This window comes from Heteronotia binoei, chromosome 10, assembly GCF_032191835.1.
Source record: "Heteronotia binoei isolate CCM8104 ecotype False Entrance Well chromosome 10, APGP_CSIRO_Hbin_v1, whole genome shotgun sequence".
NCBI lineage: Eukaryota > Metazoa > Chordata > Lepidosauria > Squamata > Gekkonidae > Heteronotia > Heteronotia binoei.
This window is the reverse complement of record NC_083232.1, coordinates 84890629-85034461: the sequence shown is the minus strand read 5'-3', so window position 1 is coordinate 85034461 and position 143833 is coordinate 84890629. Positions and strand designations below refer to the sequence as shown.

The 143833-nt window shown below is 46.6% G+C and overlaps 2 protein-coding genes and 1 non-coding gene across 3 annotated transcripts; 1 reads left to right on the top strand and 2 right to left on the bottom strand.

Moving 5' to 3' along the window:
- The first annotated feature begins 1284 nt into the window (after positions 1 to 1284).
- On the top strand, positions 1285 to 43414 carry LANCL2 (LanC like glutathione S-transferase 2). Its single transcript, XM_060247724.1, has 9 exons — positions 1285 to 1564; positions 10216 to 10333; positions 18485 to 18692; positions 23127 to 23274; positions 27099 to 27245; positions 30841 to 31023; positions 33824 to 34000; positions 37913 to 37985; positions 41693 to 43414. The coding sequence occupies exons 1-9, from the start codon at positions 1343 to 1345 to the stop codon at positions 41806 to 41808; spliced, it is 1392 nt and encodes a 463-aa protein (XP_060103707.1). The 5' UTR covers positions 1285 to 1342; the 3' UTR covers positions 41809 to 43414.
- Positions 43415 to 52035: 8621 nt separating this feature from the next.
- On the bottom strand, positions 52036 to 129936 carry VOPP1 (VOPP1 WW domain binding protein). Its single transcript, XM_060247692.1, has 5 exons — positions 129888 to 129936; positions 80450 to 80508; positions 74370 to 74447; positions 57634 to 57770; positions 52036 to 52997 (listed from the first exon to the last, which is right to left on the bottom strand). The coding sequence occupies exons 4-5, from the start codon at positions 57758 to 57760 to the stop codon at positions 52828 to 52830; spliced, it is 297 nt and encodes a 98-aa protein (XP_060103675.1). The 5' UTR covers positions 57761 to 57770; positions 74370 to 74447; positions 80450 to 80508; positions 129888 to 129936; the 3' UTR covers positions 52036 to 52827.
- TRNAT-AGU (transfer RNA threonine (anticodon AGU)) lies at positions 84422 to 84488 on the bottom strand. The gene has a single exon. It is a non-coding gene; the product is annotated as a tRNA-Thr (tRNA).
- Positions 129937 to 143833: the final 13897 nt, after the last annotated feature.

The window sequence follows — 143833 nt, the reverse complement described above, 5'->3', positions numbered from 1 at the left end:
ACGACTGTTCTAAGGAGAGAGCCTGCGGTCGAGAGCGAATGCATCTTATGTCTGCCAAGCCCTGTGAGAAACAGAATTGGATGGCTGGGCAAAGAGACTTCTTATTATTATCTTATTACCCCAAGCCCTACTCTGCGCGCAATGCAAAGGCGGCTGGCTCAGGGAAGGGCTGCAGGTGCCCACGACGTGACCGTGTTGACGCGCTCTTGGCGGCTGCCCACAAAAACTGGCTGGGCGGGGGGGGGGGGAGGATGGAGATGGCGCGCGTGCATTGGCTGGCACCGCCCCGACGCCCCAGCTAGAGGCGCACACTGCGGAGCGCAGAAGGAACCGGGCCAGAGACCGGCGGCCGCTTCCCCCTCCCAGCCGACCCCACAGTGCCAGCTTCTTAGGAGGCTGGGGTCTTGCCCTCCGCCTGCCTTGGGAGGGAAGGGAAGAGGCGCTGCGAGCGACAGCAGCGGAGAAGCGGCGTCGGCTGGAAGCTGCTCCTTGAATACAGATTGCCAAGAGCAGCAGCAGCGCCTTCTTCGCGGCCTCTCCGCCCTCGCCCCGATGGTGCCAGGCGGCCCCAAGGCCCTCCGGATGTCCCTGCCCAAGGAGCTGCTGGTCTACTGCCTCCTCTTCGGCTTTTCTTTCCCCCTGATGGTCCTGATGCTCGTCTTCTAGCATGAGCGGAGGGGAGACTCGAACCCGGGGCCAGGCAGCAGGAGGAGCTCGCCGCAGCCGGCCGCCTCGGGGCTGGGCGATGGCGGCCTGAGCGTCTTCCTTCGGGCCCCGGGGAGAGGGAGAAAGAGGAGATGGAGGGCGGGGAAGGAGGGGTCGCGGGAGGGGCGCTGCGGGGTTCTGGAGCGGACCGGGTCGACTGCTGAGGCTCGATCTGGGTGGAGAGAGTGCAGCCCCTCCCGTCGGATTCCTTCCCAGGCCATCGCCCCCCCCCCCTTCTTGGCAGGGCGGGGTCCTTTTCTCCCGGGAAAAGGTGGCAACCGGGAGCAAGGCACACCTGGAAAGTCGACCGGTTGCATTCCAGGAACGGAGGGGGGAGGAGCGGCGCAAGAGACACTTCCCTCCCGCCCGGATGCCTCCCAGATGTGCGATGTGCCGGCAGCGGTGCAGACCCAGCGACTGAGGATTTTTTGGAAAGGCTGCTTTTGCAGCGAGGGAACGACTCGGCTACCGGCGCCTCCCCCCCGCGCTGCTTTCCTGGACCGGCGGCGGTGCAACAGCTGCCAGCCCTTCGCCTGCAGCAGCAGCGCCTCCTTCGCTCGCGTTGCGGCTCTTCGAGCTCGCCGGGGGAGGAAGCGTGTCCCCGCCGGCTCGCCGTGCCGCGGTGGGAAGGGCTGAGATGGGAGAGGGCATGTCCAAAAGGCTGAAGTTGCAACTCGGCGGCGAGGCGGAGATGGAGGAGCGGGCCTTCAACAACCCCTACTCGGACTACCCAGCCCACGGCGGTTCCGGGGCTCCGGCCAGCGGCGCCGAGGCTTCCCCCAGCGGCTCGGAAGGCAAGCGGTGCCACCCGTCGCCGCCCGAGGGCGATGATGCCCTCCCCTTCGATGGCGACGGGAAGGTGAGTGAATGAGGGAGGGAGGGGAGGCCCGTCCTGGCCACGAGGTCTGCAGCGCGGGCTGGGCTCGTTCGAACGTTCCGTGCGGCGGTCTGGAACGTTGAGGTTGGCAACGTTCTAAATTCTAGAACGCCCGCCTGGAGCGGGCGCAGCGCTTTGATGTGCGGAGAGCTTTTCGAACGTTCGCGGCCGGCCCCGCCCCGTTTCGGCGACACGAGCCAGGCCCGTTTAAGTGCAGCCCCCCCCCTCCCGCGGCTGCAACATTACTCCGTTTGCCCCCAGTAAAAAGGGCGAGGGCGTCTCTTTTGCACTGACCCCGCCTCGATTTCTGCATGCGTCGTCCCCCCCCCCCCCTCCGCGGATGTTTTCCTCGAGGGTGTTTCTTCGCTTCCAGGTTTTTTGTTGCACGCTTCGAGAGGGGGCTGCGAACGCATGTCGCCACACTAAAACAGAAAATGAGAGAATCTGCGTATCGTACAGAATTAAACTGGAGCTCGGGAAGCGCCCTCCAAAACTCGCCGAAGGTTTATGCTGGAATAGGTCGTTAGTCGTTTAAGGTGCTTGGTGGACTCCCGTTTCATTTTGATGAAGGGGTTTAGTACCGATGGTGCAGGACTGTTTTCTGTTCCAGATGTACTTATTCATTTAATTCATTCATACCCTGCCTTTTCTCCTCGGTGGAAACCCACCCAAGGCAGTTTACATTATTCTCTCTTCCATATTATCCTCACAACAACCCTGTGAGGTAGGTGAGGCTGAGAACTTGTGACTGGCCCAAGTTTCCAGGGCAGACTGAGGATTCGAATCCATGCCTCCCAAATCCTAGCCCAGCACTCTTAAAACCCACACCGTCCTGGCTGTTAAATAAAGTTAATGGACCTTTTACGTAGCACCGATTGCCTGACTGCTGAGGCCTCGTTTTCACTGTGGGGATATGGATCCTTTCTAACCTCAAGTGGGGCTTTATCGGCTAAATGCTCCTCTGTGTATGCAGTGCTGGATTAAACCCTGTGGAGGCCCCTAAGCAGTTGAAATCTTGAGGGGGCCCCTGCAAATTATCTCCTAATACATTTTTAATTTTACCAGCGAACAGTTTTAATAAACCAATTCTATCACACAAAACAAACATTAACAACCAGGGAAAACTGGGGGGGGGAGCCAGCCCGGGGCCCCTAAAGGCGTGGAGGCCTATAGCAGGTGCCTACCTGGCCTATTTGTTAATCTGGCCCTGTCTGTATGAGAGCAAAATCCTTTCTCATAGAAAGCTGACTTGTCAGAGAGAAAAGTACTAGCGTGTGACTTAATGCGAGAAGACCATTTGCACCTTATTTTGGTGAAGTTAATAGAAGTCATGCTGGAGACCAAGTCCTATGAAGGAAGGTTGAAGGAGCTGAGGATGTTTAGCCTGGAGAGGAGGCATCTGAGAAGTGTTATGATCACCATCTTCAACTACTTGAAGGGTTGTCATATTGAGGATGGTGTGGAATTGTTTTTCGTTGCCCCAAAAGGTAGCACCACAACCAGTGGGTTGAAATTGAATCAGAAGAGCTTCCGGCTCAACATTAGGAAGAACAAGTTGCTTTCTTTCCACCTCCCTCCCCATTGCCTACCTTCCTTCCTTCCTGTCTTGTGGCTCTCAAACATCTGATATTTATTCTTTGTGGCTCTTATATTGAGCAAGTTTGGCCATCCCTGGGCTAGATGGCCATCTGACAGCAATGTTGATCCTGTGAATGTAGGGAGAGAGGTATTTGTGAGTTTCCTGCATTATTCAGGGGGTTGAACTGGATGACCCTGAGGGACCCTTCCAACGCTATGACTCTAATGTTCCAAGAGATGGAAATATAGGACTGTGCCTATGGATCTGCTGTGGGCAGTCACAGATAAGAGACCAACTGGGAAATACAACTTGTATAAAGTCAGCTGAGGACTAGCAATGTACAGCAAATTTATGAGTTTTAAACGCTGTGGCTTCCACCAGAAAACTGAGGAGCTGTAGTTTTGTAAGAAGCTGCAAATTCTTTTGTTCCAGCGCTCTTTCTGAGAACCTGAATCTGCAGAATTTGGGGTTAAGAGAGAATGGCCAGGAAATCTGTCTGGTTGTGAGTCCCTGAGGCTGTCCAGTTTAGCAATGGGGAACATCTTGGAGAGATCCTAACATGGGTGGCCAAACTTGCTTAATTTAAGAGCCACATAGAATGAATGTCAGATGTTTGAGAGCTGCAAGACAAGAAGGAAGGAAGGAAGGAAATCAATGGGGAGAGATGGAAAGAAAGCAACTTCAATTTTACATGTATTCGCCAAGTCTCTGACTGGCATGGGGAAGTGATCTGAAGAGAGAAATGCCTTCTCCAAGATTCAGTTGTGGGGGGAGGCTTTAAGAGCCACACAATATGTGTAAGAGAGCCGCAGTTTGGCCATCCCTCTCCTAACACTCGTCTGTAGAATAGCTCCAAAGGGGTTACTTGTTTTAGTCCAGGGGTGGCCAAACTGTGGCTCGGGAGCCACATGTGGCTCCTTCACACATATTGTGTGGCTCTTGAAGCCCCTACTGCCCCGCCCACCAGCTGGCTTGGAGGAGGCATTTGTCTCTTTAAATCACTTCTCCAAACCAAGCCCGCTGCCGGCTTGGAGAATGCATTTAAAGTTGCTTTCTTTCCATCTCTCCCTCCCCCCCATCTATTTGCCTTCCTTCCTGTCTTGCGGCTCTCAAGCATCTGATGTTTATTCTGCGTGGCTCTTACATTAAGCAGGTTTGACCACCCCTGTTTTAGTCTGTTTAATTTTGCTGCAACGGTTCACTGGAGCAAACTGCATTCCCTTGCGGTTCAACATGTTACAAAAGGGGCTTTTCTTTGTTGGCTTCACAGGAACTGGGACTGTTTTGGGGATGGTGGGCCCTGCCTTGAGAGCCAGTTTGGTGTCGCGGTTAAGTGCATGGACTCTTATCTGGGAGAACCAGGTTTGATTCCCCCCCCCACACACACACACACACACATCTGCTGATGCGACCTTGGGTCAGCCACAAGTTCTCTCAAGGCTGTTCTGCTCAAGAGCAGTCCCTGAAAGAGCTCTCTCAGCCTCACCTGTTGTGGGCAATGTTCCCACTAAGCTGTGGAGTCTTGTGAGCAGAAATGCTGCTTTCTGAGCTACTGGCATTAAAGTTGTGAGCTGCTGCATAAATTGGTTTGCTCTAGGGTCATTTTTCCTGAGCTGAGACAAAAATGTGTGAGCTAGAGGCTCTCGCTAACTCGGCTTAAAGGGAACACTGGTTGTGGGGAGGGGAAAGAAAAGGAGATTTGTAAGCTGCTCTGAGACTCCTTTGGCTAGCGAAGGACAGGGTATAAATCCAATCTCTTCTTCTTTTTCCTCTTCTCTGGGGATCCCCTGGAATTATAGCTCGTCTCCAGACTACACTGATCAATTCCCCTGGAGAAATGTGATGCTTTGGAGGGTGGACTCAAGGGGATTGTACCCCACTGAGGTCTCTGTCCTCCCCAGGCTCCGTCCTCTAATCTCCAGGAGTTTCCCAACCCTGCATCCCTGCTGGTGGCCAAGGAGGACTGGGCAGCTGTAGGCTCTACTGACATCTGCCCCTTTTGTGGGAGCCCTGCCATGTGGTCTCTAGGCGCCAGAGCCGAGATGGTCCTTCCATCTTAACCATTTGCGTGTCCCTGTCGCCTCCAAACAGCTCTGTGTGTGTGTGTTGGTGCGTACATAATTCTCCCTCTTCCCATTTTATCCTTACAACGGTCCTGCGAGGTAGGTTAGGCTGAGACGGAGGGACTTGACTTTCCGCCGGTGCATGCTGTGGGGGAAAACTGGAGTTCTTCTGTATCTCTTGGATAATTCTGGAACAGGCAGAGGCATCGTGAGACCCTTGTGTTGTTTCTGTCTTCTGGCCGGGTCTGTTAAAAAGAGGATTTGTCTTGCAGGTAGTAAGTGCTTGGTTACCAAACCCAGCCGTAGTGTTTGTGAATAGTTGCAGGTGAATGAATGGTGCAGCCAAAGAAAGAAGAGGCTTGAAAATTGCCTGGTCACCTATAGTGAGTAGAAATCACACTCGGGTAACCTGGAAGGAAAGCCAGTGGGTTAGGCTAAGACAGAGTGACAGGCCTTCCCCCTGGGAGCAGCCAGGGACTTTGGGGCAGAGAGAGAAACAGAAGCATACTAAGTTCCTGGCAGAACTTTTTTGTGTAGAAAAAGCCCAGCAGGAACTCATTTGCGTATTAGGCCACACCCCTGACAGTTGTTTCACACAGAGGAGTATTTTTTAAAAGCCCAGCGCGAACTCATTTGCATATTAGGCCACGCCCCCTGACATCACAGTCGTTTCACGCAGGGCGTCTTTGTAGAAAAAGCCCAGTAGGGATTCATTTACATATTAGGCCACACCACCTGACATCAGTCGTTTCACACAGGCCCTTTTTGGTAGAAAAAGCCCAGCAGGAACTCATTTGCATATTAGGCCATACCTTCTGACATCACAATCATTTCACAGAGCGTTTTTGTAGAAAAAGCCCAGCAGGGATTCATTTGCATATTAGGCCACACCCCCTGACATCACAGTTCTTTCACACAGGCCCTTTTTATGTAGAAAAGGCCCAGCAGGAATTTATTTGCATGTTAGGCCACACCCCCTGATATCACGGTTGTTTCGCACAGTGCTTTTTTGTAGAAAAGCCCAGCAGGAACTCATTTGCATATTAGGCCATACCTCCTGACATCACAATCATTTCACAGAGCGTTTTTGTAGAAAACGCCCAGCAGGAACTCATTTGCATATTAGGCCACACCCCTGATGTCACTGTTGTTTCACACAGGGCTTTTCTGTACTAATATGTAAATGAATCCCTACTGGGCTTTTTCTCCAAAGACACCCTGTGTGAAATGACTGTGATGTCAGGAGGTGTGGCCTAACATGCAAATAAGTCCCTGATGGGCTTTTTCAACAAAAATGCTGTGTGAAACAACCGTGATGCCAGGGAGTGTGGCCTAATATGCAAATGAGTTCCTGCTGGGCTTTTTCTACAAAAAGCCCTGTGTGAAACAACCGTGATATCAGGGGGTGTGGCCTAATGTGCAAATGAGTTCCTGCTGGGAAGAAGCCCAGCAGGGACTCATTTGCATATTCGGCCACACACCCTGGCATCACGGTTGTTTCACACAGCGTTTTTGTAGGGAAAGCCCAGCAGGACCTCGTTTGCATATTGGTCCACATCTCCTGATACCAGTTGTTTCACACGGGATTTTTGTAGAAAAAGCCCAGCAGGGACTCATTTGCGTGTTAGGCCACACCCCCTGATACTGTGTTCTTGTTCCAAAAAAGGCCCTGGTTCCTGGACCCTTTCGGTGGACTTGGGAGAGAGGAAAGTGAAATACCAGCAGCCCCCCCACCCTTAGCTTTTTGCTCCGCAGTTCAGCACAGCAGAAGAGAGACCGACCACGAATTCCCTCCGTGAGCACGCTTTCCGGGACAAAGGCTTGCTGGGGGGGTAGGGGGCCCTGATCCCTTGTAAACATGCATGGAGAAGCCTGGCATGGGCGTCACAGCCTTAAATCTATGTGCGTGGTTCTTTATCTCCAGTCATTACCTTGACTGCGTCGCATCACCGGCGCATCAGCGCAGAATCATAACGTTTTGACAGCAGTTAAATATAGTAGCAATGTTATGACAGATGAATGCGGAGCGGCCTTGGGAGCCGCTCTCAGGCTTTGATTATTTGCTTGTCTGTTTCCAACTGGGAGCACCTGGGACTGGAACCGACTTGGCAGACAGGAGCTGTTCCGGTGTTCCCTCTAAATCCACAGAGCAGAGGAGTTCACATCCTGAGCAGAATATGACTGCTGTGATCTTAAAATGGGCCATGGGTAGTGCAGGACCCTGCCTGACTCCAGATTGCTGCTGAGCGGGGTTTCCTGTGTTAAGGAGCAGCCGCTCACACGCACAGCTTAGAGCAGGGGTGGCCAAACTGTGTCTCTTTCACACACATTGTGTGGCTCTTGAAGCCCCCACTGTTCAGTTGTTCAGCTTGGAGAAGGCATTTATCTCTTTAAATCACATCGCCAAGCCAGCTGGTAGCTCGGAGAACACATTTAAAGTTAAAGTTGCTTTCTTGCCACTTCTTCCTCCCCCGTCTATTTGCTTTTCTTCCTTCCTTGCAGCTCTCAAACATCTGACATTTATTCTATGGGGCTCTTACCTTCAGCAAGTTTGGCCACCCCTGGCTTAGAGGGAACTCTGGAAATGCTCATGAAGACGTTTGTGTGCATCCTGACACGTTTGTGGATTGCATGACACACTCTGTGTCACTCAGGTTTTATTTGAGTCTGGCCGATTCCCTGGGTATCATTTGGTGCTTGATGATTCTTAATCAGAAAACACCAGATATCTCTCTTTTTCAATGAAAACAGTGTACTTAATTATACAACCGCATGAAAAATACACAAAACGCTAGTAATACATATGGGGCAAAAAAAAAGTCAAAATGTTGTGACACACACTGTTGTCAATAAATACAACAGTCAGAATTACATAAATCAAGTTCCAATACAATTCCAGGCTTCCAAGGAATATGTAAAGAATATTCAACACTCAAGAGCTGTTTCAATATAAATTCTCCAAATGTGCATAAAGTAGATCGTTATACTTTCCGTTTCAATAAATACCTTTATCAAGAGATGCACATATAAACAACGTAAACCTTTACACTGAGGTTCTCAGAACTATGCATCAAATTCAAAATAAGTATTTTAATGCTTCTTATCTCTGGAGCACTACGGCCTCTGGAACGTTCACAACGCTAGTGCATTCTTCCTCCGGGCTAGAAGCTCTCATTGAACAAGGGAGATATCTAGTGATTTCCAAACAATCCGATGGCCAAAGAGGGCAGGAGGAGGCGGCTCTGCACCTAAGTAGCTGCTGGTCGACCCCTGCCCTCCGACCCACCCCAGAGGCATCCCATAGGACCAGCATCAGGTTGGGGCGGGCCCCTGCTTCCCTCGCTTGGCCTGGCCCCGCCCCCTCCACCCAGCAAAAGGCTGCCTTTCCTCTTGTCCCTCCCCGCGGTGCCACAAACGGGACCAGTGTTAAGTCCAGATCCCTGCTTCTGTTTGCTTAGGCTTTCTCCCAGTTCTTTCATTGATGATTCTTAATGGCAAAGCTCACCTTTTGGCAAGAACAGTTAAATTGGACATAGGATTGAGAGTTGTTTGGCCAGTTGCTCACACCTTTTTGTTGCAGTAGAGATACTTGCCCTACCTGTCTGGCCCAGGCAAGCCCGATGTTATCAGTCCTCAGAAGCAAAGCGGGGTCAGCCCTGGTCTGTATGTGGATGGGAGACCACCGGGCAACGGCACTCCGCCTCTATATTTCTCTTGAGGGATCACCGTATGCTCCTGGAACTTGAGAGCAACTTATCAGGGAGGCGACATACCAGAACCTAAGCAGCATCAGAACTCGGAAGGGACACCACTGAGGAAGACTCTGCAGAGGAAGGCAATGGCAAACCACCTCTGCTTTTCACTTGCCATGAAACCCCCTTTCTGAGGTCGCCCAAATTGGTGCAACCTGGTGGCTCTTGGGTGCACAGAGATAGATCACACACACAATGGCCTGGAGAGCCAGTGGGATGCAAGGGTGAGAATCTCAGATTGGATCTGGGGGAACCAGGCTAAAATCTTGGCTCTGCCATGGAAGATGGCCGAGACAACCTTGGCCCACTCACCCTCTCAGCCTAACCTACTTAACGATAGATTCGGGGCGGGAAGTCCTTCAGGAAGAGCTGCGGGGGCCCTATTTGGTTTGTGTAAGCTCAGTTTGGGGGGGGAGCTCCCCCAGTAATGTGTTCCTGAGCTGTAATAGCTCCACAGGGGTCATTATTCCCGCCCCCTCGAGAGGACTGCACAAGAGAAAAATAAACATGAGAGATCTCCACAGGTTTCAGAAGGTGGGAAAACTTGTGGCAATTCCTTTAACATATCTCTGAGAAATCTGTTGTGTTACTGACCTGCTAAACAGTCATATTACTGAATGAATCCTCTGGGATTCTGAATTCTAGAGGGAGAAGGCAGCTAATAGGACTGATCCAACATGGCTTCTCTTATGTTCTTATGCTTCTCACTTGCCTTGAAAGTCCTTTTCTAAAGTCGCACTGAATGGGTGATGGCTTGAGCAGAATGGCGCAGAGTCTTAAAGCTGCAATACCGCAGTCCTAAGCTCTGCTCACGACCTGAGTTCAATCCCCGGTGGAAGCTGGTTTTCAGGTAGCTGACTCCAGGTTGACTCAGCCTTCCATCCTTCCGAGGTCGGTAAAATGAGTATCCGGCTGGCTGGGGGGGAAAGTGTAGATGACTGGGGAAAGCAATGGCAAGCCACCCCGTAAAAAAAGTCTGCTGCGAAAATGTTGTGAAAGCAATGTCACCCCAGAGTCGGAAATGACTGGTGCTTGCACAGGAGACCTTTGCTTTCCTGGGTACACAAAGACAGATCCTAAGACACACCCACCCCTTGCTGACCCCCTCTCTGCCCCACAGAAAGGGACAGGAAATCCTTCTTTAACAAACAACTAAATGTCAGGTTTAATTTCACCCCCCCCCCCTTTACTTTTTTTTTATGTGCGTGCCGTATTTAATTTCCATCTTTATTTCTACAGATCGGCTCCTATTTCAGTAGAAAGGTCACCGCAAAAATTAAGGATTTGGTGCAGCAGATGGAAGAAGGACTGAAGACAGCCGACCCTCATGACTGCACCACTTACACCGGCTGGACGGGTAAGGGGCCTCAGCAGCTGGAAAATAACCACAGATTTACAGTGGAGATGGGGCTTTGGGATGTTGCCGACAAAGAGAGGGCGCTTGTGTTCCTAGATTTTTCAAAGCTCGGGCGTGCTAGGCATTTCCACTGATTTTTCGTCTTTTCGTTTTAATGTTGCTGTTCTGTGAAGCTGTGCTCGATGTGTTCTACATTGAGAACAAAAAAAGAACTGCGGGGAAGGGAGGCATCCGCTGACCCTACGTAGCCGCTGGAAGTAGACAATGGAGACTTGTATAGTGGTGGCTGGACTCTGCCTGCTCTCTTTCCCCTAATGAGGAGGAGAGGAAAGTTCTTTCTTCATCACCTTGGCAACTACGCAGCCCGTTTTTCTCGAGTAGGAAAGAAAAATAGCTCCCCGGTTGTTGTTTGTGACCGGCTTGTCTAAATCCCGTTTCTCAGAGGAAACCAGTCTGCAAAGGGAGCGTTTCTCCACCCACTCAGCACAAGGTTGCCGATGCCCATGTTGCGGCTGCAGATCTCCCGCAATTACAGCTGATCTCTAGGCGATAGGAATCAGTTCACCTGGAGAAAATGGCCGCTTTGGAAGGCGGACTCTATGGCATTACACTCACGCGAAGTTCCCACCCTCCTCAGGCTCCACCACTCCAAAAAAAAATCTCCAGGTGTTTCCCAACCCACAGCTGGCAACCCTGGCTCAGCCTCACCCCCGGCACTTTAAGCCTGAAAAGTAGCTGGTACCTGGTGCTGTGTGTCTTAAGGGCTGCCCCTAGACTGTCTGGCCCCCCAGGCAAGGCTAACTTCTGGCACGTTCCCCCCCCCCCAACTGATAACATCACTGAGTCACATGGGGGGTGCCCAATTTGGCTCCCCCAGAAAGCTGGCACTGTAGACAATTGCCTAGTTTGCCTCGTAGCAGGGCCGGCCGTGTGTGCCTTATTCCGAGACTGGATCATGAGGGCATGAATACAGAATGCCGTTCTAAGCAGAACTGCGAAATTCAAGTCCAGTAGCACTTTTAAGACATACAAGATTTTAGGCTATTAGCTTCTTTCTGAAACTATCCTAAGTGGCGTTATACTCTTCTGAGTCAATTGAAGTGAATGGGTGTCGAAGGCTGTAGCTCTCCTTAGGATGGCATTGTTAGGAGCCTCCCCTCCAGAAGTTTAGGATGTTGTTGGTAAGATTTAATTGTATAGGAGCACTTTGATAGTTTAGTACAGGGGTGTCGAACTCATTTGTTAGGAGGGCCAGATCTGACACAGATGGGACTTTGTGGGGCCATGCCATGTGTGTCATAAAATGTAATGTGAGGTAGCAGAGTTATAAACTTTATAAAAGACACAGACAAACACAATTAAAGATATTATATTTTAACTTAAAATGCAAACGTGCTTTAAACTTTTGCAATATTTTGTTTAAAATGGAAAGGTGGGGGAATAGTGGGATTTGGCAATGCAATTTTAAAAATAAAACATCAAGAAAAAACACAAGGATCACAGAAGAAATTTTGAAAAATACAAAATGCCCTGAGCCTGGGAAAACAAGGAAATGGCATTGCAGGCTTTCTCTCCCCCCCCCCCCACCCCTCCGGGTCTACTCAGATTGTCAATGGCTCTCCAGTGTAATATCCACCTGACTGGCTTGCTATTATTTCTCATCTTATATAGTTCACATTGCTTTCCTACTGAGAAAGACTGGATCATGAGGGCATCATGAGAGACAAGGGAGAGGCAAAACTCCAGTTGCACAGGAGAGCTCTAGCATAACAAGCCAATAAAACACTCTCTCTCTGTCTGTCTGTTTGTCTCTCTCTCTCTCTCGTGAGTCTGACAGGAGCCCTCTGGTGTCCTGATCCGGCCCCCAGGCCACACGTTTGACATTCCTGCTTTAACCACTACACCGCACTGGTGTATCCCATACTTGAGAAGAAGGATGAATTGTGGTGTTGCTGAAGGTGAAAAGATAGGAAGAAGCTGTAGATGGCAGAGGAGGACTGACCAGTAGCTCAGTTCTAGAGAAGTTGAGCTCAAGATAAAGGGAAGGCGTTGAGTCAGAAGTAGAACTGAGGCAAACAGCAATACTGGAAAGGGAAGAGAAAGAAGAAAAGTAGAATTGTTTAACAGAGTGAATAATAAGATCAACTTGAATGAGACAAAGAGGAGGCGACCCAGAATAGACCCTCAAGGACTTCAGATTGGGAAGAAGGAAAGAAGACGACTTAATATTAACAGGAAAAAAAGAAAGATTGGACTAAAGTCAGGAAGCTGCATGTCTCTCAGGAGCCAAAGAACAGAATGATTAACAGTATCAGAGCAAGGAACAGAAAACTGACTTTGTGATGTAGGAAATGGGAGATAGATCTAGATAGGTAGCCATGTTAATCCATCTGTAACAGCAGAAAAGAACAAGAGTCCAATAACACCTTAAAGCCTAACAAAATTTGTGGCAGGGTATGTGCTTTTGCGAGTCGGATATGAGCAGAGCTCACGAAAGCTCACCCTCTGCCACAAATTTTGTTAGTCTTTCAGGTGCTACTGGACACTTGTTCTTTCTTACTGTAGGAAACAAGAGACGGGTGAAAACAGAAGTAGAAGCAGATTCAGAGGAATGAACAGAAATAAAAACTGGATTGAAACAGACCCAGCAGTGAGTTAGTAGAAAGAAAAGATGAGACACTGAGAAACTTCCAAGATGCTGAGGAAGTTTGGAAGTGAAAATCGAGAGAGCGCAGTAGGGAAAGAAAGAAGGTCAGCAAGAGGGTTGCTTGGGGTGGAAGAAAATGGCAGACCTCATGAGAATGGTAAGAACTCGAGCTGAGGTGCAGGTGTTACGGTAGAGATCTAAATGAGGAGACAGATGAGAATCAGGCATGAATGTAGCTGCTAAAGGAGAGAGCCAGGACAAGGTCATCAAATGAGAGAAGTTAATAAGGAAAGAGAAGGAGAAGGTAACAAAACCTTATCAGAGAAGTAAGTAGAGTTATAAGCAATACTCCCTCTAAGATGTGAAGTCTTGTGAGTCAAAATGCTACTTTGTGAGCTACTGGCATTAAAGTTGTGAGCGACTGCATAAATCAGTTGGCTCTGGGACCATTTCTCCTGAGCCGGGACAAAAATGTGTGAGCCAGAGGCTAAAAAACTGTGAGCTAGCTCACGCTAGTTCAGAGGGAACACTGGTTATAAGATAGAGGGAAAGCGACAAATAATAAAAACAGCTGGAATCCCAAAGAAATCTCATCTCCCCTTCTATTTGTGGAGATTTTCTGCTGGATCCAGCCTGCTATCCACAAAGAACTGACTTAAAGCCTTAAAACCAAAAAGCTGTCTCTGTGTGTGAGCAATAACTGGTATAATCTCTAAACTTAAGAAGCGGCTGAAATCGATTTCCCTTTGTGGAGGACAGGGAGCCTGTACCTTTTTTAAAAAAACCTTTTGCTCCTCTGCATGGCAAACATATCCAAGATACATTTCAGGATAGTAAAATTGCATCATAGTAAACAAATGCAAAATATAGGAAATGTGCATAATTAATACCAGTTGCAGAATTACATTTTTTTTTCCTGGAAAGCCTGTGTGCAAAATTCTCATGTGTGTGTGTGTGAGCACCGCTTTCACACCAGTCCAGAGAATTCTTTCACGAAAACCCTGTTAGTGCTGGTTCTCTGCTTGCCGCATAGCGTAACCCCGATGTGTGATGTGACCCATGCTTGGTGTGTGAATTGACCTGGTTTAGAGCGGATGGTGAGGTTGTGCGACCACTGAATTGCCTTCCAGCATGGTTCCGAAGAAGAGTTAAAGCTGAGAGCAGCTTGGCCTGTATTCGGATGATTTAATTCTGCAAATGAGCGACCGTGGGTTCCCCCCTCCCTCCCCCCCAGTGTTCCTTCCTGAAGTCTTTTTTGGAAGGCTTCAGGGCATTGGAAGCAGATGGTGCCGTAGATGGAGAGGTGACAACATCCTGCCATTTGCAGGGGGTTTGCTTCTAAAGATGGGAGCAGCTTTGTGGCTTCAGTGTTCTTAAAAAGAAATAAATTGCCTCATCTGCCCCCTTTGCCGTTGAAGCTCAAGGGAACTTGATGCCGTGATTGACAGAAGCCGCTGCTAAACCCCTCTAGTGTGATCACGGAGTCATTCAGGAAGTCCAAGAGAAGCAGAGACAACCATAGTTACTGTGAGCAGGTCAGCATGAGCAACAAAGGCGTACCACCGCCAAGACTTGGCGTTTGTGCAACAGTGCAACCTGCCAAAGTGCCGTCAACCTGGAAAGAAATAAGTTGACTACCTTATCCAGAACAAAAGAAATGGATGCAATGAATGAAGAAATACAGTCCTTACATGAAAAGTAAGCTTGGACACTTGCAAACCTACCTCCTGAAAGAGAAGCTATTGGCTGTAAATGGGTACTCAAAAGTAAAATACAATCCTGATGGCAGCATGGAACGATATAAAGCACGCTTAGTGGCAAAAGGATACAAGCCAGAATATGGAATTGACTACACAGACGTTTTCGCACCTGCCACAAGTCATGTTGCTTTCAGAACACTGTTAGCAATAGCAGCCTCAAGAGGTATGCAAGTTGAACTTGGGGACAGCTTTCCTCAGTGGAGATTTAACAGAGGAAATCTACATGGAACAACCTGAAGGATTTGAAGATAAAGGAAAGGAAAAACTTGTGTGTAAACATCAAAAAGGAATTTATGGATTAAAACAAGCAGCAAAAGGATGGTCGGATAAGCTAACAGAGCTACCAAAGAAGCAAGGATTTCAGCAAGGAAAATCAGAACCTTGTTTATTTACAAGCTTGGAGCGGCAGGGCAGATGGATGAGAAATGTTAGTCTTGGGGAACGCAGCTGGGGCTTTGTACACAAATGTTCAAAATGGAAAAAGATTCACTCCATTTTTGTTAGGTGTTAAATATAGAAGGGAAAAATAAATATAAAAGATTGTTTACTGAGCGTATTGGTATCCTGGCGTTCTTAGAAGGACCTCCAAGTGTTGTACAGTATCATTGCGGGGCTTTTTTTTCTGGAAAAAGAGATGGCACTCTCAAGAGGAAGATGAAGGAGAAACACATGGGTGCTTCTCATGAACTTTAAAACACTTTTTGAGAATTTAGTTTCCACGAAGAGGTTCCAGAACTCCATTCCACCGCATCCCCCCCCCAGGGAAAAAATAGTCCTGATCTACTGTGTAGTCACAACAAAATTCTGGCAACGCAGGTCAGGGCCTTCTTGGTTGTGACACCAAAACTCTGGAACTCTCTCTCCATGGAGGCTTACTCGTCCCCTTTTGTTTCCATTTTCCACCAGAGAGGTGAAGGCTTCCCTGTTTTGTCTAGCATTTTCCTCAGGGATCCCTCCTTCCTGCTCTATGTTTTAATTGTTATTTTTATGCATGTGGATTTCATCATGTTTTAACTTGATTTTAATGGGGGGTTTTGTTCTTTGGCTTTAATGGTTTTTTAAAAAGTGTTTTTATGACGTATATTTCTAGCCTGTTAGCTGCCTTGGTGGCCCTGATACAGAAAAGTAGGGTATGGATTTTGCAAATAAAAAATAATAAATGTAAATAAAGAATCCTGTGAGGTAGACTGGGCTTAGCTGAAGTTGCCTAGTGAGCTTCATGTCTGAGATGGGATTTGAACTTGCGTGTCTCAAGTCCCCACCCAACGCTGTTTTCTTCATATGTGAATGCTCCTTATCTGACCTCAACTAACCCACCTTCATAAAAATGTTTGGGTACACTTCATTTCAGCATTTTGCAGCGTGGAAGTACATTTTCTCAAATAATGGATTCTGCAAGGTGCAGTTTTTCTCTGTTCTTTCTCTCTTCTGTTACACAGTTTGACAAAATGGGAAGCTGTTCTCCAGTTCCATTGGGAGAGAGCAAGCTGTTAAATGCCTTCAAGCTGCTGAATGTGTATTTCTCTCGGTTCATCTAGTTCAGGTCTCCCCAACGTGGTCCCTGTGGGTGCCATAGCGCCTGTTGATACCCTTACTGGTGACTGCCAAATGCTTTTAGAAAGTGGGCAAGTCTAGGAGGAGCTTTTGCCCAGCAGGGCTTCTGATTGGCCGTGCAGATCAAAAGGCATCCTGTTATTAGACTTCATATATAACCGTACTCTATGACATTTTGTGGTTGGCTCCACCTCCTGGGGCAGCCATTTTGTGATTGGGCCCACTGCCCTCTGGTCCTGTCCCCCCCCCCCCCCAATATAACAAAGAACGGAGGGGTTGGGGGGAGATTTGTGTCAGGAAGGTGGCAAGGGAGAGGGAAGGGCTGAAGTGCTTCTTCCGTAGTCACGATCGCCCCTCCCTCCTGTGGCTATTTTTAAAAGAGACATAAAGAAACGGGATCCAATCACAGCTCATCAGTTTCTCTTTTAGGGTGGCTTTAAGTGGGAATAGATTTGTGATGCGTGCAGCGCGCTTATGCTGGGGTAACATAAGAAGAGCCCTGCTGGATCAAACTATCCAGTTTGGCAGCCCATCTAGTCACACCAGGGCCAGTGCATAGCCTTGTAGCTCTGGATCGGATCGCAGTGTAAATCGGGAGAATGGATGTGTGGTTTTGACACGTTGGATCTCCATAGAATACGCAGGCAGGCTATTCTTGCCCACAGTCCACATGGCTGACCGAGACCAGCATGGGCCATGAGCTCTTTTCAAAGTGAGCCTTGGTAAGTCTTGTGCACATGACAGTGCTTAACAAAAAGAGCATTTGAATCTTCCCTGGAAGATGCTTGGGAATCCAGAGCTGTAGCCAGCCTTCACTACTTACAGCACCACCTCCTCTTAAGCTCGGTTTTCACATTTTTAGATGATTTCCCACTGGCAGCATTCATGCGCGATTTAGCCACCAGCAAGGATCTCTTATGAGCCATGCATGATCACTAAAGACCCAATGGCGTTTGCAGCTATAAGAAGCTTCAAATTCAAATGCCGACTCTGTGGCTGTCCTTAATAAGAGAGCGATGGCACCCTTCCGTGTGATTTCTGTGAGCATCTATGCATGTGACTTTTGGCAGATAAGCAGGGCATAAATTATTGCAAAAAACAGACAAGTGATGCGCCGCCCTTTTACCCGTGCATCTGGATTGCTCTCGTTGCCATTAAACAGGTAAACCGGTTGCATCAAAGAGCCTTGGTTTGAGGTGGTGACATGTTTCGTGTGTGATCTTTGATTCACCTGAGCAGGTGGCTGCTTGATAGTCAAGTGATTCCTGATTGGACTGTCCTCTGGTGTGCTGAGGGAAGGCAGCACACAGGGAGGGATTGCTAGCCCACTGGCTGCCTGGGTCTGCCCGGGCATCTGCCTGCCTAATTGGCTAGCCACCGATACTGCCAGTCTTGTGCCGTAGCCTCCTCTGCCATGGTAGGAAGGGTTGAAATAGGAAGGGAGGAGAGGAATGCATTCTGAATCCTGGAGGAATTGAGCAATACGCTAGGAGAGTTTTGAGGTATGCATTTTGCCAGTAGCTCAGTTGCCCCAAGCTGAGGCTCCATCAAAGATCCAAGGCGGTTTTAGTGCATCTCTGGTTTGCGATTCACCCTTACCTGGATGGCCCAGACTAACCTGTTCTCGGAAGCTAAGCAGGATGGACCCTGGTTAGTACTAGGATGGGAGACCACTGCAGGAAACCTCGGGTTGCTATGCAGAGGCATGGAATGGCAAACCACCTCTGAATCTCTTGCCATCCCAAGCAGGCCTCATTTGCTTGAGGCTCTCCTTTCTTGTTTTTGGCTGGTGGGGGGGGCGACTTATGCTAATGAGCTCCACCACCTATTTTTCTACAAAACGACCCCTGATTGCCAGCGTCCTTTGGGTTAAATTTTCTAACCATTGGGTTCGATTGATCTAACCATAAGCAGATTATGCCCAAGTGGATCGCTGAGGTACTCTTTTTAATATATTTCCATGGGACCCGCTTTTTCAAGAGATGAAAAGGGGGAAACACGTGTGGTAAAAAAGCTGAAATCCCAGATCCAACTTTCCACCCAAACGTGAAATTTGCTCAAAGGCTGAAGCATGCATACCTGTTTGGCTTAGTACTTTTATTATCTGTTGTGGTCGTCTTCTTTGGGTAGCAAGATGGAGCTGCAAAAGATAACAAGGGGCTTAATTTCTCTTTTGTGTGGTAATTTCAGGGATAGCTCTCCTGTACCTTCAGCTGTACCGTGAGTCAGGGGAGCAAAGTGATCTCCAGCGATCCTTGGATTACGTGAAGAGGACACTCCGCAACCTGAACGGAAGGAGGGTTACTTTCCTCTGTGGCGATGCTGGGCCTTTGGCTGTGGGAGCAGTGGTGTACCACAAGCTAAACATCGAGAACGAATCCAAGGACTGTGTGACAAAGTGAGTGTCTGGTTTGACAACACGTTTATATAGAAACACATCCTTTGGAGAGGTTTGCTTCAGTTAAATGGCAGAGCTTCTTCCTGGGGTGGGGGGGTGAAAACACTGTTGCCATGGCAGTAGCAACAAACAGTATTGGAACAAGTGAAAAAGTCGTCCAAAAAGACCAGTTCCTGTGCCACTCATCTCTGCCAATGCCCCACCTCCGCTCCTCTTACTTCCCCTCGTAACATCTGTGGATTAGGCAGATCATGAGGAGGGCAGGAAGGGTTGCATCAGTGCTTAGTTCTGGGGGCCTCTTCTTACACACCCAGGGGAATGCTGATTGACACTCTGGGGTCAGTCAGCAATTTTTCTCGAGGCCAGATTGGGAAGGGATCCTGCAAATTTTTGCTATCTTCTGAGCAGGGTTCACTGGGGATGTATGTGCGTGGGGGAGGTATTTGAGAATTTCCTGCATTGTGCAGGGGGTTGGACTAGATGACCCTGGATGTCCCTGTCAACTCTTTGATTCTATCTGTGTACAGCACAGATGCGAGAGTGATCCATCCGACTGCCGGCGGTGTGGCCCTACACACCATTACCAGTCATTTTCACTTCTCCAGCTGTAACCAGACTGTAATGCTGTAGTGCAACATGGCCGAGAAATGGAAGAAATCCTTTTAAAGGGGTAAGGTGGGGTGGGGGGAATGAATTGCTGCAACAACCTGCTCCGTGCCACTTTGAAACTGGAGCTTAGCTTCCCCTGACCCCTCTCCGTGGTGGCTTCAGATAAAAGCATTCAGGAAGTGTCATTACCCAGAATGTGGACATTCCCCTTAAATCCAGGGGCTTCCTGCATTCTCTGAGGGAGAAAATCTCTGTGTGGAAGTTTCTGAGAAAGAATGGGACCCAGGCAACTCGGCGGCGGCCACCCCAAAGGATTGCACGCCAGCTTTTGAGAAAGCATTGTGAATTTACCAAACTGAAGACGCACGTGGCTATGAAGGCAGTATTCTTATTATTCTTAGCAGAGGCAGCTCACCCCTCGGGTAGTGAGCTTTTGAATGAGAGGACATTGTGGAGAGTTAGCTGAGAGGATGGGTGAAGGAGAGTGGAGTTAAGCTACAGAAGCATAGATTAGATGTGAGGCTTGCTGAGACAGAAGGTGCAGAGAGCTGAGCTGTCCAAGATGGCGGATGACTCCAACGTTCCATTCTCCTAATACCTCATCTTTATGCCAACTGTATATCAACGTTCTCCTCCTCTGGCAACAGCTAGTAATTATATGAGGATAAAAGGGGTCATCAACTTCGGAGCTGCTGGCTGGGTTTGCTGTTTCCGGGAGGCTTCTAGCTCTCTTCGTCACCACGGAGACTGTATTAATGCATTGCTGCTCTTTTAAACTGCACTGCATTATTTAACTTAACAGAATCTGGAGAAAGCCATCCCATCATACAAAAAGAAGCTCACTGTTCTTGAGGTGGCCCCATTTGCTTCAGGGTGGCTGCAGTTTCTCCATTGCCACTAGAATACCTCAGGGTAGATTTCCTCCCATTTTGTTTTGTCAGCTACCCCAGGCTTTTTGTCCACAGCCCTTGGCAGTGCCCTTGCAAGGGTCACAGAGAGCTGATGTAGGAACGGGGAGGCAGGTAAGGTTGTCCTCTGTGAGTGCAGCCATAGGCTTGGATCCTGCCTACATATTTCATGGACAGAAGGGTCTCTGCCTGTGTAGTGTGACGTCCTCACCTTGCCCCACCCCCCTTAGATACACCCATGAAGCTGCTCCTAGAGGACACAGGGAATCCACAAGAATAGTGGGAGAGAAGGTCTGCTGTGGGAACTGGCAAAATAGCAGGAGGGGGGTTGTAGCAGGAACTCCTTTGCATATTAAGCCACACCTCCCTGATGTAGCCAATCCTCCAAGAGCTTACAGGGCTACTGTAAGCTCTTGGAGGAGTGGCAACATCATGGAGTATGGCCTAATATGCAAAGGAGTTCCTGCTACATACAAAGCCCTGGCAAAAAGTGTACCCCTCCTGGGAACTTTTAGGTAGGAGCCAAGCGATGAGATCCGCTGCATTTCAGGTGGAAAATAGTTTTGCTCTTATTAAAAGATAGATGTTTATTGTAAGGCATTTCTTACTAAGCTTAGCCTCTCCTTAAACTGGGAAAGAAACGGATTGAACCACCCAAATGTAACCTGGGGTAGGGGGGTGGAGAGAGAATTAATATATCAGCACTGCTTAGACTTGTCCCAGACACATCAGCAAAAAGGTGTTGTGGTGGCCTTAGATCATGAAAAACTTGTGGCGCTACAGGTGAGTAACCCCCCCTCCCAACACTTCAAAATACAGTGAGCTGATACATCATACTTGTATACAGTCACTCGCATAGTCGCCTCGAGTGAGCAGAAAAACCTTCCAGGTGAGCATGTGTGCAATCATGTCTGCATAAGATATAAAAGAAGATGCAGGTTCCTCCTGTGGTACGTGAGACCCAACTGATGTTCTTAGTTTATACTACTATTAATACTAATATTAATAATAATTCTAATATTAATACTAATGTCCAGAGACTTGAGATGTGTTCGTATCTTTTTTGCAGGAGGCCTGCCTTGCTGTAGCCATCCTCCTTAGCATTCTGCCGGCATCTCTTGTCATGCCTGATGTTGCAGATTAGCTCCGGAGGATTCTGTTCCACTTCCAGAACAGTTTATATTTAGCAGCTGCATCTATCTCCCCCTAATCCACAACCCTGGCCAGATTAATCTCTGCCGTGGCTCCTCAGTGGAGATACCTTCTCTCCATGGGAAGGATAAAATTGGGGAGGTGCTTTTCAGATTCAGATGCAGCCAGACTGCTTCGTGGAGTAGGAGGGGAAGAAAAAAAAATGAGATTAAATTTGGGATCCTGATCAGGCTTAATTGGAAATCAGCTCCGTTGAAATCAGTCGGGCCGACTTCCAAAGTAAGTGGCTGCCAGCCAGAAAGCTGTTGGCGGAGGCGGGAGGGGAGCTCTGGACATATTAGTCCTCCCTCCCTCCCCATTTCCTCCATCAGCAGTGGGTGTCAAAATGGAGAAGATTTGGAACTGCTTCCAATATGGCAAGCAGATGCCTCGAAGGTTGAAGAGAAAACAGCCAACCCTCTGTGGAATGATTCACACATTCAAGTCCATTCCTGGATTTCTCTAAACTTGGTTACTTATGGTGAAGGGCTGAAAGTGTGAGCAGATGCCATAGATATCAAGTGAGAAGCCATTTCGTTTGTCTGGCTCCATGTTGCAAAGGGCTGAATATGTCTGACTACAGGGCCTTTCTTGAATCCGGAACTCCTTTGCCTTTTAGGCCACACACACACACACAATCCTCCAAGAGCTTACAGGGCTCTTCTTACAGGGCCTACTGTAAACTCCAGGAGTATTGGCTACATCAGGAGGTGTGGCCTAATAGGCAAAGGAGCTCCTGCTACAAAAAAAGCCCTGTGTCTGAGAGCAGCTGATTAGGTGTCTCATACTTTGTAGAGATGAATCGTTGGATCCACTGGGATATTTCTGCTCATGAGTTTTTGGAGGGAGTGTACCCTCCCACTGCAGACCTCTGACTCCCTCCTTCTGCTGCTCCTGGGAACTCCCCCCCCCCTCCCTGGAACAGTATTTGGGAGGTATCTGAAACTGCAGTATGACGGGAGAAGGCATAACAAAGGTTTCCATTAGCGGAGGTGTTTCTTCATTTGAACCTGTCTTTCCAATTTTCAGCTGCTCCTTCTGGGGCAAAATTTTGTCTCCTTCGAGGAAGCCCCTACTTTGGTGTCCTCTTCCGGTTATGGTAGAGAAAACTTGCTTTTTGGAAAGCAGAATATGAAAGGATGAAAAAAAACCCCAAATCTGATCCAGATTTATTTTCTCAGATGTACCAGTAAATATTAGGTAGTTTTCTAAATGCCTTCAGATTGAATCAGTCTTGTGCATGAACTCCTGAGATCCAGTTTGGTGTTGTGGTTAAGTGCGGGCACTCTTATCTGGGAGAACCGGGTTTGATTCCCCACGCCTCCACTTGCAGCTGCTGGAATGGCCTTGGGTCAGCCATAGCTCTCGCAGAGCTGTCCTTGAAAAGGCTGCTTTTGGGAGGCTACCTCACAGGGGGTCTGTTGTGGCGGAGGAAGGTAAAGGAGATTGTGAACCACTCTGAGATTCAGAGTGGAGGGCAGGATAGAAATCCAGTATCTTGTACACACACAACTTTTAATAGCTCCTCTGATCATTTGTGGCTTGGCAGAAGGAAAGCCAGGTTTTTTTTCTTGCTAAATAGTTTTCCTTTCTGGTCACCTGGAGAGGGTTTACATTCCCCTGTGGCGACCAGGCAAATAGCTTTTTACAAGCCTGACTTGAACATTACCCCATATTCAAGGTTAGGGACCTGCTGTGATCTTCCCCAATTTTGTTTTTGTCCCAGGGTCTTGCAGCTCCAGAGAATAGTCCTCAGCATGGATTCTGACCTTCCAGATGAGCTCCTTTATGGAAGAGCCGGCTACTTGTATGCCTTGCTTTATCTGAATACTGAAATCGGCCCTGACACTGTGCCCCAGTCGATTATCAAAGAGGTAAGAAAAGGGGTGATCTGTCATCCGTGATTTTTCAGGCCACTCCAGATAGTTGGATGTTCCAGGAAGTCGGCTTCCTTGTAAGTAAGGAGCACTGGAAATGTGTTGTGGATCTCACTTCTTACTCTTAATCAGGGCTTTTTTTGTAGCAGGAATTCCTTTACCTATTAGGCCACATGCCTCTGATGTAGCCAATCCTCCTGGATCTTACAGTAGGCCCTGTACTAAGAGTCCTCTAAGCTCTTGGAGGATTGGCTACATCAGGGGTGTGTGGCCTAATATGCAAATACTGGGCTTTTTCTACAAAAAAGCACTGGTGATTTCTTTTTAAAGTCAGCTCTGTAGTCTCATGCTAGCACTGATCTAACACCAGTACCAGGAATTCTGGCCTCAGCATAATAGAAGGGATGTTGGTGGGGTTGTTGTGCTGGGGAATTGCAATGTTCATGTTTTGGGTATCAAGATAAATAAGGAAGGTGGCGGAGAGATTGTCCTTCCATCCAGGAGAAGAGGCACACCATAGCCTTCAGAGAACTCAAAATAGTGTCCAGAATTGCTGCATTTGTGGGTTATGATATGGTGGGAATGCAAATTATTTTCTAAAGCTGGGGTGTCAAACATGCAGCCCAGGAGCGGAATCAGCCCCCTGTAGGGTTCCTATCAGGCCTGCAATCAAGTCTGCTTTCATCTCCCTCTCTCTTGCTTCCTTCTGTGTCATGGCTTGCTTTGCCAGGCTTGCTCAATCACACAGGAGCTACAGATCAAAGCCTCTATTTTCTCCATTGGCTGAGGCTTCTTCTTGGGGAGGAAGGAGAGCTTGCTTTGCCAGGCTCTCTCAATTGCACAGCAGAGCTACTGAGCCAAGCTTCCTTCTATTGGCGGAGGCTCCACCCCTCCTCATTTTCTGGGGAGGGAGAGAAAGAGCCAGAGCTTCCTTATAAAATACATACCACAAGTTAGGAAAGGCACAAACAGGCATAAGAAAAGGCCTGCGTGGTTAACAAACAAAGTAATGGAAGCTGTAAAAGGTAAGAAGGACTCCTTTAAGCGGTGGAAAACCAGTCCAAGTGAGATTAGTAAAAGGGAACACAGGCTGTGGCAAATCAAATGCAAGACTGTGATCAGGCAGGCAAAAAGGGACTATGAGGAGCATATTGCAAAAAACATAAAGACCAACAATAAAACTTTCTTCAAATATATTAGAAGTAGGAAACCAGCCAGGGAGGCAGTGGGGCCCTTGGATGACCATGGGGTAAAAGGATTACTGAAGGAGGATAGGGAAATGGCTGAAAAGCTAAATGAATTTTTTGCCTCCGTCTTCACTGTAGAAGACGAGAACTTTTTGCCCGCCCCAGAACCACTAATTTTGGAAGGGGTGTTGAAAGACCTGAGTCAGATTGAGGTGACAAATGAGGAGGTCCTACAACTGATAGACAAATTAAAAACTAATAAGTCACCGGGTCCGGATGGCATACATCCGAGAGTTCTGAAGGAACTCAAAGTTGAACTTGTGGATCTTCTAACAAAAATCTGTAATCTTTCATTGAAATCTGCCTCCATTCCTGAGGACTGGAAGGTAGCAAATGTCACCCCCATCTTTAAAAAAGGTTCCAGAGGAGATCCGGGAAACTACAGGCCAGTCAGTCTGACTTCAATACCGGGAAAGTTGGTAGAAACCATTATCAAGGACAGAATGAGTAGGCACATTGATGAACACGGGTTATTGAGGAAGACTCAGCATGGGTTCTGCAAGGGAAGATCTTGCCTCACTAACCTGTTGCATTTCTTTGAGGGGGTGAACAAACATGTGGACAAAGGAGACCCGATAGATGTTGTTTACCTTGACTTCCAGAAAGCTTTTGATAAAGTTCCTCATCAAAGGCTCCTTAGAAAGCTTGAGAATCATGGAGTAAAAGGACAGGTCCTCTTGTGGATCAAAAACTGGCTGAGTAATAGGAAGCAGAGAGTGAGTATAAATGGGCAGTCTTCGCAGTGGAGGACGGTAAGCAGTGGGGTGCCGCAGGGCTCGGTACTGGGTCCCATGCTTTTTAACTTGTTCATAAATGATTTAGAGTTCGGAGTGAGCAGTGAAGTGGCCAAGTTTGCGGATGACACTAAATTGTTCAGGGTGGTGAGAACCAGAGAGGATTGTGAGGAACTCCAAAGGGATCTGTTGAGGCTGGGTGAGTGGGCGTCAACGTGGCAGATGCGGTTCAATGTGGCCAAGTGCAAAGTAATGCACATTGGGGCTAAGAATCCCAGCTACAAATACAAGTTGATGGGGTGTGAACTGGCAGAGACTGATCAAGAGAGAGATCTTGGGGTCATGATAGATAACTCACTGAAAGTGTCAAGACAGTGTGCGTTTGCAATAAAAAGGGCCAACGCCATGCTGGGAATTATTAGGAAGGGAATTGAAAACAAATCAGCCAGTATCATAATGCCCCTGTATAAATCGATGGTGCGGTCTCATTTGGAGTACTGTGTGCAGTTCTGGTCGCCGCACCTCAAAAAGGATATTATAGCTTTAGAGAAGGTGCAGAGAAGGGCAACTAGAATGATTAAAGGGCTGGAGCACTTTCCCTATGAAGAAAGGTTGAAACGCTTGGGACTCTTTAGCTTGGAGAAACGTCGACTGCGGGGTGACATGATAGAGGTTTACAAGATAATGCATGGAATGGAGAAAGTAGAGAAAGAAGTACTTTTCTCCCTTTCTCACAATACAAGAACTCGTGGGCATTCGATGAAATTGCTGAGCAGACAGGTTAAGACGGATAAAAGGAAGTACTTCTTCACCCAAAGGGTGATTAACATGTGGAATTCACTGCCACAGGAGGTGGTGGCGGCCACAAGTATAGCCACCTTCAAGAGGGGTTTAGATAAAAATATGGAGCACAGGTCCATCAGTGGCTATTAGCCACAGTGTAATGGAGCACAGGTCCATCAGTGGCTATTAGCCACAGTGTATGTGTGTATATAACATTTTTTGCCACTGTGTGACACAGAGTGTTGGACTTGATGGGCCGTTGGCCTGATCCAACATGGCTTCTCTTATGTTCTTATGTTATGTTCTTTGCCCAGTTCCCTCGATCACACGGGAGAGATACAAAATCCTTAATTGTGTTTGTCTGTGTCCTTTATAAAGTTTATATCTCCGCTTCCTGGCGTTACATTTTATGACACACATGGCCTGGCCCAACAAGGTCTCATTTATGTCAGATCCAGCCCTCATAACAAATGAGTTTGACACTCCTTCTCTAAAGGGTCCTATAAATACTGGTGTCTTTCAGTTGTATAGTACAAAGAGTATTCTTTCTATTTAAAAAGTAGTAATAATGACTACGATGGTATAACTGTCAGTCAAAGCAGAATGACAGTGTCATTCAGCTGAAGCGACGGGCGCTGTCCGGTAGGTGCACAATCCATTTGTAAAATAAAATCCTGGAATCTGTTTTTCCCTTTAATAAAGTATTGCTATTTGCAGTGACAAGTGTGCCAGGTGGAGGAAGACTTGACCTTTTGCAACAAATGAGTATCAACTAAACTCAAATTGTATAAAAATAGGCTGGCTGGACAGACTTGTGGAGTGTTCTTTGAGAAGGCAGTTGCCATGGGAACATCACCAGCTGGTCCCCTAAGATGTGCTCCGTGCATTTGAAACATTCTGTTTGTGGCTCATCTGTCGTTGTGCATCTCTCGAGATGTTCTTTGCGGGAATAGTATATCATCGGTTGCCCTGAATTACATGGCCCCGGAACGCGGCCATCAGATACGAGATGTTCTCTGGCAGTGATTGATGTCTTCCGCTCTGTCTGTCGCTTTAGGTAGTGAACTCCATCATCGAGTCGGGTAAAAAGTTCTCCCTGGAGGAGCGAAAGGCTGAACGCTGCCCGTTGTTGTACCAGTGGCACAAGAAGCAGTACGTTGGCGCGGCTCATGGTGTATCAGGAATCTATTACATGCTAATGCAGGTAACATTTTTGGTTGTTGGAGGCCTGTGTTCTTGCCTCCTTGTGACATGAAGATATTTATTTACATTATTTATAGCCTGCCTTTCTCGCAGGGACTCAAAGTGGATTGCAGATAAAGAGCCAGTACAGTCAACAAAACATAAGAACAGACGTGTTGGATCAGGCCAGTGGCCCATCCAGTCCGACACTGTGTCACACAATGGCCAAAACCCAGGTGCCATCAGGAGGTCCACCAATGGGACCAGAACTCCAGAAGCCCTCCCACTGTTGCCCCCCAAGCACCAAGAATACAGAGCATTACTGCCCCAGACACAGTGTTCCATCTACACGTTGTAGCTAATAGCCACTGATGGACCTCTGCTCCATATGTGTATCCAGTCCCCTCTTAAGAACATAAGAAGAGCCCTCCTGGGTTAGATCAGTGGTCCATCTAGTCCAGCATGCTGTCTCACAAAGTGGCCAACCAATTCCTCTGGAGGGCCAGCAACAGGGCATAGAGGCCAAGGCCTTCTCCTGATGTTGCCTCCTGGCTCTGGGACTCGGAGGCTTCGTGCCTCTGAATGTGGAGGCAGCCATCAGTGCATTAGCAGATTAGAAGTCCTGGAACCACCACAAAGATCAGAAGCATAGCATAAGTATTGACATGACAAATTAAGTGGTACAAACATTACATAATAGGATGTGACTTAAAGTCAGCGATACACAGCAGTCTAGATCATGCTGGTTTTCATCTTTAGCAATAAGGGGAAAGTCCTCTAGCTATGCCCAATGCTGCTCTTCTCAATAATACTTTTTTTTTTTTTGCCCCAAATCTACAGCATCAATCTGCAGTGTTTGTGTTGGGCAGGAGGAAGCAGGGATTGCCCTGCTCTTGGCAGGCATCTGGCAACCCCATTTAGAGGGTCCTCTGTCCCCCAGAAGCTGTATTTGGGGAGATCCGGGGGGGGGGGGGTTGAGCAGGAACACAATTCAGGTTGGCTTGGCATCAGGGGGTGTGGCCTGATATGCAAATGAGTTCATGTTGGGCTTTTTCTACAGAAAAGCCCTGTGAAACCATGGTGATGTCAGGGTGTGTGGCCTAATATGCAAATGAGTTCCTGGGAAGATCATTAACTTACAATGGAGGGGGGAGCGGGGAAGGAGGCGAGGAAGTTCTGCTTATGGAAAATCTAGCATGGATCCGATCCTAAAAGGGAGGGGGATCCTAGTAAGGGAGGGGGAACGAGGTCTGGCATACAGGAGGGGAAACTGCTGCTTTCCTGCCCTCCATTAGCAGCCTGGGCTCTTAAGTTCCATTTGGCTTTTTGCACCTCTGCCCATCAGCTCCTTTCCTGTTCTGTTCTGCACATTCTGAATGCAGTTTGCATTCCATGGAAATTGCCCAGTGTTCCAAACAGCTGCTAAATGACTGGGGTGTGTGGAGCTTGAGTGGGCTGAATGCTCCTTGAGTGATAATCAGGATTGTGTGCATCTGTCGAATCTGGGTAAGCACAGAATTTCAGTCCTGTGTGGAGTATTCTTCCTGAAACAGTTTTGTCTTTATTTTAAAAGCAAGGTGCTAATCCTTATGGCTACAAAGATGCTCTGGGTTCTCAGGTTTGATCAAGCCTTTTCCAGAAGAAGACTTCCGGCAGTCATGCCGTTGAACTTAGCACTAGGCATAGATCCTTACCTGCTGCTGCAATTTGCAGCAGCGAAAAGAGCTCTCTCTACAAGACGTGCATAATTTAATTCCACTCTTCTTGGCACAGAATTTAGATGACCTTATGATTTATTTATTATATTCCACTTACGAATTGCCCAATCTGTGCTATTGCAGCGCTCTGGGCGATAGGATAAAAACACTGAAATTACAAAATAGACGCAAGATAGAATTAAGGTGACGATCTAAAAAGAAATCCAGTGGTGAAGATTACCATCTCCTCCCGGTGCTGGACTGTCATCACCTCGTGGGTGTGGGGGAGGAGAAACAGGTCGTCTGATAGAACAAAGAGTAAGAGGAGGGTGCCAGCCAGAATAATAACGGTTGCTGCCCTCAACCGAGAAGCCTGGCAGAAATCTGCCTTGTTGCAGATTCTTTTTAAAAGGTTTTTTGGTTTTGGTGCCCCACTTTGGTGTCACCTAGAATCCAGCCCTGCTGCACCCCATCTCACACTGTGGGCAACCAGTTCCTCTGGGGTGTCAACAACAAGGCATAGAGGCTGAGGCTTTCCCCTGATGTGGCCCCCTGGCTCCGGGATTCAGAAGATTAGTGCCTCTAGACACGGAGGTTCGCCTCAGTCACCATGGCCAGTAGCCACTGATAGGCCTGTCCTCCATGAGTTTGTCTGATCCCCTAGTGTGGCCATCACTACATCCTCTGGGACTGAATTCCACATTTTAATCACTCTTTGTGTAAAGTATTGCGGCTTGTCCATTTTAACCTACTGCCCGTCAGTTTCACTGGATGTCCTCAAGTTCTAGTATTCGGGGAGTGGGAGAAATAAGTTCTCTCTATCAACTCTCTCCATCCCACACATCATTTTACAAACCTCCGCCACGTCTTCCCCTTGGTCATCTCTTTTCTCAACTGAAAAGTCCCAGACTCTTCAGCCTCCCCTTCACCATCTTCGTTGCCCCTTTCTGCTGCTTGACCTTGGGGTATTGGCAGAGAAAGGGCCTGTGGCTTCCTTTTGGTGGGCTCGTCCACGTACTGTGGCTTTTGCTCAGGCAGAGTGTCACCTTCTCTCACATCACACCAAAGGCCACCCATAGGCACTTCTTCCCTCTTTGAGTTTGAGAGCAGAAAATCTTTTGGTGATTGCACTGAGTGTCTGGTTTGTGGCTGGCGTGGAACAAACATTCCGTGCCACAGTGGCCAGATTGTACCATCCACTACCTGTTGAAAGGATGCTTGATTTCAGAGCGTGGCCCTTTTAGGTGGGAATAAAGTCACCTCCTTTTAGGCCAGCTGTCTGTTGTTGATGTCTTTTTCAATTGACTGTGTTGGTCAATATGTCATCCTCTTTTGAATTTATACTTCAGCACTTTCTCTTGTAACACCTGCTCAAAGTGGTTTGCAATTAAGACAAGCTGGAACAGGTCCAGAGGAGGGCAACGACGATGGTGAGGGGTCTGGAAACCAAGTCCTATGAAGAAAGGTTAAAGGAGCTGGGCATGTTTAGCCTGGAGAGGTGGTGGCTGAGAGGTGATAGAATCACCAAGTACTTGAAGGGCTGTCATATAGAGGATGGTGCAGAATTGTTTTATGTGGCCCCAAAAGGTAAGACCAGAACCAACAGGTTGAAATTAAATCAAAAAAATTTCTGGCTCAACATTAGGAAGAACTTCCTGATTGTTAGAGCAGTTCCTCAGTGGAACAGGCTTCCTCAGGAGGTGGTGGGCTCTCCTTCCTTGGAGGTTTTTAAACAGAGGCTAGATGGCCATCTGACAGCAATGAAGATGCTGTGAATTTATGGGGTTGGTATTTGTGAGTTTCCTGGATTGTGCAGGGGGGTTGGACGAGATGACCCTGGAGGTCCCTCCCAGCTCTATGATTTAGGCCCACCATTTCTTCTTCTGCAGTTGACTGATGAAGGGTCTGCTTTGTTTCTAGCCAGCCTCCCACGTGGATCAGGAGACTTTGACGGAGCTGGTGAAGCCAAGCATCGACTATGTGCGCCATAAAAAATTCCGGTCGGGGAACTACCCGTCGTCTTTAAGCAACGAAACTGACAGGCTGGTGCACTGGTGTCATGGCGCCCCAGGAGCCATCCACATGCTCATGCAAGCCTATAAGGTACCTTCACTTTTTGCCTAAATGCAGCTCGGTAGCAGGAGCTGGGGCAAGCGGGAAGAGCTGGATCCAGGCAGCTTGTTTGCTGGTGGGAAAGGAAGGAGGGGACCTCATTGGATATCCAAAAAGAGGGTGCTAGTTTGATTGGGAATCATTGCTTGATCGATGTAAATGGGAATCATTTATTTATCTAATTTATACACTGTCTTTCTCCCCACTGGGGAGAGTGGTTTGCATGATTAAGAACATAAGAGGAGCCATGTTGGATCAGGCCAGTGGTCCATCCAGTCCAACACTCTGTGTCACACAGTGACCAAAAATCCCAGGTGCCATCAGGAGGTCCATCAGTGGGACTAGAAGCCTTCCCACTGTCCCCCCTCCTCCCCCAAGCACCAAGAACGCAGAGCATCACAGAACAGAGAGCCAGTTCAGTTTAGTGGTTAAGTGTGAGGACTCTTATCTGGGAGAATCAGGTTTGATTCCCCACTCCTCCACTTGCAGCTGTTGGAATGGCCTTCAGTTAGCCGTAGCTATCACAGGAGTTGTCCTTGAAAGGGCAGCTGCTGTGAGAGCCCTCTCAGCCCCACCCACCTCACAAGGTGTCTGTTGTGGGGGGGAGAAGATATAGGAGATTGTAAGCCGCTCTGAGTCTCTAATTCAGAGAGAAGGGCAGGGTATAAATCTACAGTCTTCTTCAGTCCTCTTTTTCACTGCCCCAGACAGAGAGTTCCATCTGTATCTTGTGGCTAATAGCCATTGATGGACCTCTGCACCATGTTTATCCAATCCCCTTTTGAAGCTGTCTGCTTGCAGCCACCACCACCTGCTGTGGCAGTGAATTCCATGTGTTAATCACTCTTTGGGTGAAGAAGTACTCATTTATCCATTCTAGTACTCCCTTTTATCCATTCTTTTATCATTCCCCTCTCTTCGATTTTATCCTCACAACCATCCTGTGAGGTGGTTTAGGCTGAGAGTGCATGACTGGCCCAAGGTTCATCCAGCGAGCTTCCATGGCAGATGCGAACCTGGGCCTTCCAGGTCCTAGTCTGACACTCTTAACTACTACAGCAGCCTTCATCATGGGATCTGTATCTACAAAAATCACGTGGGATGGGAGTTATATGGAGAAGAACTGGGCAAGTGAGTAGGAAAGCCAGCTAGGTCTAGCCCAGAGGGGGAAAGCGTGCTCACTTGAGCATGAAAATCGGCCTTTTCAGCCTTCTAGCAAGAATTTACTGGCTGCCCAGCAGTATTGTCACATCAGTACAGATTAGTCACATGCCTCTGGAGACAAGTTCTGAGGGAAGGACAGAAAGTACCTCAGGGTAGGCACTTCTGTTTTCATGCCTTGTGGGTTCCATCCACTATAGTGACATGTAGGAAATGGCAATAAGAACTTTAATGAACTAAGTAAATAAAGAAGCTTCAACTGAGCAAGGGTGGAAAGTGATAAGGGCTTCCATGGGGTGAAGCTTTAACTAGACCTTTTGTGCTTGCTTGTAAGAAGGAGGAAAGCATTATTCACAAGCCCATCTTTTCCCTAAACAAAGCCTCTCCCTTCAGCTTCAGCATGGTAGCAAGACTCTAAGAAGGTCTTTTCTCCAACTTCTTCAGTCCACGCTGGCATCCTCCAGCGCTCACAGGCCTGTTCTTGGACGCTTCGCTTTTCCCGCCATTTCTCTCCCCTCAGGAAATGGCAACTGCTGCTAGGCAGGCTGTTGGGAGCTGTAGGCCTTTGGAAATCGCATTACAGTATGGATGCCCATTGTCTGCTCCTTAGCCTGTGCTGTCGTATTAGTTCCAGAGAAGTAAGAGGGAGATGTCTGTGCTGTCTTACTAGTTTCAGAGAAGAAAGTGTAATAGTTCAGAGAATTCTTATGGGCCAAGTTTCAAAGACCCACTTCTAGCAGCATTTCTACTTCCCCAAGATATATGTATATCTCTCCTTCCCCGGCCGCCTCCTCCAGTCTCACCAAGGGACCACTGGGGAGTGCAGCAGGCTGCAGTATGAAAGGGAAGGTGGGGTAAAGATCCATTCAGCAAAGGCTCCTTAGGATCCAGCTCTTGCTACAGGCAATTTAGTTGCATGCAGGGGTGGAATTCTAGCAGGAGCTCCTTTGCATACTAGGGCACACCTCTGATGTAGCCAATCCTCCAAGAGCTTACAAGGCCCTTTTTTGTAAGCGCTTGGGAAGATTGGCTACATCAGGGTTATGTGGCCTAATATGCAAAGGAGCTCCTGCTAGAATTCCACCCCTGGTTGTGTGTAATGCCTGCCTCTGGTTTGTGCATCAGAAGGCATGGCCAGAGATCAGTTTGAGAGCCAGTTTGGTGTAGTGGTTAAGTGTGTGGACTCTTATCTGGGAGAAGCGGGTTTGATTCCCCACTCCTCCACTTGCAGCTGCTGGAATGGCCTTGGGTCAGCCATAGCTCTCGCAGGAGTTATCCTTGAAGGGGCAGCTGCTGTGAGAGCCCTCTCAGCCCCACCCACCTCACAGGGTGTCTGTTGTTGGGGGAAAAGACATAGAAGATTGTAAGCCACTCTGAGTCTCTGATTCAGGGAGAAGGGCGGGATATAAATCTGCAGTTCTTCTTCTTCTTCTGCAATTCAGACTGTTCAGAGGGCCTCAGGTGAGTGTTGGGGCACAGAAATAGATGTGGATCTGCACGCATGTGAGTGATGCACGGGGAAGGCAGCTTCTCTTGCACGAATCTTTTCACGTTAGACCACAGCATGAATGTGAGGATTGTGTTCTCGTTAGAAAACCATGGGGGCTAAACAGGGCATGTCTGGTTCTAGGTTTTCAAAGAGGACAAATATTTGAAAGACGCCATGGAATGCAGCGACGTCATTTGGCAGCGGGGGTTGCTGAGGAAAGGATATGGGCTCTGCCACGGGACGGCGGGGAACGGCTACTCCTTCTTATCCCTCTATCGCCTCACCCAGGATAAAAAGTACCTCTACCGAGCTTGCAAGGTATTGCTTTACAAATGTATTCTGCGTCCCCGTTCTCCCTTTCTATCCTTTTGGGGTGTATTACTGAATGCAGATGTATAAATCTTGAAAAATCCTGAAAAGAAAAGGAATTTCCCATCCTCCTCCGATGGCGTAAACCCAACATGAATTAATTACCTAACGCAGTGATTATTATTTAATTATTGCGTTGGGGTTGGGGTTTTTTTGTAAAGCTCTCGATAGCTGGTTAAGTTATTATGCAAAGTATAAAAGCAGATGGGTTTTTGCCAAAATGGTGTAGATTTAAAAATGCACAAAAAGAAGAAGGGAAGAGGGTACTGGGGAGGAAACCAAGGAAATGCAGCGTGTTCCAAATACATTTGTAAAAGAGTTTGGTGTGCGGGCCCCTCCCAAGGCATAACACTCCCTTGCTATCGGCTGCTTTAAATATCAAGCTGCCATCACGGGTACAACTCTGTTGAGGCCAGAGGGACTTGAAGCACTAACAGTATTTCTGTGATGTACTTTGTAAATCATAAACTAACAGCCATGGGTGGTCCTAGGGATCCCAGCCTCCAGGTGAGACCTGGAGATCCCCTGGAATTACAGCTCATCTCCAGACTGCAGAGATCAGTTCCCCTGGAGAAAAGGGATGCTTTGGACTCAAGTCCATAGGCCCCTGTCCTCAGAGGCAGACTGGCCAGGGTGTCAGCTTGCCCAGTGGCAAGTAGGCCTCTGATGAAGTGGACCCCCTTAAACATTAGACAATATGTTAAAAATGTTAATGGCCTTTTAGTAGCTTGAAGATATATTAGAAGTTCAAGTATTATTACTGTAATGCAACTAAAATTTATGTTGTACTTAGGGTTGCCAGCCTCCAGGTGGGGTCTGGGGATCTCCAGCTTTTAAAACTGCTCTCCAGCTGGCAGATGTCAGCTCCCCTGGAGAAAATGCAATCTGTATTTACATTTAGTCTCCACTGTATACTGCCAGTAATGTGTACAATATATGTAGAAGAAGAAGATATTGGATTTATATCCCGCCCTCCACTCCGAAGAGTCTCAGAGCGGCTCACAATCTCCTTTACCTTCCTCCCCCACAACAGACACCCTGTGAGGTGGGTGGGGCTGGAGAGGGCTCTCACAGCAGCTGCCCTTTCAAGGACAACCTCTGCCAGAGCTCTGGCTGACCCAAGGCCATTCCAGCAGGTGCAAGTGGAGGAGTGGGGAATCAAACCTGGTTCTCTCAGATAAGAGTCCACACACCATACACTGTAATTACTAAAAATATACATTTATTTCACAAATGTTTTTAAGTGTACCATTTTCCCACGTATGTATTTTTCCAAAACAATGATTTATTTCTTACAAAAATGAAACGATAGCCTTGTAGTTGTGGGCGGGCCCCCGATGTCTCCTGGCAACCGATATTTTTAGACCCGGTCCACCACTGCCTGTCCTCCGCACACTCCATCCCCAAATCTCCAGGACTTTCCCAACCTGGATCTGGCAACCTTACCCCACGTCCCCCACCAATGACCAGGTCAAAAAAATTGACAAAGGGGAACTATTCAAGGCTACAGTTGCAATTCCTGCTAACCTGGGGTAATGCTCCAGCTTTGCAGAAGAATATGAAGAATGAGGGGGGAGGGGAGTGGGATTAGATGTTTAAAAATTTTAAACACTGAGATCTCGCAAGACTCCTTGAGAAGGAGCCAAGTCTCCAGGGTAGAGCATCCCCAGGTTCAGTCCAGCTAAACAGACCAGTGATGTGAAGAACCTTAGCCCGAGAATCACTGCCAGAACTAGCCTGGATGGACCAGTGGAGTTTTTTATAACGAGGTCGCTTCAGGTGTACCTCGCGAGACGCCATTTTTTTGTTTGTGCCAACAGGAAAGCTGACGGAGACCCGGTAAAACAAAGCAGGAGTCAAGTGTCACCTTTTAAGACCGACAAAGCTTCATTCAGAACGTAAGCTTTCGTATGCAGGCATACTTCTTCAGACGAGGGGATAAGATACTTCGTCTGAAGAAGCAGGCCTTCATATGAAAGTTTTAAAAAGGTAATAAAACTTTGTTGGTCTTAAAGGTGCAACTCGACTCCTACTTTGTTCTACTGCTTAAGACCAACACGGCTGCCCGCTCGGATCTATGAGACCTGGTAAAACTAAGTCACAAAATCCAGGGCTTTTTTTGTAGCAGGAACTCCTTTGCAGATTAGGCCACACACCCCTGATGTAGCCAATCCTCCTAGAGCTTACAGGACTCTTAGCACAGGGCCTACTGTAAGCTCCAAGAGGATTGGCTACATCAAGGGTGTGTGGCCTAAGATGCAAATGAGTTCCTGCTACAAAAAAAGCCCTGATGTAATCTCTCACCATTTTGAGTTGCCCAGGGAACCTTCACCATGTTGAGGCTCAGAGCTACAAGGAAAAAAGGATTCCCCTCCCCCATAAGGTCCTCACAGATACCTCTAGTTAGGGTTGCCAACTTCCAGCTGGGGCCTCGAGATCTCCTGAAATCACTGCTGATCTGCAGACATGGAGCAGTTGCCCTGGAGAAAATGACTGCTTTGGAAGGTGGATTCTGATGTTACACCCCACCAGTGTTCCCGTCTAAGCTGAGTTATCGTGGGCTAGCTCACAGGTTTTTGTCTTAGCTCAGGAAGGATGACCCCAGAGCACACTAATTGATGCAGCAGCTCACAACTTTAATGCCAGGAGCTCACAAAGTAGAATTTTTGCTCACAAGACTCTGCAGCTTAGAGGGAACATTGCACCCCACTTGCTTCCTCCCCAAATCTCCCCAAAATTTACCAGCCTGGAGATGGCAACCATATCCCTTGTGTGTATCGTGGAGCTCTTGCATTCTTCTTCCTGCCTACGTCAGACTGACATTAGGTGTCTCTAAGCACACACCAGCAATCATTTATCTGGAAGTCAGTCCAAATAATAGCCTGTCGGAGAGGGCCTCTGCATCTTCTTTGTCATGCTGGAAAAGCAATTAATTGCAGTCCGTCCTGGATTGTGGTCTGCCAACCGCTCACCACTGCCCTCTGGTGTCAGCAGCTGCCATTTCTGCTTAGAAAGGAAAGGAAAGGTCCCCTGTGCAAGCACCAGTCGTTTCCGACTCTGGGGTGACGTTGCTTTCACAACGTTTTCACGGCAGACATTTTACGGGGTGGTTTGTCATTGCCTTCCCCAGTCATCTACACTTTCCCCCCCAGTGAGTTGGGTCCTGGTTTTACTAACCTCAGAAGGATGGAAGGCTGAGTCAACCTCAAGCCAGCTACCTGAAAACCCAGCTTTTGCCGGGGATCGAACTCAGGTCGTGGGCAGAGCTTAGTACTGCAGTACGGCAGAGCAGCCAGAGCATACAAAAGCTCAGGAAGCCACATCATTCCTGAAAGTAGCTCCAGCTGAGAATCCCTTTCCCACCTGCTGCCAACAGCAATCAATAAGGCCATCAGAGGAAGGCCAAAAAGCAGGCAGACCCCTCTCTGTTCTCCTATACCTAGATTGATAGCAACTCTCCTCCCCACCCCCCATACTTGTATTGGATTTTAATGTCCTTTGTTCTGATTTTTGTTAAGTTGGGAGCCAGTCTCAACTGGACAACATGGTGCAAATGTTAAACAAAATAGCATCCCCATTTCAAAAAAGAGAGAGGCGTACTAGTTCGGTGCCAGCATGCAAACTTTAATCAGCGTAGAAGGGATTTTTGGTTAATCTGCCTTCCCCTTTTCCTGGAAACCTAATCACAGTCTTTATAGGGGCTGAAACTAACAAGCTCAATCCGGACAAATGACTGCAATTTGGGCTTCTGATTTATCCTCTGTTGTGTTCAGGATAGGAACGTGGTCCATGCTTACTTATTTGGGTTGCCGAGGGTATTCCTTACCTTTTCCCTGTCTCGTTTCCTGCTTTCCTCCCCAGTTCGCAGAGTGGTGCCTGGAGTACGGAGCGCATGGCTGTCGGATTCCCGACCGACCCTACTCTCTCTTTGAAGGCAAGACAGATCTGTATTGTTGACCTTTATGATATGAAGCTGTGGGGCTTAGAAGGGCTGCAGGGGGGGATTTCCTTTTCAATCAGCCCATGAAAGATCTGACTGAGGAGTCTCTCTCGTGCCTATAGAGTCCTCTTGACTAAACAAAGAGTTGAAATGCCTGCCCATCACTGAGATCCTATCTCTTCCGTCTTTTGTTTCCCTGGTTCCTTATCAAGCTTTTAGTCCTTGCTGGTTGGGGGGTGGTCAAGTTGCTTCTTTACCGCACTCTTAAGAAGCTTGGGGTGCCATTTATACTGCTCCCCGCCTCTGGTTTTTTTTCCCTTGCAACCAGGATTTTTTTTTTGTAGCAGGAGCTCTTTTGCATATTAGGCCACACATCCCTGATGTAGCCAATCCTCCTGGAGCTTACAGTAGGCCCTGTACTAATACCCCTGTAAGCTCTTGGAGGATTGGCTACATAAGAGGAAGGAAAGGAAAAGGAAAGGTCCCCTGTTCAAGTCAAGTCGTTTCCGATTCTGGGGTGACGTTGCTTTCACAGCATTTTCACGGCAGACTTTTTACGAGGTGGTTTGCAATTGCGTTCCCCAGTCATCTACACTTTCCCCCCAGCAAGCTGAGTCCTGATTTTACCGACTTTGGAAGGATGGAAGGCTGAGTCAACCTCGAGCCAGCTACCTGAAAACCCAGCTTCCGCCTGGGATCGAACTCAGGTCGTGAGCAGAGCTTAGGACTGCAGTACTTCAGCTTTAATACTCTGTGCCACGGGGTGTGGCCTAATATGCAAAGGAGCTTCTGCTACAAAAAAAGCCCTGCTTGCAACAATCCTGAGAGAGTGATTACGCTGAAATCCTATTAACATCCTTTCCTCCTCTGTTCCCGTCCAGCAACTATTTTGTGCCACATGGTGATATTTGAGAACATTAAGAAAAGCCCTTCCGGATCAGACAAGTAGCCCATCTGGTCCAGTATCCTGTTGCTCACAGTGACCAGACAGTTATCTTGGAGGGCCCAACAAGCAGGGCCCAGGTGCCGAGGCCTTCCCCTGATGCTGCCTCCCAGCCCTGGTATTCAGAGTTTTGCTACCTCTGATTGCAGAAGCTGGCTTTAGATATCTTGATTGGTAGCCCTTGGGCAGTGACCGCTTAGTGGGTGCCCTTGTTCTGCTGAAGAGTTCAGTATGTGTTCCCATTACTATCTACCTGTTCAGAAAGCTACTTTAGAACATAAGAGAAGCCATGTTGGATCAGGCCAATGGCCCATCCAGTCCACTCTGTGTCACACAGTGGCCAAAAAAACCAAGTGCCACCAGGAGGTCCACCAGTGGGGCCAGGACACTAGAAGCCCTCCCGCTGGGCCCCACCCCCCAAAACACCAAGAATACAGAGCATCACTGCCCCAGACAGAGTTCCAACAATAAGCTGTGGTTAATAACCACTGATGGACCTCTGCTCCATATGCTTATCCAATCCCCTCTTGAAGCTGTCTGTGCTTGTAGCTGCCACCACTTCCTGTGGCAGTGAATTCCACGTGTTAATCGCCCTTTGGGTGAAGAAGTACTTCCTTTTATCAGTTCTAACCCGACTGTTCAGCAATTGCATTGAATGTCCACAAGTTCTCGTATTGTGAGAAAGGGAAAAAGTAGAGGCTTTCTGCTGCTTATACAAATCGTTTGCACCTGTTTGCCCATACTAGCCTGCCCAGGGTCCTGAAGTCCATGCGTGGTGCTCTCCTGTGGCCTTGTGGTGGAAAGTGCCATCAAGTCACAGCTGACTTACGGTAACCTTGTGGAGTCTTCAAGGCAGGAGACATTCTGCCCTGACCTGGATAGCCCAGGCAAGCCCGATCTCATCGAATCTGGGAAGCTAAGCGGGGCTGACTCTGGCAAGTACTTGGATGGGAGACCTCTTTGGAATACCTGAGCTGGGAGGCAGGGGCAGGATTTATTCAGCCACGTCTCTGAATATCCCCCAGGCCCCCAATAGGGGTCAGTCGCCAGAAGTCACCATGACTTTCACGTGCACATGCACACACACGCACGTAAAAATACAAAAAGAATATGGCAGGGGGTAAAAACGTGCACTGCTTTTAGCATTGCTTAATGGAAAGACGGTCAGCAAATGTATCAGATGGTGCCACTCGGCCCTCTGGTTTAACTGATAGAAGTTGGAGACCAGAACCTAATATGAGAAGCCAGATTTCCCCGGTGCATTGGTCTTGATAAGTGAGATAAATGAACTTAAATGTTCATTTAACTCTGGCCACGATCCAGCAAATGCTAGTCACAGTTGATGCTAGCGGCACCTTGGTGAAATTTGCAGTTAACTCCTGTTTTTATTGCTATCCCTTTGACTGGCAACTCGGTCTTATGCTGGTTTTCCTGGAAGTAAGTCCAGCAGAGTTTAATGAGAGGACATCCCAGATAACTTTCTACAGGATTACAGGGTTGTTGTTTTTTGTTTGTTTTCCCATCAAGTCACAGCTGACTTACGGTGACCCTGAAGGGTAATCAAGGCAAGAGACCTTCAGAGGTGGTTTGCCATGGCCTGTCTCTGCATAGTGACCTCAGGGGTGGAATTCTAGCAGGAGCTCCTATGCATATTAGGCCATACACCCTTGATGTAGCCAGTCCTCCAAGAGCTTACAAGGCTCTTTTTTGTAAGCTCTTGGAGGATTGGCTACATCAGCAGGGGGTGTGGCCTAATATGCAAAAGAGCTGCTAGAATTCCACCTCTGGTGACCCTAGAATTCCTTGCTGGACTGAACCTGCTTAGCTTCTGAGATCCGACGAGATCGGGCTGGCCCCGGGGGCTATCCAGGTCAGAGACAGCTACAGTCGTCATTTCTGCTGGATTGACTTCTTTGAGATGAACAGTTTATTATTGCATTCCCCAGAAAGCGCTCCCCCTGTAGGATGTATCCAGGGCGACTGAAATGCAATGGGGTGTGGAGAATTAAAGAAATCAGTTTGTAGGTTTTTCTTCTTCCATGCTATCTTACTGAAATCTCACCAGGTAAACTTAAAAATAAGCCACTGAGGCTCAGCGCTGAGCTGGCTGTCTTCAGAAAATGAATCTCAGTCGCCCTCTGTTGTTAATATCTGGAAGTGCTGAACTATTTCAGAGCATCCACAGCAATACTAATACTTGGGGCACACTTCATCCACTGCAGGAAGCTCATTTTGTCAATCGTGTCTGGCACCCTCCTCTATCCTTCCATCAGCCTCCTCCTCACCCTGCCCATGAGACTGCAACACAGTCCGCAGCAAGTTTAAGACTAAACGGGGGATGGCATCTGGAGATTATTTAATAATATACAAATGATTAATTCATTAATTTTAATAATGTTATGTTGATGTTTTTGACGTCTGTTGTACATTGTCCAAAGCCCTGTGCATTCAGGAATTGGCCAATTCATTGAATGAATGAATGAATGAAGCCAAGGAATGAATGTCAATGAAGGAAGCCAATGAATGAATGTCAATGAATGAAGTCAATGAATGAATGAATGTCAATGAATTTATGCCAACTCCGCAGTCTCCCCTGGGTGCTACTGTGCTTCTGTATGGCTAGTAGGTTCCCCCCTTTGTGCACAGTGTCATGCCAAGGTTTCTTTAAGTTTCAATACGTTTGTGAGCAAGGATCCAGGTCCCAGGATCGTTTCTGCTTTTGTGAGAGGAGAACCTGACTTTGATCTGTCGGTTTCAGGTATGGCCGGAGCCATCCACTTCCTCTCTGACATCTTAGCCCCTGAGAAGTCCCGCTTCCCTGCGTTTGAACTTGGCCCTCAAAAGGAAAGGAACAAAGAGAAGAACGACAGCTAAGCGGAAGCTCGAGGTAATGCCAGGAGTGGCAAATGACTGTGGAGGGCCCCGAGGACTGCTGAACTGACCGAGAAAAGGGACAAGCAAAAACTCTTTTCTCACCTGTTCTCCTAATGGCCGCATTTGTCATTGCTGCATGAAGAAGAGGATTCCATGCTGCCAATGTTCCATTTTGTGAAATATTGTTAAGCCACGACAGGAGAATGACCTTCAGTATGTAGGGAGCGCACTCTCTTTCAGTTTCCACTGTTGTCTCTTTGGGTCTTTTGAGTTTTCACACATTTGGTGTTGTCTGTAAGCGTGAAGTTTTGTTCTACCCTGTTGCTGTAAAGCTGAAACCCCAATCTGCGCATGGCTGTCATGGCAACAGCACCTCTCTTTCCGCAGCCAATAAATGCAAGAGTGCTTTCTTCATCTGCCACAGTGAACAAGGGCAGAATCCGGGTTCTTGGGTTGGTTGATCCTCCTACAGTCTGAGAAGTCAAAAGGCGTCGAGTTCAAATTTGTTTTTGCTGTTACGGTCATACCTGAATGTCAAGGGGCCAGAGCCAATAAAAGTGAAGCGCTTTTAACTTCCTGTTGATTTTCACGGAGAAAGTGAAGCGTTGGCTGAAATAGTTCGTAGTGGAGTTGTTAAATGTCTTTGAATTTTTGGCTGAATTACACTTTGAGGGTCCCCCCCCCCTCCACACACGCACACACACACCAGCAAGATATGGGTTTTGATCTTCCTTGAAACGTCGTGAGTGCAGTTTTTGTGCACTGTTTTTAATGTGTCCGCTTTTCACATGAGGACGTGTTAAGTGCTTTCTCTAAATAAAAGATTACTGGTTAATGCAGTAAAGGGGAAAGAAGCAATGGTTGAAATAGCCTGCTGCCCTCTGTTTTGAAGTTTACTGGGGCAGGGCCATAACCACAGTCCCCCCCCTCCTTTGGGAGGGCAGACCCCCACTCCCTTCAGTGTACAGAGCTGCAGATGGAAGTGGGCCAGAGATAAAATGGGGCCATTGGCCTAGCTAGTGAGCGAAAGGGATTATGGGGAATAACTGGCTGCTCTTTTCAGATCTTCTCAAATGAGGATGAAAATGGGTTCTTATTTACCATGAAACTGTAAGTCTCTCTTCTGGGTGATGCAGGAGATCCCATTTCCGCTTTTCAGTGTCTGGAATGGCAACATATCCCTCATATCAACAGGTCCCAACAAGTTGAGTGTTACTCTTTCGTGTGTGTGTGTGTTCCAGTTCCACATCTGAGTAAAGCTAAGTGAAATACAATAAAGTTTGCATCATAGGCTTACCGTTTGAGGAGGGAGAGGGTTGGCTGAAAACAAGCCAACATCTTCCAGTTATTGCTCGTTGAGGAATGAGCACTGCTTTTGCAGTGGGAGGTTAAAGACTGTCTTGAGTTGAGCGGAATCGTTGTGATGCCTGTTACACCATTTTTTTTAGCTTAGTTGGAAATGGCATGGTTTCTCTTGCAGTTAATGGGAGCCTTTTTGTAGGAGGCATCAAAAGCTTTTTTTGGAGGAGGGAGGAGGGAGATTCAGTTGTCACAATGTTTTGCTGTTGGCGAGTTCTTTTCCAAAAAATAAATATCTTTCTCTAAACATGAATGTCTTCTGAACAATTATTTCTGACCTGTCCCTGTTTAAGGAAAGCTTAAGACTGTATCACCATTTTGAGTTCTTCCTAGGGATGCCAGAAAATGCAGAACTGGTTGTTTTCATTGCACCCCTTCTAGATCACTTGCAGTTGAATGTGGAAGGTCACGTTGTAATGACTTTCTGCCATGGAGTCTTAAGCGGACACTGGGAGAGATCAATGAAAAAGAGCTGTTTTGGGTGGCAAGTATAGTATGTATACTCATCGAGTGGATTTTACCAGCAAAATTCAGAAGGCTTTTGCATCTGGCTAGAGAAGAGGTTCAGGACTGGCTTACTCCTAAATTAAACACAAGTGGTATTGAGAGAGCATTTTGCCCTGCAAAATTCAGCAGGCGTTTGCATCTGATTAGAGAAGAGACTGAGGAATGGCTTGTTCCTAAAATAAATACAATGTAGAGAGCATTTTGCGCAGCAAAATTTAGAAAGCTTTCCCATCTGGTTAGAGAAGAAGTTCAGAACCGGCTTGCTCCTATATAAATACAAACACTAAAGTGGTATTGAGAGGAATTATAAATTTTGAAGAAAATAAAGATGTTGCAGAGAGCATTTTGCATCTGTTTAGAGAAGAGGTTAAGGACAGGCTTGCTCCCAGTATGCACATGGAATTGTAACAAGAGGCTCATAACTTTGAAGAAAATAGGAAATGAGCCTATGTCTGGGTGCTTATTGGATGGATGTATTTCTTTATAATGTGTACAAAAGATAATGCTCGTTGAGGAATGAGCACTAATGAGCAATAATTTCTTTATAATGCGTACAAAAGATTAATATGACTCTTTAAAACAGGGGTGTCAACCATGCAGCCTAGTAAGTACTGTAACTAGGGAATATTACACTGGAGAGCCATTGCTAATCTGAGTAGTACTGGGGTGGCGAGGGGGCGGGGAGAGAGGAGTTTGCAGTCCCTTGCCATTTCATGTCTTCCCAGTCTGAGAGCGTTTTATTTTTTAAGTTTCTGCTGTGATCCTTGTGCTTTTTCTTGATGTTTTATTTTTAAAATTATACTGCAAAATCCCACTATCCCCCCCCTTTCTGTTTTAAGCAAAATATTGCAAAAATATTAAGCGTGTTTGTATTTTAAGTTAAAAAACGATATCTTTGTGTTGACTTGGGTCCTTTATAAAGTCTATATCTCTGCTACCTGACGTTTACATTTTAGGATGTGCATGGCTTGGCCCCACAAAGTCCCATTTATGTCAGATGTGGGCCTCCTAGCGAATGAGTTTGACACCCCTGCTTTAAAAAGTTTCACTAAACGTGTTAGGTGGCATATCACAGAGTTTGTTTGTATTTCCTGTAATATGAGCTGTGATCCCAGTTTTTTAGTACTCATAGCCAGCATGACATACTGATCCAGTTGATTTGCTTTCCTCAGAAACATGCCTGTCTTAAGTTCAGTTCAATCAGATTGACATCCAAGTAGGAGGGAAGAACAGAATATGCATAAAGCTACCAGTATAAAAGCAAGAGGGGTTTTCTGTGTCAGGAAAAAGAAAGCACTGAAGGAAATGAAAGCATTTGTGCTCTAACCTCCCTCCTTAGACAGCCTGATGTGTTCACAGCTGGATCATGAGCAAGTTTATCTGAAAATAAAACCCACTGGACTTAATGGGGATGTCCTTTCTAATGTGGCGCAGAGTGGTAAAGCTGCAGCCCTGCAGTTGGAGCCCTCTGCTCACAACCTGAGTTCGATCCCAGCGGAAGCTGGTTCAGGTAGCCGGCTCAGGTTGACTCAGCCTTCCAAGGTCGGTAAAATGAGTAACCAGCTTGCTGGGGGGAAAGTGTAGATGACTGGGGAAGGCAATGGCAAACCACCCCATAAAAAGTCTGCTGTGAAAACATTGTGAGAGCAACGTCACCCCAGAGTCTAAAACGACTAGTGCTTGCACAGGGGACCTTTCCTTCCTTTCCTTTCTAGCAAGTGTGCGTGAGATCGGAATTGCCAGTCAGAAAACGATTCAGACCATTCACTTTTGTAATGATAAATATTACGGAAGTGTAAGATTATTGGCTGTAGACTGGCCTCAAATTGTGTCGAAGAGGGAGAGTTTGCTTTTTGCACTTTCTCCACCACCATGCATAATTTTTACAAACCTCAATTATGTCCCCCCTCCACACACACACACACACACAGGTCATCTTTTTTCCAAACTAAAAAGTCCCAAACTTTTTTTTTTTGGCCCTCAAGTCACTGCTCACTTATGGTGGCCCCACAGTGTCTTACAAGGCAAGACTTTGGTAGTCTGCCATTGCCTGCCTCTGTAATGCAACCCTAGCCTTTCTTGGTGGTCTTCCACCCAAATACTAACCAGGGCTGATCCTGCTTAGGTTCCAAGAGCTGGCGAGATTGGGCTAGCCTGGGCTATCCAGGTCAAGGCCCCGAAATCTTTAGCCTTGTCTTACAAGCAGGGTGTCCCAGCTCCCTGACACACCTTTGTTTTTCTCTTCTGCACCTTTCACAGCTCTACAAGATGATCTTGTAGATCAACTCCCCACCCCTCCAACAGAGTAACCAGAATTCCTAACAACAGGGGTCGTTTTGTAGAAAAATAAGTTGTGTGGGGCTCATCCAGGGATTGTTATGCAGCTGCACATACTATTCAATGGATGAGGTGGAACTCTCAGGAGGAGGAGGAACTCTCAAAAGGAGGAGGTGGAACTCTCAGAAGGAGGAGATGGAATTAGGGTTGCCAAGTCCAATTCAAGAAATATCTGGGGACTTTGGGGGTGGAGCCAGGAGACTTTGGGGGTGGAGCCAGGAGACATTAGGGGTGGAGCCAAGATCAAGGCTGTGACAAGCATAATTGAACTCCAAAGGGAGTTCGGGCCATCACATTTAAAGGGACGGCACACCTTTTCATTTCCTTCCTTCCATAGGATAGGGGCACCTTCTTTTTGGGCTCATAGAATTGGGCCCCCTGGTCCAATCTTTTTGAAACTTGGGGGGTATTTTGGGGAGAGGCACTAGATGCTATACTGAAAATTTGGTGTCTATAACCCAAAAAACAGCACCCCCAGAGCCCCAGATACCCGCAGATCAATTCTCCATGATTTTCTATGGGAATAAATCTTCATAGGGAATAATAAAGTTTCCAGCAGACATTTCCCTCCCCTCCCCCCGCTTTCTGATGACCTTGAAGCGGGGGGAGGGCCTCCAAACCGAGGGATCCCCTGCCTCCACCTGGGGATTGGCAACCCTAGATGGAACTCTCAGAAAGGTTCAGGAGCTGCACTCCTATGAGCTCCCACTGAATCTGAGGCCTGCCTAACAGTATTCCAAATAAAACCGCAACAATAGATGCAGAAGCATTTTCACTATTTATTTGGCATGTTTCTATGCAGCCTTGTTAGTTTCCTGCTCAAGTCAGCTTACAATATTGGTCGCTTTATAGTCAGTCCCTATCCTAATCTTCCCTAGCCTGGATTTGGCCTTTTGTGCCTGTGAGAAAAGGTATGTAAGCATCTGGTCTAAATCAAAACGTTACACTACTGAGTTTTCTTATTTGATTTTGAATCCTCTGTAGAGAATACTTTTAATTGTTCAGATCATCTAATGGGAATGTTGGCATAAAACCCTTTATACGTGCATTTTCAAAATCTCCTGCATGGAGGTTTTAGAAATGCGCCTTCCAATTTTAACTCTCCGCCACACTTTCTTGTTTCCTCCAGGGAAAAAAAGATTGTCCAACCTTGTTTTTGAGATTTACCAACCATGCTTCCTGATCTCAGCAGATCGAGGACTTAAGACAGATGTGTAATCGCTTGTTTTCAGTAGCCTGAGTCCATTTATCTGTTTATCGCATCATTTTTTAGCGGATAATAACTTCAGTTAATTGTTTTCCTTAAATTATCCTTTGAAAGGACACCTTGAGAAATCGTCTTAGAATCATAGAGTTGGAAGAGACCTCCAGGGTCATCTAGTCCAGCCCCCTGCACAATGCAGGAAACTCTGAGGGGGAAACAAATCTACCAACAGTAGTGTAAGACAAAACCCTGGTTCTGAGGAGGGGAAAAAAGTAATGTTGGATCTCAATGTCCAGAAGCAGAACTGACCTAAAACGTGTTCTTTCCATTTTAAAAACCCACTGAAGAGTTTTAAAATTGTTGAACACTCACCTGTTAACACCTGAGTGTTGGGGAAGCAGAATCCACTTCACTGAAAGAGAATTTATTGATTGGTAAGTTATAAAGCACTCTTAAGATGCACTAGTTTAGAAAATAGAGAGCAATCACCTAGTGCAGCTAAATGGACAATTGGAGCAGCTTCTGAGATGGATCCAACTGGCTCTTCCACCAGTGAATTTGAGCAGACTTCAGAGGATGGTGGAAGACAGAGAAGGGCCTGGCGTGACTTGGTCCATGGAGTTGCAAGGAGTCGGAATCGACTGTGACTGAACAACAACAGAGTCCCCTTTGACTACCAGAAAGCCTAAATTTACGATTATGGGTCCTGCACAGGCCCAAACCACATGGACAAGGGGTGTATTAAGGGAGGGAATTGGGTGTCAGTGAGCAGAAAAAAACCTGGCTGGATCCAAGCCAGTAAGCCAAGTTCTCAGGGCTGTCCCATACAGGTATATAATCTCTTCATCTCATCTCTTGCTTGTGTACAATTTGGCAACCAGATCCAAACAGCCTCTACTGAAAAGTCTTAGGCATTTGAGCAGATTTTGGGCACTAGGGAGCTTTTGTCTGGAATGGCGTGTCTGCAATGGCCCACTCACATATATGCCAGTCATTATTCGAAGTGACAGCTTGCATGACACACCAGAATTTCAACTGAACATCAACCGAATAAACAAAACGCGTGTGTTTTTACTGCTGTGCTTTTAAAACATCATGTATTTCTAAACTGTACCAGTGGGGGAAGGCATTTAATCTTCCTTTCAGAAGAACGAAACTCGGAGTCATTTTGCAGCACAAAGGAATGTGGGTAAAGATTTGGACTTCTCCTGTTATCTAAATACAGGAAGCATTTGCAGGGCGAGAACACCGTACACATCTTGGATCTCCTTTGCTCCAAAGCAGTCGCTGAACTGGGGGATGGGTGGGGAGAAAGCTGGTCGGCCACATGACCCAAGCAGCCCCAGCCGCAGCTGGAGAGGAGTTTTGCATCCCCCACAGCATTCTCTTTAGAAGTCTTTTGCACACAGAAGAACAGGAGGTGTTTTACATGCTCTTACAAACAGTAGCTAATATAATGCCTCACTAGTGAATCTAAAGAGGGCCAAAATAAATTTGCTTCTTCAAGTGTAACCGCTACCAGAACTCCTAAAGCTAGACTAAAGTCTGAATCCAGTGGCACCTTTAAGACCATCAAGTTTAATTCTGGGTATAAGCTTTCATGTGCGTGCATACTGGTCTTAAAGGTATCTGATGAAGTATGCATGCACACGAAAGCTTATGTCCAGAATCAGGGCTTTTTTGTAGCAGGAACTTCTTTGCATATTAGGCCGCACACCCCTAATGTGACCAATCCTCTTGGAGTTTACAGTAGGCCCTGTACTAGGAGCCCTGTAAGCTCTTGGAGGATTGGCTACATCGGGGTGTGTGGCCTAATATGCAAAGGAGTTCCTGCTACAAAAAAAGCCCTGCTCAGAATTAAACTTTGTTGGTCTTCAAGGTGCCACTGGATTCAAGCTTTGTTCTGTTGCTTCAGGCCAAGACAGCTACCCACCTGAACCCGTTTTAGACTACATGGTGTAAACTCCAGCATTGAATGCTATACCTCGCATGTAAAATCTAGATGTCATCAAGAACCATTCTCGCCTGGGCTTTGCCACTAACATGCTAGCTTTCTAAGTGCAGGGATTTCTGCCCACAGAGAAGCCCCCTGCAACACATGATTCCATCCACTGTCCAATCCAGGAACCGTTCTGCCACAAGACCTACAGCTCAAGTGACTCCAGGTAAATTAACAGATGCCGTCAGAATATTTCTAAAACATTTGCAAAATTTAATTACAATGATTTGAAAGATTGAAACTGTGCTCTTCGGTTACATAGTTAATGGCTCGACTAGGATACAAAGATTACAAAAGCTAAAAACATCAGCTCCACCAGAACAGTCCACAGATCCAGAATCTCGGTCCAAGAGATACACCAAGGATATACAAACTGGATGTCTATTCAGACATCCAGCTGGAATATTATCAGTATGTACCATGACAAGGAATCAGCTTCACCAGTTAACTACAAGCATTCACAAAATTAAAGAAGGATTAGATGGCAGTATGTCTTTTGCATCTCAGCTATGAATATCACAGCACTGGCAACGCTAGTATATGATGAACAGCGCAAACCTAAGCCTCATCCTCTGAACGGCTTAGGATACCAACTAAGCCCTACACTATGGTGGGAAGGAATGAAGCACAAGGGCTGCTGGGATGAATAGGAGTCGGTGGTGGTAATGAGCCCCCTCCCCCCAGTACAGCAGAAGAATGGTGAATGGGAGATTGCCAAGCAAAATGATTGACTTGCGGGACAGCCAATGGGCATTAAGTACTTGAAGGGCCGTCATATAGAGGATGGTGCAGAATTGTTTTCTGTGGCCCCAGAAGGTAGGACCAGAACCAATGGGTTGAAATTAAATCAGAAGTTTCCAGCTTAACATTAGGAAGAACTTCCTGGCATGGCAGAGTGGTTCCTCAGTGGAACAGGCTTCCTCGGGAGGTGGTTTCTCCTTCCTTGGAGGTTTTTAAACAGAGGCTAGATGGCCATCTGACAGCAATCTTGTGAATTTTGGGGTGGTATTTGTGAATTTCCTGCATTGTGCAGGGGGTTGGACCAGGTGACCCTGGAAGTCCCTTCCAACTCTATGATTCTGATTCATTAGCAGCCCATTGCAAGGGTTTGTGTTTGATCATGCAAAATCTTTACTAAGCCCTGGAGGGAGTTCGGGCTTCCTTCTATTCCCTGTATCTAGCCCCATGTGGGATTTGGTAACCTTTGGATGGTTAGACCTGCGCCTTGCCACTCCGCTATGCCTTTCTCTGCACTACTCCCTACCCAAGTACGTGGTTTTGAAGCCATGGGTGTTGGGGAATTGTCAACGCCCTATTGTTAACACATCTGGCAGCTGTGTGCCTGGTCGGGTATATGGTCAGAGAGCTGCTCCAATGTGAGTGAGAGATGTTGGTTCAGCTCAGGCCTCTTCCTTCTGTTTTGCTGCTTACCGGGTTGTTGCTAGTCAAAAAGGTGAGCTTGGTATTCTTAGCAGCATCCCCCTTAGTGAGATTTCCTGCCCGCCCACTCCCGTGGCTCCTATTTGCAAATTGGGTGCATTTCTCCAGTGCAATAGGGGGGAAAGGACATGAATGGATTTCTGTGAATGTACAGCTGCTGTCCTACAGTCTGCCCAGCCAAAGGCTCCTGAGCTAAACAGCGCAGCACAAATGCTGGAGTTGCCTGCACTGTCTTACATCTGGGAGATAATATTTGTTTGTGTGTTGAGCAATACTGGAAACAACATACTTCTATTCTGACTTTTGCAAGTGTTCCAATCAAAGCCGGCTTCTCCGCAGCGCTTTCAACATACTCGATCACAGCAATAAGCAATCCTGGGGAAGCCGCTCTTTCAAATGCCCCATTTAGCAACTTACAAAGCAAGGGTTGCCCCTTTATCCTTCAGTCCAGAGCTGAAAGGGGAGACGAGGCAGGAAATAGCTTCTCTTGCTCCTTTCTCCTTCAGGTGTTTTGTCTTCCACGGTTTCCCTCTTTTTGCCTGTCATAGGGCATACCGGCTGCCCTGACATAGTGGCAAATGGACAAAACGATCAAGAGTGGGAAGAAAAACTGATCTCCCCATTCAGCAGCTGATATAAAGATGGAGAGGAAGGATCTTCAGGCAACGACTCATCCAGCAATCTGGAAAGGTCGAGAAGCAAAAGCTGATAGAACTTCATAATGCCAAAGACAGAAGGCCGTAATAATGGAAGACAAATCCAGGATAGCTTGTCCAAGTCATAATAATGGCGGGCACTTGTTTCATATTCAGTTTTGTCGGGCAAAATGACCATGAGGGAACCCCCCACCTGAATATTTTCCCATAAGAAGAGTCACCTGAATCTATTTTCATGAAGGGACTCACCTGAATTTATCTTCCCATGAGGGGACTCACCTGAATCTATCTTTCCATGAGAGGACCTGTTGCTGATGTTTTCCACACAAGTTGTCATTTCCTCAGAATGTACTCCCTGGCCCAAGATTTGTCCCATCTTGGAGGACAGTTGATCACTTCCCAATATGAAAGACATTCATTTGAGGAAATAACAAAAATGGGCGGGAATTGGCCTCGACAGGATTTTGAAAGCGATGCCAGACTGAAGCCTGAAAAGAACGTGCAGAAGAGATACAAAAACATCCAAACCGAACTTAAGGTTTCACACATGACAAGCAAGACAATCCCAGATACAGGCCCTCAGTATACACTCAAGTGGAAGCTTTAGCCAACTGGGACACACATGTCTGGTCACAGTCTCTATTTTATATTTTAAGTATACAATGGGGGGGGGGGACTTAAGCATACACCTAAGCCATGAGCCCACATCAACAGCACAACCTACATTTTACTGTCTTTTAATTTCTTTAATATTCACTTTAGGGGAGAATTCCCCCCCCCCCCCTTTCAGGTGACCAAGGTTTTGCAGCTCTGCATGGCAGCGTCGGTGTTGGTCATGAAACTTTTCCTTTTCCATGCACGTCAGCAGTTTGCTGCAACGTCCACATCATTCACAGTACTTTTCTAAGTACTTATTCTTGGCAACCATGACCAAAAAGGAAACGTGGGCTGGAGTACATAAGGCATAGCCCTGTTACTCTCAAGGTTTCTGAAAGTGAAACGTGGAAGCCTTGGTCGACCAGTCATTTCCCCCAGAATCCCTCAGGGTTCGCTCCATCCAATCTCTCCTTATGAACTTGGTAACCAATACAGCTTGTTGCCTTGACCAGTTTCAACTGGCTCGAGCTGTCCATTGCATGTCCGCTCTCTCTCCACCTCACCATCTACTTCAAATACTACATTTGGCTTTTACATCGTTTTGTGCTTACTACCATACCGTGCCATGACGACGTCTTAAAATACGCCTTGGGATCCACAAATAGAATAAATAAAAAGGAAAGCATAGAAGGTATTTAAATATAGGCTTCCGAGAAGGGAGGGGGGAAAAGCATTTTAAAAGACTTGGCTCTGGTTCTGAAGGCGTCATTAGAGAATCGCTCTTTGCCACAAAGCCGCAGCTCCTGTCCAAAGAATGCCAAGCTAGAGGCAGGCAAAGGAGGCCGGAGCATTCCGGAATCTTCCACTGCTCCCAATCCTTCCCTGTTCTGACAAAGTCAGCTTCTGCTTCAGCAGAGAGGTTATGTGGAAGATTTCACAGCCTGCTCGTACGGTGGGGGTGGCGTGTTGCAGTATGATGGGGGAGGCGGGTAAATGGGGTTCATTTGTGGAGACTTCGGTTGGACGTGGTAAGCCATAGCCATGGGATTCATCACCGCTCCTTCTGGCTCAGCGTAGTAGGGCATGTTCCCTGGAGATAGAGACAAACAGAATATTATGTAGAATTATATATTAAAAGCTTGACTGTCAAGGTAGCTGGTTTGAGGGTCGGAAAAAAGTAATGCTCAATTGTCAAGAGCATTTTAGCAACATTAGAACAAATACAGAATTGCCTGACAGTCAGAGGCAGATCAAGTTCAAAGCTCAACTCAGTCAATGTATCTTCTTATGGTTGGAACATTAAATCATCTTCCTCAATAAAATTAGATTCTCCTGAATGCAGCCAAAAGTGTTATAGCAACACAATGAAAAAGTCAAACCTGCCCATAAAGTCAGGACTGGCTCAAAAAACTGCGGAACCCATATATATTGGCAAAGATCACAAATGACCTTTCTGATGTTGATTCAACTTTTCCACAGACAAATGTTGAAGCAATTTGCTTGCCTATTTTAGAATTCTTAGTCTCCCAAGAAGAAACTCTTAATGTAATAGACAAGATTTAGATATATTTATACGCTAGCTAGGCTAAACGTTTTTCCAACTGCACAGCTAAGGGAGCGTTTTGCTAATTTGCTAAATTCCATACTCAGAACGATTGTGTGACTGTGCGTCAGGCATAATAAGAGACACTAGATCACCTTATGTTATTCTCCCATCAGTAGTGAACTGTGCTCAGATCCTTTTGGATTACTCCCGTCTTACACAAACATGAACTACCTGTGGAAACTTGGGAGAGAACCCTTCTGCTGGCAGATGTGGACCCTGAAATAACTCATTTGGTGGCAAAATATTTGTCAATGGTGTTCTCTCTAAAATGCCTCTGAAATTTGTTGTGCTGTTATTATGTACTAAGATTTTAAACTCTAATTTTTAAAATGTTAAAAGAGTTTTATGGAGTTCTATATTAATATTAGGTAGTCTTTCAGATTATTTAATTATGTATTGCAGGGGTCCCCAACCCCTGGGCCATGGACCAGTACCAATCTGTGGCCCATTAGCAACCAGGCCGTGAGTTGTATAATTATTTCATTATATATTACAATGTACTAATAATAATAATAAGACATTGGATTTATATCCTGCCCTCCACTACAAATTTCAGAGTTTCACAGTGGCTTACAATCTCCTTTACCTTGCTCTCCCACAACAGACACCCTGTGAGGTGGATGAGACTGAAAGAGCTCTCCCAGAAGTTGTCCTTTCAAGGACAACTCTGCGAGAGCTATGGCAAACCCAAGGCCATTTCAGCAGCTGCAAGTGGAGGAGTGGGGAATCAAACCCAGTTCTCCTAGATAAGAGTCCACACACTTAACTACCACACCAAACTAATAGAAATAAAGTGCACAATTGTATCATCCCGAAACCATCACCCTTCCCCCTGACTGCCCCCTCCCCGGTCCATGGAAAAATTGTCTTCCACAAAACCAGTCCCTGGAGCCAAAAAGGTTGGGGACTGCTGATGTATTGTGATCATGATTATTGGTTTTCTTCCTTTGCTGAAAGACTACCTAATATTAATATTAATATAAAATTCCATAAGACTCTTTTAACATTATAAACATAGAGTTAAAATCCTAGTACGTATTAGCAGCACAACCAGGCCTTCATTTTAGAGTGAACACCACTGACAAATATTTTGCCACCGAGTGAGTTATTTCAGGATCCACATCTGCCCGCACTAGGGTTATTTCTCAAGGTTCCACAGGAATCTCTGGCAATTAGGATTGTTTGGAATTGGGCAAGCTGCTTAATAACATGCATTTGCCCTAATCATGGCTTCAGAACGCCCCAGAACGTTTTGTTCTCTTTCATTTCCTGTCACAGGGGAAGAACGGGTGGGAAAGAATAATAAATATAGTGTGGCGTTCAGTGATCATTTGGACCACAGCTCTGCTGAATTCTTAGCTGCTCTGAGGAGTCTTTTTTTTAAAAAAATATATGCACGCGTGCACACGCACACACCAGTTTCTCACTTTCTCAACAGCAAAATCATTGCCAGGTCTCAGTGCTGTGGCTCTGGAGTGCCAGCGTGACTGGTTAACAACATTATAGCGCTAAAAAAACAGGGGAAGTCCTTGTCAAGCAAAGATCCAAGCTCACTCCTACAATGGCATTCTGGCATGGATTGTGAGAGGGAAGGGAGTCATGGGGCACTCCTTTTCTTGGACTTGACCAAGGTTTTTTTTTAGCAGGAATGCAGTTCTGGCTGGCTTTGTGTCACAGGTGTGTGGCCTAATATGCAAATGAGTTCCTGCTGGGCCCTATGCAAAACTGTGGTGGCGTCAGGGGGTGTGGCCTAATATGCAAATGAGTTCCTGATGGATTTTTTTTCCCTACCCAAAAAAGCCCTGGCCTTGACTGTCTGCTGTTATTTAAACCTCTTGAATCAGGACTCAGTCCCTGTTTCTCAATTCAGCTCAGGATTTCGGACTGAATCACGTTCCCTGCTCACGGTGCCGTTTTTATCTGTCAACTGCTATCCATTTTTTTACCATTTACATCTACATTTTATCCCACCCTTCCTCCAAGGAGCTGAGGACAGCATAAACAGCTCTACCCCTATCTTCATAGAATCATAGAATTGGAAGGGACCCTCCAGGGTCATCTAATCCAACCCCCCACACAATGCAGGAAATTCACAAATACCTCCCGCTAAGTTCTCAGGATCAGCATTGTTGTCAGATGGCCATCTAGCCTCTTCTTAAAAACCTCCAAGGAAGGAAAGCCCACCACCTCCCAAGGAAGCCTGTTCCATTGAGGAACCGCTCTAATAGTCAGGAAGTTCTTCCTAATGTTGAGCCGGAGACTCTTCTGATTTAATATGTTGTTGAAGGCTTTCACGGACGGAGTCCATTGGTTGTTGTAGATTTTCTGAGTTGTGTGGTTGTGGTCTTGGCATTGTGAGACCTGCTGTTTTGCCAGCAACTGTGACTGGCATCCTCAGAGGTGTAACCCAGAAAACTGGAGTTCTCTCTGGGTCAAATAGAGAAGAATATCTGCCTGAGTAGATATAAATTACCTGCCTACCAACTTCTTCTCAGTTTGACCAGAGAGAACTCCAGTTTTCTGGGTTACACCTCTGAGGATGCCAGTCACAGTTGCTGGCAAAACGTCAGGTCTCACAATGCCAAGACCACAGCCACAAAAACCAGAAAATCTACAACAACCAATCTTCTGATTTAATTTCAACCACTAGTTCTGGTTCTACCTTCTGCGGCAACAGAAAACAATTCTGCACCATCCTCTATATGACAGTGCAAAATTGTCCTAGGAGGTTGGTTAAAAGAGGCTGTCCTAGGAGGTTGGCTGAAAGAATGCAAGTGGCCCAAGATTTTAGGGCTGATTTGAACTGTGGTCTCCTAACACTTTAACCCCCACACCATATTACTTCAATTTCCAGTTGGGTTAACATAAGAACATAAGAGAAGCCATGTTGGATCAGGCCAACGGCCCATCCAGTCCAACACTTTGTGTCACACAGTGGCCAAAAAATTTATATATACACACACACTGTGGCTAATAGCCACTGATGGACCTCTGCTCCATATTTTTATCTAAACCCCTCTTGAAGGTGGCTATACTTGTGGCCGCCACCACCTCCTGTGGCAGTGAATTCCACATGTTAATCACCCTTTGGGTGAAGAAGTACTTCCTTTTATCCGTTTTAACCTGTCTGCTCAGCAATTTCATCGAATGCCCACGAGTTCTTGTATTGTGAGAAAGGGAGAAAAGTACTTCTTTCTCTACTTTCTCCATCCCATGCATTATCTTGTAAACCTCTATCATATCACCCCGCAGTCGACGTTTCTCCAAGCTAAAGAGTCCCAAGCGTTTCAACCTTTCTTCATAGGGAAAGTGCTCCAGCCCTTTAATCATTCTAGTTGCCCTTTTCTGGACTTTCTCCAATGCTATAATATCCTTTTTGAGGTGCGGCGACCAGAACTGCACACAGTACTCCAAATGAGACCGCACCATCGATTTATACAGGGGCATTATGATACTGGCTGATTTGTTTTCAATTCCCTTCCTAATAATTCCCAGCATGGCGTTGGCCTTTTTTTTTTTTTTTGCTATACAGACAAAATACCCAGATCCAAACTTTCTGAATTTTGGGTCTTGGTGGCAAACATGCTATAGAGCCCAGTTTTGGGATCCTCTTTTTAAAAATGAGGATGCACACTCACTGAGCTGGAGTGAGAAGGCTGCATCCATTTACTTTTAGAATGGCATATGCCTCTTAAAACAAGGCCTGCCTCAGCAAGAACAGACTATCAGATTTGTTGACTTGCTCGTAAAGCACAGTTAGATCATCTCCCTCAAACAGTCATCAAGACTGGACAGCCAGTTTGGTGTAGTGGTTAAGTGTGTGGACTATAATCTGGGAGAACCAGGTTTGATTCCCCACTCCTCCACTTGCAGCTGTGGGAATGGCCTTGGGTCAGCCATAGCTCTCAGAGAGGTTGTCCTTGAAAGGGCAGCTGCTGGGAGAGCTCTGTCAGCCCCGCCCACCTCACAAGGTGTCTGTTGTGAGGGAGGAAGATAAAGGAGATTGTGAGGTGCTCTGAGACTCTGAGAATCAGAGTGTAGGGCAGTATATAAATCCAATGTTGTCATCTTCTTCTTCAAGGGTGGTAAAGCATTTGATAGGACAGATGTAATGCCTGACCTGCAGCACTGCTGTTGGGCGGCCGAGTGTATGAGACGTTGTAAGTTGTTTCGTCAACCAGCGGTGGAGGATACATCCGCCTTCGGATAAAAAACCCTGCCCCGCAACAAAACAGGACTCCCATCATCAGAAGGAACCTGAGCAAAGGGAAGAGGGGAGAACAAGCCAGTTTAGTCCACTGTTTCACCAATGTCTACCACCACGATTGCACAAATGTCTAGTCTAAATTAGGGATTCCAATGCAAAGAGGAATGGCAATGAAGTCCTTCAGATGTTCAGCCAAAGTACAAAGATCTAAAGGTCCATGTGTTTCAGCATCTGAGGACCTTTTATGATGTCTTCTATTAGGGAAATTAAGAACCTAAAAAATTAAATGAATCCAAATTACCAGGCCCAATATTAAAGGGAATGAACATAAGATATATAGAACTATTTAAAAAGGCCAGTATTTATTTACAAGATATTTAAAAAAAAACAACTAAGACCCCTAATATAATCTCAGCTTAGATTAAAAACATACAGTACACTCCAACAAAGATGTTATGTGACCCTGACCAGATGTGTTCCAGCCATAGGGCCTTCGTCAGTGGTCAAGCATACCAATTACACAGTGGCTACAGACATTGCAAAAATATTGCAATAATAAATCAATACAGGATCAAGTTGGAATTGTGTACTGATCAATCAATATCCATGGCTTAAGGCAGAGATATGTTAGAGAGGCCTCAATTGAATTCACCTTCAAATCAGGTACACATTTCCTGAAAGGTAGTTCAAATGTGTACCTTCCTGATTTTGGTCCAAAGAATCCTCAGTTTGGAACCAATGTGGTGTCTATTTCTGTCAGAAAAAATACGTTTCTTATAAAGAGAAACATAACTGAGCTGCGGAATGACGTGACTTGGTTATCATTACAATATTACACCCATTCTGTAGACCTTCCATTGGCTTCCTGTCAGCTACCAGTTTCAGTTCGAGGTACCAGTTATCCCATACAAAGCTTGGACGCGCACGCCTGCAGTACTACCTCCCCTGCTATATTCAGCAGTGACAGCTTCACTTATCTGCTCAACAGTGACAGCTTCACACATCTGAGGAAAGCCTTTTGTAAGTGGCTACATTAGGGGTGTGTGGCCTAATATGCAAAGGAGTTCCTGCTACAAAAAAGCCCTAGTAAGATGTATACATGTACATTATCTGTTGCGCCCCCCCCACCTCATGGAATGCCCTATCTGAGGAGACCAGAAGTCCCCCACCCCTTACTTCAAACATTCTGCAGAATGTGCAGAACAGAAATGCTCACGAGGATGTTTTTATAAAGGGATTCAGGCTATAGTATAAAGGAACATCCCAAGCTAGGCCAGTCTCATCAGATCTTGGAAGCCAAGCGGGGTTGGCCCTGGTCAGTACTCGGATGGGAGACCACCAAGAAAGTCCAGAATTGCTCTATGAAGGAGGCAATGACACACACCCCGTTCATCTCTTGGCTTGGAAACTCCATAGATCGGCTGTGACCTGATGGCATTTTCCACCACCATAAAGGAACGGTTTAGGTAGGGTGGCCAATGGTAGCTCTCCAGATGTTTTTTTTGTCTACAACTCCCATCAGCCCCAACCAATGGCCATGCTGGCTGGGGCTGATGGGAGTTGTAGGAAAAAACATCTGGAGAGCTACCATTGGCCACCCCTGGTTTAGGAGGATGCCTCTTTATAGAAGGAGCAGGACTACAATATTTCCCAGGGCTTATTGTATGTTTTATCCTGCTCCTTCTGCATGGACGTCTACTTTTGTAATTCCATTTCCCGCATTTTTTATGATGTACGTCATGTCTGATACCTTTTGGTATACCAGTGGCCTTGACTTCTGTGATAATGAAGTGTTTTGAGCAATTAGTTCGTAAATATATTATTTCCTGCCTGCCTGCTACTTTTGATGAACATCAGTTTGCTTACAGGAAAAACAGATCTACTGAGGATGCTGTTAATACTGTCTTTTATACTGCTTTATCTCATTTGGATAAAAAGGGGACGTATGTTAGAATGTTGTTTGTGGATTTTAGCTCCGCTTTTAATACAATATCACCCCATAGATTGTTGTTTAAGCTTAAGGATTTGAAGCTGTCGGACTCTATATGTGAGTGGATTTTGAACTTTTTATCAGGTCACTCACAAAGGGTTAAAATGGACGGATATACTTCTTCCGTGAAGATATTAAATACTGGCACTCCTCAGGGATGTGTCTTGAGTCCACTTCTTTTCACTATTTATACGTCTGATTGTGTTTCTAGTAGTCTGAGTAACAAAATCATTAAGTATGCAGATGATACAACGTTAGTGGGGCTCATCTCTGAGAATGATGAGTCTGCGTATAGGAGGGAAGTTCATCAGCTGTCCCTTTGGAGTAAAGTAAATAATCTTATTTTTAATGTAAATAAGACGAAGGAAATCATAGTGGATTACAGGAAGAGTAGTCTGGATTTTCAGCCATTGTTTATTGATGGTGTTATGGTAGAACAGGTGACAGAATGGAAGTTTTGGGGAATTACTATGAAACAGGATCTAACATGGGGGGCAAATACTTCAGCTCTAGAGAAAAAGGCCCAGCAACGACTATACTATTTAAGACTCTTAAGATCACAAAAACTGTCAGGGAGTCTGCTGGTTGCCTTTTATCGTAGTTCCATTGAGAGCATTATATCTTATTGCCTCTGCGTGTGGTTTGGGAGCTGCACGGAAGCAGAGAGAAGGGTGCTCCAAAGAGTGATGGTAAGAGCACAGAAGATTTGTGGATGCTCTCTCCCCTCATTGGTGGATCTGTATAATATGGGATGTAAAAGGAAGATACAAATGATCTTAAAGGACCCTTCACATCCGGGCCACTTGCTATTTGAGATCTTACCATCGGGCAGATGATATAGAGTGTTGAAGGCTAAGACAAACAGATTTAAGGGCAGCTTCTATCCAAGTGCTGTGGTTAGGCTAAATGCAGGGCTATGAATGGTTATTTGTTTTAGATGTAGGCTAAATGTAGGGTTATGAATGGTTATTTGTTTTAGATGTATTTAAATGGTTTATGTATATGTCTTTTCTTAGTGTTGATGTGTTGGTATGTTTGTGGAAGAGCACCTCATTTCGTTGCTCTAATTTTCCTTTTTTGAGAACAATGACAATAAATTTATCTATCTATCTATCTTTTTCTTTCTTGCATTTCCCCCCTAACTTCTGTAATCCAAGTTCTATTGTGTTGTTTACTGGATATCCTACGGTGTTTGATTACCTGGTTTTATATCACCTGGAGACTCAACAGTGTAGCTGTAAAGTAAATAAATAAAACTATCTTCTGTGTGTATCATGAGACCATTGTTTGTCTCGCTGTTTAAAACTACACTGCTTCTTGTGGTTTTGAGGCATGCCAGACCTGCGAATAGCTCCCCCAGAGGCTTGCCTGAGGCAAGAAGCATTGTCTCCAAGCAACCAGGAAGATGTATTAAAGACTCGACAGCTGGCTCTCTCTATTATTTTTTAGGCCTTCAACGATCAATAAATGAGTAGGGGGGAGTTATAAATAAGCAGGAGGGACTGCCGGTTTTTCTGATGCAATACAGTCTGAGTGCCTCATTGGGAAGCCTTATCTTTTATTTTAACCTGTTCCTAGACTATCTTATCCAGGTCTTAGTATTCTAGCATTTTGGTTTGGTTTGTCATTTTGTCTGGTTCTTGTCCCTTTGGTAGGGTTGCCAAATCCAATTCAAGAAATATCTGGGGACTTTGGGGGTGGAGCCAGGAGACTTTGGGGGTGGAGCCAGGAGACATTGGGGGCGGAGCCAGGAGCAAGGGTGTGACAAGCATAATCGAACTCCAAGGGAGTTCTGGCCATCACATTTAAAGGGACAGCACACCTTTTAGAATGCCTTCCTTCCATAGAAAATAATGAAGGATAGTGGCACCTTTTGGGGGGGCTCATAGAATTGGACCCCCTAGTCCAATCCTTTTGAAACTTGGGAGGTATTTTGGGGAGAGGCACTAGATGCTATACGGAAAATTTGGCACCTCTACCTCAAAAAACAGCCTTCCCAGAGCCCCTGACACCCGCGGATCAATTCCCCATCATTCCCTATGGGAATCGTTCCTGGAGGTGCATAATGGCTGTGGGGGTGGAGCTTCCTCCGCCAGCCAGCTGGCTGGGGGAGGGGGGAAGCCTTTAAAACCAGGGGATCCCCCGCTGGGACCTGGGGATTGGGAAGCCTACCCTTTGGCTGACTGTTTGCTTTGGTAGTTATCTGCTTGGCAGATGGTTCACTTTCTCCTCCCCTCTCCCTACAGGGGAGTGCCAGGCTAACTAATAAGCTCTGCTGCTCATCTCTTGTTAGGTCTAGTGACATTCAAAGGGGGGGGGAGAAGAAATGGAAGAAGGAACTTATTCAGTACCTGTTTAGGAAGTATTTTGTGTTCCCTCTCTAAGGCAGGAGTGGCCAGACTTGCTGAATATGAGAGCCACATGGAATAAACGTCAGATGTTTGAGAGCCGCAAGATAAGGAAGGAAGGCAAACAGATGTGAGGGAGGGAGATATGGAAAGAAAGCAACTTTAACTTTAAATGCATTCTCCATGCCAGCCAACAGGGTGGTGGGGGTTTTGAGAGCCGCACAATGTGTGTGAAGAAGACGACTGCAGATTTATACCCTGCCCTTCTCTAAATCAGAGACTCAGAGCGGCTTACAATCTCCTATATCTTCTCCCCCCACAACAGACATTTTTGTGGCTCCCGAGCTGCAGTTTGGCCACCCCTGCTCAAAAGTGAGTGTGAGCTGGCTCACTGTGTTTTAGCCTCCGGCTCACACGTTTTTGCATTAGCTCAGGAAAAATGGCCCCAGAGCAAATTAACTTATGCAGTAGCTCACAACGTTAATGCCGGTAGCTCATGAGGTAAAATTTTTGCTCACAAGACTCCACAGCTTAGAGGGAGTATTGGCAGAGCTGACATGAATTGTAAGGCCTGACTTGTAAGAGAGAGTGGCATTCTAAAGACAGTAATGCTCTAGTCAGAAAAGCAAACAAACAGGACTCTGACTCCCTAATTAAGGCTTGATGGATCCAGGTGGGCAGCCATGTTGGTCTGAAGCAACAGAACAAAGTTAGAGTCCAGCGGCACCTTTAAGACCGACAAAGTTTTGTTCAGGGTGTGAGCTGTCGTGTACACACACACGCACGCACGCACGCTTCCTCAGACAGAATGGAATGAAGAAGAAGAAGATATTGGATTTATATCCCGCCCTCCACTCCGAAGAGTCTCAGAGCGGCTCACAATCTCCTCTCCCTTCCTCCCCCACAACAGACATCCTGTGAGGTGTCTGGGGCTGAGAGGGCTCTCACAGCAGCTGCCCTTTCAAGGACAACATCTGCCAGAGCTATGGCTGACCCAAGGCCATTCCAGCAGGTGCAAGTGGAGGAATGGAAACAGAAATGACAATTGTACACATAGAAGGTGGGCAGTAAATTAGCATACAGAATAATGAAGATGTTTTTAACAGATGAAAATAATAATAAGCTTAGATATACGGCTATCACCTGTTAGGGTTCAACTGGATAGGATCAACATCACAAGGACATATATATATATATAGATTTGGCATATTACAGGATCTGGAGGGAGATAGGATATGCTCTCTCTGTTCTCAGAAAGACAAAACTACTGATTTTCTTAATGAGGATCCTAATATAAACCCTCAAGATAAGAGAGATGAAAAAGCATTAGAGAATTGCTCTATGAGAAGCTTGGTTTTCTGACCTCTTGTATCCAGTGTATTATGGATAATAATAAATTGAAAGGAACTAGTTCCCAGGAGGATAAAGTACAAAGAAGTCCATAAGAACATAAGAGAAGCCATGTTGGATCAAGCCAAAGGCCCATCCAGTCCAACACTCTATGTCACACAGTGGCCAAAAAGTAGGTCTATGTCACACAGGAGGTCCATCAGTGGGGACATAGTTGACTGGAAAATATAGTATACATAAGACAAAGGGAATTAATTCATTTATACCTAACCACTATAGTGATGTGCTGAATATTTATCCTTTTCAAGGATGCATTATTAATTGGAACAATAAATGGACAGCAAAAAAAAATCTATAAGTACTGCTAAGTAGGCATCCTATGACAATTGACCTGTGATATATCAACAGAACCTCAGGCCCCGCCAAAATTACTTTATCACGACATTTTCCACAGTGCTAGATTTCCATCTTTAATACTAGCAAGGCGAGAATGGTTTAAGAGATATGGTCAGGTTTTTTGTAGCAGGAACTCCTTTACATATTAAGCCAAAACCCCACCCCCTGATGTAGGCACTCCTCCAAGAGAGCTCACAGCAGGCCCTGTACTAAGAGCCCTTTAAGCTCTTGGAGGATTGGCTACATCAGGGATGTGTGGCTTAATATGCAAAGGAGTTCCTACTACCAAAAAAGCTCTGGATATGCGTTATTGCACAAAGATCATTCAAAAGTTCTAAGAGAACCTCATTGTTGCCCATTAAGAATCCTTTAAATTACTTAGGCCCTCAAAATCTTACGGGTGAATAACAAAACACCAATATGTTAGAAGAGATTTAATTGATTTTACATCGTCTCCTAGGAAAGCTGTAAAGAAAAATATTAATACAGTTGTAACATCTTTAGCTAAACCTTTTCTGGAGCATGACCCTCACACACCACTGGAAACAAATGAAGTGGAAGCAAGATAATTAACTTCTTTTAAAGCACTGCCAGAACTAGAGCAAAATAATATTGTTAACGGGGTTCAAGAATTACAGCTGACTCTTGTGAACATTTTAAAGGGCCACAAAGACCACTCATCATGGGAAAAAATGAACCAATCCCCCTTTGGTAAAACACATCCTAATTCTAACTCTTACAAACTTGATCTTTCAGGAAAATTTAGATCTTCGGTAAAAACAGGTTTCCTACCTGTAACTGATGATCTTCGAGTGGTCATCTGTGCAGTCACACTTGTGGGAGTAGGCGCCAGCGCCGACCTCGATCGGTAAACTTCAAAGCTGTGGATTTCCGCGCCCCCGACCCAGTGCGCATGCCCAGAAGCCCCACCGCGCATGCTCACTGGGACGGGCGCGGACATCCCGCCAGTTCCTTCTGACCGCCGCGTTAGCCCCATGGAGAGACCGGCTGCAGCGGGGAAGGCGGGCGGGTAGTGTGACTGCACAGATGACCACTCGAAGATCATCAGTTACAGGTAGGAAACCTGTTTATCTTCTTCGTGGTCTCTGTGCATCACACTTGTGGGAGATTAGCAAGCTCAGGCCTACCTGGTGGAGGGTACGCCGGTCCATCACAAGGAAACGGACTGCAACACTGCGCGGCCCACCGAGGAGGCTTGTCTGCGCCGCAGGTCCAGGGCATAGTGCGTCACGAAGGTGTGTGCCGAGGACCATGTGGCTGCCCCACAGATGTCCTGTAGGGGAACTCCCTTCATAAACGCCTCCGACGTCGCAACAGCCCTTGTCGAATGGGCACGGAGCGGTCCCGGCAGCGGCTGCTTCTGAAGAAGATAGCACAAGCGAATAGCTCCCGTGATCCACTTGGACAATCGCTGTGACGAAATACGCTGCCCCAAGGAGGACGCAGCGTAGGACACAAACAATCTGGCGTCCTTCCTGGAGGGTGCGGTGCGATGCAGGTAGAAAGAGAGCGCCCTCTTGACGTCCAGAGCATGCAGCAACCGCTCAGAGTCATTAGCCGGAGAGGGAAAATAGACAGGTAAATGGATCTCAGAATTGAGGTGAAACGGCGACACCACCTTAGGCAGGAAAGTGATGTCTGGGCGCAGGGTGACCCCCTCAGCCGAAAACACCAAGTAGGGAGAGTCGCACCTGAGTGCGGCCAATTCCCCGACCCGCCTTGCCGAGGTGATTGCCACAAGGAAGGCCGTCTTCCATGCCAGGAGGTGGGAAGGACACTTAGCCATCGGCTCGAATGGTTTGGCCATCAACGCCTTGAGAACTAGGGGGAGGTCCCATGCTGGCGTAGGGGCCCTCACTGCCGGGTACAGCCTCGCCATGCCCTTGAGAAAACGCTTAGTGTCTGGATGTGTAAAGGGCGAGTGGCCATCAATCGGAAGATGTTCTGCAGAGATGGCAGCCAAGTAGACGCGTACCGAGGAGGGCGCCAGGCCCCCGTCTAACAGCGTAACTAAGAAGTCCAGAATTAACGATAAGTCCGCTCTTTCCGGCACCACAGAACGATCTGTAGCAAACTTGGCAAATCTGGCCCATTTGGCCGCGTATGACCTTCTGGTAGATGACTTTCTGCAATTCAGGATGACAAACTGGGTTCTGTCTGAAAATCTGGATCCAGACGCCAAGCCGTGAGTCGCAGGTTCGGGATGTCGTGGTGCAGGACTTGTCCTTGGTGAGAGAGCAGGAGGTTCCCCACCTGAGGGAATCGGTGGTAAGTTCCTCCCGACAAGCGGAGGACCAGTGGGAACCAGGGCTGTCGAGGCCACCATGGCGTCACCAAGATTCCCCGTGGACGTTCCCTCAGGAGCTTCTGCACCACCTTGGTGAGTAGCGGTATGGGGGGGAACAGGTATACTGAGTGGTACCTCCACGGCACCAGGAGTCCGTCTCCCAACGCTAGGGGGTCTACTCCTCCCCTGCAGCAGAACAGGTCGCATTTTGTGTTTTGCCTTGTAGCGAAAACGTCCAATTCCGGGGCTCCCCAACGGCGGAAAACCGGTTGCAGAAACTCCCAGTTGAGCTCCCACTCGTGCAGGAGAGCTCCGCCCCGACTCAGGAAGTCCGCTTGTACGTTCCGGTCCCCGGGGAGATGAGCTGCTCGGAGGAACACCCCTTGAGAGATGCACAACTCCCAGACCAGGAGGGCCAACTTGCAGAGTCTCTGAGACACCGTGCCCCCCTGACGATTGATGTACGCCATTGCTGTGGTGTTGTCGGTCATCACCGCCACCGACCTGCCCCCCAGAAGTGGTTGGAAGGAGCGAAGGGCATGAAAGATGGCCAGCAACTCGAGAAAGTTTATATGCTGGCTGGAGTGGTGGCTCGGCCAACGGTCCCCCACGCACATGCCTCCCATGTGGGCCCCCCAACCCCATAGGGAAGCGTCCGTGGTGAGCGTGAGGGTCGGTTCCGGCCTGTGAAAGGGAGCCCCTTCCATCAGGCGACTTTTCAGCCCCCACCAGGAGAGGGATGACAGGATTTCCGCAGGAACCGTCAGCAACTTGGAGGGGTGCTCCACATTGCACTTGAAACTCCGCAGGAACCAGAGTTGCAGCGGCCTCATCCGGAGCTTCGCGAACGATAGGACAGACGTTGTCGCTGCCATCAGTCCCAGAAGTCGTTGCAACGTCCGTGCAGGGGCGGTCGGATTCAGTTGGAGAGAAAACACCAGTTGCACTATAGCGTCCGCTCTGTCTGGAGGGAGAAACGCTTTGCAGGCTCGAGTATCCAGGATCGCCCCAATGAATTGTACCTTCTGAGAAGGCGTCAGACGAGACTTTTTAAAATTTATTTGGAGTCCCAATTCGTCCACCAAGGCCAAGGTGATTGTTATGTGCCACAGCAAGAGCTCCCTCGACTCCGCGACCAGGAGCCAATCGTCGATGTACGGGAAGAGTGTCACACCCCGTAACCTCAGGTGGGCAGCAATGACCACCATGGTCTTGGTGAATACCCTTGGGGCTGTACAAAGGCCGAATGGTAGGGCTCGATACTGGAAGTGTTCGTCTCCGACCGTGAAGCGCAGATACTTCCGATGGCGGGGGTGGATGGAGATGTGGAAGTATGCGTCTTTCAGATCGAGGGTCGCCATCCAGTCTCCTCTGCTCAGAAGAGGAAGGATGTACTGCAGCGAAGTCATCCTGAACTTGTCGCACCTCACGAATACATTCAGTGCTCTCAGGTCCATAATCGGCCGAAGGCCTCCATCCCGTTTGGGGACTGCAAAATAGCGGGAGTAGAAGCCCTGACCTTCCTGGTCCGCAGGAACCTTCTGGATGGCGTGTTTCTGAAGGAGTGACTGGACCTCCTCGCAGAGGGTTGGAGATGGTGCTGTGGAGACGAATCTCGGGGTACACGGGGGGTGGGAGAACTCTATACAGTAGCCCATCCTGATTATATACAAAACCCACCGGTCCAAGGTGATACGGGACCAAGCAGGGAAGAATTTGGCAAGGCGGATGGAGTCCAAGTCCGATGGGCCAAGCGTCCCAGGGGGGAAGTCAAAGGCCCTGCTTGCCCTGCTTCGCACCTTTCTGGCGAGCCGTCTGGGCGGAAGATGGGGAGTACTTGGGCTTTGACTGGTAGGAGGGTCGAGTGAAGGGAGCCGATTTCGAACGCCACTGCCTCTCAGGCGACTTAGAGTACGGCTTCTTCTGCCAGGTTTTGGGCCACTGACGCTTAGATGGAGGGCGCGGCCCGGACACCCCCAGGTTCCTGGATGTCTTGATACTTTTATCCAGCTCCTGGAGGACCGAGTCCGTCGTCGAGCTGAACAATCCCGCCCCGTCAAAGGGGAGATCCTCGACATACGCTTGTGTGTCGGGTTGAAGCGCTGTGGATCTCAGCCATGCGTGCCTGCGCAGGGAGATAGCCGATGTAAGGGCCTTCGCACAAGTGTCCCCTGAATGCCTGGCAGAATTTAGCTGCTGTTTTGCCAGGGTCATACCCTCTTTCTGCAACCGCCTTAGAGCATTGCGGCTCTGTTCGGGGAGGGAACCCAAGATGGTGGAGACTTGGTCCCAGAGGGCGTATTGGTAGCGGCCATAACAGGCTGCGTAGTTGGCGATCTTAACGCCTAGGGAACCGGCTGAATAGAGTCTTCTCCCCATGGCGTCTAGTTTCCTGCCCTCTTTATCTGGCGGGGTGGAGTGTGTCTTTTTTGCCTTGGAAGACGACGACACGACCACCGAATTGGGCTTAGGGTGCACGTAGAGAAATTCTGCTGATGCTTCCTGTATCCTATACATGTGATCCAGCCTGCGAGAGGAGACAGGCGTGGAGGCAGGCTTGTCCCAGGAGGCCTTGGCTGTCTGTAGCATGACATTTGTAAGCGGTAAAGCAATAGCTGTCGAGGTATCCTGTTGCACTATGTCAAAAACCGTGTCCGTCACCGTGGGCTGAGGCTGCACAGTGGTGAGAGAGAGGGTTTGAGCCATTCTCTTGATGAGATCACCGTAGGATTTGAGGTCCTCGGAAGGTGAGATTGGCTGCTCCTCGGACGTCTTTACAGGAGGTGAGGGTTCACCGCTGGAGGTCTCTCTTTCGGGCGATGAGTCATCCAGAGACCTGGAAGAAGCATCAGGGGAATCATAGAGTTCGGATCGGTGCCGGGTAGGAGGCTCTGGAGCGACCGGGGTAGATTCCTTCATCAATGGGGAGCGCTGCTTGGGGTCCTTCTGGACCGGTGGGTCCCGCTCAGGAGGCTTCGAGACCGACGCCGACGGTGCATTTCGCTGCGTCCTGTGGGACGTCCGGGATCGGTAGGAGGTCTCAGAGGCTTGATCCCAGTCCTTCTGGCGTTGCTGAAGCCATGGGAAGGGAGGCTGCACCGGGTACGCCCCGTACAGGTATTGCCACTGCCTCTGGTCCCAGGGGATCTGGGCTGCCTGATATCGTGGCGAGCGGTCCTCCTCTCGGCAGCGAGGGGAGTGGCTGCTGGAAGATCGGTCCCGACGGTGTGGGCTTCGGGACTGAGAAGTCGATTTTTCGATAGGGCTACTTCCGGTACCGACGCGTTGGGCCGACTCAATCTCCGAATCGGAATCGGAGATGACGAGTTGAGTCGACATCGATGCCAGCTGCGAAGTCGATTGTCGGACGGGCGAGGCGAAGAGTTTCAGTGGCGGGACGATTGGTGCTGTCGGATCGGCCGGGGATGCCGGTGCGGAGTGAGTCGTCGCTGCACGCTTTGACTTCTCCGACTTCTTGTGTTTCTTTTTCTCGACGGGCATCCCTTTGTCCTCCTTGGGCCTTTTGATCGGCACCGAGGACTCCGAGGCGGCTACCGAGCCCGAACGCTTTCGGGGTCGGTCGGTATCGATGGGCCGCCCGGTATCGACCGGAGTCGATGTAGACTGGTCCGCCTGACCAGCCGCGGACTCGGCCTGCTCGGTTCGGGGAGACAGTGCTCGCTCCATTAGGGCCGCCGCAAGTCTAGCCGCTCTATTCCTCCGCGTCTGTTTGGAAAACTTGGCACAGTGCGAGCAGGAATCGGGCCTGTGTCGTTCCCCCAGGCACAGTAAGCACAAAGAGTGTCCGTCAGGTGGGGCAATTTTGTTCCCACACTTGGAGCAGCGGCGGAAAAATCCCCACTTTCTTTCCATGCGAGGAAGGAAAGGCGGGAAGAACGTAGAGGGGGAGAGGGAGCCCCTACCCCGAAGGGCGGGAAGCAAAAAAAGGGAAAACCCCGCTCTCCCAAACAAGACGAAACTAAGCTATCTACACTATCTAAAACTAAACTAACTAACTATATACAACTAAGCTAGCAAATCCGAATGGATAGAGAAAAAGTTCACCGACCGTGGCAGATAGATCAACCGATCAGCGCGGCGGTCAGAAGAGAACTGGCGGGATGTCCGCGCCCGTCCCAGTGAGCATGCGCGGTGGGGCTTCTGGGCATGCGCACTGGGTCGGGGGCGCGGAAATCCACAGCTTTGAAGTTTACCGATCGAGGTCGGCGCTGGCGCCTACTCCCACAAGTGTGATGCACAGAGACCACGAAGAAGATCTCATCATTCCCTGTTTGCTTGGGTCATCGTGGCCCGGGAGGAGAAATCCTTCTGCCAGTTTTTGACGGGGCGCCGTTGACAGCGGTGCACAAGGTCAAGAGTTTGGGGGTGCTATTGGAGCCTTCACTGACAATGGAGGCTCAGATAGCAGCCACTGCAAGTCTGCATTTTTTTCATCTTAGGCGGGCAAGGCAGTTGGCTCCTTTCTAGCAACGGTGATTCATGCCACGGTCACCTCGAGGTTGGACTACTGTAATGCCCTCTACATGGGGCTGCCCCTGTGTCGAACCCGGAAGTTGCAGTTAGTGCAGAATGCCGCTGCCCGGCTGTTATTAGGGAGATGGGAGCACATTCAGCCGGGGCTTTGGGATCTGCACTGGCTGCCAATAATATACCGAGTCCGGTACAAGGTGCTGGTTATTACCTTTAAAGCCCTATATGGCCTAGGACTTGCCTACCTTAGGGACCATCTCTCCCCACATGTTCCCCAGAGAGTACTGAGATCGGGTTCTCAAAACCGGGCCAAAGGAGGCCCGTCTGAAATCTACCAGGGACCGGTCCTTTTTGGTAACGGCGCCTTGCTGGTGGAACCAGCTGCCGGAAGAGGTGAGAGCCCTGCGGGACCTTGGGCAGTTCCGCAGGGCCTGCGAGACAGTCCTCTTCCGGCTGGCTTATAACTAATTGACACTGGAAACTTTGGAAGGCTGTAGTGTAACATTTCGACAGACTGCTGTTCTATATGTTTCATTATCTTACTGTTTTAAATTGTTGTAAATTGATGTTTTTAAAGCTAAACCTATGTTAGATTTTATATGTTGTAAGCCGCCCTGAGCCGCTTCGGTGGGAAGGGCGGGATATAAATTGAAAAATAAATAAATAAATAAATAAAATCCGCTTTGACGGTTTTATAATAAGCATTCTTTCGTGGAATATAGCTGGTTGGTACGCCAAAATCTCAACTCCTGAGATTTTAAGAAAAAACTCTTTAAATTGCAGAACAATACAATTCAAACCAACATTCTAAAATCCACAACAGTAATAAAGAACTACTTTTATCTATTTTTGATATTATATTATTACAGGAGACATGGAACCTGAAAATGTATCTCTTCAAGTATTTAAAATGTTTATACTGGCCAAATCCAGGGAAGATAAAGGAGGAAGACAGGGGTGGGTGGGTGTTGCATGCCTGGTGTCTGCTAGACTAGATGCTATCTCCTCAGAAGTTCTAAAATGTAGCCCCTTCACAAGAACTATATTGTTACGTCTCAAATGAGTAGGAGGACCTGAACACAATGTTGTGGACTAGTAACTTCCAGAAATTTGTTTGTAAGGCTGAGGGACCCTCTGCTCCTGCCCAAATATAACATCATAATATAAATTTACACATGACAATCCCAAAAGGGTAAAATCCCTCATTCTTATCCACTGTTATAGCAACCTACCAGGTTTAAAGTGATAAGCTCTGATTCTCTGAAAATCTGTAAAGTTAGCCAGGGACAATCAATAGTTATTTCTTCATTGAATAAATATAGATCAAAACAATGCATATCCTATTGCATGCAGAAACAGATGATAGGAACTCCATTGACTTCAAAAAGGATAAAACTTCCTTCCTAGTACTTAAAATGAATGGCTGCAATCCTATGCGCAGATATCTGAAGGTAAGAAAGTTCAGGATTAGGCAGCCAATCTGTGCTTTAACTTTGTATCTAGCTAGTATCACTGTTCCTAAATGACACCAGGGTCCCATACACTTAAGAGTCCCCCAACTCGTTGAGCAGAATTGTGAAAAGGATTATAAGTGCTACCGCAACATGGCTGCCATAGGGGCAGAACAAATCACAAAATGGCTACCATGAGCACATATCAGTCCTATGATGGAGGGACATCATGATCGGTCATAATATGATGCCTAAGACCATCCATGATGTCCTGATTACTTTAGTTTTTGAGGACTTTAAAAAGTTCCCATTGTACATGACTGCCTTGCTCAGCATTTCTGAAAATACAGACTATGAAGTTTTTAAAGGTCATACTGTCCCTGTCTGAAGGACCTAATCTTGCCTGCTGACACTGCTTATGTCCATGGAGTCACAACATCCTAGCATGTTACTTTGTTAACCTTTGTGGAAAGTTTTTAGCTAAAAATGGGAGGTGGGGTTAGACAGGGAGCCTGAAGTGATGCCAAAGAGTGCTATATTTTATCCATGCTTGTTCCTTAGAACCTAACTATTTATATATATATATATTTTAAAAAACAAAAAGGACACAGTGCTTTGGATCCTCTTTTTATTCTGTAGTAGAATAATCCTATTAATGGATTCTCCCCCTTTTCTGGTAGATTGAAGGCTGGTAACTGAGGTAATTGGATGAGGGCTTCCTAGATCCTTGCCTGACAAGCAGGGGTGGAGGAGCAGGAGCTCCTTTGCATATTAGGCCAGAAACCCCTGTTGTAGCCAATCCTCCAAGAGCTTACAGGGCTCTTTTTTGTAAGCTCTTGGAGGATTGGCTACATCAGGGGTGTGTGGCCTAATATGCAAAGAAGTTACTGCTAGAATTCCACCCCTGCTGACAAGCCTCCCCAAAAGGGATGTCTGTGACAGACAGATGCTCCCAAATGGACATTTCCTGTAGACACAAAGTTGATACCATCCTGCATTCTTCTGAAGTCTCTCCTGTTCCACTGGGGTACAGGAAAGTCAGGATCTTTGCCTTGAGGAAGAAGCAAGCTGTTACCAGGAAACTCATTAATGTGTGTCATGCTGAGGGTCACTGCCCATCCATCATATTATTGGTTGGCTGGGCCAGCCTACAGAAAACAATCTTAACATGCTGTGGTAAAAGTTTTCCAAAGTTGTACCAAATATATAATTAATGACTGTATATGGAAAGAGTAATGCCTACAAATAAGAACTGGTAAAGTTGTGAGGTAATATTTTTGTGATTTTACTTCCAGAAGGAATTCTCAAGGCTATGGAGAGCCAGTTTGGTGTAGTGGTTAAGTGCGTGGACTCTTATCTGAGAGAACTGGGTTTGATTCCCCACTCCTCCACTTGCACCTGCTGGGTTAGCCATAGCTCTGGCAGAGGTTGTCCTTGAAAGGGCAGCTGCTGTGAAAGCCCTCTCAGACCCATGCACCTCACAGGGTGTCTGTTGTGGGGGGGGCGGTGGAGAAGATATAGGAGATTGTAAGCCGCTTTGAGTCTCTGATCCAGAGAGAAGGGCGGGGTATAAATCTGCAATTCTTCTTCTTCTATGTAGGCCTTTGGCAACAGCCTGCCAAGCAGTAGAGGACTTTCCTAATCCATATAGGTCACAAATGATCAATCAGTTCAACTCAGTGATCAGTTGTGACTTTGATTCAAAGGCCCTGTGATCAGACATTTAGGCTGCTTTCAGACACCACTGAGTTTCCAGTTAACTTGAGAGAGAACATGGCTTGTGGCTGCACCATGATGACTCAAGCCATTTTCATAAAACCACCTCCCTTTCTTCTTATACTGGGCATGATTCAGGGTTTTGGAACCGAAACATTCCTGTTCTCCATGATGTGAACTAGGAGAACTGGAATTTATCTACTTCTTTACAAACTAGGCTGATTTCTTAGCTTGTCACATCCAGAATTCATTTCAACAATTATATGATGCTTTGACATTTTATTTTTTGACCTGTGCTTATTAAAACACTTGGAAATCAGTGGTTAGTATATAATACATATGTGCCTTTCCATTTTAGATGACATCTGAACATGCCCTTTACTACAAGAAACTGTGAGAATTCTGGAAAAGGGGCAAGAAATCTCTAACAAAGAATCTGCCTCCCTGCACTAAACTACAGTTCCCAAGATTTCCTGGGGGGGCGGGGGGGGCGGTGAGAACCTACAATAGTTAACCTGGTGTAAAACTGATGTAAGTTCATCCTACAGCAGTGCAACAAAATGGGCACAACTTTCAAGAAAAGAAGAATGCCAACTTACCAAAAGTACCATAGTCGCTGAATAGACAGAGTCCTTACACAGCACCTTGAGCCACAGCAGTCTTCATAGGAACGGCATCTGCAGACACACACACACAAAAACAGAGAGCGTTTGGGAATTGCAAAGCATGAGGCCGCCTGGCAGAGACATGCATTAGCAGGAAAGGAAAACCTCAGCGGGCTGCAATTCTGTCAAAGCCGGTCGTTTCAACTGTCAACACATTAGTTGAAGAACAGACACGGAAGATCCAACAACTGTGATGCCAGAACAGCCACTTTGAAGAATGTCACTGGTGAGATTATACATCTGGAGGCGAAAGCTGCGCTGCGTTGCTATGGCTGCATAAGGCACAGATGGGGCACTCCCTTGAGACTGGGAAGCGAGGCTAATTTGGGCTTCGGAAGGAGCCAGCATTTCTAATGCCCTCCCCGTCAAGGATACTAGTTCAGAGGGGCCCTCAGCCTTTGATATGACTCTTACTTTGTTCATGTTGTGGGGAGGGCTTTCCCCAGGGATGGATTTGGAGATGATAAGCAATATACCCTGTCCCTGGAAGCACATTCTGAGGTAAAATTTCTCTCTTTCTAACACAGGAGAAAAAAAATGGAAGCCCATAAGTGTTAACTGCTACAGTGCCCAGCTGAAGTTAAACAAAGAAATACATAAGAAACTGAGGAGGCTCAGGTGTTCCATTCTAAAAGCATTCCTCTTATATGGAGATCTGACTTACAGGTCAAGAGAATATTACTCCATTTCTCAATCAGCTTCCAAGAAAGACTCCAAAACTGGCTTTTATATTTATTGTCGGTCAGCTGACGATGATATGACAGCAAGTCTCCTCTGGTAGCAGCGGACTAAAAATTTGGACTTTCTACGGACTTTCTAGCTGCTCTTGAGGACTGTCAAGTGATGTTTTGTGAGTGATTCTTCTTTGGGACAACTTCATGCGACGTGAAATTGATGTAATACAAATTTATGTATTTATTTTAGTACATTTCTATTCTGCCCATTCCCTGAAGGGCTCAGGGCGGAGTACAACATATGATAAAACAATAAAATACAATAAAAACATTTTATATTTTGGATTGGCTGATACAGTGTTATTAATGTGATTCTATGAAGATTACACAGATATATTTGTGTACATTGTTAATACAGCAGTCTTTATAATTATTTAGTTCTCACCCACTGTCGCCCTCTTGTTTTGCTGTCCAAAACAATACAAGGCAGACCCATATCTGTAAATAAGGGTCTGCTGTACTGACATGCGAGACGGGGAGGCGTTGCTCAGTACTCCCTGCCAATCCACCCCTTTGATTCTTTGAATTGGTAACCATTATGTTAGTAGGATGGACTGCTATCTGTCACTGTCGCAGGAAAAATGGGATTCCCCTGGTCACCAAACACATGACAGCAAAGAGGACAGCAATCTAATAATCGGCATGCTTGTGTAAATCAGCCCACGAATGTCTCAGATGCATTTGTCTCCTGACGACTCTAGATAAAACGGGATGAGGATGATTGCAAGATATGCATTCTTTCAGAGACAGGACACTGCAAAATCCAAAGCAGGGGAGGCGTAAATCAGGATAACGCTCAAAAACCATGGCCAAAAATGATGGAATTCTTTTTGCCCAGAGGCCAGTATACTAGATTTAATTTTCTACTGAGATATGAGGAGGTTTTTAAAAATGATTAAAATTCTCCCACTGATCAGAAAGCTCCCTTCAGCATTTGTCTGGTCTTTACAGTGAATTCTAGAGTAAAGGTAGTCCCCTGTGCAAGCACCAGTTGTTTCCAACTCTGGGGTGACCACCACCACATAATTCAGCAATCTGCCCTCCAGGCAGTTGTCCAACTCCCTTCTAATTCCATCTAACCACATCTTGTGGCAGTGAGTTCCACAGGTCAGCTACCTGTTGTGTGAAATAGTTTTAGCCTGCAAAGGCCTACTGATAATGTGCATGCACAGCCAAACAAGGGTGCCCACACCCCTTGTCTCCCCATGCACAGGATGGTGAGGCAACGTCACTCAATGGTGAGGAGGATCTCCTTTTACCACAGGCAGAACTCCTTTTCCTGTCATGTGACTCTCATATGCCTATGTAATCCGTTACTTCTGGCACATCCTTGCAATGTGGTGGCTTTACCACCTGGGAAGGTTAAAGATTGATCCCAGCTCTGGAAAAGTTAGAGTTCACTTCCTTAGAGGAAGAGTGGATAGGATATAGTGCAGAAGAGGGAGGGAAAAGGCATAAGGGCTTTTTTTTTGTAGCAGGAACTCCTTTGAATATTAAGCCATACAGCCTTGATGTAGCCAATCCTTCTGGAGCTTACAGGAGCCCTGTATTAAGAGCCCTGTTATAGCACAGAGTGGTAAAGCTGCAGTACTGCAGTCCAAGCTCTGCTCATGACCTGAGTTTGATCCCGGCGGAAGCTGGGTTCAGGTAGCTGACTCAAGGTTGACTCAGCCTTCCATCCTTCCGAGGTTGGTAAAATGAGGACCCAGCTTGCTGGGGGGGAAAGTGTAGACGACTGGGGAAGGCAATGGCAAACCAACCCGTTAAAAAGTCTGCCATGAAAACATCATGAAAGCAACATTACCCCAGAGTCAAAACAACTGGTGCTTGCACAGGGGATTACCTTTACCTTTTTAAGCTCTTAGAAGACTGGCTACATCAGGGTGTGTGGCCTAATATGCAATGGAGTTCCTGATACCAAAAAAAAAAAAAAGCCCTGCATAAATAGAACTGTGTACCATGAAGCGGCTTTAAGCAAAGTACATTTATTGCTCAATCACTCCCTCCAGCTTCTAATTCAAAACCATTAGGAAGGAACATAGACTTTTCAGACTGGCTTGGACCAAAGCAGAGCTGCATCAGTGCTGAAAGCGTATGAGATGTGTGTTCTCCATCCCTTTGCTTTCAGAAGAACACCTCTGTTCCCTTTGCAATAATAATACGACAGCTTTCAATGAGGAGACGAGTCCTGCAGTGTGTTTAATGAGCCGGTTAACATCAGATCTCAACATGTCATTGGTTAGACAAAGTAGAAGCACAAAACCCGGGAAATGACCTTTATGATGACAACTTATTCATCCGACATTTACAGGCTAGATGTTAACACAGAAGAAGACCAGGTCTCAAAAGAGGCTATTGGGAGAGCTGGAAAAGATGCAGAGAAGGGCAACAAAAAATGATCTTGGGGCTGGAATGCCTTCCGTATGACTGAGACAGTTACAGCTGTTGATAGCACAGCTCACTGCTGCTTTAATCCCTCGGCAACATGCTGTTCCAGAGAATGAAAATATTACTAAGGTCAAGGCAGGCAGACTGTAAATTATGCATGCCAGCACTGTAACATAATCAACCCCACTGGATCATTGGGTAGAAAATTCATTATGCTGACCAGATTGGCCTCCCATCAATGCCCATTACGCTTCCATAGTGGGGGAGGGGGGATGACAGCAGAGTCCCTCCCTCATTTGCCATCATCTAGAGGGATCCCTATCAAGAGTAGGCTCACGGTAATGAATCCGTGGTCTCCATCTCGGGGGGTGTGAGCGCAACAAAATGACAATACATCTCATGGATGTCCTGGAATAGATATATGTTTTGCACCGGAATAATCAATCCTGAGCCACCTAATGAAGAAGCCAGATTGGTTGCCTAGCAAAAGTTACTCTTAAGGAGCATCTCCAGATATGACGGATCACTGTGTCAGGAGGGCAGGGGCAGGATCCCTGCTTTGTCTGGTTCGGGGTACACGTTTGAACGGCTCGTTTATCTCTGCCTTGTTTAACCTGTACAGTAAACAGCAGAGCTGTTCTCTTGCCAGATGCTCTTCAGCTACCGAAGGTATAAAGCCTCCCATTCAAGGGGAAGATGTTCTCTTCCTACAGTGTGTAGGCAGACACAGCAATGGAACGCCTGCCGTGATGGCACAGAATGTGTAACAAGCGAAGGCCAATGGAATGAAATGCCATCATGAGGCCTTCCCTGAAGTGAAGCAGAAATGACGAGACACTCTTTGTGGAACAAAACTGGGTTTTGATGCAGGAAACATCTTACTCAAATTGAGCCATCTGTTCCAAGCCAACAGCCTGTGAGTCTCTTCCACCAACTACAGCTATCTGGAACTAAAAGAGAAGTGATCTAGTAACTGGAGGGTTTTACTAAGGAAGAGCAGTGGCTCAGTGGTGCTTTATGCGCCAAAAGTCCCAGGTTCAATCCCCAGCATCCCCAGTTTTAAAAAAGGAGCAGGTAGCAAGGGATATGAAAGATCCTGGAAACCTACTGCCATTCAGAGACTGACCAAGAGTCTGACTCAGAATAAGACAGTTTCATGTGTACTATATACAGCCAACCCTCTCTCAAGACTGCAGTGTTTAAGATGCAGATGTCTATGTGCAGGAAAGCAATGGGTTCTGGTAAAGCAGAAGAACTGATAGTTGAATGAGGCCAATGGTTCACACTAGGGCTCCTGTGGAGAGCCAGTTTGGTGTAGTGGTTAAGTGTGCGGACTCTTATCTGGGAGAACCGGGTTTGATTCCCCACTCCTCCACTTGCACCTGCGGGAATGGCCTTGGGTCAGCCATAGCTCTGGCAGAGGTTGTCCTTGAAAGGGCAGCTGCTGTGAGAGCCCTCTCCAGCCCCACCCACCTCACAGGGTGTCTGTTGTGGGGGAGGAAGGTAAAGGAGATTGTGAGCCGCTCTGAGACTCTTCAGAGTGGAGGGCGGGATATAAATCCAATATCTTCTTCTTCTTCTTTTCTATCAGGAGCTCCTCTGCATATTAGGCCACACCCCTCTGATGTAGCCAATGCTTACAGGAGGGCCTGTACTAAGAGCCCTGTGAGCTCTTGAAGGATTGGCTACATCAGGGGGCATGGCCTAATATGCAGAGGAGCTCCTGCTAGAAAAAAGAGCCCTGGTTCATACATAGGGGAGAGTGGAAGACCTTCTGCTCAGCATGCAGAAGGCCCTAGGTTTAACTCCTGCAACTTCTCAAAATTTTCAGCACCTTGCTTTGACCTCCCCTTGGTGGCAGAAAGTGCTATCAAGCCACAGACAACTTATGGTAACTCCATAGAGTTTTGAAGGCAAGAGACATTCATAGAATCATAGAGTTGGAAGGGACCTCTAGGGTCATCTAGTCCAACCCCCTGCACAATGCAGGAAACTCACCAATACCTCCCCCTAAATTCACAGGATCTTCATTGCTATCAGATGGCCATCTGGCCTCTGTTTAAAAGCCTCCAAGGAAGGAGAGCCCACCACCTCTCGAGGAAGCCTGTTCCACTGAGGATCCGCTCTAACGGTCAGGAAGTTCCTCCTAATGTTGACCCGAAAACTCTTTTGATTTAATTTCAACCCACTGGTTCTGCTCCTACCTTCTGGGGCCATAGAAAACAATTCCACACCATCCTCTATATGACAGCCCTTCAAGTGTTTGAAGATGGTGATCGTATCACCTCTCAGCCGCCTCTTCTCCAGGCTAAGAGGTGGTTTGCCATTGCCTGCCTGTGTGGAGACCCTGGGTTTTGTTGGCTGTCTCCCATCCAAGTACTAACCAGGGCAGACCCTGCTTCTGAGATCTGACAAGATTAGGCTCTCCTGGACCATCTGGATCAGGGCATAGGTTTCCCTTAGACTCCATAAGGGCCAGTTTGGTGTAGTGGTTAAGCCAGTTTGGTGTAGTGGTTAAGTGTGCGGACTCTTATCTGGGAGAACCGGGTTTGATTCCCCACTCCTCCACTTGCACCTGCTAGCATGGCCTTGGGTCACCCTGGCAGAGGTTGTCCTTGAAAGGGCAGCTGCTGTGAGAGCCCTCTCCAGCCCCACCCACCCCACAGGGTGTCTGTTGTGGGGGAGGAAGGTAAAGGAGGTTGTGAGCCGCTCTGAGACTCTTTGGAGTGGAGGGCGGGATATAAATCCAATATCTTCTTCTTCTTCATCTTCTTCATAAGACAAAAGTCAGCCATTTCAGCAGTTAGTTACTGGTTAACAGCAGAACAGAACCAGAAGCAATCACACAACAGGCACAGATACATAAACCCATTATGAAAAAAGATCACTTACAAATAATATATGGGATACACTCCTTCGAAGTACCAGCATTGCTTTTTGGCCTCTGTATACTGAAAGAAAAGAAGTAAAACACTGTACTATGCATAGTATAATGCAAAATCCACAAATTACATGCAGTAAATAATAATCTCTCGTGAAAATTAAAGGAAAAGTAAGTTCTATCATTCATAAGTGAAATGACAGGACACCCAAATGTTAAACGAAAGAACTTCAGGTAATCATGATGTAATTCTTTTAAAATGCTGGCATATTTATCCCCCACATTTTCCCATCTGTGGGTGTCAGATCTCTAGTATGTCACCCACTTGTGTAAAGTCATGATGTGATGAATATGCATGGTGAGAACACACCCTTGTTACTGAGCTGAGGGAAGTTCGCTGCTCTTGAAGGGAAGGAAGAACCAATCTTGCAATGGATTTAAAACAAAGATCACATTCTGGGCAAACTATAAAGCAGGGGTGTCAAATGTCTGGCCAACGGGCCAGAATTGGCCCGCCCAGGGCTTTAATCAGGCCCCAGGGCTTTTTTCTCCCTTCCTCCTCCATCTCTCCTGTCCTCACCATTTGAAGCTCTGACAAAGTTCCCTGCTCTTTCAGTTCCCTGCCTTTTCTGCCTTGTCTTTGGAAGAAAAATGTGGAATGGATTTTCCATTAAGGTCTCTGTGCCCAGCTAAATAGGGTCCAGGGACCTTGATGGAAGATCCATTCCACATTTTCCTTGCAGCTTTGTCTATGTTGCAATGTCTTCCAATGGAGTGTTCCTGTATAGACAGCTGAAGCTTAGGCTTCCTGGAGTTGTGTTCTGGCAAATAAAGGGTTGATGCTTTAAACCAGATTGTTTCTGCTCAATCGACCTGGAGTGGCATTACCAATCTGAGTAAATCTGGGGGGGGGGGGGGGGGAGAAGAAGCTTGCAATGCCATTTCATTGTTTTTCCAGGCTCAGAGCATTTTATATATTTAGTTTCTGATGTGATCCTTGTGCTTTTTCTTGATGTTTTATTTTAAAATTGCATTGCCAAATCTCACTATGCCCCCATTTTTCATATTTTCCCAGGCCCAGAGCATTTTATATTTTTAGTTTCTGATGTGAATTTGTGCTTTTTCTTGATGTTTTTTTTTAAATTGCATTGCCAAATCCCACTATGCCCCCATTTTTCATATTTTCCCAGGCCCAGAGCATTTTATATTTTTAGTTTCTGACACGATCCTTGTGCTTTTTCTTGATGTTTTATTTTTAAAATTGCATTGCCAAATCCTACTATTCCCCTACTTTTCCATTTCAAACATCATCATCATCATCATCACATTTTATTTGTATCCCGCCCTCCCCGCCGAAGCAGGCTCAGGGCGGCTAACAGCAAGAATTCAATACATACATTGTATAATATAACATTTTAATTTACAATTAATTAAAATCCATTAAAATTCTAAAAACAATAAAATTAATATTTTTGTGCTATTACCCGGATGGCAAGTTTTATTCAGCAGTTCTACTCAGTGAAGGCCATTCAAAACAGGATGGTCTTGCAGGCCCTGCGGAACTGTTCAAAGTCCCGCAGGGCCCGCATCTCTTCTGGAAGCTGATTCCACAGCTGTGGAGCCATGACAGAGAAAGACCGAGTACGGGTACTCTGGAGTTTTGCCTCTTTTGGCCCGGGGATAGTCAGCAGGTCATACTGCAAGCGTTTTAAGCATTTAAAAAGATTGTGTTTGTCTGCGTCCTTTATAAAGTTTATATCTCTGCTACCTCACATTACATTTTATGACATACATGACCTGACCCCACAAAGTCTCATTTGTGTCAGATCTGGCCCTCCTAACAAATCAGTTCGACACCCTGCATACAGAATAGCTATCTTTCCATCTTGGGTGGCTACTGCTTGGAAATACAGCGCTGAACTACAAATCACAAAGATGAATAAGAAACCCTGACCCCCCCCCAAAAAAGCAAAAACCCAAACATGTTAACACTTTATCTTAAAGCCAGAAAACAAACCATCAAACATTAGCATAAATACAGCCTCTAAAAATAAAATCAATTTTGACTGAAAGCTACATCAGAAGCCTTTGTATTTCTTTTGTGAGGAGATTTATTCACGTCCTCCTCAGAGTCCTGCTTATAATGCAAACAATAAAGCAGGCTGACTTGTACTTCCACAAGCAGCTTTGCCATTGGCCAGCGGCACCTCAGCCTTGTCTGGATTTGAGTGTCAGTTTATTAGTCTTCATCCATCCTATTACAATCAGACCTCCCTGGTCATTCAGGGTTTCAATAAGACTAACCAGGTGTTTTTCTTTCACTTGGGTCATATCTCCTTGGGTCAGTGTTATTGGTTTTGTTAGTATTTTATGTTTGGTGTAGTGGTTAAGTTTAGTGTAGCGGAGTCTTATATGGGAGAACCGGGTTTGATTCCCCACTCCTCCACTTACAGCTGCTGGAATGGCCTTGCATCAGCCACAGCTATCGCAGGAGTTGTTCTTGAAAAGGCAGCTGCTGTGAGAGCCCTCTCAGTCCCACCCACCTCACAGAATATCTGTTGTGGGGGGAGAAGATATAGGAGATTGTAAGCCATTCTGAGTCTCTGATTCAGAGAGAAGGGCAGGGTATAAATCTGCAATCGTCTTCCTCCTCCTCTTCTTTTAAATGGATTTTATTGTTTATTTTTTAATCTATAGTATTTTATCGTTTTATATTTGTTGTAAACCAGCCAGAGAGCTTCAGCTATGGGTGGTATAGAAATGCTATTATTAATAATAATAATAATAATATTGTCAGGGCTTTTCTTGAGCAGGAACGCAGTTCTGGCTGGCTTGGTGTCGGGGGTGAAAGCCAGTTTGGTGTAGTGGTTAAGTGTGCAGACTCTTATCTGGGAGAACCAGGTTTGATTTCCTACTCCTCCACTTGCAGCTGCTGGAATGGCCTTGGGACAGCCATAGCTCTCTTAGAGGTTGTCCTCGAAAGGGTAGCTTCCGAGAGAGCTCTCTCAGCCCCACCCACCTCACAGGGTGTTGTTGTGGGGGGGGGGAAGGGAAAGGAGATTGTAGGCTGCTCTGGGACTGTGTCCTTGAAAGGGCAGCTTCTGGGAGAGCTCTCTCAGCCTCACCTACCTCACATGGTGTCTGGGTTTTTGGCAGGGGGGGGGGAAGGTAAAGGAGATTGTGACCACTCTGAGACGCTGAGATTCAGAATATAGGGCTGGATATATATCCAATATCATCATCTTCTTCTTCGCAAATGACTTCCTGCTGGGCTTTTTCTACAACAAAGTCATATTTGTTTTTGAGGAAACAGAGGAAGGGACATGAGAACTTTTTTTTCATCCAAGGATATGTGTGAATAAAAAACTGTCTTATACAGAGTCAAATCATTGCTCCGTTTAGGGACCGGGAGAGGCTGTTGCTCAGTAGTACAGCATCTGTTTTGAGTTCAGAAGGTCCTGGGTTCAATCCCCAGCTCCTCCAATCAAAAGACCCAGGCAGTAGGGTGATGTGAAAGACCTCCACCAGAGACCTTGGAGACCTGATGCAAGCCGAGTAGACAATGCTGACCTTGCCCAAACTCGGTATACGGCAGCTTCACGTGTAGCTGAGTGTTCTTTGCCTTGACTGAGAGTGGCTCTCCAGGGTCTTGATGGAGAAAGCCAATCCCAACAGCAGCTACCAGAGATTCTTCAGCTCCAGATGCCAAGGATTAAACCTGGGACCTTATGCATGCAAAGCAGATGTTCTGCCTCAGAGCTACCTGTGTCAGGTGCTTTCCTAAAGCTACACAGGAAAGACCAAATGTTCAGCTTATATAAATCAACAGTGTGAATGGAGCAGTAAGAACATATATGAACATATGAAGCTGTCTTATACTGAATCAGTCCATCAAAGTCAGTATTGTCTACTCAGACTGGCAGCGGCTCTGAAGGGTCTCAAGCTGAGGTTTTTCACGCCTATTTGCCTGGACCCTTTTAAGTTGGAGATGCCAGGGATTGAACCTGGGACCTTCTGCTTACTAAGCAGATGCTCTACCACTGAGCCACCGTCCCTCCCCTAAGCTGTATGAACAGATCTAAACATTTTGCCTGTCTGCCTGCCTCTGCCAAAGCGCAGGCAGTAGCAACGGCTGCACTGCACTCTTCACAAAAACATCTCATCCAGACTCAAGGGCCTAAGCTTGTTTGAGGGGACCTTGCCCTGGATAACTGTAGCAAGGCTGTGCTAATGTGCAATTGCAGATAGATATAGATAGATAGATAGATAGATAGATAGATAGATAGATAGATAGATAGATAGATAGATAGATAGATAGATAGATAGATAGATAGATAGATAGATAGATAGATAGATAGATAGATAGAGGGACGGCTACAGTACTTTCCTGCTGGCGTTTGGGCCTTTGGAAGAAGAAGAAGACTGCAGATTTATACCTTGCCCTTCTCTCTGAATCAGAGACTCAGAGCGGCTTACAATCTCCTATATCTTCTCCTCCCACAACAGACACCCTGTGAGGTGGGTGGGGCTGAGAGGGCTCTCACCGTAGCTGCCCTTTCAAGGACAACTCCTGTGATAGCTATGGCTGACACAAGGCCATTCCAGCAGCTGTAAGTGGAGGAGTGGGGAATCAAACCTGGTTCTCCCAAATAAGAGTCCGTGCACTTAACCACTACACCAAACAGGAACGGGATGCCTGGAGAAGTAAAAAGTGTCATCTCTAGCAATCTTCAAGTGCGGGGGGGGGGGGGGGGGGGGAGGGCGGCATGTATTGACCAGATTTTTATGTTTAAAAGGATGTTTAGAAACTGAGCTGCAGTTGTGTTGACAGAAATCCACGGTTGCTAGTCTTTAAATTATTAACATTTGCAGTATTATCTGTATCTCTGGAAACAAAGATGGCATGTAAATATTTTAACCAAAATAAACACATTAATGCAAAAAAAAAAAATAATAAGGCTGAGCTTTGTTTTTACACTGTACTGTGAGGCAGCATTCCCTCTAAGCTGAGTTAGTGTGAGCTAGCTCACCGTTTTTTTAGCCTCCAGCTCACACATTTTTGTCTTAGCTCAGGAAAAATGGCCCCGGAGCAAGCTGATGGATGCAGTAGCTCGCAACTTTAATGCCAGCAGCTCACAAAGTAGAATTTTTGCTCACAAGACCCCACAGCTAAGAGAGCAGGAGGAGGAAGAAGAAGACAACGACATTGGATTTATATTCTGCCCCCCACTCAGAGTCTCAGAGCATCTCACAATCTCCTTTATCTTCCTCCCCTACAACAGACACCCTGTGAGGTAGGCAGGGCTGAGAGAGCTCTTATAGCAGCTGCCCTTTCAAGGACAACTTCTGCCAGAGCTATGGCTGACCCAAGGCCATCCCAGCAGGTTCAAGTGGAGGAGTGGGGAATCAAACCCGGTTCTCCCAGATAAGAGTCCACGCACTTAACCACTGCACCAAACTGCCTCTGTGAGGTATGGAGGTCTCACTGTCTCTTAAGTCACTCAGTGTAATAACTGCCTGCTTGGAACATATTGCCTCTGTTGTGCGTGACAACAGAGTCCTAACGCAGCCGGTCAGTCTTAATCTTCAAAATACGAACATTAATTATTTGCATTCATGAGGACTCCATGTGGGTTAACAGTGGACAAGATCCCATTAGAGTACATTACATTGTATATGGGCCTATTAACCTATTCCATAAATGGAGCTTTAACAGCTCCGGAAAAAGGCATGAATAATCTCTCCTATTATATGGGAGGTTCTCTGAATGCATTTCTGTCCCAGAGCAAAGGCACTGCAATTACGATTAATGCCTCCCCTCCCTCCTCCAGAACAAAGGTATTCATATTTACTAAAATCAGCAGGGAAATGATTGCCTTCTAAATAGGTAATCCTCAAGCTAATAAACAGATGTTCAAAAAGTGAAGAAAAACGTAGAGAGACACAGTGTGCTTTTCCCCTGGCTGCTGTTTTAGTTTAAGCTAAATATGCCCATTGTAACGCAAGCACTGCCCACAATGAGCTTCGATGCGGACAAAGAGCTTTCAGGGGATCATGGCACCGCCTCTTTTATTTGTCATAAAATACAGCGGCATGCTGTGCGAAAGCACTGGCTTTGCTCACACCTAACATTGTGCCTGAAAGGAGCAGTAAAGAAATACTGTCAATATCCACTTCCTGTCCCATTACGCTAATTTCTTCTGGCTCAGCACAGGGACATTTTAAGGTAATGGTCTGGTACAGGGGTGGCCAAACTGTGGTTCAGGAGCCACATGTTGCCCTTTCGCACATATTGTGTGGCTCTTGAAACCCCCACCATTCCGTCGGCAGGCTGGGAGAAGGCATATCTCTCTTTAAATCATTCTGCTAAGCCAAGCCAGCTGGCAGCTTGGAGAACGCATTTAAAATTAAAATGCTTTCTTTCCACCTCTCCCTCCTTCCGCCATCTATTTTCCTCCCTCCCTCTCTCCCTCCACATCTGATGTTCCTTCCTTGTGGCTCTCAGACATCTGACATTTATTCTATGTGACTCTTACATTAAGCAAGCTTGGCCACCCTTGGTCTGGTAAAACACAGGTTCAGGACCATGGACAGCAACAACAGGCAGCGAAGAAACCTTAAGAAGCCTTGGATGGTTGGCTGGTTCCAAAGATGCCTTAAAAGCATGAGGCTTCTAGCAGGAGCTTGCTGCTGATGCATGCCTTTGTGCTGGTATCACCACATGTCCGTGCAAAAGCTCTTCAGGGAGAGCTGGTTAAGGTGCTTAGGAGCTCAGTCCTATTCATAACTCATAAGAACATAAGAGAAGCCATGTTAGATCAGGCCAATGGCCCACCCAGTCCAACACCCTGTGTCACACAGTGGCCAAAACCCAGGTGCCATCAGGAGGTCCACTGGCAGGGCCAGAACTTCACAAGCACTCTGACCTTGCCTCCCAAGCACCAAGAATACAGAGCATCACTGAACCAGACAGTGTGTTCTTTCTATACCTTGTAGCTAATGGCTGTTGATGGGTCTCTGCTCCATATGGTTATCCTATCCCCTCTTGAAACTCTCTAATCCCCTCCTGAAGCTGTCCTGAAGAGTAAGCACTCAATGGGGCTTACTTCCCCAAGAAAGTGTGCATAGGATTGCAACCTAGATGCATGTCCTGTGAGCCAGGACACTGAACCCACGCACAAACAACACATAGTAGATCAGGGCTGTCAAACATGCAGCCTCGGAGCTGAATCAGGCCCCTGGAGGGCTCCTATCAGGCCCCTGAGCAACTGGCTGTCATCTGCTTCCTTCTCCCTATCTTGCTTTTTTTTTTGCATCACAACTTGTTTTGTCAGGCTTGCTCAATTGCACAGGAGCTACAGAGCAAAATCTCTATTTTCTCCATTGGCTGAGGCTCCTCCCTTAGGGAGGAAGGGGGAAAGGAGAGTTTGCTTTGCCAGACCCTCTCAATCACACAGCAGAGCTACTAGGCCAAACCTCTGTTCCTTCTATTGGCTGAGGCACCTCCCCTTCCTTGTCCCCTGGGGAAGGAAGGAAAGAGCCAGAGCTTCCTTTGCCCAGTTCCCTGGATCCCATGGGAGAAATACAAAGAAAGCACCTTTAAGACCAACAAGCGCTAATGTTTTAAGCATATTTTAAGTATTTTTTTTAAAAAACTTTGTGTTTGTCTGTGTTCTTTATAAAGTTTATCTCTCTGCTACCTAATCTTAAATAAGTACACACATGGCCAGCCCAACAAGGTCTCATTTATGTCAGATCCAGCCCTCATAACAAATGAGTTTGACACCCTTGTACTAGAGATCTTTGGCAGACCACTCCTCTCTCAGCCTCCATTTGCAATGCGGGGATGATAACCATTCTCACCTTGAAAGGCTGCTTAAGGGCTATAGAGAAAAAGTGTGTAAAGCATCCGTCTCCCAGATAAGAGTCCGTGCAGTTAACCACTACACCAAACTGGCTCTGTGAGGTATGGCAGTCTCACATACCATGCCCTCTCCTTGTTGACCTGAGTGCCAACACCCCTTGCCAACATCATTATGCTGGCTGTTCAAAGGGGCTGGGGCTGCTTACTCTGCATTGCTGTTCCCCAAGTTTCAGTGGAATACACAGAGCTGCATCCAAACTGTCCTGGCAATTCCCACTAATTCTCCCTTCCTTCTGAAGACCACCCCCCATGTCATTCCCCAGGGCCTGCAACCCATCATTTTTGTGGAGATCGGTGGGCTGCAGCTGCAAGCAGGTAGCATTTTTTAAAGTAGAAAACCACAGATAACCATAGCTTCCTTCTCCAAGTGCTTTTCTGCCTTTAATTATTCAAGTTCGTGTGATTGATTGTGTAGGCTACATCCAGAGGACCGGGAGACTCATCATTTCCAGTAACCTGCTGTCAAGTTTTTTTTTCTCAGCAGCAAAGGGACTTGTGTATTTCATAACTGAAGTTTGAAATAAACGTTTCTGCAAACAACAATAGGGCAAGTCCTCCCACGATAAAGAAGTATTCTGCCTTTGTTCTTGAAAGGAATAAGGGAGAAGTAACGCTGGGAGCAGCGTAGAATTCTATGAACTGGAGGACAAAAATATATTCTTTATAGACAAGTGCACTCGATTTCCTCTTTTTCCAAGCAAATGAAAGAGAGAATGACCATGACTGGAACAAAGCTCTTTTTGAAGACTTGGATCTGAAGCCACCTTGATCTTAAAAAAGCCAGTGAAATCTTCCCTCGGCCCGTTCCTCTTAACCTTTGTAACAGCACCACTAGCCTACGTCTGGTGACTTTTTAGCTGAGGTTCACAGCTTCATCACTCTTCTGTAGAAGGTCAGGATATAAGAAGGAAATACTGGGAGATGTATCAATTTAAGGCATGTCCTCCCCCCTTCATCCTTTAGTTTATCTTTAGCACGGCATCTACTTGAGGGCTCAGCTGAAAAACGTACTGGCAGGCCTTTTCATGTGAATTTAAGTGAAGGGGGGGGAAATTTGTATCAGCATGAGGGGGATGTATTTATATGAAAGCAATTATGGCATTGTTTAGTTTGAATGAGTGTTGATTTTATTAACTGCTTTTCCTTTGAAAGTGTGAGACAGACTATCATTAAGGGCGTTTTCGCACTCACCTTCAGCCGGCGTGACCCCCCTCTTCACCGCGCAGGATCTGCGCGGATTTCGCACTAAACGCCACGGAGCAGCCAGAAGAGCCGGAAACTCCCGGCGCAAAAGCCGCGCAAACGGAAACCGCCAAAAAGCAGTTTCTGTTTGTGCGGCTTTTGCGCCGGGAGTTTCTGGCTCTTCCAGCTGCTCCGCGGCGTTTAGTGCGAAATCCACGCAGATCCTGCACGGTGAAGAGGGGGGTCGCGCCGGCTGAAGGTGAGTGCGAAAACGCCCTATGACAATACGGTCACCCTTCGTGATGCTCTTGGATTCCGTCGTTTGAAGAAATCAATAGCAGAACTGGGCTCCTGTGTTAAAACAAGCTGTGTATATCATTTGAGGAAAGGCTGAAGAGCCTGGGACTTCTCAGTTTAGGAAAGAGATGACTAAGTGAGGGGACAGGATTGAGGTTTATAAAATGACACATGGGATGGAAATTCTTCTCCTGCTCCCAAAAAACCAGAACTCGAGAGCATCCAATAAAGCGGATGGGCAGTAAGTTCAAGGCAGACAAAAGGAAACTACTTTACACAGAGAGTGATTAAAATGTGGAATTCGCTGCCAGTGGATGTAGTGGTGGCCACAGGCAGAGACAGCTTTAAAAGAGGATTAGATTGATTCATGGAGGATTGGTCTATCAGTGGTTACAAGCCATGGTGACTGAGGGGAACTTCTGCGTTCAGAGCCACTAAACCTCTGAACCCTAGAGTCAGGAGGCAATGTCAGGGAGAGACTTCAGCCTCTATGCCCCGTCGTTGGCTGTCCAAAGGAAATGGTTGTGCAAGACAGGATGCTGGATTAGATGGACCCACTGGTCTGAATCAACAGATCAGTGGTCTATTTTATCTTATGTTCTTATCATGTGTACATAATAGAGTATTTCCTTAGCTAGATGTCATCTTCATTTTTGCTATGAAGTGTGTGATGTAACAGATGACATAACTATGAATCCTCTATCTAAAAAATATTTGATATGTTTTCTGTGCTTTACTTTGAAGATGCATGGGGACGTAACAATGTATTTTAAACCAGCCTCTTTAAAAAAAAAAAGGTAAAGGTAGTCCCCTGTGCAAGCACCAGTAGTTTCCGACTCTTGTGTGACGTCGCATCACAACAGACGTTTTACGGGGTGCTTTGCCATTGCCTTCCCCAGTCATATACACTTCCCCCAGCAAGCTGGTTACTCATTCTACCGACCTCAGAAGGATGGAAGGCTGAATCAACCCTGAGCTGGCAACCTGAACCCAGCTTCCATCGGGATCGAACTCAGGTTGTGAGCAGAGAGCCATGCAAATAAAATAGAAACCTAGCAAGGTTAAAATGTAAAGGTAAAAATCCAGGGAAGGCTTCTGAGGAGGAAATCATCAGAATATTTGTAGTGCGGTTTTTTTTTAATTAACAATTTATTGGTGAATTTACATAAAGGCTGGTGCAGACACAAGGCCAATTCCTCTAGTGTCACTATTTGTTTCATATGGGGCTTTTCTATAGAAAATGCAACTCAGGCTGAATTAGATTCTCTGCAATATCAGTCAAGCACCTTGATTATTTTTTTTAAACCCTCTTTTGTCCAAACCCTGCTTGGGATTCATACATCACTTGGAGCTACAAAGCAAAGTTAGAGGGTAAAGATATTAATAAACCTGGTAGGCAGCTCTGTTCAAGGGGATCTTGCCAATATGGAGAAAGCAGTGTTATGGGAACTCCGAGAGAGAACCAGATGATGGGGGAGTTGAGGAAATTGCGTTCCACAGACCAAAATCGTACTGCGATTATAAGAACATAAGAGAAGCCACGTTGGATCAGGCTCATGCCTTTAGGAGAGAAGTAAGGGCTCCCCATGTCCTAGTCGGAGGGAAATGGTGGGGACTGACCAGATCTTGGGGTTGTGGTGGACAGCTTGATGATGATGTCACCTCAGCACGTAGCAAGAATGAAAGATGCAAATTCTAAGCTAAGGATTATTAGGAAAGGGACTGAAAACAAGGGGAATTGGTCGTGGCTCAGTGTGGAGCATCTGCTTCACATGCAGGAGGTTCCAAGTTCAATCCCCAGCATCTCCAGGCAGAAGGATTCGGGTAAGAGGTGTGAAAGACCTTCACCTGAGGGCCTGGAAAGCCACTGTCAGTCTGAGTAGGCAAATACTAACCTTGATAGACCAGTGGCCTGGCTGAATAGAAAGCAAATCATATTAAAAAACTAAAGTGAATTGTATAGGTATATGACAAATTGTATAGGTATATGACAAATACCTAAATACATGTGCCATGAAATCAATCAATGGAATCACAAACAAATGGGGAAATAAACTAGCCGATACAGAATACCTACAGTGGAATCCTAAACAAAATCAATCCAAAATGATATGCTCAAAAAGTCTCTCTAAAAAAAAAAAAAAAAAAAGTCTCTCTGATGGATAAGAAAAATATTATAAAGATTACAGAGTCTTCAAAAGGATACAAATGAGATCAGTCCAAATTGTTATGCTCAAAACAGTCTCGCAAAAAACCCCACAGAAGTATGACAGAGATTGCAGAGTTTTCAAAGCTACAACGTGGAAGATTCCAAATTCAGACATGGCTTCCAGCTGCTACCAGCATTTTGTAAGCCTTTGTCACATGAATTCCAATGTTAAGTATCTATCTAGTGGTAAGACATCTCACTCATCGAGGTGCCAATCAGTATTTTTGATTTTACAAAGACCACAGTTCAGTGATTTTCTAGTTGGCAAAACCTCTCATCTCTATAATACTTTTGTTACCTGTGGGGGGCAGGAGGCAGGTCCATCAATGACTACTGGCTATGACAACTCAACCAGATCTCCTTGTTCACAGGCAGCAGAGGGCGTCAACGCCTGGCCTTGCTTGCGGGTCCTCCAGGGGCATCTGAACACCAGACCAGATGAACCTTCCAATCTGATCCAGCATGGCAGCCAGGGCCTTTTTTTTAATAGAAAAGGCCCAGCAGGAACTCATTTGCATACTAGGCCACATCCTCTGGTGTCACCATTTGTTTCATATGGGGCTCTTCTATAGAAAAGGTCCAGTGGGAACTCATTTGCATATTAGGCCACACCCCCTGCTGCCATGCCAGCCAGAACTGTGTTCCTGTGCATTCCTGCTCAAAAAAAGCCCTGGTGGCAACATTTGTGTTTTGAAAGAACCCCAGGAAGGGACAAAGTAGACTCACTTGGCTTTTCATCCAGAGGAAGTCTTAAATCAGGGGTGTCAAACATGTGGCCCAAGGGCCTGATCAGGCCCTCAGAAGACTCCTATCAGGCCTATGAGCAACGCACTGTCATCTGCTTCCTTCTCTCTCTTGCTTCCTTCCGCATTGCAACTTGCTTTGCCAGGCTTGCTCAATCAAGCTCCATTAGCTGACCAGCACATGAAACAACTTATGTACAAAACCTCAAAATGCCCAGCCATTTCATGTTTTCCCATTTTCAGAGCATTGCAGGACGCAGATTCAGATTTGCATTAGAGCATGGACAGAGTCCCAAATAGAATTGCACTAATCCAGATCACAGAACTCATTTGCTCTAACCTACCTTGCACTACCGTTGCAATTGAACTGTTACCTTCAAAGTATTATATTTGCAGGGCTTGCTTTAAAAGTACATAGTGCTTTATCTCTCTCTATCCCAGGCCTGAAGTGGTCTGGAACAATGGACAATAGGCCTCTATTAAGAGTCCTTGCTAATAATAATATATATGAAAGGAAGCACATTTCCCTAGCAAGAGAACGTTATCAGAGGTCTGTTAGCATCCTTTGATAAGGGAAGCATTTCTCCCTGCCTCAAGGAAAGACCTCCTAGTCTGAAAGGAGCCATCTCGCCCACGCAGTAGAGATTGTACTTACTGACACATTCTCTGGAATGAAACCAGAAACTGGGAAGATGCTGGATGCCAGGAAGATGGGAGATTGGAAGTAGAGAACAAAGAACTCCCTAAGGCAGGGGTGGCCAATGGTAGCTCTCCAGATGTTTTTTGCCTACAACTCCCATCAGCCCCAGCCAGCATGGCCAAGCTGGAAAATTACCTCACCCTGGTAGAGACAGGTTTCTTTAAGTCAATGAGATACCACAAAAGGCTAAGAGCGAGGATTTGTAACCAACCAACAAGACCTGCTTTGTTATCAGAAATTGTATAAATATGCTATGTTTTGTAAAGATGGGTTTGAGGAAAAACGCAGGAGGAATGGTGGCATAGAGAGATACGGGTTTTTCCTCCTGCCACTAGTGGTAATAAAGGAATCTCCGGATCAACTCACATGGAACTCTGGCTGTTGAGTCTCTTAATTTGGGCTGGAGGGACTCAACTTTTGGCACAGACGGTGTGTGCAACAGCACTGACCATGAGATTTCTGTAATGAATCAATAAGTCTAAAGTAGGTTTGCCACTTACAGACATACACCTGAACAGCATTCTCAAAACTGCTACAACACCGATACTGTCTCCAGATTTTGATGCAATATTTCACAGTAAGGTGTCAGTTATCAGAAACTATTACATAAACAAAATATTGCAGAAGTCCTAATCTTTTAAGCATATTTTATTTTAAGGTTGTTTTTTTTAAAAAAAATTAATTATGTTTGTCTGTATCCTTGATTAAGTTTACATCTCTGCTACCCAGCATTACATTTTATGACCTACATGGCCCGGCCCGACAAAGTTCCATTTAGGTCAGATCCGGCCCTCATAACAAATGAGTTTGACACTTTGAAAATTCCACCATAGCAACACTTGCAGCTTGCTTAACGTATTGATCAATCCAGTTTTGAGATGAAATATGCTGGAAGGTTGCAAAGAATGTACTAAGCAGCCATATGCCTACTGAAATCATGCCATTTTGTTTGCCTTTAAACTTCCAAAGGCGATATGCCAGCTGATTTAATCATACCTACACAGCCTTATTAGTGAGTACAGCAACAATAAAATAAAAATAAAATAAATCCTCAGGAGTATTCTTTAGTGAGAGCTCATGAAACAAAACAAACAAAAAAACATGCACGCACATTTTTACAGTTATTCTATTTTCAGAGATGAATATCTCTGGCATGGAACGTATCTACGCCAAGCAAAGCATTTTTATTTTTAGTTCGCCATTAGGACAGACAACAGGACAAGAGTTTTAGTGCTTCTCATCAGGAAAAATGTTTTCACTGATGCTGAGAGTTAGGAGCTGAAGATTTACGATCTGGTCAGAATTACAGGCTGCAAAAATTCGTTGGAGAAAGACAGGAAGGGGGGGCGGAGTCACTGCTCCTAATTCCACATCCTCTATTTCCGGGAGGGGCTGCAACTCGGTAGTACAGCATCTGTTCTGCACACAGCAGGTTCCTGGTTCATTTCCCACCATATCCAGTTAAAAGCTGCTCAAGGCTCTAGAGCAGAGGTGTCAAACATGCTGCCCAGGGGCCAAATCAGGCCCTTGGAGGGCTTCTATCAGGCCCTTGAGCAACTGGCTGTCATCTGCTTCCTTCTCCCTCTCTCTTGCTTCCTTCTGCATCACAGCTTGCTTTGCAAGGCTTACTGAAACGAACAGGAGCTACAGAGCAAACTCTATTATCTCCATTGGCTGAGGTTCTTCCCTTGGTTTGCTTTGCCAGGCTCTCTCAATCACACAGCAGAGCTACTGAGCCAAGCCTCTCTTCCTTCTATTGGCTGAGACTCCTCCCCCCTCCTGGTCCCCTAGGGAAGGAAGGAAAGAGCCAGAGCTTCCTTTGCCCAGTTCTTTGGATGCCATAGGAGAGATACACAGAAAGCACCAATGAGTGCTAATGTTTTAAACATGTATTATTTTTTAAAAAATTAAGTTTTTTAATTGTGTTTGTTTGTGCCCTTTAAAAAGTTTATATCTGCTACCTAATCTTAAAAAGATACACATATGGCCCAGCCCAACATGGCTTGGTCCAACAGGGTCTCGTTTATGTCAGATCCGGCCCTCATAACAAACGAGTTTGACCCCCTTGCTCTAGAGACTAAAAACAGAGGTTGTGGATGGGTTCTTGCATGGATGTTACAGAAAGCCAAGAGAAGATGCAAAATCCTCTCCACCAAGGGTCCCCTCAGGTGCCATGGTGCTTGGCAATACCTTTCTTGATGCTTGCCAAGTGTTTTTAGAAAGTTGTTTAAGCTGTTTAGAACAGGGGTGTCAAACTCATTTGTTATGAGGGCCGGATCTGACATAAATGAGACCTTGTTGGACCAGGCCATGTGTGTACCTATTTACGATTAGGTAGCAGAGATATAAATTTTATAAAGAACACAAACACAATTAAATATATATATTTTAAAAACTTAAAATTACTTAAAACGTTAACACTCATTGGTCTTAAAGGTGCTTTCTTTGTATTTCTCCCATGGGATCTAGGGAACTGGACAAAAGAAGCTCTGGTTCTTTCCTTCCTTCCCCAGGGGACTGGGGGGGCAGGAGCCTCAGCCAATAGAAGGAAGAGAGGCTTGGCTCAGTATCTCTACTGTGCGATTGAGAGAGCCTGGAAAAACAAGCTCTGCCTCCCCCCACCTTCAGCCAATGGAGAAAACGTAGATTTTGCTCTGTAGCTCCTGTGCAATTGAGGAAGCCTTGCAAAGCAAGCAGTTATGCAGAAGGAAGCAAGATATAGGGAGAAGGAAGCAGATGACAGACAGTTGCTCGGGGACTGATAGGAGCCCATCAGGGGCTTGATTTGGCCACCAGACCACATGTTTGACACCCCTGGTTTAGAAAGTTTAGAAAGTATTTACACCTTAGGGTAGATTGGTGATTTATAAGGACACCAGAACCTCTGCTGCTCAGGAATTTCACAACTATTCACTAAACCAGGAGTGCCAAATGTCTGGCCCACAGGCCAGAACCATCCCACCCAGGGCTTTAATGAGGCCCCTGGAGATCTTTTCTCCTCCTTCCTGTCCTCACCGTTTGAAGCTCTGAGGCTGACAAACTTCCCTTCTCTTTCAGTTCCCTGCCTTTTCTGCCTTGTGTTTGCAGGCTGCGGTACAGGCAAAACTGCAAGGAAAACATGGAACGAACTCTTCATCAAAACTACGGGGTGGATTTTCCATTAAGGTCTCCGTGCCCAGACAGATAGGGACCAGAGATCTTGATGAAAGATCCATTCCATATTTTCCTTGCAGCTTTGTCTGTGCTGCAATGTGTTTCAAATTCCTTTATAGGCAGCTGAAGCTCAGGCTTCCTGGTGTTATGTCCTTGCAAATAAAAGGTTGATGCTTTGAGTCTTTGGTCAATGGAACCTACAGGGAAAGGGGAATATTATACTGGATACCCATTGCTAATCTGAGTAAACCCGTGGGGGTGGGGGAGAGAGAGAAGCTTGCAATGCCATTTCATTGTTTTCCCAGGCTCAGAGCATTTTATATTTTTACTTTCTGCTGTGATCCTTGTGCTTTTTCTTGATGATTTTATTTTTAAAACTGCATTGCCAAATCCCACTATTCTCCCACCTTTCCATTTTAAACAAAATATTGCCAAGAGTTTTAAGCATGTTTGTATTTTAAGCGAAAAAAAAAAATGTTATCTTTGTGTCTGTCTGTGTCTTTTAAAAAGTGTATATCTCCACTACCTCAAATTATATTTTTGACACACATGGTCCGGCCCCACAAATTCTCATTTGTGTTAGATCTGGCCCTCCTGAGTTCGACACCCCTGCGTGAAAACCCCATTCACTTGCCATTCCTTTGCCTTAAGTGCTCGCAAATACTTCAGAGCAACTGTAATTGCCAATTCCCAGCAGAGATGGCTCTCTTGGCAACAGAGACCACTTACTTTCATATTAATAACCTCTTGCTTAGAGATCTGTTTAATCACACTGCGGCCTTCAAACGGCATGTGTTCAGAGATTATTATCAACAGGAATGCAGCCATTACGAGAAGAGCCTCCCATGGCTGAGACCCTTCATTTAAATTTTAAAAAGGCAAAACATAATATTTTCAAGGAATCAAGGACAAATTAACAATATTTTTCAGTGGCGTCTTCCTCAGAAACATTTAGGGAATCTAATTACTTCTTCTTTTTTTTTTACCCTGTTCAGGCCAGAATTTTCTAGTAATGTGATTTTGAGGCAACTTGCAATACCAAACACGCCAAATGGTTATTATTTTTAGGAATGAAAACGCTCGTCATTGCAAACGCACATCACCATACACAGTTATCTCATTCTGAGTGCTTATTTGGCAGGAACAACCTTGCATGTGTTTTATATTATGTTTTGTTTAAAATATTTAAAATATTAAATAGTTTCCAGAGAATATTTGAATTTTAAATGCGTTTTAACGTCCATCATGTTTTAATGCATTGTTTTAACGTTCGCAGCCTTGGGAAGTCTGCATTAGGCCGAGAGAAAGGGCTTTTTGTTTTTGTAGAAAAAGCCCAGCAGGAATTCATTTGCATATTAGACCATACACCCTGACACCAAGTCAGCCGGAACTGTGTTCCTGTGTGTTCCTGCTCAAAAAAAAGCCCTCAAGGGCAGCAGAGAACTAAATAGATAAGAACATAAGAGAAGCCATGTTGGATCAGGCCAATGGCCCATCCAGTCCAACATTCTGTGTCCCACAGTGGCCAAAAAAACCAGATGCCATCAGGAGGTCCATCAATGGGGCCAGATATACAACTGCACATGTTCCTCACACTGGCATACAAGAAGAAGATCGCAGATTTATACCCCGCCCTTCTCTCTGAATCAGAGCCTCAGAGCAGCTTACAATCTCCTTTATCTTCTTCCCCCACAACAGTCACCCTGTAAGGTGGGTGGGGCTGAGAGAGCTCTCCCAGAAGCTGCCCTTTCAAGGACAACCTCTAAGAGAGCTATGGCTGTCCCAAAGCCATTTCAGCAGATGCAAGGGAAGGAGCAGGGAATCAAACCCGGTTCTCCCAGATAAGAGTCTGCACACTAAACCACTACACCAAACTGGGTCAATCATTAGCCATTTTGTCTCTGTAATTTGATTTTAAAGTGTTTTAAAGTAACAACACAATTCTTGTTTTATACAAGTATTTACTGAACTTAAATTACAAATGATAGAGGCACCATAACCATAAACAACTGAAAAGTAAAAGCCAACCACGGCTCTGCTCCAGCTCTACATGTACGGAAAAACAAGCACTAATCCAGTGTGGTGCAGTGATAATGGTGTCAGACTACAATCTGGGAATGGTGGCCGTGGAAAGTGCCATCAAGTCACAGCTGACTTATGTTGATTCTTTGGGGCTCTGAAGGCAAGAGACTGACATTGCTGAACAGTCGGGTTAGAACAGATAAAAGGAAGTACTTCTGCACCCAAAGGGTGATTAACACATGGAATTCACTGTCACAAGAGGTGATGGCAGCTACAGCATAGACGACTTCAAGAGGGGACTGGAGAAACATATGGAGCAGAGGTCCATCAGTGGCTATTAGCCACAGCGTATTGTCGGAACTCTCTGTCTGGGGCAGTGATGCTCTGTGTTCTTGATGCTTGGGGGGGGGGGGCAACAGTGGGATGGCTTCTAGTGTCCTGGCCCTACTGATGGACCTCCTGATGGCACCTGGGTTTTTTGGCCACTGTGTGTTGGACTGGATGGGCCATTGGCCTGATCCAACATAGCTTTTCTTATGTTCTTAAGATGTTCGGTGGTTGTTTGTCATTGCCTGCCTCTGTGTCACAACTCTGGTCTTCCTAGGTGATTTCCCATCCAAATACTGAGCAGGGCCAACCCTGCTTAGCTTTCAAAATCGGATGAGACTGGGGTATCCTGACCTATCCAGGGCAGGGCACCATCTGGAAGATCCAGATTCAAATCCCCACTCTGCCATGGAAGACTACTGGGAGACCTTGGCCCAGTCACATGCTGTCTAACCTACCTCACAGGATTGTTGTGGGGTTAAAATGGAAGAGACAAGAAAGATAAAACTGCTTTAGGTCTCAACTGGGAAGAAAGGCAGTATATAAATGAAATAAACAAGCAAACAAAATATATTTGGAGAAGGACATCTGATGGGCAGAATCCTGGAAAGACTTTAGGGTATGAAAACTATCCTTAAGACAATCAGTTCTGCCCTCAAAATGAATCAGTTTTTGCCATTTTCTCAGAAATTGCTACTACACTTATCCAGTTTAGCAGATCAGGGAAAAAGAAAAATCCTAGTTAGGAAGCACTAAAATGGCCTTTGACCTGCCCAAATTGCTAGGGTTTTATAAAGTGCTTGAAAATACAACTCAATCACAAAAATAAAAATGAAAAATGGTGAGTCCTCTGAAACAAATTTCTGCAGCTGAGAAAGGAAGTGAGTAGAATCCCTCTGTTGGAGGAAAACTCTACTCCCTAGCCTGCTCTACTTTTCATTTTCCTGTTAGTCTGAAGAAGTTGGTTGAAATACAGCAGATGGTTATATTCAGCAACTCCCATGAATAAATTTGGCAAAAATAAAGATACGTGTGCTAAGGCAGCATAAGGTGCAGTGCCTTCTTCTCTCAAGGATTGGGCTATTTATTTATTTACGCTTTCTCCCCAGATGAAACCCCAAGCAACTTGCACTGTTCTCTTCCCCCTCCAGCTTTTTCTTGCAACTATCTTGCAGCGTAGGTTAGGCTGAGACTGTGTGACTAGCCCAAGGTCAACTGACCAAGTTCCACACAACAGTGGGAATTCAAACCTGGGTCTCCCATCCCCTAGTTAATTTCCCCCTAGTTAATTTTTTCCCTCAAAAAAGGGGAAACATTTACTTATGGTGTCAAAACCTTCAGGAATTTTACATCTCTAATGCAAACTGACCCTGCTCTCAACAGAGGGCACACCAATCGTGAAAGCAGAACGACCTTTATCATCTTGGATGTTTCTTCAAACAGAATAAATGTCTAGCTCACATAATATGACTCCTTCAAGCTCTATTACAGCAGTTTCACTCCTGTTGCTAAATGGATAATTGCATGCTTGACAACGTAATTACAGCCATCACTCTAATTGCTATGTATTGAGGTTGTTAGGATTCACCGGCAAAGCGATGAAACACAACATTCACATTATGAGATCCCATTTCAATAAATGTTACATCGAAGCAAATGTGTGCGCAGATGCATCACTTGCAGCAGTGCACGGGAGATCGGAAATGCCCTGTGGGCTGGGGTCTACCTCTCTTCTCTTCTGTGAATTCACTCCTCCCATGCTTTTCTTAAAAAGAAGATTAGGTTGGCAAACAGTTGATTGTGGTAGCCATGGTGAGTGAAGGCACCAAAGTAAATATAACGATAAGCAAGGTTAGTGCCTAAAATGAAAGGGAGAACTGGATTTATGAGGAAGACGAAGAGGAGGAAGAGAAGGAAGAAGATTTATACCTTGCCTTTCACTTGGAGTCTCAGAGAGGCTTACAATCTCCTTTCTATTCCCTTCCCCACACCAGATACCCTGTGAAGTAGGTGGGGCTGAGAGAGCCCTTTCCAGAACCGCTCTTGAAAGAACAGATCTTTCGAGAACTGTGACTGACCCTAGGGCATTAGACATAGCTTCTCTTATGTTACAGACTCATCTGTGGCTATTAGCCATGGTGCCTAAAGTTACCCAAAGGCAGCAAACAACTGAATACATGTGGCAGAAGGCAGTATTAGGCCTTTGCAACTATAGGCAACTAGTTGGTAGCTGGGTAAAACATGATGTCAGATTATATGGACCACTGGTTTAATCAAGCAGGGCTCATTTTTTTTTTGTTCTAGTTCTGTATTTTAACATACAAAATACACTAGGTAAATTTCAAACATATACAATTTCCCAAGGTTTTGGAGGAGGAGAAGTAATTGTATCTCAAAAAGGACACTGCAGAGCTGGAAAAAAGTATAGAAGACGGCAACTAAGATGGTTAGAAGGTTGGAGCACCTTCGCTATAAGGAAAGGCTGAAGAGTCTGGGACTTTTCAGAAAAGAGATGACTAAAGAAAGGGAGACATAACAGGATTATAAAACTAAGCATAGGGTGGGGAGAGTTGAGAACAAAAACTTTTTCTCCCTCTCCCAAAATACTAGAACTCGAGGGCATCCAAAGAAGCTGACGGGCAGTAGGTTCAGGATGGACAAAAGGAAATACTTCTGTACACAGCAAGTGATTAAAATGTAGAATTTGCTTGACTGAGGATGTAGTGATGACCAAAGGCACAGATGGTTTTTAAAAGGGGATTAGATAGATTCCTGGAGGATAGGTCTATCAGAGGCTACTATTAAAGCAAGCAGTCAGCCAAAAAAGACAAGAACCAGACGAAATAACAAAACAAAAAAATACAGGGGCCTAGATAACATAGATAAGGAACAAGTTTAAAAATAAAAGACGAGGCTTCCCAATGCAGAGCTCAGTCTAAAAGCATCTGACCGTATGGCACTGGAAACTGGGAGATTACTAACAATGGTGACTAAAGGGAACATCTATGTTCAATGGCAATAAACCTCCGAATCCCAGTGCCATGAAGCAACAGCAGGGGAAGGCTTCAGCCTCTATGCCCTCTTGTTGGTCCTCCAGAGGAAGTGGTTGGCCACTGTGTGAGACAGGATGCTGGACTAGATGGACCACTGCTCTGATCCAGCAGGGCTCCTCTTATGTTCTTACATATGATGATGATGATGATGATATTGGATTTATATCCCGCCCTCCACTCCGAAGAGTCTCAGAGCGGCTCACAATCTCCTTTACCTTCCTCCCCCACAACAGACACCCTGTGAGGTAGGTGGGGCTGGAGAGGGCTCTCACAGCAGCTGCCCTTTCAAGGACAACCTCTGCCAGAGCTATGGCTGACCCAAGGCCATTCCAGCAGGTGCAAGTGGAGGAGTGGGGAATCAAACCCGGTTCTCCCAGATAAGAGTCCTCACACTTAACCACTACACCAAACTGGCTCTCAAAAACTATTCCCCACCCCCAGCACAATGCTGCTTCATTAACTCAGACTGATCTATATAACTGATCTTCAGCATGCTTAAATAAATCCATTTCTCTGAAGCAGAATGTACCGCAGATTAGGATTTAGTTCCTCATGCTGTACGGTGTGTTTCCAGTTCACACACAATTAGTCCAGCCTATGGCCAAAAGAACAAGCCATGGTATCTTCTACTACTCTGGATGACTCTCAGGGAGATAAGCAGAGGTTTCCATAACAGAAAAACCAACGTGAAAAGGCTTTTCTTCAACCAGCCAACCAACCTGGATTTGGGGTTTTTGATAGCTGGCTTTGGGGGCTTTCTGTGGAACACACAGGACACACCATGGTGTGATTCAATTGTCACCTGAGTTGTTAATGTATGGAAGCCAGACATATGTTGGACCTAGAAATATTAACTGATGCTTTATGTGTTTGTGTATCCACTAAATTGCTCACTGTAGCCTTTAGCTTGGATCTCATAACACAGGAATTCTATAATGCACGGGTGGGTTAGGTTATAACAGAATGATAGAGCTGGAACACAAGATCCTCTGGGCAAGATTCCAATATATGCCCTCAACTACAACACAAGATAAGAACCTACAGGGCCAGCCAGGAAGCAGTAATCGGTTCTGGTTCATGCCACAGGCGATACTTTGCTTAGAGACGCAGACGAAGCACTGCCATTCCAGTGTGCATTTATTTTAAAGGGGGGGTGGGGGGATGTGTAAACCCGCCCTTCTCTCAGATTACTGGAATCCCAGCCAGATATCAACAACAGAAACCAAGACGTAACTCCAAAAACTGACATAAAAAACATCATTGGGTGGGGGGGGGGGAGCTTTAAAATTCCAGACACACACATAGCAGCCATCTTCAGCGCCAAAGACCAGAGTTCTGTTTTAGAAGCCTTCCAAAATGGAAAGAGAGATGAAGATCTAATTTGATCCAGAAGGCTATTCTGTAACAGGGAGAAGCCACAGAAAAGTACACACAAACAGGCAATAGAAAACATAATCCTTGAAGGGGTCAGAATGACCAAAAGCCATGCAGTACTAGTCAGAAGAAGAAGATGATGATATTGGATTTATATCCCGCCCTGCACTCCGAGTCTCAGAGCCGCTCACAATCTCCTTTATCTTCCTCCCCCACAACAGACATCCCATGAGGTGGGTGGGGCTGAGAGGACTCTCATAGCAGCTGCCCTTTCAAGGACAACTCCTGCGAGAGCTATGACTGACCGAAGGCCATTCCAGCAGGTGCAAGTGGAGGAATGGGGGAATCAAACCCAGTTCTCCCAGATAAGAGTCCGCACACTTAACCACTACACCAGACTGGCTCTCAAGAGGGGGAAACGTGCACATCCCTAGTCCAACTGTAAACACTTCTCTATCCTCTGAAATCTCCCCCCACCCCGCTCCACCAGTTTGTCACTGACATTTATACAAGTCTGACAAGTGACCTTACAATTGCTTCAGCGTTCTTTATGAATACGTGTTTCTGAATTGTGCACTCCATTGTGGAGCATGAAATAGGTTCCTTCTTCCTAAAAGACTAACACAGTTTGTGGCAGGGTGATGAACGTTCGTGAGCAAATTCAGCATGTTAACATGCAGTGCTGCATCTGAAGAAGTGAGCAGTGACTCACGAAAGCTCATCCCCTGCCACAAATTGTGTTAGTCTTTATTTATTTATTTTTTTATTTATTCTATAACTTATACCCCGCCCTTCCCATAAAATGGCTCAGGGCGGCTCACAGCAAACGATAAAACAATAAAACAAAGTACAAAGTTATTACATTTAAAAAGTCGAAGCATTTAAAAACCTAAAACCTTAAATTCTTAACATTAAAACTGTACAGTATAAATTCACAGAAGTTTAATAAGCTACATTTATCCAGTCAGCCGTAGGCTAACCGGAAGAGGGTTGTCTTACAGGCCCTGCGGAACTGAGTAAGATCCCGCAGGGCCCTCACCTCTTCCGGTAGCTGGTTCCACCATGTAGGGGCCATTGTAGAAAAGGCCCTGTCTCTGGTTGTCTTGAGACGGACTTCCTTAGGCCCGGGGATGGTAAGAAGGTTTTGAGTCCCAGACCTCAGTACTCTCTGGGGAACATGTGGGGAGAAACGGTCCCTCAGGTAGGCAGGTCCCAGGCCATATAGGGCTTTAAAGGTAATGACCAGCACCTTGTACCGGACTCGGTATGTTATTGGGAGCCAGTGCAAAGCCCAAAGACCCGGCCGAATGTGCCCCCACCTTGGGAGGCCCAATAACAGCCGGGCCGCGGCATTCTGCACCAGCTGCAATTTCCGGGTCCGGCACAGGGGCAGCCCCATGTAGAGGGCATGGACAGCCCCATGTAGAGGCCATGAAGGAGCAGAACCAAGGGGTTGAAATTAAATCAAAAGAGTTTCTGACAGAACATTAGGAAGAACTTCCTGACCATTAGAGCGGTTCCTCAGTGGAACAGGCTTCCTCGGGAGGTGGTGGGCGCTCCTTCCTTGGAGGTTTTTAAACAGAGGCTAGATGGCCATCTGACAGCAATGAAGATCCTGTGAATTTAGGGGGAGGTGTTTGTGAGTTTCCTCAGTGGAACAGGCTTCCTCGGGAGGTGGTGGGCGCTCCTTCCTTGGAGGTTTTTAAACAGAGGCTAGATGGCCATCTGACAGCAATGAAGATCCTGTGAATTTAGGGGGAGGTATTGGTGAGTTTCCTGCATTGTGCAGGAGGTTGGACTAGATGACCCTGGAGGTCCCTTCCAACCCTATGATTCTAAGGTGCTGTGAATTTATGTGTCCACACTATCCATACTGCCTTAAGTTAATTCTGTGCTAATGGCTTAACTGTTTTAATTTCTTCGTTTTAATTTCTTAATTTGTTTTAATTGTTTGACTGCTCTGTTTTTTTATCAATTGATTGTTGTATTGTTGGTTTTTAATTGTTTTAACATGTTGAAATCCGCCCTGAGCCCATTATGGGAAAGGGTGGATTATAAATTTACAGAAATAAATAAATACATAAATAAATAAAAACTGCATTTAAAAAAAAAAACCAGGTTGAATCATAATGCATATTTGTCCCAAGTTAAATAGTCACCACTGCATTCCTTTTACAGCACGGCACTGCCATCAAAAAGAGTTTCACATTCTTTTGCATGAAATATATGTAAAGCTGGAGGTTCTGAACTGGATCATAAAAAAAAAAAAAATACAGGTGCATTTGAGCTGCAACTAGGTCCAGATTTGTAACCGCTCTCCTCCCTGGCTAAAATGCTAAAATATTAGACGCTTACAGATGGTTTGGCTCTCAAGTATGTGTGAATATCAGGGGGCGGGGGGGATGTTATATCTGCAACAGGCTCCGTAGCAACAAACCGACAAGCAAGGGCTAGAACTAGGTGGGTTAAAAAAAACCCCATTCAGTGCCTAAGGAACGAAGCCGTTTTTCAGCTGCATAGGACTAAAAAGACTCTTGCAGATGCAAGCACATCAAGTTGACATTCACCTCTCACTGGAACATTTGTCACTTTGGCAAAGCACAATCTGCCTCAATTGGCCGCATTTCACACTATCCATTAATTTGATTTCCTGACTTGGCGTGTCACGCAAGGGGTTAAAGACGTGCCAAAACCAAGGACACAGTCTCACCTTCCAAAACTATTCCAAATATCTGCCAGGGAACAGATTTACAGAAGCATTTGTTACATAACATCTTTTACGTAATCTCCGCGCTGCAAAAAAAAGAGAATCTCCTTATGCAACATTAAATACAACCAGAGAAGGATGACTTTTGACAATTGCGCCCGTCCTCTGACCACACATTTTAAGCCCTCTGGATTTTGCAAACTTTATTGAGGCCTCTGCCCAAACATGGGCCCATGAGACCAAGGAAAACCTGCCTCTCTGCCACTTCCATTATGGCCACTCAAAATCATCCCCACTGGAGCTTTTCCAAGGGGTGGTGGGGCTCATTACAGCTTGGCTCAAAGCAGAATCAGCTATGCATTCTGCAGACAACATCTGCCATGTTTGTCCAAGTTGGACGTCACATAGTTGACAGATAGGGATAGTAGTCAGATTTCTACTTATCCCATCTTATTTTTTCAGTTTGCCCAAAATAAGGATAAGGATGAGGGCAGGGTCTTCAGAGAAGCAAGAATGATCACATTTTGCTTGTTCCTTGCTGGTCTTGGCTGGTTAAAAATGTCAGGAGAAGGGATTGGACCGTTTGTTCAGTTATAAATGCCTTTCTTAAAAGAGTAGAATATCTGGCCTAAAGAAGGCTCTAGTGAGACCAATAAGTGAAGAAACGTTCTCTCTTGATCCACCAAGACTTGGTAACTTCCACCCAGAGTCCAATATTCCATTTCTATACCATGTTTTGGTATGTGGTAACTGGTCAGCTCCAGAAATTGCTGGGTAATATTTAGGATCCTGAACACTTAAATGCTCCAGCCTGGATTTTGAAACAGTGTCTTCGTCCTGATAGATGACTAGTGTTGGGAGGGCAGATCTCTGTTGGTTCTCCTGGTTCCCTCAGCAGTACCTGACACCACTGATCCTGAGATCCTTCTGATCATTTGGCTGGGTTTGGTTTAGCTGTAGATCCAGCCTTTCCCAAAAAAGCAGTTCTCAGAAGGTGACCATGGGCCAACTATTTCTCCACCCTCTAGCTCAGGGGTGTCAAACATGGGGCCCAGGGGCCGAATGAGGCCCCCAGAGGGCTCCTATCAGGCTCCCAAGCAACTGGCTGTCATCTGCTTCCTTTTCCCTATATCTTGCTTCCTTCTGCATCACAGTTTGCTTTGCAAGGCTCGCTCAATTGCACAGGAGCTACAGAGCAAAGCCTCTATTTTCTTCATTGGCTGAGGCTCCTCCCTTGAGGAGGATGGGGGGGAGGGAGAGCTTGCTTTGTCAGGCTCTCTCAATCGCACAGCAGAGCTACTGAGCCAAGCCTCTCTTCCTTCTATTGGCTGAGGCTCCTCTCCCCCCTGGTCCCCTAGGGAAAGAAGGAAAGAGCCAGAGCTCCCTTTGCCCAGTTCCTTGGATCCCATGGGAGAAATACAAAGAAAGCATCTTTAAGACCAATAAGTGCTAACGTTTTAAGCATGTTTTAATTTTTTATATATATTTGTGTTTGTCTGCATTCTTTATAAAATTTATATCTCTGCTACCTTATCTTAAATAGGAACACACATGGCCCAGCCCGACATAGTTTGGCCCAACCTAACATGACCCAGCCCAACAAAGTCTCATTTATGTCAGATCTGGCCCTCATAACAAATGAGTTCGACACCCCTCCTCTAGCCTTTCGATTGTGATTGTCCGAGAGTTCTACCTTGTCCTTTATCTTGCCAGCATCTGTACAAATCTGCTGGTGGAGGCTGTCCGTCCGCAGACTTTGGACTCACCGTCACCGGTATGCTAATGACACCCAAGGGTACCTGTGGTTTTTATTGATTCCTGAGAAGAAAGCAGAATTCTGAACCAAGGTTTGGGAACAGACAAGGCAAACTTAATCCAGATAAGTCAAGGGTACTCTTGATCAGATCATGACCGAGCTTCAGGAGGATGGATGGCCAGGGAACAGCTGTGGGCAGAAGCAACTTTAATTGCTCTTGGTTGGTTTGCCAGATGCAAGGCTCCTTGAGGACTAGGCAGGTGTGTCAAACTCATTTGTTATGAGGGCCGGATCTGACATAAACGAGACCTTTTCGGGCCGGGCTGGGCCATGCTGGGCTGGGCCATGTGTGCACCTATTTAAGATTAGGTAGCAGAGATATAAACTTTTTAAAGGACACAGACGAACACGAATAAAGGTTTTTTTTAAATTTAAAATACAACATGCTTAAAACATTAGAACTTTTTGGTCTTAAAGGTGCTTTCTTTGTATTTCTCCCATGGGATCCAGGGAACTGGGCAAAGGAAGCTCTGGCTCTTTCCCTACCTCCCCACAGGACTAGGAGGGGGAGAAGCCTCAACCAATGGAGAAAATTGAGGTTTTGCTTTGCAGCTCCTGTGCGATTGAGCAAGTCTTGCAAAGCAAGTTGAGATGCAGAAGGAAACAAAAGAGGGAGAAGGAAGCAGACAAGAGCCAGTTGCTCATGGGTCTGACAGGAACCCTCTGGGGGCCTCGTTAGACCCCCAGGCCGCATGTTTGACACCCCTGGTCTAGGGCAGGGTCCCCAACTCCTGGTCCATGGGCCTGTACCGGTCCGCAGCCTGATAGCAACCAGGCCGTGAGTTGTGTAATTATTTCATTATATATTACAATGTAATAATAAGAAGACGACATTGGATTTATATCCTGCTCTCCACTCCAAATCTCAGAGTGGCTCACAATCTCCTTTATCTTCTTCCCCCACAACAGACACTCTGTGAGGTAGGTGGGGCAGAGAGCTCTCCTCAGAAACTGCCCTTTCAAGGACAACTGTGTTAGAGCTATGGCTGACCCAAGGCCAGTCCAGCAGCTGCAAGTGGAGGAGTGGGGAATCAAACCCAGTTCTCCCAGATAAAAGTCCGCCCACTTAACCACCACACCAAAATAAAGTACACAGTTTGTATCATCCTGAAACCATCACACATACACACACCCCGGTCCATGGAAAAACTGTCTTCCATAAAACCGGTCCCTGGAGCCAAAAAGGTTGGGGACCGCTAGGGTTTCTGTTTGGAGCTACTCATGCTTTGTTGATCTGCAGACTAGACTACTGTACAACGTTCTACCTTGCGCTGCCTTTGAAGAGTGTTTGGAAACTGCAGATGATCCAGAATGTGGCAGCTAGACTGCTGGCTGGAGCATGTTACGCTAATCTCAATTAGTTACCATCCACAGTGCTGCTTACAGCCCTTTCGCCCTAAATGATCTGCGGCTATAGCATGTCAAGGATTGTTTTCGTCCCCGTAGACCTATCTGGGCACTTAAAACATCGCTGGAAGTCCTTTTCCATCTGCTGCCACTGTTGGTGTGACTGCTTCTAAATGCAATTTAATATTAGATGGACAGATGAAATCCCCAAAGTCCATCCTCTCATTCATTCAGTCCAACACCATGTAAAGACTGAAAGTTTTAATGGCTCTTTGACTGTGTTTTCTGCCACTGTTCACAATAAGCTTTGAATTGTCATAATAAGAAATAGCTATTAAGCACCCTAACCAGTTGAATATTTGCATATCCAATACAAAAAACAGTCCATCAATATTGCAATACTGAATCACCCTTAGCAATGCTATTGCATTCTGTCATGCATATGTAAGACACTGCTTGTTTCGCTAGATACAATGTTCATTTCCTGCTGTGAAATCCGACAAGGTACACAATATAGCTAAGTGCATCCTATAAATAAAAACATGTCTTCATATATGTTTTTCTTGCCATGAAGGTGCAGGGAGGCGTTAGCAGTGTTCTTAAAAAAACAGCCCCTGAACAGTCATATAACTGAAATGTCAGAGAAAATTAAAAACCTGAAAATATTAAAATGTAAAAGTAGAAGTCCACGGTGGCCTTAGGAGCGAGGGCTCTTTTGGAAGAAAACAAACACAGAATATTTATGATGTTCTCTTTTATAAACTGCTCACTTGCAGATTTACATACATGCTGAGCAGGTATTTTGGGGGTACAGAAGCAAACACACAGGCTGCTCCAGATTCTCAGCAACATCAGCCACGCCTCCGAAATCCCCCAAAGAAGATTACTATCTCCACCCTGCAATAGCCATTTAGATAGGTTGCTCCAACCCAGGAAGCATTGTTCCCAGAAATGAAAACTGGTGGTCACTACTAAGCTCTTCAGCAAAAGAGGAGGCAACCCTAAGGAACGTACTACCCTTACCAGAGAGAACATCTACTCGCAAATCAGAGCAAAAGATGACTTTCAAAGAAACCTGTAAAGTGATGGTGAGGGCTTTTTTTGTAGCAGGAACTCCTCATTTTAGCCAACCCACCCCTGATGTAGCCAATCCTCCTGGAGCTTGACACCCCCAAGCTAAACTCTAAGGTCTAAGAAGTCCCCAGCTATTGGGGAGAGTCCTAACTTGCAAATGGTAGAGCGGGGAGGGCACAAACCAAGTCTCACAGAATTCTCTGAACCACTTTTACATGACACCAGTCCCCTCCCCTACATATATGGGTCCTTGCCTTCCTCAGGGGAGAGGCCCACTACACAGCAGTGCATCTAGCAAGGTTGGAAGAAACACCACAGAAATAGCACAGCCTCTGAAGTGCCTGAGCATTCTGTACAAAGGGAAGAAGGTAATGCCCTTCGCCTGGCTCATCCCATATTTATTTCATTTGTTTATTTAAACACTTATATCCTGCCTTTGGAAAAGAGGACGACCCAACATGAGATGGAGTGACCCCATTGAGGAAGCCACGGCCCACAGTTTGCAACACCTGAGCAAGGCTGTCCATGATAGGACATTTGAGTAGTTTGAGGGCAACGTAATACACACACACATCCTGCCTTTCCTGGTGGCTCAAGGCAGCTTACAATAATTGTTAAAAATATTTTTCTCGGTTTAAAACCAAAACTAAAATAACAAACCCCAAATCTCTCCACATCTCTAACAGATGTTTGCCATTTCAAATTCCCTCAGAAATCCTGACAAACAGGCAGGCATTGAAGTGCTTCCTGAAGACCTCCAAGAAGATGGATCCCCCTGCTCTTCAAGGAACCCACTCCACAGAGCTGGAGCTACCACGGAAAAGACCTAGAGGGGTCCCAGGTCACTAAGGCCCTTAAGAGTCATTACCTTTAAACCTTATCGGACATTGGCAAGTCCTCAGACACAGTGATTGGCAACACCAACCCAGCACAATGGCACTAAAATCTAATTTCATAACACATTCAAGCACCAGAATAAAGACAGGAGACTGGCCCAGGTACAAGGACATTTTGGGAAAGCTAGATGCGAGGCCCGAATCTGATCCCTCCTGCTTCTTCCAAACTGCTTTTCTGCATCACAAACTCAGCCAGACGCAGCCATATTCCATTGATATTTTTTGACTTCAGAAAATATTCTGACATAATTTATCATCCTCCCTTCCCTGTGCTTGACTAACTCAATTTAAGGTGACTCAGGTGTGATTTCCATGTGATCAAGCCTAATGAGCATTTCAAGACAGCATTAAGACATCAGCACGGAAGGTATTACAGATCTACATTATTCCTTTGTTTTGTATTTTATGTGCATGTGTTTGTGTGCAGGGCTTTCTTTGTAGGAAAAGGCCCAGCAGGAACTCATTTGCCTATTAGGCCACACACCCCTGACAGCGCCATTGTTTCACATAGGGCTTTTTGTAGAAAAGGCTCGGCGGGGCCTCATTTGCATATTAGGCCACACCCCCTGGCACCAAGCCAGCCGGAACTGTGTTCCTGTGTGTTCCTGCTCAAAAAAAAAAAAAGCCCTGTGTGTGCATATATGAGAGAGAGAGAGAACCTGGAAGTCATGGCTACCTCTGAGCCCTGCTGAGGGCCTGGAGGATATTTAGGGAGACGTCTGAATGATGCCTGCCCTGGCCACCTGGCTCTGGTATTCCATGGAGGTCTCCCATCCAAGTACTGGTGAGACTGGGCCTTCTTGGGCTATCCAAGACAGGGCTAGATCTAAATTATTTCTAACAGGAACATTCCGTGCCCCTGTAATAACTTAATAGCTCTTCACAGAAGCTCCAGAACGGAACAATATATTGTATATTGTTGGACTTTGCGCAAGCAATCCGTGAAAAGAAAGGAGTATAGAAAAACGGAGTCCAAAAACAACAGCCATCGATAAGAAAAGCATGCAAGCCAAAGTCACATGGTAAACTTCCTCCTCACTCCCGCAGTCACTGTGTGGAAAAGATTTATGTGCCAGAATCTCTGAATCCCCGGACTCCTGTTATTCCAGCCCACAGCTATTTCAGATCTAAAATACATGTGCCACTTTTCAATCCTGTCTTTCATATTATTCTTCGGGCTACGCACCTGCTATACCACTTATTAAAACAATTCTAAGCAAACATGGGGGCATGTGGATAAGGACTGTAGCAGTGCAGTTATGAACGATTTTCCATACTGGCACAGAAAGCCAGTATGGTGCAGTGGTTAGAGAGGACTAGAACTAGGGAAGTCCAGGTTCATATTCCTATTCCAGCACAGAAATTTTTCAGTGACTTTGGGCCACTCACAGTCAACGTGACCTAGAGTCAAAGTTTGGCATAGTGGTCAAGTGTGTGGACTTTTATCTGGGAGAACCGGGTTTGATTCCCCACTCCTCCACTTGCAGCTGCTGGAATGGCCTTGGGTCAGCCACAGCTTTCACAGGGCTATCCTAGAAAGGGCACCTCACAGCGTGTCTGTTGTGAGGGAAGAAGAAGAAGATATTGGATTTCTATCCCGCCCTCCACTCCGAAGAGTCTCAGAGCGGCTCACAATCTCCTTTACCTTCCTCCCCCACAACAGACACCCTGTGAGGTGGGTGGGGCTGGAGAGGGCTCTCACAGCAGCTGCCCTTTCAAGGACAACCTCTGCCAGAGCTGTGGCTGACCCAAGGCCATTCCAGCAGGTGCAAGTAGAGGAGTGGGGAATCAAACCCGGGAATCAAACCCGGTTCTCCCAGATAAGAGTCCGCACACTTAACCACTACACCAAACTGGCTCTCCAGATAAAGAAGAATGTAAGCCACTTTAAGACTCTGATTCAGAGAGAAGGGTGGAGTATAAATCTACAGTCGTCTTTGCAGGATTGTTGTGAGAACAACAGGAGCGGAGAATTGTCTCTGTTGCACTGAGGGTGTTCAAGGAAGGCATAAAAATGCCATAGATATTGACACCACCCAGGGCTTTTTTTGTAGCAGGAATTCCTTTGCATATTAGGCCACATACCCCTGATGTAGCCAATCTTCCTGGAGCTTACCGTAAGCCCTGTATGAGAGCCCTGTAAGCTCTTAGAGAATTGGCTACATCAGGGGTGTGTGGCCTAATATGCAAAGAATTCCTGCTACAAAAAAAGCCCTGACACCACCTATGTCAGCTACCTGTGGCTTCATAGCAGGTCCACCCAACTGTGGCCCACTGGCCCAAACAAAAACCACCAGCCATATATATTATGGTCCGGTGTTGGATAAATCCCCAAATTTTGGCAGGCAAAGAATAGATTGAGCAAAATTGCCATGAGATGTCTGGTGGACTCCAACATTTGAAGGCTCACAAGATACACAGACTTGTTTCTGGGTTAAAGAACAAGAAGCAGAAGGGGAAGTCTAACCTTCAAAGAGGTCCGGGGGGGAACCTTCACCTGCATTTTGCTACTGCATTATTATGGGAAGTATTGTGGGATACACCTACTTCTACTTGGACACTAGTGTAGTTGTCATTGAGAAGATAAACCCAAGTCTGAGCTTAATCTTCTTCAAATGGTAGGGGAGGACTCACATGAACGCATGAAGCTGCCTTGAAGTGAGCCAGACCATTGATCCATCAAGGTCAGTATTGTCTACTCTGGCTGGCAGGTGCTCTCTAGTGTCCCAAGCAGAGATTCCACACGTCTCCCATTATCTGATCCTTTCAACTGGAGATGCCATGGACTGAAGCTGATGCTCCTCCACTGAATGCTCTTCCACATAACACTTCCGCCACCAATTTCACATACACAAAACTAGCCTGTCTTCAGCTAGACTAGAAATCTTCTCCCCAGCATCTCATCTTAGTGGGCAGGGAATGGAGAATCATGCATGTCCCCACTTAGAATCTGTCGCGATCCATCCAAGATGTAGATGTACCATCTAACCGAGAACAAACCTCAACCATACTTCCTCCAAGAGTAATGGCTTTTGAGGAGGAAGAGGAGGAGATTGGATTTATACCCCACTCTTCACTCAGAGTCCCAGAGCATCTTACAATCTCCTTCCCTTCCTCTCTCCACAACAGACACCCTGTGAGGAAAGTGGGGCTGAGAGAGAGCTCTGAGAGAACTTCTCTTGAGAGAACAGGTCTTTTGAGAACTGTGACACACCCAAGGTCACTCAGCCGGCTGCATGTGGAGGAGGAGTGGGGAACCAAACCCAGTTCTGCAGATTAGAGTCTGTTGCTCTTAAACACTACACCAAACTGGGCTCTCAGTTAATTATATTTTAAATAGGTGTTTAAATATAAATTTATTTTTAAAATATAAATACATTTTAAATATATATAACTATGCTTTAAAATACAAATATATTTTAAAAATATAAATATTTTTTAAAAAAACAACAATTCAGCTCTCTTCATGCTTACAAAGAATTCCCAGCTCGGTCACTGGGTGGCTAACTTTGCTTGATGCAGGTAACCATGCAAACCGGGTAATACAGATGCGTGAAAGTGCCTGACAGAAACATTATTGAAAGTCAGGGAAGGTCCCGCAGAAAGGCCAGCTTTCCTGAATTTTGCCCCAAGACAATGGCACAGCTCCAACATAATGCTAAAATATGGTTTGATGCTACAAAGGGGTCATTTCGTAGCAGGAGCTCCTGTGCATATTAAGCCCCATATCTCTAGCGTAGCCAATCTTCCAAAAGCTTACAGGGCTCTTTTTTGCAAGCTCTTGGAGGGCTACATCAGGGTGTGTGGCCTAATATGCTCCTGCTACGAAATGACCCCTGATGCTACATAAATAAGCCCTGAGTGCCCCACAGCCTCACTCACATGCTCCCACCCTTCCTGCTTAGATGTAAACCGTAATTTCTCATTACATATGAACCAGCAAACTGCAGTTTGATTCTGATTTGCCAGGCAAGCACAACCCTTCAGTTTGGAGACCCTCCCCCCGCAGCAGGGTCATTTGAAAGCAGGAGGGAGAGATGTCCGCTGGGCATTCCATTATTCCCTATGGAGGCTGATTCCTATAAACCTATAATGGAGAATTGATCTGTGGGTATCTGGGGCTCTGGAGGCCAATTCCTATAAACCTATAATGATGAATTGATCTGTGGGTATCTGGGGCTCTGTGGGGGCGGTTTTTTGAGACAGAGACACCAAATTTGCAGCATAGCATCCGGTGCCTCTCCTCAAAACACTCACCGTGTTTCAAAAAGATTGGACCACAGGGTCCAATTCTATGAGCCCCAAAAGAAGATGCCCCTATCTTTTTAATATAGGGAAGGCGTTTAAAAGGTGTGCGGTCCCTTTAAATGTGATGGCCAGAACTCCCTTTGGAGTTCAATTATGTTTGTCACACCCTTGCTCCTGGCTCCACCCCCAAAGTCCCCAGATATTGCTTGAATATCCACCCCAATCCTGTCCCCTCAACCCCAGCTCATATTCTTTTTAATTTCTGCTGGGAACTTCACTACAGTGGGGTAGGTGAGAAATTGAAATTCTGAGGGGGAAATTCTGTGTGAGGTGAAGGCAAGCCCCCCCCTCCCTCGGAATATCCATCACAGCTCCCCAAAGTTCTTTAGGGGAAGGATGGGCCAAAAATATATTGGACAGCCATACGTGGATTTTTTTTACCCCACAGCTGCACCACATACATTAAACAATTCCAACAGCCACACTTTCCTGTTATCAGTTTCTTTTTTTTTGTTTCCAAGCACACAACATTCGAAATTAGAATCCAGAGGGGGGAAGACGATGAGAACATAAGGTACGAACAACTCCCCCTGGAGATTATTCCATTTCAGGCGGATGTCCCGCTGCACAATTCAAAGCTTACTGCTCCAACTCCCTCCCTTGTAGCTGCATGCAGAGAGATTTCCGCAAAACTGCAGGAATGCAGAGAAAACTCAAGAAAAAGCTTTGACGACTATCAAAATCAGCCCAAACGCCTTCTCACCTGGCTTACCTGTGTGTAATAACGCGTTTGCAGATAAAACGCACAAGCAAGATAAGCAATCCCCCAGGCAGCCAAAGCGATCGGATTTCACTCCCCCAAGACAAAATCCCATCTAAGTCTACACAAGGTATAGCACAGCAACAACACAAACACACACACACAGAGAAACGTCACTCCATTTGTGTTTCTTGGAAATATTTCTGGCATAACAGGTCTGGTGGGAAATATTCCTATATTTTCCTATTCATCGTTTGCCAGTCAGAATTCAGCGTAAAATTGTCTTCCTCTTGACACAGATCAGGATCCTTGATGCGAAGGCTAAACAACTGCAAAGCTTAATTAATTAGCAGGTAAGGACCACTGGCCCCTTCACGTCTCTTCTCCAGGAGGGACGGAGGCATTCTGCCAAAAGCATAACCTTTTTAACATGTTAAAAGTTAAATTAGCTGGATGGGAAAAACTTCTGATAAAGAAATGTCCTCATTTTGGCCCAGGCTTATAACAATAGGGTGATTAACAGACATGCTACTGTTTTATTGGTTTCTCATGCTCACGTTACTCAGATCAAAGGTTTGCTCAGTTTGTTAATTTTACTATTCGGTCACTGGAACTTAAATTTGTACCAGTTTGCATTCTAAACCACTGCCTACCAGCTATATGTAGCTCTGCTCACTGTAGCTGATTCCTCGTCTGATGAAGTGTGCTTAAAACACACGAAAGTTTACAGTCTGAATAAAACTCTGCTGGTCTTAAAGGTGCCACTTGACTCCTACTTTGTTCTTTGGTCCTTCAGTTCTGCGTAATTACTCAGCGCTTTGGGGAGCAAAGAGCAATGGGAGAGGGCTCGATTTTCAGGCACTCCAAGATGAGAGGCTCCAAGACCAGCGGTGCTTTCATGGGAAACAGCAGCAGAACGCTTCCTCCTCTTCTCTTCCCAGTAATTCAAACAGCATGCCACAATGGCATCAGGCTTCCTGCCACGTTTTAGATCTCTGGCGTAATCTTGGCTAAAACAACCCGATTGGTATAACGTGTTCCAGAAAGCCAACTGCCACTTCAGTCAACTGTCTGGCCCTTTCCCTTTACATTTCATCTTGGGTGCCTGTCTTTTAAAATCTTTCTATGATGTTATACATGTACATATCTAAACACCAAACATTATCCTTCGCGTTACTAAAAAAAAAGACAGCCAGTGTGGTGCCATGCTTAAGTGCAGGACTAGGATCTGAGAAACTGAGTTCCCCCCGCTCTGCCACAGAAGCTAACTGGGACGGGCATGGGGCCAGGTGCACACGCTCAGCCTAACCTGCCTTACAGGGTTGTTGTGAGGATAAAAAAGGAGAATGATGCAAGCCACTCTGGGTCCACACGGGGGGGGGAAAGTGGAGGTGTATGTTTAAAGGGACTCGCTCCCTTGTTGGACTGAGAGGTGTTACAGGACTCTAATTATAACAGTTCTCCTGCAGAGCAGCATAACCAGCCTCTGAAACTTCCTTTAAACAAGGCCGGCCCTTCCACTAGGCAAACTAGGTGATCGGCTAGGGCATCGGCCTTCTGGGGGTACCAAATTGGGTAACACCGCCCCCCCCCCCGCTGACTCAGTGACATTAGACAAAGAAGACTGCAGATTTATACTTCGCCCTTCTCTCTGAATCAGAGACTCAGAGCGGCTTACAATCTTCTATATCTTCCCCCCACAACAGACACCCTGTGAGGTGGGTGGGGATGAGAGGGTTCTCACAGCAGCTGCCCTTTCAAGCACAACTCTTGCAATAGCTATGGCTAATCCAGGGCCATCCCAGCAGCTGCAAGTGGAGGAGTGGGGAATCAAACCCAGTTATCCCAGATGAGAGTCTGCACACTTAACCACTACACCAAACCGGCTCTCCAGTGCAGGCTGGCTTAGGGTGCCAGACAGCCTAGGGCCAGCCCTGACTTTAAGCATATATACTCAGTGCTGGTTCTCTCACAGGCTTCAGGGGAGGCTTGCTGCTCAACATCTTCTCATAGTCCCTGGTCCTAAGGATGCCCAGCTGACTTCAAGGAGGGCCAGGGCCTTTTTGGTCTGGGCCCCTACCTGGTGAAACGAGCTCCCGCTGAAGATCCGGACCCCGCAGGACTTATCAAAGTTTCGCAGGGCCTGTAAGACGGAGCTCTTCCGCCAGGCTTTTAATTAATCCAGCAGGCCTCCTTTGAAAGTCATCAGTTCCCCCAGCATTTCACCATTATGGCATTATGTTATGCTGTTAGCCATCAGCCACATGGTGCTGGGTGGTTTTGCTGACTATGTCTGTAAGATCGCTTACTGCGCTGCTCCTGTTTTGTAATGTCTGTTTTCATATTATTTTAACTCTGTTGTTTTACCGTTGTAAGCCAACCTGAGCCCGCTTGCGGGATAGGGAGGGATATAAATCCAAAAATTAAATTAAATTATATTCATTCCCAGGCCTGAGACAAACCTCCACGGGGCCAGAGGAGGCAGGCAGCACGCTCACACGCTGGATGGGATCACACTAGGAATTCGGCATGGCAGTATCCTGGCTTTGAAAAAAAACGGAGCTCTTTGATGCACGCCGCCGCGATCATACAGTCCCCGCCCTGCTGCCGGGAGAGGCACGGGCCGCGTACGTGCAAGAGAAGCATTCGACCTGCTCCTGCGGGTGCAAGGCAGGTGCATCATGCGCCCTGGCCGTTCAGACAGCCAGGAAATGCACCCTGCATGTGTTTTTGAGATTTGCTACTGAGAAGTTCCCGGTAGCTCTTTAATCCAGTCCCAGGCCATCCTAAAACAAGTTAAGTGCAGGCAGGACTCAGGGGCAGATGCGTGCATGTGAAGAAGAAGAAGACTGCAGACTGCAGATTTATACCCCGCCCTTCTCTCTGAATCAGAGACTCAGAGCCGCTTACAATCTCCTATATCTTCTCCCCCCACAACAGACACCCTGTGAGGTGAGTGGGGTTGAGAGGGCTCTCACAGCAGCTGCCCTTTCAAGGACAACTCTGGCGAGAGCTATGGCTGACCCAAGGCCATTCCAAGCAGGTGCAAGCGGAGGAGTGGAGAATCAAACCCAGTTCTCCCAGATAAGAGTCCGCACACTTCACCACTACACCAAACTGCCTCTGTGATTGTGCACGTTAAATCTGGAGGGGAGGCGTGGCTCGGTCGGGCCAAATCCCTCATGTAACCTCACCCACTGCCTCTCCAGAGCAGAGGGACAGCACACGATCGATTTCTGTCTGCCCGCCTCCAAAGAGTTAGCCCTGCTAGATACAGGCCCTTTCTCCCTTTGGATTCAAGCAGCGGTTCTTCCCATCGGCCAGAGGCATCCCTCTGCAAGCACCACGCTCTTCCCGGAAGCCACCAGCCCCTGCCTGAAACAGAGGCCTGACTAGGGTTGCCAAGTCAAATTCAAGAAATATCTGGGGACTTTGGGGGTGGAGCCAGGAGACATTGGGGGCAGAGCCAGGAGCAAGGCTGCAACAAGCATCACTGAACTCCAAAAGGAGTTCTAGCCGTCACATTGAAAGGGACCGCACACCTTTTAAATGCCTTCCCTCCACTGGAAATAATGGATAGGGACACCTTCTTTGGGGGCTCATAGAATTGGACCCCCTGGTCCAATCTTTTTGAAACTTGGGGGGTATTTTGGGGAGAGTCGCTGGAAGCCATGCTGAAAATATGGTGCCTCAAACCACGGGCCCCCCAGAGCCCCAGATACCCGCGGATCAATTTTCCATTATTTCCTATTGGGATAAGTCTCTATTGGGAATAGTGGAATGCCAGCAGACATTTCCCTCCCCTCCTGACTGCTCAGCAATTTCATTGAATGCCCACAAATAAGAACATAAGAGAAGCCATGTTGTCCCCCTGCTTCTGATGACCCTGAAGCGGGGGGGAGGGCCTCCAAACCGGGGGATCCCCTGCCCCCACCTGGGGATTGACAACCCTAGGCCTGGCAGAAGCTGTCTCCTAAGCCAGTTCCCCGGAACCAGGAAGCCCTTCTCCTCTTTGTTCTACTTTTCTTGGCCCCTCTCCACCAGTTTTTTTCATCCAGTCCCATTAGCGTTCCTGCGGAACTCAGCAGCTCGGCATTACAACTGCTGCATTAATATTGCATTGGAGCACTTGCAGTGGATTTTGACAATATCCGTCACTGTCAGGCTCTGCGAGCAATTCAGGATGAGGGGCTCCCTGTGACTTTACGGCACTTCATAAGGTGAATGTTGCTCTTTTCAGAACTCCAAGGGACAGTGATCCGGCTGATCCGGGAAGGTGCATGGTAGCCACAAGCATCCATCCTGCTGATTTGTTTCAGTGACCTTCTCCTCTGCACACACCCCACTGGCAATGCACCTAATTTCCAGCAAAGGAATTCCCCCAGGGGCTCATCAAGAGAGTGAATAAGCATTTATACCTGGGTTCTACTTGATATGCTGCAAATACCCAAAGGTCTTCGGCATCTCCAGAGCCGTGACTCAGAAGATTTAAGGCAAACAGATGCCGTCCTCTCCACCACTTCTCCCTGGCTCAGAAAAACAACCCAAACAATGAAACAAAAGATAGATTGCCACAGTTTTAACAGAGAGTGGCTCCTGCAACAACAGAGATGCACCTCTTGCTGCCTCCTCTCAGCACGCATACAAAGACAGACGGGTGGTGTGAGACCCCCCCGTTCCCTACAGACACCCACTGATAGCAGTGGTTGAGTTTCCGTGGGTGATGGCAGAGTTTCCAGACACGTGCCTGGAACTCCTGGGAGAGTTTGGGAAAGAGATGTTGTTGGTGCACTGACATCATTTCTGGCTAAAACCTGGAAGTGCTGTAATCAATGCTCGAGGATTTCGCCAGTCTCTATGCAACCATAGAGACTGGCAAAATCCTAGAGTGCTGGTGATGTCACTTCCAGGTTTTAGCCTGATGCTATGCCAGTGCTGTCCTCCATACCATCCATTTTCTCCCTCCACTTATCTGAGCACCAGAAACGAATGGGGGTGCTTCGGCAGGAGTCTGCCTGCCAAAAGTCAGGCACATAGCACCACTTAACAGCAGGACTTCCAAAAGGGAATGGGAGGCTTTTTTTTGTAGCAGGAACTCCTTTGCATATTAGGCCACACACCCCTGATGTAGCCAGTCCTCCTGGAGCTTACAGTAGGCCCTGTACGAAGAGGCCTGAAGCTCTTGGAGGATTGGCTTCATCAGGAGTGTGTGGCCTAATACGCAAAGGAGTTCCTGCTACAAAAAAATGCCCTGGTATTTACTCAAACGCAAGCTCCCCACTTCCACGTCTGCCATTTTCAAAATAAATAAAAAGGCTGCTGTCTTACATTTGTCCATGAGTTACAGTAATCTCCAGGATTACTTTGGAGAGGGGAAGTATAGCATTTTAAAGGGGTTCTCATACACTCAGGGTCCTCAGAATAAATATGGTGGCAGCACCTTTTGAGGGGCTTGTGATCCAGCAGGTAGACTCTGTGGCCCCAGGCCTGAAGGTCTCAATCCATAAGAACATAAGAGAAGCCATGTTGGATCAGGCCAACGGCCCATCAAGTCCAACACTCTGTGTCACACAGTGGCAAAACATTTTATATACACACATACACTGTGGCTAATAGCCACTGATGGACCTGTGCTCCATATATTTATCTAAACCCTTCTTGAAGGTGGCTATACTTGTGGCCGCCACCACCTCCTGTGGCAGTGAATTCCACATGTTAATCACCCTTTGGGTGAAGAAGTACTTCCTTTTATCCGTTTTAACCTTTAATCCATTAACCGAAGGCCACTATTCAGGAGTGGTCAATTTGGGAGTTGTTGCCCTGGTGAATCATAGAATCATAGAGTTGGAAGGACCTCCGGGGTCATCTAGTCCAACCCCCTGCACAATGCAGGAAACTCACAAATAGCTCCCCCTAAAAGCAGCAGGGTTATGCAGCCAGGAAAGAGACTGACTTTCGGTGGCTGGGCCCCCAAGGAAAAGGAAAAGGAAAGATCCCCTGTGCAAGCACCAGTCATTTTCGACTCTGGGGTGACGTTGCTTTCACAACGTTTTCACAGACTTTTCACAGAGTGGTTTGCCATTGCCTTCCCCAGTCATCTACGCTTTTCCCCCAGCAAGCTGGATACTCATTTTACCGACCCCAGAAGGATGGAAGGCTGAGTCAACCTCGAGCTGGCTACCTGAAAACCCAGCTTCCAGTGGGGATCAAACTCAGGTCGTGAGCAGAGCTTAGGATTGCAGTACTGCAGCTTTAACACACTGCGCCAAAGCAGGAAGCAAAAAAGGAGCATGCTTGTCCAACTGGATTAGATAGAAGATATTTAAGACAGCAATTAACTCCCCATGGAATTAACCCCGTACAGCTCTGGCTAAACTGTGTCCAGGGACCATCATCTGTACATGAAGGAGGCTCCTCATAAGACCCCTCCCCTCTTGGATCATGTTCCATGCAACCTAGAGCTTTTGAGGAACATGTCTTGGGGGGGGGGGGAGGGAAATGATTGCTCGGGTTCCGGGCTAAAAGTGCAAGAAGACATTTCTAAAAGGATGCTGAAGTCTCCCTAGAAGCCCTGCCACCGATAACCTCAGAGATGCAGTACCCTTTTGCTTGTCTGCAAAGGTTCCTCTGGATCAAAGGAAGCCCCATGCAGCTGGTCAAAATAAGACTAACATGTGGATGAAACGCCTCCTGGAAACCCTCCCAATAGAACCTACTGGATATACTACAGGGTTTCTCCTGAATCAATGGATTGTTCACTGCAAACATAATTAATTATCACTGCAAGCTGCAGCTGTAACTTTAATAAAGAAAGAGCAAGAGGGAGGGAGGGAGGGAGGGAGGGAGGGAGGGGGGAGAGAGAGAGAGATTGACCATTATTGAGTTCCTCGTGGACTTCAGGGAATCTCTACAAGCAGGAAGCAAAAAAGGAGCATGCTTGTCCAACTGGATTAGATAGAAGATATTTAAGACAGCAATTAACTCCCCATGGAATTAACCCCGTACAGCTCTGGCTAAACTGTGTCCAGGGACCATCATCTGTACATGAAGGAGGCTCCTCATAAGACCCCTCCCCTCTTGGATCATGTTCCATGCAACCTAGAGCTTTTGAGGAACATGTCTTGGTGGGGGGGGAGGGAAATGATTGCTCGGGTTCCGGGCTAAAAGTGCAAGAAGACATTTCTAAAAGGATGCTGAAGTCTCCCTAGAAGCCCTGCCACCGATAACCTCAGAGATGCAGTACCCTTTTGCTTGTCTGCAAAGGTTCCTCTGGATCAAAGGAAGCCCCATGCAGCTGGTCAAAATAAGACTAACATGTGGATGAAACGCCTCCTGGAAACCCTCCCAATAGAACCTACTGGATATACTACAGGGTTTCTCCTGAATCAATGGATTGTTCACTGCAAACATAATTAATTATCACTGCAAGCTGCAGCTGTAACTTTAATAAAGAAAGAGCAAGAGGGAGGGAGGGAGGGGGGAGAGAGAAAGAGATTGACCATTATTGAGTTCCTCGTGGACTTCAGGGAATCTCTACAAGTGAGCGAAAGCAAATGCTTGCAGAGCCTGCGCATGCGTTGTCTCCGTTCTATTTTTCAGGGAACTGAAAGCCAGAAGGACGAGGATCCTTGAGGATATGACAGAAACGTTTTATGGGGAAGCACAAATCATCTGTAATTTCCATAAACTATACATCGCAGGACGCAGCACTTCACCCTCTAGATCATCTGACAAACAACAGAATGATCAGACCTCACGTGGCAGCTTCTGCCACTAGAGCGCATCCTTAAATTCTTTCCCGTGGCTAAGCACATGAATGGGAAAAGCAACGTGTACAGATACCAGATACCACATGGACCAGGATCCCCCGCTGGCTGCATCTTACTTCCAGTCTCCCCCTGGACATACACAAGAAACGAGTCACGCTAGCAGTACCATCCAAAGACCCTCAGCCTAGCAATCTACACTGGCCACAGGATGTTAGCGATCGGGGTGGCCAAACTGTGGCTCAGGAGGCACATGTGGCTCTTTTACACATATTGTGCGGCTCCCCAAGGCCCTACCGTCCCAACAGCTGGCTTGGAGAAGGCATCTGTCTCTTTAAATCACTTCTCCAAGTCAAGCCAGCCAGCAGCTTGGAGAATGCATTTAAAGTTGCTTTCTTTACACCTCTCCCTCCCTCCATTTTCCATCCTTCCTTTTCTCAAACATCTGACTTCCATGTCTTGCAGTGCTCAAACATCTGACGTTTATTCTATGTGGCTCTTACATTAAGGAAGTTTGGCCACCCCGGTTAGCGATCATTCCCCAAACATGGCATCCAACATCTGGGTGCTGCTGGAGGGACTGATCGCCCAGTCCCTCCAGACTGAAATGAAGATGAAACAATCACCAAAACATCATTCTAAAGCAGAAATCTTCAGCCTTTCCGGCAGTGGGTGCCACTGAGCAGAAGCATGAGATGGAAGGTCATGCAATGTCAGAGCCTCATGACAATGGGAAGTCCAAGCTACGATCTCACAGGCTTCGAGGCAGCAAACCAGGAGAACTGTGGACAGGAAACGCATCAGGAGGGACACTGCAGAGAAGAGAGGAGCAAAGACCAGAGCCATGGAGCTTTCTACCACTCTGTGACTTTTCTCTGCCATCCAGTTTCCTCTTTCCAATTTCCTCTTTCTAGCAGCAAAAACAGTGGTTCAACAGCAGCTCATGAACCAAATGCAGCCTTAGAGTTTTCCTATAGTGGGGGTTAAGGGAAGGAGGGTTCTCTTCAAGGCTTTCTAAATAGAAATCCAGATGGAAACGCATTTGCATATTAGGCCACACCTCCTGACATCACCATTGTTTCACACAGGGGTTTTTAAAGAAAAAGTCCATCATATTAGGCCACACATCCCTGGTGCCACCATTGTTTCATACAGCAGGAACTCATTTGCATATTAGGCCACACACCCCTGTCACCGAGCCAGCTGGAACTGCGTTCCTGCGTGTTCCTGCTGCAAAAAAAGCCCTGCTTCTCTTGAAAGCTACCACAAACCAAGTCACACTGGTCTACCTAGCCCATGATAGTTTACTTTGATTGACAGCAGCTCTCGAGGCTCTCAGATAGCAGTGTTTTCAGATGACAAACCAGATGGGACTTTCAGATTATGAACCAGATGTCTATTCAGAAACATGTCCCTCTCCCCAGGCATAAAAGGTTTAGGGGCATCTCATACTGCAGAGGACTGGGCTGGAACTAACATATCCATGTAGCAAGACAGCTCTCGTTGGTCAATTAACTCTCCTTTTCCAGCTAGATCAAAGCTGGTGTACTAAAAAAGAAAGGGAGTGGAGGAGCTACAGCTCAGCGGGACTTGGCATGCAGAAGGTCCCAGGTTCAGTCCCTGGTATCTCCAGCTAAAAGGATCAGGTAGGAGGCAGGGGTGGAATTCTAGCAGGAGCTCCTTTGCATATGAGGCCACACACCCCTGATGTAGCCAATCCTCCAAGAACTTACAAAAAAGAGCCTTATAAGCTCTGGTTGGATTGGCTACATCAGGGGGGTGCGGCCTAATATGCAAAGAAGCTGCTGCTAGAATTCCACCCCTGGTAGGAGGTGATGTGGTGGAACCTGACCTGAGAGCCATTGTAGACAACAGTGACTTTGATGGGCCACGCTGGTGTAGGCAGCTTCATGCATTCAACAGTAGACCCTATTTTGAATGTCCAGTAAAAACGTATGGTTTTGTATTGCCTAACTGGGATGTTTATTTTATTTCCACACCAAAAACCAAAAAAAAAAAAAAAACCCACCTACTAATGAAACAGAACTTAATCTTTTTGAAAAAGAATACTCTGAATGCTTTACAAAACCAGATGGCAAAAAACAAACAAACACCCCCAGAAGGCAGAGAACCCAATTAAACACAATAAAAAAAAGTTTAAATGCTGCATAGCCACTAGCCAATGGACATATGCATAAATTGCTTTCTTGGGCACATCACAGTCTTTCCCAACAAAAGCACACAGTCAAATAAAGACACGTATCCACTTCCTCTTTCTATTTCTGGCGTCCAGGAAGTAGAATGATTGCCGCTCAGAGCTTGTTTTGAGCCAGCTCTCAGATCTATAACCTGTTTTGAATGCTGGCAGTCCATACTTCTTCATACGAAGACTCATTAACACATATAACTCACTACCACAAGAACTGGCGGTGGCTAAAACCATGGTCAGCTTAAAGAAGGGACTGGAGAAACATCTGGAGCAGAGGTCCATCAGTGGCTATTAGCCACAAAGTACAGAAGATAGAACACTGTCTCTGGGGCAGTGATGTTGTGTATTCTTGGTGCTTGCGGGGCAACAATGGGAAGGGTTCTAGTGTCCTGGCCCTATTGGTGGACCTCCTGATGGCACCTGTTGTTGTTTTTGCTACAGTGTAACTCAGAGTGTTGGACTGATGGGCCATTGGCCTGATCCAGCATGGCTTCACTTATTTCTTCTGAACCAGCACACCACCATAATCGATTCATAAGGAAGAAAAAGGGGTCAAAGAACCCCCTCCTATCCCAACTTTCTACCCTTGGCAACTCCTTGCAGGGTCTCTCTCTCTCTCTTTTTTAAGCCCACCTTAGGTGCACGAAGAGTCATTTTCCTCGTACCAACAAACCATTTGGAAAGTGGTAGAATGTGAGTTCCTACACACGCACCATTTCTCACAGCCATGCACTAGAAACTTTGCCATGTGAGAAACCTCATTTGGAAAGGGGAAATCGTGTGGCTCTTCCCAATTTCTTCTCCACTCACCCCTTCCAAAACTCGTTTTTTTAAAAAAAAAAAATCTGTGATCTAACAAATGCAGTTACACATCACATACTGCCCTTCGACTCCCAAGGCAAACGGAAAAGCCTTGTGTGTGTTACGTGCCATCAAATCACTTCCAACTTATGGGGACTTATGGGGATCAACGACCTACTGCTAACAGCCTTGTTCAGGTCTTGCAAACAGAGTGCCGCGGTGGCTTCCTTGAGTGAGACTACTCCTCTCATGTCGAATCTTCCTCTTTCCCTACCTCCGTCACCTTTCCCTAGCATTAGTAACCTTACCCTGCCTCATGAACCTGGGATATTTTTAGATCTTCCTTTTCGCCTGAACTTGGTTCCCCCCGCCCATGGTACACTCCCAGACTGCAACTGCTCCACGGAATGCAAACAGACAGAATGGTTCAGGAAGATGTTTTTCCAAAGGGGCTAGGGCTGCATTTCTGTGGCATTCTTAGTTTGTTTTTATGTCATTTGTTTTCCTATTTTTTTGTAATCCAGTGTTTGCACTGCATACATCCTGCCTTGCCCTGTTGTACTGCATTGTTTTCTAAATTTTTCATTCATCTCTGGTCTTAGCAAACACAAATGGAAGGAAGGGAAGGAGGAAGGGAGGGAAGGAGACAGAGAGAGAGAGAGAGAGAGAGAGAGAGAGAAAGAAAGAAAGAAAGAAAGAAAGAAAGAAAGAAAGAAAGAAGAGAGAGAGAGAGAGAGAGAGAGAGAGAGAAGAAAGAAAGAAAGAAAGAAAGAAAGAAAGAAAGAAAGAAAGAAAGAAAGAAAGAAAGAAAGAAAGAAAGAAAGAAAGAAAGAAAGAAAGAAAGAAAGAAAGAAAGAAAGAAAGAAAGAAAGAAAGAACCCTGTTTTCAGTGTTAGATCTGGAAAGAACAAGAGGGCTTCCCAAGCATGTGAAGAGTACATTTTCTTGCCACCTGAACAACCACGGCTCACTCTACTTGGGCCTAGTACAGGGCAGGAAGAAAGATGCAGGATTGATTCCACTTTTTCACCATCACCTCCACCATACTTGACAATGCTACAGTGGAGGCGAGACTCAGACTGCCATTTAAAATCATTTCCTACAACTGCCGCCCCGTGGGGTTTCTCTCTAGGTTTCTGAGCACTCTAGGAAGCTCTCGTTCTCTGCCTTTGCAGCCGGCAAAGAGCACTCACAGCTCTTTCTCTGCAAACAAAAATCCCCAACGGCCCCAGGAGAAGGGAGGAAGAGGGAAACCAGAACGACGCCAGCCAAGCAGAACCCAACAAAATGCAAAGCTGCTTCCCTGTCAATTACAGAAAAAGAGAGAATCCACTTAGCATCTCTGGAGCAGAGTTCAGCCTTTAATCTGATCCCTCAGGGAGCTGAGCAGAACAACCCAGCTGAGAGAGTCAGCACTCCGAGATCTGAACAATGCTTTCAGGTCCATTAAGCACTTAGGCCTAGTTCTTAGGATCCAACTATACATCATGTGTAAGCAAACATACTTTTAAAAAAAAACACCTGCTGAGACTGGAATCATGAACCGCACCCAGACAGGAGCCGTTTAACATTCTCCCTTGAGGCCCAAACTCCACCTTCCACAACCACTTTCTACCCTCACCTGATGAAAGATGGATTTCTCCCCCTCTTTAGGAGAAAGAGAATTGGAGGGGAGGGGTTTGACAGAAAAAAGAGCCCAAAACAAAAGCCAGACCTCTATTTCAATTATTTCGACCTCCCATTCCCCCCAGTGCCATTATCTAGAACTGAGTGGAACAAACCCCTGACCTTACCAACTAGAGCCAAACGGCACTGTGTTTAAAAGGAGGATTCCCCACATGCGGAAAGCCAGCATGTCAGGCTCAAATGCTTCCCCCTCGAGGCGTGATTTCCAGGTACAAGACTTTGAAGCAGTCACTGGTTACCCACCCCATTCTCTTGCACGTCCAGCCCAAACGCAAGTTTCCCTCTTCAGCAAGCCTTATGGTTTGGAGATGCCCCCACCGCCGGCCTGAAAGCCAGACCTTGCAAGCTGCAACTCTATGCATCCTCCCCGGAGCAAGACTTACTTCCAAGCAGACACCCCTAGAATGGCACTGCATTCCACAAAGCCAACGAGGGTTGCTAGCTCCAAGTTGGGAAACTCCTGGTGGTTTGGGGGTAGAGTCTAGGGAGGTCAGGGACCTCAGTGGGGTACAATGCCCTAGAGTCCACCCCAAAGCATCCCTTTTCTCCAGGGGAACTGATCTCTAGGGCCTGGAGATGAGCTGTAATTCCAGGGATTCCCCAGTTCCCACCTGGAGGACACCATGAAGGGTGGGTGGGGTATGGGGAGGACAGAGACTTCAACGGGGTACGGCGCCATACAGTAGTCCACCCCCAAAGCATCCCTTTTTCTCAGAGAAACTGATCTCTGTAGCTTCAAAATGAGCTGTAATTCCAGGGGATTCCCATCTGGAGGACAGTATGCAGGGGTCTGGAGAGGACAGAGACTTCAATGGGGTACAATGCCCTAAAGTCCACCCCGGAAGCATCCCTTTTTCTCCAGGGGCCTGAAGATAAGCTATAATTCCAGGAGATCCTCCAGGTGGGTGTAAGAAGGGTAGGTGGGGTTTGGGAAGGACAGAGACTTCAGTGGGGTACAGTGCCATGCAGCCCACCCCCAAAGCATCCCTTTTTTCTCCAGGGGAGCCGATCTCCGTGACCTGGAGATGAGCTGTGATTCCGGGGGATCCCCCGGTCCCGCCTGGAGGCTGGCACCCTCGGCGAGCTCTTGAAATCTGGCAAAAAATCATCCTATCGGCCAACGTCAAGCCCCTGTTTCCCTCCCAGCTTGCTTACCTCCAGCAGGAGGAAGAGGAGCCCGCAGCACACCCCCTGCTGGAAAGGCTTCATCGCGCTCCTTCCGGCAAGCAGCTCTCAGACGCGCAGCTCAGCCATGCCCGCCGGCGGCAGATGCAGCCCCCGGGCCCGTCCGAAGGAGGCGCGATGAAGGAGAGACGGAGGCGGCGGCAGGGAGGGAAGGAAGGAAGGCGGAGATCCGAGCAAGGGGCCGGCGGCGGAGGCGGCTTCCCGGGTCGGGCAGGGGCGCAAGGCGGCGGGCGCGCTGGTTCTGCCGGCCTCCGGGGCTGCTGGGCAGGCGGGGCCGGGCGAGGGCTTCTTTTCCAGGCAGGGCGCACAAAGGGAGGCCGGAGAGAGGCGGGCAGGGCGGGGCTGGAGGGAGCCGCCTCCCGAGCCCGCCTCCTCGCAGGGGGGAAGGGACAGGCAGCGGCACCGCCCTCCTTCTTCGCCTCCTCTCCAGCGCCGGTCGTGGGCGAAGAGAGACGCGCGGAGGCTGGAGGTGAGCGCCCTGGACGGGATGCAGCAGGAAAGAAGAGGCAGCTTTTTAATTTAGGGTCACAGAGCTATTCAAAGACAGGGCTGTAAAAGGGAGGGACGGTGGCTTTGGGGGAGGGACGGCGGCTCAGTGGTAGAGCATCTGCTTGGGAAGCAGAAGGTCCCAGGTTCAATCCCTGGCATCTCCAAAAAAGGGTTCAGGCAAATAGGTGTGAAAAACCTCAGCTTGAGACCCTGGAGAGCCGCTGCCAGTCTGAGAAGCCAATACTGACTTTGATGGACCGAGGGTCTGATTCAGTATAAGGCAGCTTCATATGTTCATATCCAACGCCAGGCTAGAACCTGTGCTGTAACAAGGATGAAGATGGACAAGCGTCTTAATATGGTGACTGTTTAACAAAAAAAAAAAAGTACATAGAAATCAAGACACAAGTTAAAACAGACCATCTTAAAACTAAAAAGGTAAAGGTAGTCCCCTGTGCAAGCGCCAGTCGTTTTCGATTCTGGGGTGACTGTTGCTTTCACAACGTTTTCACGGCAGAGTTTTTACCGGTGGTTTGGCATAGCCGTGGCACAGAGTGTTAAACCTGCAATGCTGTAGTCCTAAGCTCTGCTCACCAGTCGCAACCTGAGTTCGATCCCCGGGTTTTCAGGTAGCCGGCTCGAGGTTGACTCAGCCTTCCATCCTTCCGAGGTCGGTAAAATGAGTATGCAGCTTGCTGGGGGGAAAGTGTAGATGACTGGGGAAGCCAGTGGCAAACCACCCCATAAAAAGTCTGCTGTGAAAACGTTGTGAAAGCAACGTCACCCCAGAGTTGGAAACGACTGGTGCTTGCACAGGGGACCTTTCCTTGCCTTGCCATTGCCTTCCCCAGTCATCTACACCAGGAGTGGCCAATGGTAGCTCTCCAGATGTGTTTTGCCTACAACTCCCATCAGCCCCAGCCAGCATGGCCAATTGCTGGGGCTGATGGTTGTAAGCAAAAACATCTGGAGAGCTACCATTGGCCACCCTTGTTCTATACTTCCCCCCACTCCCCCCCCCCAGGAAGCTGGGTACTCATTTTACCAACCTCAGAAGGATGGATGGCTGAGTCAACCTCGAGCCGGCTACCTGAACCAGCTTCCACTGGGATCGAGCTCAGGTCGTGAGCTGTGGGCTCCGACTGCAGTACTGCAGCTTTACCACTCTGCACCACAGGGCTAGTAGGAAGCAGTAAAACGGGTCTTACAGATCCTAGAGCGGGCCGCACAGAAATTGGCAACGACTTCAGGAATAAGCTGGTTTTCATCCGATACCGTGATTGATACATTCTGAAATCTGCTGGTGATTGCTGGCCCGAAAGAGGTTCGGTTGTCCTCAACAAGGGCCGGGACTTTTTCTTTCTGGCCCCCAACTTGTTGGAACACTCTGCCAGAAGACATCAGGGCTCTACGGGATCTTCTATAGATCTGCAGTGCCTGTAAAGCAGAAATGTTCCACCAAGCCTTTGCATAACAGCAGCGACGGTTGGGGGGGGATCCCCCCACCCCTGATGTAATGCCTGGACAAGAGTACTTCAAACGAGACGCCATCGGGGTTTTGTACTCTATTTTTAATGTAACATTTTATTGATATTAATATATGTATTCTATTTTAATGTTGTACATTGCCCAGAGCCTGGCACTCGCTGGGATGAGGTGATTCATCAAGTTTGATAAATAATAATAATACCAACAACCCAGAGTTTGCCTTTAAAATAGGCTCAATATATTTCACACAGGGCTCTTTATACCAGACTCAAAGCCTGCGGGGCGGGGAGGAGGGGGTGCAAGACTGGGCCCACTCCATTCCCTCAAAGGTTGCAACGTCTTGAAGCGAAAGGAGACCTGAGGCTGGAGGGGTGAAGAGGAAGATTTATTAGATTTATTACATCTAATGAATAAATAATAATAATAAAAGAAGAAGAGGCAAATGCGATAAAGAAATACCTGGAATGTCTGGAAACGGAGCTGCGCCCTGCAGAGAGACTCGGGTCAGCATCCACTGAAATCTGGAACAACTCTGCAGTGAATGGAATTGGGTTAAAGGGATAGGGTGGCCTGAAGATCTCCAGAAATTAAAATTAGTCTACGTCAGGGTTGGCCAAACTGCGGCTTGGGAGCCACATATGGCTCTTTCACACATATTCTGTGGCTCTTGAAGTCCCCCTCCACCCCGTTGGCCGGATTGGAGAAAGCATTTGTTGGCAGCTTGGAGAATGCATTTAAAGTTAAAGTTGTTTTCTTTCCACCTCTCCCACCCCATCTATTTCCTTCCTTCCTTCCCACGCAACTCTCAAACATCTGACATTCATGTCTTACAGCCCTCAAACATCTGATGTTGATTCCATGTGGCTCTTATGTTAAGCAAGTTTGGCCACCCCTGGTCTACAGTCTGTGGAGATCAGTCCCCCTGGAGAAAACGGCTGCTTTGGAGGGTGGGGCCTGTGGCATTATCCTCTACTGAGGTCCCACCTCTCTCCAAACCCTGTCCTTTCCACTCTCAGATCCCCAGGAATTTACCAACCTGGAGTTGGCAACTCTAGTAGAGATTGTTTCCAGTAATATATTCATTTAATGCCATTTCACCAGGATTTCCTCTAAGGAGCTGGTGGTAGCCCACATGGCTCTCTTCTCCATTTTAGTTTCACAACAACCTTGTCAGGCTGAGAGAGAATGAGGGGACCAGTGAGATTTGTGGCAGGTGGAGAGTGGATGCAGGAAGTGCGTGCCGTGTAAATGCAAAACAGTTGCAGAAGTCGTGAAAAAGCTAGAATGTGCAATTTGCGAGGGGCGCGACCATTTCCTTCTACTGATGAACCTGAACGGATTACCTGAAAGGGAAAGGCAGTTACTTCTGGTAACGAGATTCCATCCATGGTTATCGCACCCATCCTGAATTGCTCATTCTGCCTTGAACATATGAACATATGAAGCTGTCTTATACTGAATCAGACCCTTGGTCCATCAAAGTCAGTATTGTCTTCTCAGACTGGCAGCGGCTCTCCAGGGTCTCAAGCTGAGGTTTCTTCACACCTATTTGCCTGGAACCCTTTTTGGAGATGCCGGGGATTGAACCTGGGACCTTCTGCTTCCCAAGCAGGTGCTCTACCACTGAGCCTCCGTCCCTCCCTGCCTTTTTCATGAGTGTTGCAATTGTTTTGCATTTACAGGGGACTCACTTCCTGCATCCACTCCTTCCTTCCCTTACCACCTATAGATCTCTGGCCAGTTCCTACATGCCCTCCATGCATCTGACGAAGAGAGCTGTGTTTTTTGAAAGCTTATGCTACAGTAAAATTTGTTAGTCTTAAAAGTGCTACTGGACTCTTTACTATTTTGCAATATCACATAGACTGTCCACGCACCCCAGAACTTGCCCTTTTATTCAGTACAAAACTAAAAATCACAAGAAGAGCCAGTTTGGTGTAGTGGGTTAAGTGCGGATTCCCCACTCCTCCACTTGCAGCTGCTGGAATGGGCCTTGGGTTAGCCATAGCTCTGGCAGAGGTTGTCCTTGAAAGGGCAGCTGCTGTGAGAACTCTCTCAGCCCCACCCATCTCACAGAGTTTCTGTTGTGAGGGAGGAAGGTAAAGGAGATTGTGAGCCGCTCTGAGACGCTGATTCAGAGAGAAAGGCGGAGTATAAATCTGCAGTAAAAAGAAAAAAAAGAAATCAGCCCCTGTACGGAAAAATTAGGGTTACGAATAGGAAAGGGGCTGTGGCTCAGTGATAGAACATCTGCTTGACATGCAGAAGATCCTGTGTTCAATCCCAGGCATCTTCAGTTTAAAAAGGACCAGGTGATGAGAGACATCTGCCCGAGACCCTGGAGAGCTGCTGCCAATCTGAGTAGACAGTACTGACCTTGATGGACCAAGGGTCTGATGCGGGGCTTTTGTGGTAGAAAAAGCCCAGCAGGAACTAATTTGCATATCAGGCCACCACCCCCCACCCTGACACCAAGCCAGCCAGAACTGCATTCCTGTGTGTTCCTGCTCAAAAAAAAGCTCTGGTCTGATTCATTATAAGGCAGCTTCACGTAAAGAACGGAAGAACAGCTGATGGATGAAAACCATGTCTGGAAGGACCCACCATTCTAACTGTGATGGGTTGGATCCCTCCAGATTTTTCACTTGTCCATGTTCCACCAGAGGGCATCTGAGGACTTTTTAAAAAGCTCTTTTGACCCAAGACCTTGAGCTATGGCAACACATCAATGGCCATTTTTAAAAAAATGTCCTCCAAAAGCCCTCTGAGTGGACTGACAGCCAAAAAGCACAACGGCGAGGGAAATGAAAGGGAAACCACTCTGGCTGCTACAGCTGTGAATGAATGCCTCACCTTCTCAGCAGCAAGAGGAGCTCAAAGTTCAGGCCAACATCTGGTGAGGCACAGAAACTCTTGACAAGGTTAAAACCGTCCACATGAACAAAGTTGGAGTCCAGTGGCACCTTTAAGACCAACAAAGTTTTATTCGTGGTATAAGCTTTCGTGTGCAGGCTCGCTTCGGATGCCTTCTGACAGATTGACTTGATTTCCCGCTGTTGCTCAGAGAACTTGGAGAAAGAAAATAATTACATAGAAGTAATTGACTCCTCACTGGCCCCGTGGCGCAGAGTGGTAAAGCTGCAGTACTGCATTCCTAAGCTCTGCTCACGACCTGAGTTCGATCCCGGCGGAAGCTGGGTTCAGGTTAGGCTTGCCAATCCCCAGGTCCCAGCAGGAGTTCTTCCACTTTCCCAGGCTCCTTCCCACCCCCAGTCAGCTGACCGGCAGGGGAAGCCCCGCCCCCAGAGGACCATGTGCCTTTGCACCTCCGGAGGCTTCAGTCTCCGATTGAAAGGCTTCCTCCTGGGATGGGGTGTCTGTGTGGCTGTGAAGACGTTGGCAGCAACTCATGAGTAGAGAGGCCAATCCCCTGCTTCAGACTCGCCAGAAACGGCGGGCGGGGGGAGAGGGAAATGTCTGCTGAGCACTTCATTATTCCCTATGTGGAGATCAATTCTCATAGGGTATAATGGGGAATTGATCTGGAGGTTTTGGAGGCTCTGGGGGAGCTGTTTTTTGAGATAGAGGCACCAAAAGAAGGTGCCCCTATCCTTCATTATTTCCTATAGAAGGAAGACATTTAAAAAGGTGTGCTATCCCTTTAAATGTGATGGCCAGAACTCTCTTGGAGTTCAATTATGCTTGTCACACCCTTGTTCCTGGCTCCGCCCCCAATGTCTCCTGGCTCCACCCCAAAAGTCCCCAGATATTTCTTGAGTTGGACTTGGTAACCCTAGTTCAGGTAGCTGGCTCAAGGTTGACTCAGCCTTCCATCCTTCTGAGGTCAGTAAAATGAGGACCCAGCTTGCTGGGGGGAAAGTGTAGATGACTGAGGAAGGCAATGGCAAGGAAAGGAAAGGTCCCCTGTGCAAACATCAGTCATTTCCGACTGAAGTGACGCTGCTTTCACAATGTTTTTACAGCAAACCACCCCGTAAAAAAAGTCTGCCATGAAAATGTCGTGATGCGACATCACCCCAGAGTCGGAAACCACTGGTGCTTGCACAGGGGACTACCTTTACCTTTTTAATTGAGTCCTTGGCAAACATATCCTCAAATGAACACTTCACAGAGAAAAGAAAAGGAGAGATAAATAATAATCACAGACATAATTGGTTGCTAAACACATCAACACAGAACTGAGGCTTATATCACTGTAGAAGATTTTATTCAAAACTGAAACGGAGAAAATAAAAACCTGGGTTTTTATTTGGACCAACTGAGCTAGAGAATTCTGTGTGGGACTTGAATTCATTTTCTATTAATTGCCTAGGGGCAGTGCTTCTGCTTTTGTTAAATGTTTATATAACAAATAAATAAATAAAATATACCTTCACTCCATATATATTATATATCACTTCAGAATTACCCAGAATTAAACTTTGTTGGTCTTAAAAGGGCCACTGAACTCAAAGTTTGTTCTGCTGCTTCACACAGCTACCCCATCTGAATCAACCATCCACATGGTGGAGAGTTCTAAACATTCTAGTGGTGTTTAATTTGGACTTCCAAACAACAACAACAAAATCTTCTGGGATATGATTGCAAAGTCAACACACACACAGGGCTTTTTTTTTTTAAGAAAAAGCCCAGCAGGAACTCATTTGCATATTAAGTCACACCCCACGACATCGCCATTGTTTCTTAAGGACTTATTTGCATATTAGGCCACACCCCCTTATACCAAGCCAGCTGGAACTGCGTTCCTGCTCAAAAACAGCCCTGCACACACGTTATAGCCAGAGCAGGAATCCCTTGGCTGTTTTCTACATCGTCAGTATAACCCTCCTCCTAAATGCTTTTATGTTGCCCAAAATTTAATTTCTGTTCCAATCAAGTCTGCACCGTCAATTTGGTCTTTCTTATATGAAAACTGCATTTTAATGCGACTGTTATCATAATCCACCAGTCTAGCAGGGAAAAAAGGATTAACGCAGGTACATAAAGGATCCACACTCTTAATGTTGCATATCACAATCGATATTCCTGTTGGGAGCAACCCGTGATAAATGTGACTTCAGAAGGAACAAATTGCTAAGAGCCAAAGATTTCGACTTGAAACATGGCTTCAAATCATTAGCTGTGCCTCAAATGAGCCTGAGCTGGTTCTGAAAAATCAGAAGCAAATGTGAACATCCGCTGGGTTATGGTTTAACATGCTTATCACATTGTGTTTGCTTTAAAAGACCCCACATGTTATCTTATTTGGAAATTAAATGTAATTTTTGTTCTGAAAGAGATATTACCAAGCCACGTGGCACAAATGGGACTTTCAGTTTGGAGAAGAGACCACTAAGGGAGCCAGTTTAGAGAAGAGAGAAGGGAGCCAGTTCTCAGTTTAGAGAAGGGACCGCTAAGAAGAGAGCCAGTTTGGTGTAGTGGTTAAGTGCGCAGACTCTTATCTGGGAGAACTGGGTTTGATTCCCCACTCCTCCACTTGCGCCTGCTGGAATGGCCTTGGGTCAGCCATAGCTTTCGTAGGAGTTGTCCTTGAAAGGGCAGCTTCTGGTAGAGCCCTCTCAGCCCCACCTACTTCACAGGGTGTCTGCTGAAGGGGGGGGGCAAGGCAGAGGAGATTGTGACTGCTCTGAGATTCAGAGTATAGGGTGGAATATAAATCCAATATCTGCTTCTTCTAAGGTGGGGGGGACATGCTAGAGGTTTATGAAATTACGCACGGGGTGGAGAGAGATGACATAGAGAACTTTTTCTCCCTCTCCCAAAATACCAGAATTCGAGGGCGTCCAATGAAGCTGATGGGCAGCAGGTTCAGGACAGACAAAAGGAAATACTTCTTCATACAGAGAGTGATTAAAATGTGGAAGTCACGGCCAGAGGATGTAATGAAGGCCGCAGGCATAGGCAACTTTAAAAGGCGATTAGACAGATTCATGGAGGTCTATCACTGGATACTAGCCCTGGTGACTAAAGGGAACTTCCATGTTCAGAGGCAGTCAATCTGTGAATCCCAGATCCAGGAGGCAACATCAGGGGATGGCCTTGGCCTCTCTGTCCTGTTGTTGGCCCTCCAGAGGAACTGATTGGCCACTGTGTGAGAGAAGATGCTAGACTATTATTTATTTATTATTTTAGATTTCTATTCCTCCCTTTCCGCAGGCGGACTCAGGGCAGCTAATAGTCAGTTCAAACATCTATAATTATATACAATTTAAAACCAATAAAATACAATTTAAAACGTGTTACGGTGCTGTACAACTTCAATATAGGTGGGATCTTTCTTGCTGATATGGACCACTGGTCTGATCCAGCAGGGCTCTTCTTACGTTCATATAAATGTACCCTGCATGTATCTCATTAAAATATGTCTGGGTATTAAATCACATTGTTATGTGCTAGAATGAACTGTTCTTCTTTGAAGGACCATACGATTCCTGTTTCTTTTTGCTTCAAAAGAGTTGCATGGGGAGGGACAGTGGCTCAGTGGCAAGGTCCCAGGTTCAATCCCTGGCATCTCCAACTAAAAAGGGTCCAGGCAAATAGGCATGAAAAATCTCTGCTTGAGACCCTGGAGAGCCGCTGCCAGTCTGAGTAGACAATACTGACTTGGATGGACTGAGGGTCTGATTCAGTAGAAGGCAGCTTCATATATTCACGTTCATATGGCTACCCTTCTGGCGATTGATGGTGCCTTTGTTACATTGGCTTTATTTACGCATATGCCAGTAGAGTCCTGCCTGAGTGTCCCACCCTAGCTGGAACTCATTAGAACCTGCCTGCTAAGCAGGGTCAGCCCTGGTGAGCACTTGGATGGGAGACCACCAAGGAAGACGGGGGTTGCCATGCAGAGGAAGGCAATGGCAAACTACATCTGAATGTCTCTTGCCTGGAATGGGGTCACCGTGAGTCAGTTGCAGCTCCAGGGTACATTCTTCACCTTCAAATAGAACGCAGGGGGCAGCAAAGAGACGTTCTTCCAAGGCAGGGGTCATTTCGTAGAAAAAGAGGTGCCAGAGTTCATTAGCGTAGCTCATTTGCATATGCCCCACACCCCTGACATCACCAGAAGGTGTATTAAATTATATCAGCTCAGTATCTACCTTAAAATGCTTCTTGAATTAGAATTGACATCATAAAACCTGACTCCCATCATGCAAAGGGTAATTTACCTCAGCGTAAAGTAAAGCAAGCCCAGAATCTAATTAGACCTGTCTATAAAGGAGAGTCTGTTAGGGCCTTTGTGTATTCTCTCCGCCTCATATTTAGGCTCTCTGCCTTTCACCTCTTAGTCCATCCTTTTCATAAGCAAAAATCAGTGAATATTGTCATAACATCCCAGCGGTGTTTAGACTCCAGCTTGGTAGGACTCATGCAAACAATTCCAGGAGAGCAAGGTTGACTCTTGAGTGGCCATCCCAACCTCAAGCACAATGCAGATATCTACTCCCAAGAATGCAGCCAAAGTTCATCAAGCTGAATAACTCTGTCACAGTTCAGAATTAACATTTCTCAAGAAATAGGGTTGCCAATCCCCAGGTGGGGGCAGGGGATCCCCCAGTTTGGAGGCCCTCCCCCTCACTTTAGGGTCATTAGAAAGCAGGGGGGGAGGGTAGAGAAATGTCTGCTTGGCACTTCATTATTCTGTATGGAGACTGATTCCCATAGGAAATAATGGAGAATTGATCCATGGGGCTCTGGGGGGAGGGCCGTTTTATGAGGTAGAGTCACCAAGTTTGCCACATAGCATCCGGTGCCTCTCCCCAAAGTAACCCCCAAGTTTCAAAAAGATTGGACCAGGGGGTCCAGTTCTATGAGCCCCCAAAGAAGGTGCCCCTATCCTTCATTATTTCCTATGAAAGGAAGGCATTTAAAAGGTGTGTGGCCCCTTTAAATGTGATGGCCAGAACTCCCTTTGGAGTTCAATTATGCTTGTCACACCCTTGCTCCTGGCTCCACCCCCAGGGTCCCCAGATATTGATTTGGACTTGGCAACCTTACCTAGAAATGCTGCTGCACCACACCCAAGGATCTGAGGGTCAATGGGAAACTCCCATCAGGACATGGGCAGGACTTATAAATGTTATAACAGTAGTTAACCTAGGGTTGAGTCGAGAAATTCCTGGAACTGGGGCTAGAACCTGGGGAGAATGCTTAGTGGGGATGTGATACCATACAATAGAGATCACCAACATCTGTCAAGAGTCACTCCATTTTGTTCCTCTTGTCATATGTATCAAATCATACAGTGCTGTGCTTGTGCTAGCTATGCTGCTTTTGATGTAGCATACTGCTTGCTGCTTATCGGAGGGGAGGATGGTATGTCTGGAAGCTGGTTAGTTGCTATGTAACCAAGGCCAAGAATTGGAGGAGATGAGACCCGGGAACTGATAACGACACCTGTGGTGATGAGAGCTTAATAGAAACCCTGCACAAAACCCCACTTTAGCTTGGTGCGCTTTAGCTTGAATTCTAACTGCCAGGGCAAAGGTTTATAAGTTGGAGGGACTGGCGGGAAGGTCAGTTCTGACAACGCGTGTGTATGCCCATGATGCTGGAATAAAGATCTTGAATTCTACTTGTCTTTTCCTTGGCTCTGGGTCTGACAACATCGTGCCCTTGGGTGCCATGGTGCCCACCAAGAACTTTCCTTTCACTCATCAAGAGTTCTTAGAAGGTGGACAAGGTCTGGTGAGGCTTAGACAATGGAGACTGCATTTGCTGTACAGGTTTTTAAAAACATCCGTTCAGTAGCAGCTGCCTCCACACAGCACAAGGATTTTCATTGTGTCACTATGGGTAAGCTGTGGTGGCCATTTTGTGGTAGCCATTTTGTGACTGCACCCACCACACTGTCAGAATTCCAGAGGTGTGTGCAGGGTCAAAAAGGTTGGAGATGCTGCCATACAATCATCTGTCCAAAGCTACTATTTTCTTCACGGGGACCAATCTCTAGTCTGGAGGCCAGTTGTAATTCCAGGAGACCTCCAGGCCCCACCTGGAGGTTGGGATTCCTAAATTAGGCTTTCTCACGTGAGCCTAGAATTCTTCAGTCATCGCAGATGTTAGCTAACTCAACAATGCTAGGGACATGATGTTGTGAATGGTCTCTGTGCTTTTAGTGGATTATGTTTGAATGTTACATTAATCACGTCTCACTTTATACTTCCTGCATCTCATGACTCTTTGACCCTATATTTTGTATTCTTCCTAGTGTCAGGCATAAATTCAGCTATATTCAGGTCATGGTGTCAGGCATAAATTCAGGTCATGCTATATTTCTGTACATCAGAAGTGCAAAGTAGGGAGTGTTCACAGGGTGGGCAGAAACAGAGGAAATAATCTCATTTATTCTTCCATTCTCTGGCCTTCGTTTTTCATTTAACACCATTCAACAAAAAACAAAATTCATTTATGTTTTTCGTTGAACGTCATTCCATAGATCTGGCTGCACATAACTACAGAAGTCAGAATATGCAAAGGTCCTAAGAGACTCCCCTTTATAGACAAGTCTAATTCGATTCTGGGCTTGTTTTACTTTACACTGAGGTAAATTACCCTTTGCATTAATGGAATCAACAGAGTGGCGAAAGGAATGAAAACAGCGTGAGAGGAAAACCCAGATCCAAATGTCCACCTAAGCAAAGCAAACTTTTTACTTATACCGCCCTTGATTTAAAGTAGTACAGAGTTTCTGTTGTCATGAATACAGTATACATTTTTTTCTTCATAGCCTTTGAGGGCCTAGAGGTGTGAAAGCATTAGTTCCTGTTATGTTGCCTCAAGGGGGCAAATAACAGCTCCCAGGTGCCATTTCAGATCAGGAAAATGGTATGGGAGGCGGGAACTAGACGCCCCCTCTCTAGGCTCACCACACCACCACCTGCCTGCTATCTCCACTGCCATTTGGCAGGACAGCCAGGGGAAAAAATGGAGGGGGTTGTCACCAATACTCCCTCTAAGGAGTGGAGTCTTGTGAGCAAACATTCTATTTTGTGAGCTACTGGCATTAAAGTTGTGTGCAACTGCATGAATTAGTTTGCTCTGGGGGAATTTTCTTGAGATAAGGCAAAAATGTGTGAGCCGGAGGCTTAAAAACTGTGAGCTAGCTCACACTCACTCAGCGTAGAGGGATCACTGGTCGTCACACCAACAGCACAAGGTCACTTCCAGGTTTATATGTTGGAGTGAGACTCTTGGATTTCCCACAAACTCTATGGAAAAACCATAGAGTTGGGGGGGAGGTCCTAGAGTTACACTGACACAGTGAATCATTTTTAGGTTTATGCTGGAATTGATGGCCAACCATCCGTTTGATGTCATTCCTCTGTTCCCACGCCTCTCACCAGTCACCTGTTTGGCTCTGATTCAGATTGAGCTTCCATACATCCTGAAATCAAATTCCAACCACAAGACCCCCAGGCCACATTTCTTTTTACAAGACCCAGGAGGAGAAGAATGTCATGTTGTTAGGCCCACTGTTCAGTAAATGTGCTTGGGAAGTGCCCTGATTCTCAAGGAATCAGAAGTCAAAGGCTTGGTCGCTCATGTCCCATTCACACACACACACCGCATCTAGCAACTGCATCTTCTCTTGCCTCAGTAAGACAGGAAATGAAACAAAAAAGAGAAGACAACTCTGTAATCAATTCACTATTGATCCCAAGATGGATTTCTTAATACTGGAGCTTGGCCTTGGGAGGAATTCAAAGCTTGGTATGTGAAACGTTGAAAGTATAGCCAATACCATTGCTAATATCAGCAACTAGAGCATGTGGCACTTAACTTGAACAAAGAGGATGTAATTACATGCCTTGAGAGATGATATAAATATCAGGAGCCTGTGCACTGAGCAGTGCTTATGAATAGATGTTCAGTGTGCGTTCACACACATGGACGGAGCACAGCTTGCATGACACATCATCGGATCGCCAGACCGAGTTAATCTGCTTTCAGCTTGTGACCTTTCCTTTTAATCAGGTCAGCACACTTACGAAATCGCTACTCGAAATCACCCACCTAAGTCAAGATAACATCATTGGCGTTATTCAAAGGAGGGGAAGTGAAAATGCGCACAGTGTACAAGCAGGATACATTTTGTGGATGTTCTCAATGGCATTGGTGCACTTTGAAAAGTGACACAAAGGGGTCCTTGCCCCAAGGAGTTTACAGTGTATCTGTAGACCATGGCTTGGATCCAATCAGCTGGTGAAAAAGAAAGGAGTGGTCCCCTTTGACCACCCCAAAAGGTAGGCTCTTTCTCCTTGCTTCATTGTCTATTTGCATATTTTTTAATGCAAAGGAACATTCAAAGCTGCGATTCATCACCTGTCCTCCAAAGTGGCCTGATCCATTCCAGTCTCATTTCCTACGTGTGTTAAGCAGGCCCCAATCCCAGCACGTTCAAACTACATATTACATTCTTACAGGGCTTTTTTGTAGCAGGAACTCTTTTGCATATTAGGCCACACCCCTCTGATGTAGCTAATCCTCCAAGAGCTTACAGGGTTCTTAATACAGGGCCTACTGCAAGCTCCAGGAGGATTGGCTACATCGGGGGTTGGGGGGTGGCCTAATTGGCAAATTAGTTCCTGCTACAAAAAAAGCCCTGTATTTTTACATGAGCTCCCAATGGGGATTGGCAGCCTGGCCATATTACAACTGCAAGTCTCTGGTGGCAACAGTATGTAACATCACAGCAGGGGCCCCATTTGGATCGGGGTAGAATTGCCAATGCCCAGGTAGGGGCAGGGGATCCCCCGGTTTGGAGGCCCTCCCCCACTTCAGGGTCATCAGAAAGCCGGGGGGTGGGGGATGTCCGCTGGGCACTCCATTATTCCCTATGAAGACCAATTCCCATAGGGTATAATGGTGAATTTATCTGCTAGTATCTAAGGCTCTGGGGGGGGGCTGTTTTTTGAGGT

Bases quoted from the DNA above. Each gene is read 5' to 3' on its own strand.
- LANCL2 (XM_060247724.1), top strand. From the start codon at position 1,343: ATGGGAGAGGGCATGTCCAAAAGGCTGAAGTTGCAACTCGGCGGCGAG. The intron at 10,334-18,484 runs GTAAGGGGCCTC...TGGTAATTTCAG, and splicing joins CACTTACACCGGCTGGACGG to GGATAGCTCTCCTGTACCTT. The intron at 23,275-27,098 runs GTAAGAAAAGGG...CTGTCGCTTTAG, and splicing joins CCCAGTCGATTATCAAAGAG to GTAGTGAACTCCATCATCGA.
- VOPP1 (XM_060247692.1), bottom strand. From the start codon at position 57,760: ATGATGGGAGTCCTGTTTTGTTGCGGGGCAGGGTTTTTTATCCGAAGG. The intron at 52,998-57,633 runs GTCAGGCATTAC...CTCTATCTCCAG, and splicing joins GCCCAACAGCAGTGCTGCAG to GGAACATGCCCTACTACGCT.